Consider the following 144,179-nt stretch of genomic DNA (forward strand, 5'->3'; position numbering starts at 1 on the left):
TCATGTGGGTACAGAAAGTATTATTATAGTAGATGTCTTGACAGCAAATCTATCCAAAACGTTTTGTAAGGGTCTGGCATTTTTTCTGCTCCTCGCTGACTGATCACATCATGCAAGAATGGATCCCAAATAATAGCAAAATTGTGTTTCTTGGCTTCTCCCCTGAGCAAACACCTATTCTGGGTAGTCTCCTTAAAGATCCATTGCTAAGAAGTTTGTAGGACGAGGCAGGTACCATTAGGAGCTGGAGTCCCACTGTACAGTGGTACCTCGGGTTAAGAACTTAATTCGATCCGGAGGTCCATACTTAACCTGAAACTGTTCTTAACCTGAAGCACCACTTTAGCTAATGGGGCCTCCTGCTGCTGCCGCACCGCCGGAGCACGATTTCTGTTCTCATCCTGAACCAAAGTTCTTAACCTGAAGCACTATTTCTGGGTTAGCGGAGTCTGTAACCTGAAGCGTATGTAACCTGAAGCATATGTAACCCGAGGTATCACTGTATTTTAGATTTCCCATCCCTGCTTTGGACTATTCTCTCAGCTCGCAGTTGCCACCTTCTTTTTATGGACAATATTTTTTATTAATTTTCAATTACAACCCACATTATAACAATACCAAATTATAATACAATTATCAATACCAATCACACAAATACCAAATGAAACAATTTATGTGCCCCCCGCATGCTAGAATTGATGGTAGGATGATTTTCTTTATATCTGCATTCCAAAACCTTATTTTACATTCCAGTCAAGGTAACAATCCCATATACAACAGCAGTTGTCGCCTTCCTGGCAATAAGCTACATAAACAATGACGCTCTTTCCCTTGACAACTGGAATTAGTATATATGATGTTGACAATTCTCAGCCCACTTCCCAACCAATTTCTGCAGATCCATGCACATCTCTTCCCCTGCAAACTGCCGTGCATAGATCCCATTCAGAGACTTTTTGAGTGGGGCCACTCCTTAGCTCTGACTGTCTCTTGATGTCATCTTCCCCAGGCCAGATTTCAGATGTTCCGCAACAATGCTACCATTTTTTTTCCACATTTCATTCCTTCTCCTCTGACATAGATTTCTTCTCTCTGCAGAACTTTATTAGTTGTACCTCACACATTTGACTGGGTTGCCCACTCTGGGCGGCTTCCAACAGATAGGAAAGCATAATAAAACATTAAACTATAAAAACTTCCCTATACAGGGCTGCCTTCAGTTGTCTTCTAAAGGTTGCATAATTGTTCCGATTTAGCGCTAAAGATTGGGTTTTCCAGGGGAAAGTGGCGAGGCAAAGGCAAAACCGCTCAGACCCATGCGTAGAAGTGGTGGTGAAACTGGCACAAAATGTTTTGCCTTTCTGGCTGCTATGGTAGGGTTACCAGATGTCCCCTGTTCCCAGGGACAGTCCCTGGATTTGCAAATCTGTCCCCGGGAAACGTGGCAGTGGCAGCCTCAGCGGCCTGGAGCCAGCCTGGTAGTGCAGTTGGCTCTGGCTGGCTTCAGGAGCTGCCTGCTGCCCGCTGCAGTGGTGCCCGCCATTTTTCCTCGCCGGAACTTCCGGCGAGGAAAAATGGTGGGCGCTGTGGCAGCAAGCAGCTCCTGAATCCAGCCAGAGCCAACTGCTCTACCAGGCTGACCCCGGGCTGCTGACTGCCGCTGCTTCCGCCACTGCTGAAGGGGAACCGGGGATGTCCAGTGGTACTGATCTCCTGCCCCCTTCCCCCTTTGTTTTGACTGATCAGAGGAGGCGTGGGAGTTGTGGCCGGCCGGCCGTTGCCCAGTTTTTTAAAAAAACTCTGCGCATTTATGTTTCACAAGGTGCGAAAGAAGGGATTTGCATCTTGCCTGGCAGAGAAACTGTTCAACTTGCTCCCCTCCTGGGTAATGCCCTCCCACCTGCGATTCCCGGATCTCCTCTGATCTGTCAAAACAAAGGAGGAAGGGGGAATGAGACCGGGGAAGACTCGGGAGTCACGGGTGGGTGATGCACCATTGCCCAGTTTTTTTTAAACTCTGCACATTTATGTTTCACAGGGTGCGAAAGAAGGGCTTTGCGCCTTTATACAATACACATGTGTACTTGGGCTTTTGCCTCACCAACCCCACTACTGACTCCTTGTTGCTAAAGGACCCCTGACCATTAGGTCCTGTCGTGGCCGACTCTGGGGTTGCGGCGCTCATCTTGCTTTAATGGCCGAGGGAGCTGGCATATAGCTTCCGGGTCATGTGGCCAGCATGACTAAGCCACTTCTGGCAAACCAGAGCAGCGCATGGAAACGCCGTTTACCTTCCCGCCAGAGAGGTAGCTATTTATCTACTTGCACTTTGAGGTGCTTTTGAACTGCTAGGTTGGCAGGAGCTGGGACCGAGCAACGGGAGCTCACCCTGTCGCGGGGATTTGAACCGCCGAACTTCTGATCGGCAAGTCCTAGGGTCTGTGGTTTACTCAGCTTAAAAAAAAAAAAAAAAGTGTCCCCGGATTCATTGAAAAAAAATCTGGTAACCATATGCTATGGTGGTAGCAGGTTTCCTTTCCTAGGGATACAGATACTACCACTGCCTAGGGAGACAAGTAAGTGGAAAAAACCAGATGAGACCCAGCTTGCTTCAGGACTTCAGGTCCATGGATGGGCTGCAGTGGTCTTTCAAGAGAAACGAAATTAATATTTGCCTCGTGTACGTTTCGGGAGCTGGCATTTCCTCCCTGCCAAATTCAGAACAGGCTGTCATTTACCTATGACTGAGCAACTTGATCTGAAAAAGAGGTGTAGAAAAGAAAGAGGATGAATAAACAGAGACAAAATGTAAAGTCATCAAAGAGCTCTGCTTCCTGTTTGTAACTCTGTTTCCTGTATGCCGCTCAGAGGAAAAGATGAGACAAAAATCTGCGAGATGCCTGCCTTTTGACCTGAAAAGTCAATTTGCTTTTTTCCCCTCCTCGGTCCTCTCTGTCTCTACGGGGCCAGGATTTTCTGCCCACCCTTTCGCACCATGATCTTGTGGATCCTTACTGCACTCAGTCTAATTCAGCCTGACAGCCTAACAGGTAAGTCCTTTCTCTCTGTCTCTCCCATATAGAGGTGGAAGGGACGCCGAGGGCAATGCAGGAGTCTCGGCTAAAGCATCCATGACAGATGGCCTTCCAACCTCTGCTTAAAAACCTCCAAGGAAGGGAGACTGTTCCACTGTTATTGGCTGGATTCTATGCCAGTTTACTTGGGTGTAAACCAAATTAATTCAGAACAAGCTTGATTAGGACTTGGCTGCCTTGCACAATAAATGATACGGGATTGAAATAAAGGGTGCCATTTCTGGAGATTGGCAAAAAATTAGTAACTGAGCTAGCTATAATCACCAGTCTGTATTTCTTGAGAAGGGTCTGTGGCAAACGATGCTTTTTAAAAAGTTGCTGAAGCTAAGCAGATCTTTGTTCTGTACGCTGCCCAGATAAGAAATAAGCTGCTTTGGGCTTCTTGGAGGAAGAATAGGATACATGTGCAACAAATATCACAAATGAATAGCATGAAGACCTCAAATTGGGTGCATTTGAAGATTTGCTTAGATACGTGTCATATAATATACGTTCTGGTTACTTATTTTCTATAGTGTGCCCATCATTAAGGTTGTATAAAACAGTATTTGGTTAATTGATATCTTTGTTTCCATTGGAAGTCTGCTGTCTGCGGTGTTTTGAAAATTAACAGATATATAGTTTGGTCACAGTCCTTGTGAGCGATTAGCAGCAAGGTTGTTTCATGTTTAGTGAGCATTTGTTGTGAATTTTTTTGCATGAAGTGGGATTATTATACAGGACCCATTAATTGTTGATAAGTCATTCTAATTTGTTTGTGGGCAACAAACCACTTCATAAAGCAATTGTTATCCCATACTTTCCAGCAGTTCCCCCCGTCACTTTCCTTACTGCAAACAGTTCAATTTTTATTTCTGAGTTGGTTTGTTGCACAAGATCACCAAATCCATTTTGAGCAACTTGAATTTGCTGTTCTACGGTGGAAATTCCACCCTTCCACCCGTAGAGTCGCAATCTAACTTTGGCTTCCCTAAAAAACCCCCTCAACAACTCTAGTCAATTCAATGGGTAGATCATTGCTAGTATTTTTATAGTGGTTGTAGATCGCGGTCTCTTGGAAGTTGGACAGCCCTGATATATAGCATAAACTAGCATCATATTTGCACACATTCCAGGCATCAGAAACAGCCCGTTCAGGATTTTGAAAAAAGATTTCAGCAGATCTTTCAGATTTTGAATTGCTCCTACATAGTTAGCTCCCCCCCGTGTTATCACCCCTTAAATGCTGCTTTTGTGATGCTCTAAATGCTACACTGTTCTTGAGACTCGTTAAAGACCTGTTTTCATTAGCTTATCAAAGCTCGAATTTCTGAAGTCCCTGGTGTGACTGCTACTTCTAAGCTTTGTTCCAAAGGGCAGAAGAATGTCGACACTTACAGGCAGAAATCACAAAAACGAAAGTGAATGCACCCTCTTTCAGTATGGTTATTGAGCAAAGGATTGTTGACATTTAGGACAACTTTTTGACACTGTAGAACCTTTTTGAGTTCCTTGCATATTTCCCACTCCTGCATATTTCTTGGGAGCGCACGTCCTTTAGCTTCTTATCCCTCGTTCAGATTTATAATTCACAGCTTTCTCTGTCAAACTAAGCAGAAGAGAACTGAGATATTATAAATGAACAGATCGCACCTCCAGAGAGCAAATTAGCAGCAGCTGCCTTTAAATGGTCTCATAAAGTAATGATGATGAAAGATAATGAAGTAAGTATTTAATAACCACAGTGGGCCACACCAAAGTCATTGCGATGCAGCGAATTCACCGGCTTGTGTTGGGTCCCCACATCAAGTCCCAATGCATTAGTGTACTTATTGCATGATGTCCTTCTGCAAACCACAGAGCCTTATTTCTAAAATAGCTGTAATAATAATAATAATAATAATAATAATAATAATAATAATATATTTATACCCCTCCCATCTGGCTGGGTTTCCCAGCCACCCTGGGCGGCTTCCACAGAGACCAAAAATACACTAAAATATCACACATTAAACTTCCCTGAACAGGGCTGCCTTAAGATGTCTTCTGAATGTCAGGTAGTTGTTTATCGCTTTGACATCTGATGGGAGGGCATTCCACAGGGCGGGCGCCCCCACCGAGAAGGCCCTCTGCCTGGTTCCCTGTAGCTTTGCTTCTCGCAGTGAGGGAACCACTAGAAGGCCCTCGGCGCTGGACCTCAGTGTCCGGGCAGAACGATGGGGGTGGAGATGAAGGTAGAATCAGTGATGATGCTTTACCTAACCAATGGTGCAAGGTAGGTGATTTCAAAATGGCCGGTTTGGATCTTAAATGTAGAAACTAGTCAATATAGAAATTATGGACTGATTGTGGTTGGGGAAAAAAATAATTCTGGTTGTATGCAATCTCCAGAGTAAATATGCTATTTCACCTCAGGTTTCCCAAAGGCAAAGCTGAGCTTTCCTCATTCTGTGAAGCGCCCCGAAATCTTCTGATGAAGGGTGGTACACAAATTTAAGAAATAAAGTCAAATAACTCAGTTCGCACAAACCTCTGGCTCTCACCATTAAATTGCACACATGAGAACGCTTACATTTTGTTAAGAATATGTTGTTGTTGTTGTTGTTGTTGTTTAGTCGTGTCCGACTCTTCGTGACCCCATGGACCAGAGCACGCCAGGCACTCCTGTCTTCCACTGCCTCCCGCAGTTTGGTCAAACTCATGCTGGCAGCTTCGAGAGCACTGTCCAACCATCTCGTCCTCTCTTGTCCCCTTCTCCTTGTGCCCTCCATCTTTCCCAACATCAGGGTCTTTTCCAGGGAGTCTTCTCTTCTCATGAGGTGGCCAAGTATTGCAGCCTCAGCTTCAGGATCTGTCCTTCCAGTGAGCACTCAGGGCTGATTTCCTTAAGAATGGAGAGGTTTGATCTTCTTGCAGTCCATGGGACTCTCAAGAGTCTCCTCCTGCACCATAATTGGCATTCTGGGTCAGGCCACATAGGTCAGAGGTGGGGAGACTTCAGGCTTGCAAGATCTATTCTTTCATTAGAACCTCAGGATTCACCCATAGAGTTCTGAGGATTTTATAGAGTTCTGAGGATTTTTGTTTAAGCCCCAGATTTTCTTTGGAGTATCAGAACTGGAGTGCACAATCCTTGTACGCAAAAACAACCACAGCCCTGGTTATTCTCAGCTTCCTTCATTTCCCATTTGTGGAATGCTCACCCCAGGGAGGTTTGACTGGGGCCTTCACTTTACACCTTTATGCGCCAAGCGAAAACATTCCTCTTTAACCAGGCCTTTGGCTGATTGACACCTGATGCCCTTTTAAAAATCTCTTGTGGAAGCGGGGATCATTGCTTTGTCTTTGTTTTCATTTATGCATTTTCTGTTTTTTTTATATTGTGATTTCATGTTGTCAACTGCCCTGAGGTATCTATGACGGGATACAAATTTAATAAATATATAAAATAAATAAACAGTCTATTTTATGATGTCTGAGAGGGATTTTGTTGTTGATGTTGTCAAACAACTGGGAGTTGGAAATCCTTGCCGATCGACTGTAAATCACCCAGAGATCTACCAATAGACCCTGATCTCCTTTCCTTCTTTCTGCTCTATTTCAACAACCAGATTCATCCGGAAGCTTCTAGAAGGTTCTTAATCCCCTGTGGTTTGTCTCTAATACCTGCTACTCAGAGATACCTTGCCTCTCAACAAGATGGTTCTATTAGCAATTCTGTCCAATAACCATTGATCATCCCATCCCTAGACATATTTCTAATGCCATCTAAGCTACAACTACTGCACCTTGCGGAGAAAGAGTCCATTAGTTAATTAAGCATTGTCATTCCTGAAGCATCTATAATCAGCTTCGCAACTGACCCTGAGATATAAAATTTCTTCCACATTGTTTTTAAATCAAGTTCTCTTCATAATCAAAGCCATGTTAGAGTGGAAGCATGGCACTGTCTCTCCAACCTAAATTCCACCCTCCCTGAAACCATTATTTGCCTTTTGCACAGAAAACATTCAGACACCTACGTAACACCGATGTGCTTTCCCCAAGTCGGGCAAAAAGCAGCTTGCGGGGAGCAAATTTGATAGGGAAGATGACCCGGGGCACCTACTTGAGATGAATTTCAAGCAGAGGCTGAGCTAGGGTTGCATGTAGCTTGTTGTGTGCGGCCCATGACCTCTCAAATTACATGTACCTTATATGCGTTGATAACATGTGAGCAGGGCAACAGTTGAAGGCAGTGCAAATCAGATAGTCTGACTGGGAGTGGCTGCCAAGACCATATAACACTGGTCTTGAAAGACCTACATTGGCTCCCAGTACATTTCTGAGCACAATTCAAAGTGTTGTTGCTGACCTTTAAAGCCCCAAATGGCCTCGGCCCAGTAGACCTGAAGGAGCATTTCCACCCCCATCGTTCAGCCCAGACACTGAGGTCCAGCTCCAAGGGCCTTCTGGCAGTTCCCTCACTGCGAGAAGTGAGGTTGCAGGGAACTAGGCAGAGGGCCTTCTCAGTAGGGGGCCCGCCCTATGGAATGCCCTCCCATCAGATGCCAAGGAAATAAACAACTATCTGACTTTTAGAAGACATCTGAAGGCAGCCCTGTTTAGGGAAGTTTTTAGTGTTTGATGTTTTATCGTGTTTTTAATATTCTGTTGGGAACCTCCCAGAGTGGCTGGGGAAACCTAACCAGATGGACGGGGTATAAATTAATAGTAGTAGTAGTAACAACAACAACAACCTGTGTGTAGGATTGCAGCCAACATGTAAATCAGCAGAGAGGTGTGGTCTCCATCTTATGTCTTCCACGCAAAGCTTAAGTTTGATTTTTTTTTGGTCAACAAGATCTCACGTTTTATTTTCAAATGCTTTTTATTGAGATTTAAGAACACCAACACCAACCAACAAAAACATCAGGTCTTATTACATATATCCTACTTTGTGCTCCATAGAGCCATTGACTTCCGTCCTTCCCTTCCGCAAGTTTTCTTATTCCAGTCTATAATTCACAGTTTCATTGATTAAAAATTACACCGTGACGTAAGATTTAATTTAATCCTGCCAACGTGTGTGGATTGGCAAAGTGCTATTAAGGCTTTTCAGGGCTTCTGTATCTTTCATTAGCAGCTTCCTTCTTACAGCTTTTTGCCTTCTTATTGTTTCCTGCGCAGTGCTGCAACAGCATTACAGTGGAACTTCAGGTTACAGATGCTTCAGGTTACATACGCTTCAGGTTACAGACTCCGCTAACCCAGAAATAGTACCTTGGGTTAAGAACTTTGCTTCAGGATGAGAACAGAAATCGCGCAGCAGCGGCGCAGCAGCAGCAGTGGGAGGCCCCATTAGCTAAAGTGGTGCTTCAGGTTAAGAACAGTTTCAGGTTAAGAACGGACCTCCAGAACGAATTAAGTTCTTAACCCAAGGTCCCACTGTACTGAAGAACCAGGATATCAAAAAGATGTCAGAAATGGAAATGGACATAAGTTTTGCGTGTTCATTCAAGGTCAGAGATGGAAATGACAGAAGCGAATATAAGCGAATATTTGCAATATTCGCTATTGTTGTTTCTTTAGCCCACAAACAATATGTAAATAATTGCATTATTTTCTGCATTGTTGTTGACATTTCCTTTCCATTGAAATGCATTGAAATTCATTACATAATTAGAATTATGCTAGTTTTGGCTCCAGTGGACAAGTGATACAGGTTTTAGCAGAAGCCAAATGGCAGTGGAACAGAAACAGCATTGATTGCAATGAACACGGGTTTAGGATGAACATCTCTGACTCCTTACATCCTGACGGAGTCCTGCCGTCATAGATGGTGCTTAGCATAGCATAGAAAGAAGACACAGAGAGGCAGCGAGTATTTTCATAATGGAGGGGCAGCTCCTTCGAACCTCTCCCTTCCCCGGTAACTTTTATTATCCTTTGTCCTCACCAACAGCATGGCCATCTCGCAATCTCTCACGTTACATGCCTGGTAATGGTTTGACACTCCCCTCACCATATAAGGAAACACTGCCCAGAGGAAACACAACTCCATTTAAGTTCAATACATTCCTATACATTGTAAAGCTCAGAGTGCTGGTCAGCCGAGGTCAGGGGGCACCCTGTGGTATTTACAAGCCTCTGCCTTGGCTTTATGACTCCCACAACATCCCTACTGAAAATGGCCTTTTAATTGCCCTTTAAAAGGGCAAATTTCCCTGTAGTGCAATTTTTCTCCCACCCCTTTTTATTGCAAACTAATTCTAGATGGCACTAAAATATTTTAGATAAATTAATTAATTAATAAATAAGATCAGTAACGAATCTCCCACTGATCCTACAGGGAATAGGAATGGACTAATTAAGGGGGAATCAATCATTAAACTTTCAGCAGCACTGAACAGGAAGCAATAACCAAAGCAAAAACGGCAAGGAGTTGGCTGCAGATTTAACACTGAATGACCTCATCTGAGTAGACCTTATAGACGAATCTTGGCCACGACCCTGGGTATCGTCAGATAACATAGCTATACATTCAAACTGTATAAAACCACAGTTTGAATTACACTTCCAGCTGTGTGTGGAAAAAGCAATGCTGCCACAGCAGTAAAGGGCTCTGCTGTGAAAGCAACCTGATTCTCATGCATTTGACAGCGGGGAATTTTTTTATTTTTTGCTGAGATCAAGGAGGAGTTCCTTTGTTTCCCAGGACCTGAGCTACATTCCCAGGCCATGAGCTTCATCCAGAAGATCTTCGATGACATTTGGAGCCACTAACTTTTGAATAAAGTATTTTTCTGTTCTGTTTTGCTTAAGCATGCCTGGCCCTAAAACTTAGGGCAGTCTTAAGCAAACTGCTTAAGGAGAAGTTAGCACAAGTTATCCAACTAGCCAAGCTTATAATACTTCCTGAATCTTGAGGTTTTTTTGTTTTTGTTTTTCATACCTACGGGACCGCCTCTCCTGGTATGTCCCACGGAGGACCTTATGGTCTTCAAACAAAAACATCCTGGAGGTCCCAGGCCACAGAGAGGTTAGGCTGGCCTCAACCACAGCCAGGGCTTTTTCAGCTGTGGCCCCGATCTGTCACAAGAGACTAGGGCCCTGCGGGACTTGATATCTTTCCGCAGGGCCTGCAAGACAGAGCTGTTCCACCAGGCCTTTGGTCAGGGCACAGCCTGACTCCCTCCTTTGGCAATCTTCACAAAACTTTAGCCTAATGGTCGCCATCAATTTGATTTGAATTAATTTTAGAATGAAATGATTTTAGAATGTTGTACTATTTGATTGTTGCTAGCCGCCCTGAGCCCGGCTTCGGCTGGGGAGGGCGGGATATAAATAAAATTTATTATTATTATTATTATTAACAAAGGTTTTCAATATCCCTTCCCCATTCAAGAAGAGTTGCACTTTTAGCAGCAGCTCACGCTAAAAAACTCTCTCTCTCTTTTCTTCTCATGCAATCTTATATTAATGTCCTAATTAAGGCTGGTAGCTACATAAGTTACTTCCAAGTAAATATATTTAGGAACAAAGCACTGTTATGAAATGCAGCAATGTTTCTCTTTGGAAAGGTTTAATAATACGAAACAAAACCTGCTCTGCTCTTCCCCCACCTTAATATTTTCCTTCCTTCTGCTGCCACCACTGCCTAACAACATTTGTTTCTCTCTTTCCCCCACCCTCAGAAGCGAATATTTTAGTGCAGCAGAGACCTCTGCGCCTAATGAGCGAAAGTGCCAAGATATTCTGCAACTACACATCTAACGGAAAGAAAATAGAGGCCTTCAGAGCCTTGCTCCGTAAAGGAATAGAAAGGGTGGAAGTCTGCTCCATTTACAAGAACAGCACCCATAATATTACCAAATACGGCCCGGAAATCAGCTGCCAAGTTGCTTTCAAGACAGAAAAGGAGGTCACCTTTAACCTGCAGAGCCTACATGCCAATCAAACGGACATTTACAGCTGCAAAATTGAGGTCTTTGAGCCACCGCCGTATGAAGTCAACGAAAGCCTTGGCACTTTAGTTCACGTGAAAGGTACAAATGTGAAAGTCCTTGCATATGCCCCAAATCACTCATGCTAGGGATACTAGTATTTAAACTGGGCATCTAGAAATGTCTACTCCCCTTTGCCAAATGCAAACCAACACTTTCTCAACAAACAGCGAGTTTCCTTAACAGCAGGGGCTACTTTTATTTCAGAAGAAAAGGCAGCTGTGGAGCCCCAGTCTTTTGGTCCAGACTGCAGCCCCATTCTGTTTTCCTTCCAACCCCCCCCCCCAAAAAAAACCACACCTCCCTTCTGCTGTCTCTCTGCCCCCCACTCAGGTGCTGCTGCAATAAAGTAAAGCTAAAGGTAAAGGGACCCCTGACCATTAGGTCCAGTTGTGACCGACTCTGGGGTTGCGACGCTTATCTCGCTTTACTGGCCGAGGGAGCCGGCGTACAGCTTCCGGGTCATGCGGCCAGCATGACTAAGCCGCTCTTCTGGCGAACCAGAGCAGCGCACGGAAACGCCGTTTACCTTCCCGCCGGAGCGGCACCTATTTATCTACTTGCACTTTGACGTGCTTTCGAACTACTAGGTTGGCAGGAGCAGGGACCGAGCAACGGGAGCTCACCCCGTCATGGGGATTCGAACCGCCGACCTTCTGATCGGCAAGTCCTAGGCTCTGTGGTTTAACCAACAGCGCCACCCGCGTCCCAAATATGGGGTATATCAGAGCATAATAAGAGCCAGGTGTCTGTGAGAAACCTGCAAGCAGGACCTGAGCACCAATAATAATAATAATAATAATAATAATAATAATAATAATAATAATAAATACTCTGCCCTTCTGGGGAAGAACAGGGAAACATCAATCGCTAAGGCTTCCCCAAACAGGGCTGCCTTCAGATGTCTATGAGAAGTTATATAGTTGTTTCACTCTATGACATCTGATGGGAGAGCGTTTCACAGGGTGGGTGCCACTACCAAGAAGGTCCTCTGCCTGGTTCCCTGTAACTTGGCTTCTTGCAGTGAGGGAACCACCAGAAGACCCTCGGTGCTGGATCTCAGTGTCCAGGTTGAACTATGGGTGTGGAGACGCTCCTTCAGGTATACTGAGCTGAGGCCATTTAGGGCTTTAAAGGTCAGCACCAACCATTTGAATTGTGCTCAGGAATGAACAGGTAGACTGGTATTATGTGGTCCAAGCAGCTGCTTCCAGTCTAGCAGCTGCATTCTAGATTAATGGCCATTTCCGAGTCAGCTGCAAAGGTAGCCCCACGTAGAGTGCATTGCAATAGTCCAAGCAGGAGATAACCAGAGCATGCACCACTCTGGCAAGGCCATTCGCAGGCAGGTAGGGTTTAGCAGGCATGGAGTTGGTTGACAGCCACCCTGGACCCAGAGTTGACCTGTGCCTCCACGGACAGCTCTGAGTCCAAGAGCCCTCTGCCATCCTGTGCTTTCCAGCAATTGGTATGCAGTAGCTGTGGTCTAATGGGACGCAGGTGGCGCTGTGGGTTAAAGCCTCAGCGCCTAGGGCTTGCCGATCGAAAGGTCGGCGGTTCGAATCCCTGCGGCGGGGTGCGCTCCCGCGGCTCGGTCCCAGCGCCTGCCAACCTAGCAGTTCGAAAGCACCTCCGGGTGCAAGTAGATAAATAGGGACCGCTTACCAGCGGGAAGGTAAACGGCGTTTCCGTGTGCGGCTCTGGCTCTGGCTCTGGCCAGAGCAGCGATGTCACGCTGGCCACGTGACCCGGAAGTGTCTCCGGACAGCGCTGCCCCCTGGCCTCTTAAGTGAGATGGGCGCACAACCCCAGAGTCTGTCAAGACTGGCCCGTACGGGCAGGGGTACCTTTACCTTTACCTTTAGCTGTGGTCTAAACCACTAAGACTCTTGGGCTTGTTGATCAGAAGGTTGGCGGTTTGAATCCCTGCGACGGGGTGAGCTCCCATTGCTCTGTCCCAGCTCCTGCCAACCTAGTAGTTCGAAAGCATGTCAAAGTGCAAGTAGATAAATAGGTACCACTCTGGTGGGAAGGTAAACGGCGTTTCCGTGCGCTCTGTCTTCCATCATGGTGTCCCATTGCAACAGAAGCGGTTTAGTCCTGCTGGCCACATGACCTGGAAAGCTGTCTGTGGACAAACGCTGGCTCCCTTGGCCTGAAAGCGAGATGAGCACCGCACCCCCATAGTTGCCTTTGACTGGATGTAACCATCCAGGGGTCCTTTACCTTTACCTTTTTTACCTTTACTGCATTAATTTGTCTAACCCTCTTTCAAACCATCTAGATTGACAGCTGTCACTGACTCCTGCAGGAGTGAGTTCCATAGTTTAACCATTCAGCCTTTGTGTTATTCAAATTCTTTTTCGGCTGTCCTCACTTGCACTTTTTTTTGGGTGCCAAAGTTTGTGTTCTTTTTTTGTTGTCTTCATTTGGACAAGATTTCATTTTTTTAGATGAAGTCTTGCCTCTGATAGTGTCTTGGACCCTGCTTGTCAACCACACTGGTGTCATCTTGTTCCTCATGGTACACTTCTAGATCTGTGGCGTACATTCCATTTCAGTACAGTCGTACCTTGGCTCCCAAATGCCTTGGGAGTCGAACATTTCAGCTCCCAAACGATTGAAAACCGGAAGTAAGTATTCCGGTTTTCGAACGTTCTTTTGGAAGCCGAACATCTGACCGGGCTTCCGTGATCAATCAGAAGCCTCGCTTTGGAAGTCAAATGTTTCGGAAGTTGAACGGACTTCCGGAACCAATTCTGTTCAACTTACAAGGTACGACTGTATCTAATAATGTGTTTTTAAACAACTCCCATGCATTTTGGTGTGATCTGACCCTCTAGACTTTATCAACTTCCTTTTTAACCAATCTCCTCATTTTGGGGAAGTTTCCTTTTTTGAAATCAAATGTGATCTAGGAATAACGGTAATATAGCTTTTCATTTATAGTTTGTGCAGATGTGTTTTAAAGCTTTTCTCCCCTCTGTCAAGCCCCAGAAACCCCAGAATCTCAATGTCAACAAGGACCAGAATTCATGAGTATGGCAGCAGCTATCGGAGTCCTTATTTTCTACAGCATCCTAACAACAACAGCTTTTTTCTATTGTTGGGTAAGTAATGGTTGTTTCTCACTTATTTCACGTACTTGATGCAGAAGAGCAACAATAATCTAATTTTGGAGATGGGAAAAGCTAGTCCACTTCCGTGTTGTTACATGCCATCCTACTCTGCCTTGCCAAGCAAAGAGGTGAGCTCTCTAGATCATGAACCCCCATGGCCCAGATGTTTTGGACTACAACTCCCATGATCCCTTGCCATAGTGGCTGGGACAGAAGGATGATGGACTCCAAAATATCTGGAGGGCAACAGGTTGGGGAAATCTGGACCACCTTTTAATTCTCTTTGTATGGTTTGATAGCCGAAGGTCCTAGCTCAATGATCTTCAATGGCTGCTGGTTATCCTAAGGCAGTTGGATTTGTCTCTCACACTCCACCTTGGGGAGGGGGGCTGAAGTCATGAAATTTGAACCTGTCTGCAGAGTGGGAAGGAAAATTGAGCCATAAGGTGTATGCTGCTGCTTTAGGCTGCGGAGACAGGTGTGTCCCAAGACTAGGGTTGGCTGCTTGGCACATGTTGACTTGGACATATGCAAATAAAAAATATTACAGAAATGCTTTATGACCCACCAGTTTTCGTTCCCTGCTAGGAAATAGGCCCTGTTCAAAACTCAGTGGCTGGAGTGTGGTTGAATTACTGGAGTGCTCATCAAAAGATATTTAATGTTGCACACCACCCTGGGATGTTTTGATAAAGGGCGGTACATAAACTGAATAATAATAATAATAATAATAATAATAATAATAATAATAATAATGATTTTTTTTTAAAAGAAGTAAAAATGCTACAGTGATGCTACTCAGCCTCAGCTCCAACTTCCTTACCATTTTAGGAGCCTACATCTTGGTGAATGTTGTTGTTGTTTAGTCGTTTAGTCATGTCCGACTCTTCATGACCCCATGGACCAGAGCACGCCAGGCACTCCTGTCTTCCACTGCCTCCCGCAGTTTGGTCAAAATCATGCTGGTAGCTTCGAGAACACTATCCAAACATCTCGTCCTCTGTCACCCCCTTCTCCTTGTGCCCCCCATCTTTCCCAACATCAGGGTCTTTTCCAGGGAGTCTTCTCTTCTCATGAGGTGGCCAAAGTATTGGAGCCTCAGCTTCAGGATCTGTCCTTCCAGTGAGCACTCAGGGTTGATTTCCTTAAGAATGGATAGGTTTGATCTTCTTGCAGTCCATGGGACTCTCAAGAGTCTCCTCCAGCACCAGAATTCAAAAGCATCAATTCTTCGGCGATCAGCCTACTTTATGGTCCACTTGGTGAATGTGCACCCTCCCAATGGGCTGGATTCAACTAACCTGTTCTGCTAGTGGGGTCCCCCTCTTTCTCCCAAAGCCATCGGAGGGGTGTCGGAAGAACCCCAGAAGAGTGTTTTTTTGGAGGGGGGGGGGGGGAGAGAAGAGATCAGGCAAGCACAAATGCTTGTGTTGGCAGAACAGTCTCCTTAGCTCTACACTGAATTCCGTCCCATGGGCTAAAGTATGGATTCAAGCCAATTTTTCGCTAACTTTGTTGAAAGTTTCCTGCTTGGCAGGGGGTTGGACTCGATGGCCCTTGTGGTCTCTTCCAACTCTATGATTCTATGATTCTATGGGCTGCTGCGCTCTCTAGGCTCCTTCATCACAAGGGGACACTTTCATTGCTGTGTACTGCGCTAAGAACCATCCAGGTTTTCTAGTTAAGTAATTGTGGCAGCACACTCCGCAGAAGCAATAATGTTCTTGAAACAGCTAATAATAGCGTAAAGGCCGCATGTCTGAATCAGGCCAAAGGTACGGAAGATTTTGCTAGCTCAGCTCTAGAGACCAGTGCATTTTTTGCAGCTGTTCCATACACTTGCAAGGAAGTGATGATAAGAAGATGAGCAAGTGACCCAAACATCTGCTTTCCATGCTTTTGGGTATTAAGTGAAGGGGAATCTCATGTACCTCTCTTGCTGTCAGTACTGAGTACAGTGGTACCTCGGGTTACATACGCTTCAGGTTACAGACTCCGCTAACCCAGAAATAGTGCTTCAGGTTAAGAACTTTGTGTCAGGATAAGAACAGAAATAGTGCTCCGGCGGCGCAGCGGCAGCGGGAGGCCCCATTAGCTAACAGTTTCAGGTTAAGAATGGACCTCTGGAACGAATTAAATCTGTATCTAGTTAAACGAAGCTGATACTATATCAGTAGAATTTTAGAGCCATAATCTCCACACAAAAAGTACCATGCATGTCAAGTATTTCCATGTAGTACAGCTTATGTTAAATACGTACACATCTACCAACCGCCATTCCCCTCCCCCCACCTGTTTATTATTTTTACACAATACAGTGGTACCTCGGGTTACATATGCTTCAGGTTACAGACTCCGCTAACCCAGAAATAGTACCTTGGGTTAAGAACTTTGCTTCAGGATGAGAACAGAAATCGTGCTGCAGCGGCGCAGTGGCAGCAGGAGGCCCCATTAGCTAAAGTGGTGTTTCAGGTTAAGAACAGTTTCAGGTTATGAACAGACCTCCGGAATGAATTAAGTACTTAACCCGAGGTACCACTGTATCTCTCTAGTAAGGCGATGCACAAGGACTGAGTTTAGTTCTCCTCTGCAGAATACCCAGAAATGCAGAAAAATTATTAACACACATTTGTTTCATCACTCCTTGCAAAGTGGATTTTGTTCATTGGGTTTTGTTGATTACAACGATTAAATTCTCTCTCCTCCATGATTTTCTTTGTAGCTGAAAACCAAGAAGAATAAGATTGTTCGGAATGACTATTTCAACATGACTGCCTGGCAATCAAACGCTCCGAAGAAGAGACCTCAAGCGCCAGGTGTCCCAGCGAGAAACTACACTGCGTACCGGTCATGGGAGCCATGACAATTGGTAACATAAATGGCCTGTTCTCTACAATGGGAAATATGAATGGACATTTCACCCCTTAGCTCAGCGTGCCTGTTGTCGATGGTCACTGATATCCCCACGAAAAGTTGTTCTCAGCACTGTGAAGGATAAAAACTGTTATGTTATGCTTCAAACTGATGGTGGAAAAGAAGAAAAACTGACAATACTGAAAAACTGTAAATACAGTCTCATAAACCTCTCTTAGGCAAATGCTGGTTCCATCAGCACTGATGCAATTTCTTGATTGCTTCAGTCTTAGCATAATGTGTATAAATTGTACCAAAACTCTGGCAAATGACCAAGCAAAGAGCAGAGGTAAAAATATGTTGTCTTTCATGTCAAAAGGGGAAATACCGAATGGGAGAGTCTAAAACATATGTTTAACAGATCAGGAGCATTCAGCTAAGTTGGCCCAGTATTATAAAGAACATCATAGTATTGTAAGCAAAGTGAGTGATTAGTTGGATAGCTTTGCCATGTAATTCTGCATAGTCCCTTCCCCTGCTGATGAACAAATTCCTCATACTGCTAAAACAATCAATCTGCAAGTCATTTCTGAGAGAGCCTTTAAGGAAGAGTGGAATGTGCAGCCATAGGAGACCACTCTTGAGATTTGCAGACTTTCACTAAGGCTACATAAAGGAGCAGGCAAAACGTCGTCACTGAGAAGAGAGAATTAATCAACTGATGACCCACATGCCGCTTGGCTCCCAAGCGTGAGATCCAAGAGAGATAACGACAGGGATTATATTTTCCTTTCTTGCTGTCCGGACACAATATATGCATGGTTCAATGATTATAGCCAAGCGAAGCCTGGAATTAAAAAGGCAGCTGGTTTTTCCTCCCTCAATGCTGTCTAGTTCATAGAATCATAGAATCATAGAATCATAGAGTTGGAAGAGACCACAAGGGCCATCGAGTCCAACCCCCTGCCAAGCAGGAAACACCATCAGAGCACTCCTGACATATGGTTGTCAAGCCTCTGCTTAAAGACCTCCAAAGAAGGAGACGCCACCACACTCCTTGGCAGCAAATTCCACTGTCAAACAGCTCTTACTGTCAGGAAGTTCTTCCTAATGTTTAGGTGGAATCTTTCTTGTAGTTTGGAACCATTGCTCCGTGTCCGCTTCTCTGGAGCAGCAGAAAACAACCTTTCTCCCTCCTCTATGTGACATCCTTTTATATATTTGAACATGGCTATCATATCACCCCTTAACCTCCTCTTCTCCAGGCTAAACATGCCCAGCTCCCTTAGCCGTTCCTCATAAGGCATCGTTTCCAGGCCTTTGACCATTTTGGTTGCCCTCCTCTGGACACGTTCCAGTTTGTCAGTGTCCTTCTTGAACTGTGGTGCCCAGAACTGGACACAGTACTCCAGGTGAGGTCTGACCAGAGCAGAATACAGTGGCACTATTACTTCCCTTGATCTAGATGCTATACTCCTATTGATGCAGCCCAGAATTGCATTGGCTTTTTTAGCTGCCGCGTCACACTGTTGTTAGTTGTAGCAAATGTAGGTCGTACAATGGCATTTTGCCAGTAAAAAAACCGACATTGCAAAAAATCTAAGTTGATTTTAATTTTCTTGATGAGTTAACAACTTTCAAAGTGTGACATATGGGTTACTGAACAGGAACCAACAGGAGCCTTACAGAACAGGAAACAACTAAGGCTGTCACATCCTTAGTACCACCTCAGCAGGCACACCCATCACTACCGAATGTTCCCAAGTGCAATGTAGGTAGTAGGTACAGGGGTGTGTGTGTGTCTTGTACACCGACCCTGGTCTCGCAAGGCTTGCAAACTTCCCTGCTCACCTGTGGCGAGTCTTGCCCATTTGACTTACTTTCCTTTGTATAAAACAAGCCCGAAGGAGCCCCCAACCCGCTCACAGGTCCTTGTATGATCAGTGGAAACAGTTGGTCCTGGCAATTATTGTTGTTGTTGTTTAGTCGTTTAGTCGTGTCCGACTCTTCGTGACCCCGTGGACCAGAGCACGCCAGGCACTCCTGTCTTCCACTGCCTCCCACAGTTTGGTCAAACTCATGCTGGTAGCTTCGAGAACACTGTCCCACCATCTTGTCCTCTGTCGTCCCCTTCTCCTTGTGTCCTCCATATTTCCCAACATCAGGGTCTTTTCCAGGGAGTCTTCTCTTCTCATGAGGTGGCCAAAGTATTGCAGCCTCAGCTTCACGATCTGTCCTTCCAGTGAGCACTCAGGGCTGATTTCCTTCAGAATGGATTGGTTTGATCTTCTTGCAGTCCATGGGACTCTCAAGAGTCTCCTCCAGCACCAGAATTCAAAAGCATCAATTCTTTATGGCAATTATTAACCACTCTCAATTCCACCTTGATCATTGCCACCTGCCCAGATTTTAACTTATCTGAGATAATTTTAAGATGTATTTTAATTAACTGGTGTCTGTTTTTATGCTTATTGTGTTGTTTTTATGATGTTAGCTGCTCTGAGCCCGGCCTTGGCCGGGGAGGGCTGGATACAAATAAAAAATTATTATTATTATTTTTATTTTTATTATTATTATTATTATTATTATTATTATTAAGTCAAACAAAGCACAGAAAGAATGTAGTAAGAGCAAGGCCAACGCACGACTTGAAATGACTAGGAAGCAATGAACCTACCGGTATTTTGCATCGAGATGTGCGTAATTTTTTTGCCATTTTTGTCATTTTTTGCATACGCTCATTCCCCCTAGGTAGCACCTTTGTTATAGATGCATCCAGGGCCGGATTTAGGTTTGATGAGGCCCTAAGCTACTGAAGGTAATGGGGCCCTTTGTCAACAACAAATTGTCGCTGTTAGAAATGAGCAAACCAGTGATATTTTAGGGAGCAGGCTAGCAGGCAGGGCCCATTACTTACCTCATAGGAGCCTACACAACACAAAACACTGTTGCTGTATGTAGGTTTTATTTGTTTTTTATCTTCTATTTTGGAAATGTACATCCAGTTTTTTTCCTTTAATTTTTTTTGGGGCCCCCAAGAGAGTGGGGCCCTAAGCTATAGCTTGTTTAAAGGTAAAGGGACCCCTGACCATTAGGTCCAGTCGTAGACAACTCTGGGTTTGCGGTGCTCATCTCGCTTTATTGGCTGAGGGAGCCGGCATACAGCTTCCGGGTCATGAGGCCAGCATGACTAATCCACTTCTGGCGAACCAGAGCAGCGTACAGAAACGCTGTTTACCTTCCCGCCGGAGTGGTACCTATTTATCTACTTGCACTTGGATGTGCTTTTGAAGTGCTAGGTTGGCAGGCAGGAGCAGGGACCGAGCAACGGGAGCTCACCCCGTCGTGGGGATTCAAACTGCCAACCTTCTGATTGGCAAGTCCTAGGCTCTGTGGTTTAACCCTCAGCGCCACATAAATCCGGCACTGGGCACATCACTTTTGGTTTTTTTGAACACCATTGTCTCTCAAGACTGAAAGATGTCAACACTGACACTGCTATGAAAAGGGCAAGTGCCCTCTCTCAAAATAAAGTGGGATCCACTTTCAACAAGAGCATGTTTAATACAAGTACTGCCCGGCGATTCCTTCTGCTTAGTAGAGGAAAGGCAAAAAGGATGCGCTGTTTAGGCTACAACAGAAACAGGTGGTATCTTTTTTCGTGGCGCACCCACCCGCTTTTAACAGCAATAGCACCCTGGCAGCATAATTCATTATTTAGATGGCATATGCACACCCTAACCTTTGGCTCAGTGTGATCTGTTTCCTCCCATCCCTTATCCCCCAGTATGATGTCCCTGAATGGCCTGGCTTGTTTAAATCACTTTCATTTGCTCGCCCTTCCTTGTCAGGGGAGGGGAGGGCATGTTTGATACATGGCGTACTCCAGAACTACTGATCTCATCAAGACCCCACCCGCCCCCGCCTCTTGCATTGTGTTGTGTATGAGCCCCCTCCACTCTTCCAGTGTGTGTTTTCAGCCTCCCTATTATCAGCGGCTATGCTTCTCCAAGGCATTGACAATAGCCATGTGGTTGCTTTAGGGGCCATGTGGTTTGTTTCATTCAGAGATTAGTGTTTATGAGAAAGATGAAATCCTTCTTCAATGCTAGTGAGCACGACACTCACCAAATATTGCGGCGGACATGGGGGGTTTCGTTAGTTGTTTTTATCTACATGTGTGCATGAGTTTTGTTTTGTTTAATAAAAGAAGGGGTGGATGTTTTATTTTGGGAATGTGAGAAGAACTGACCCTTTAATAGTAACGTACTATTACAATGTGGGACGTGGGTGGCGCTGTGGGTTAAACCACAGAGCCTAGGACTTGCCGATCAGAAGGTCGGCGGTTCGAATCCCCATGACAGGGTGAGCTCCCGTTGCTCGGTCCCTGCTCCTGCCCACCTAGCAGTTCGAAAGCACGTCAAAGTGCAAGTAGATAAATAGGTACCGCTCCGGCGGGAAGGTAAACAGCATTTCCGTGCACTGCTCTGGTTTCGCCAGAAGCAGCTTAGTCATGCTGGCCACATGACCCGGAAGCTGTACTCCGGCTCCCTCGGCCAATAAAGCGAGAGGAGCGCCGCAACCCCAGAGTCGGTCACAACTGGACCTAATGGTCAGGGGTCCCTTTACCTTTACCTTTACTGTTACAGTGTGACCTCGGTGCAATTGGTTTGACTGGTTTGTTGGAAGAGAAAACCACTGCTGTTAGAGCTGCTATTGAGACTGTTTACACATTTCCAGCTTAAAACACAGCTAAGTTCTTCTTCTTCTTCTTCTTCTTCTTCTTCTTCTTCTTCTTCTTCTTCTTCTTCTTCTTTTTCTTCTTCTTCTCTATTTGAATTCATGAGAAAGGACATGTAGAAAAATGGGTTGTGGCTAACACCTGTTACTCAAATCAGTGATGGAACCATACTAGAATGCAGAGTAAACAAGAATATGTTTACATATTCAGCCTAAGGTTGAAAAACCAGATATACAATTGAACCCATATTGCGTCCAGCAGCAGCTTGTGGGAAAAGGGTTTGTGGCTGGAAAGGCTGCTGCTGCCTCAATTCACATCACACTCCACCAGCTCCTTTTAGCCAAAAAAGCAAAAGCAAAACCCCAAACCTGAAATTCATTCATGAAATGTTGTCCCGTTTGGCCTTTAGGTGGTGAGTAAATTCCTGCAATTTCCAAGATGGCGGTTCTAAAGCGTATATGACCAACACCACCATCTTGGAAATTTGAGCTGGCATTGCATTATCAAGTTGTCATTTCTGTTGAACAGCTTCATCGCAACTCTGCTATCTAACTACCATATTTTTCACTCTATAAGACGCATCAGACCACAAGACGCACTTAGTTTTTGGAGGAGGAAAACAAGAAAAAAAAAAATCTGAATCCCAGAAGCCAGAACAGCAAGAGGGATCGCTGCGCAGTGAAAGCAGCAATCCCTCTTGCTGCTCTGGCTTCTGGGATAGCTGCAAAGCCTGCATTCGCTCCATAGGATGCACACACATTTCCCCTTACTTTTTAGGAGGGGAAAAGTGAGTCTTATAGATAAAAAAATACGGTAAATGTTATCTTAAAGACATGAGACATAGTTTTATAACGAGCATCAGAGAGTCATGAAATCTGTCAATAATAATAATAATAATAATAATAATAATAATAATAGAGTCAGATGTGAGAAGTGGGTAATAAAGGTTTAAATGATATTGTTACCATTTAACTGGCCACTTTCCACCCCTAAATGATGCAGCTAATATGACTGGAGGCTCAGAGACCGACATCACTGCAATTCTCCTCCACCACAAAGGAGCGAGGTTACTTGCAAACCTTGCTCAAGCTAATGAGAATCCGCCTGAATGAGAAGAAATGAAATTCACATGTGGTTTCTGGGGTGAGCCGTGAGATAAGTTGCTTGCATAATCACTTTAAGCCCTTAAAAAAAATAAATCTGAAAAACAAGCACACATTGGTGAGGTTGAAGCCATTATGGTCAGAGGCTTTTAAGTGGGAAGCAAGAAGCCCACCAAAGAGGAAGGAAGAGTTCAGAGAGGCGCTTGTAAACTCTTGCCTTCTGCTTTTGAATCACATCTTCTTACAACTCAAACGCCGTTTTAGAGCACCCAAGTTTGAGAGCATTTTCTCTCGCAGATACAGGAGTCCCTGCAATTTTATCACTGTCGGCTCATGAACAGGGTCTTTGTCAGTTCAGCGGGACTCAGTCCCAGGCAAGAATGGAAGGATATGTCAAAACTAGTTCCTAGTTTCTCATTTTTCCAATCTTAAATTTGGTTTTCCACGTTTCTGCAGCAATTTGCAAATGTTCTTTCGCAAAAAAATACCCTGAGGAAAATTCTCCAGAGTTTTAGTGCATATGTCTCCTCGTAAACACGTTTTGGTATGCAGTTTTGACTAACGTACACATTTTTGGCAAGCATTTCTTCCCTAATGCAACACATTTTCCCGTGCTGCTTGCACTGACGTATTCATTATTATGCACAATTCTACCTAATGTATGCTTTTGTAAATGTTGTTTGGTTGAAGAACTACATTGCAAAATCCGGGTCAGTGCAGATTTTGAAGGACAACCGTGTTTCAGTTCTCGTTTTGTTTCAAATTTGGCTTTCAATGCTAACTGAATCGAATTTTTCCTCCTCCCTAACCGCAAGCTAGTGTGCTTAGGGCTGCAGTCTTAGTTTGGTAAAGGAACAATCTCACATGTATGCTCTGCAGTAAGATACCATAGCAGGATAGAGCAGGAGTTTCTGGTACTTGCTTTGCCTTTTTATAGCTCGCTGACTGATGTGTCATAAAATCATAGAATTCTAGAGTTGGGAGGGTTCACGAGGGTCACCTAGTCCAACCTGCAATAATGCAGGAATCTTTTGCCCAACATGAGGCTCGAACCCTTGGCCCTGAGATTTAGAGTCTCCTGTTCTGCCGACTGAGCTGTCAGAGGTTGCCTCTCTTCACCTTCCATGTCACTAGGGATGGGTGAATCTATCAACATCCATTTCTCTCATTTTCCACTCTTAAGATCAGTTCTCCACATTTTCAGTCCACATTCGAATATAGATGTTTTGGTACCTCGTTTTGCCCAACATGCACATTTTCTTTTTCACAAAGCAATTTCCCTTAGCATAATGCTTTTTTGTATGTTAATTTCACTGATATATACAGGCTGCTAACTTGAATAATTCTTTTTCCAGGGGTGGGTGGGGCTTAGGTAAACTCCACTATGCAGTGGCGTAGCGTGGGGGGTGCAGGGGGGGCCCGGCCGCACCGGGCGCAACATCTGGGGGGTAGGGTTAGGGGGTGCAAATCCACGGGTTAGGGGGCGCAAATCCATGGGTTAGGGGGCGCAAATTACTTGCCTTGCCCCGGGTGCTGACAACCCACGCTACGCCACTGCCACTATGCATAATCAATCACAGGACACACCATTTGAATGGCAATGCCCATCAACTAGGGGCAGGGAGCTCAAATAATTTATTGTGGGGTCTGAAGGACCTCAGCCCCTAAGAGTTGGTACCTATGGATATATACATTCATGCGCAACAATTCACCTCCAGGGTATGCATTTCTCTGCACATTGCTTATACAGGGAACTGTGTTGCAAAATTCAGAGAAGTGCAAAATTCGGAAAAAATATGGCTGTGTTTTGATTTGTGTACTGTTTTGCAAAGGGTAAATTAGCTAAGCTCGCTTTTATACGTAAACAGAATGGAACCTCCCTTTCAGAGTTGGAGGTCAGTGAAAATGAGAACCAGTATTTTATATCAATGAAAACGTCTTCAACTTTTTCCTGATCGATAATACAACTCTTTGGGTTATTTATATCTATATCTCCATCGCACCCCAGTAGGTGGCACCCACCTGTTTCCCTTCGCTACGGCGGATGAGATCAAGAGAGATAACACTGGGTGCTTATGCTTCTTCATCTAATCTCCACGTACCACCAACCCCTCGCAAAGCCACAACAAATAGGAAAACAACACTGTTGGCCCTGCTTCTGTCTAACTGACATTGTCACGCAGTTCCTGTCTGTATAACCTGCAGACGCTCCGTGCAAAGGTTTATCTGTTCATTTATCTTCTGCTCCACTCTCAACGTGTGGTTGAACAGCTGAAAGCAGAGAGCCACCTCCCTTTGTTTTAATGCTCTAAGATCAGGATGTAAATTTAAAGCAGATGATGCACATTCAGAGATGTTGCAGGATGGATGGCGGCAAACAGATTGAGGTTGAATCCTGACAAGACAGAAGTACTGTTTTGGGGGGAAAGGAGGCAGGCAGGTGTGGAGGACTCCCTGGTCCTGAACGGGGTAACTGTGTCCCTGAAGGACCAGGTGCGCAGCCTGGGTGTCATTTTGGACTCACAGCTGTCCATGGAGGTGCAGGTCAATTCTGTGTCCAGGGCAGCTGTTTATCAGCTCCATCTGGTACGCAGGCTGAGACCCTACCTGCCCGCAGACTGTCTTGCCAGAGTGGTACATGCTCTAGTCATCTCCTGTTTGGACTACTGCAATGTGCTCTACGTGGGGATACCTTTCAAGGTGACCCGGAAACTACAACTAATCCAGAATGCGGCAGCTAGACTGGTGATTGGGAGCGGCTGCCGAGACCACATAACACCAGTCTTGAAAGACCTACATTGGCTCCCAATATGTTTCTGAGCACAATTCAAAGTGTTGGTGTTGACCTTTAAAACCCTAAATGGCCTCGGCCCAGTATACCTGAGGGAGCATCTCTACCCCCATCGTTCTACCCAGACACTGAGGTCCAGCTCCGAGGGCCTTCTGGCGGTTCCCTCATTGTGAGAAGTGAGGTTACAGGGAACCAGGCAGAGGGCCTTCTCGATAGTGGCACCTGCCCTGTGGAACACCCTCCCATCCATCAGATGTCAAAGGAAAAAACAACTTTTAGGAGACATCTGAAGGCAGCCTTGTTTAGGGAAGCTTTTAATATCTGATTGACTATTGTATTTTAATATTTTGTTGGAAGCCACCCAGAGTGTTTGGGGAAACCGAGCCATATGGGTGGGGTATAAATAATAAATTATTATTATTATAATTATTATTTAAAATTGGAGGCAACATCTGTGGCCTCCAAAACTCCCATCTGTTGGGTGATAACGCCCAGGCCGGTCCCTCCCCACAACGCAGCGTCACCCGGGATTCATCATTCTGGTCTCCCGTCACACTGCTGTGACCCATATCCAAGGACATGAGCACATGACTAGCAGAAGCTCCGCCTTGAGGAGTAACATCTAACCCTAATTTATTGCAAATTAAAACAAACGTAAAAGAACAAAGAAAAACATGGCTTCTCTCTCTGTCTTTCTTCCTCGGAGAGAGAGAGCTGCAAACACAAAAGCTATGTTGTTGTTGTTCAGTCGTTTAGTCGTGTCTGACTCTTCGTGACCCCATGGACCAGAGCACACCAGGCACTCCTGTCTTCCACTGCCTCCCGCAGTTTGGTCAGACTCATGCTGGTAACTTCGAGAACACTGTCCAACCATCTTGTCCTCTGTCATCCCCTTCTCCTTGTGCCCTCCATCTTTCCCAACATCAGGGTCTTTTCCAGGGAGTCTTCTCTTCTCATGAGGTGGCCAAAGTCTTGGAGCCTCAGCTTCAGGATCTGTCCTTCCAGTGAGCACTCAGGGCTGATTTCCTTCAGAATGGATTGGTTTGATCTTCTTGCAGTCCATGGGACTCTCAAGAGTCTCCTTCAGCACCATAATTCAAAAGCTATACAGAGCGGAAATAGCGTATCTCCCTTTCCACTCACAAGACTCCAATAATCAGTGCTGGAATGTAAACAGACATGTGACATGTAACAATCCCACACATCTGCAGCACGGGAGGAATGGAATTCTCAACACCATTGTCCCTGACTGATGGCTGGGACTGATGGGAACTGGAGTCCATTGTTATGTGGCAAGACACAGGTTAGCCACCCATGAGGGTAGACTCTTATGATCAGATCACGAGAAAGTCCACAAATGTGTGACAGGCCCAGAGATACAGGTTCAGATTCAACAAACCTGAGATTGAAGAACTACGGGATTATTATAAAGAAAAGCGTCACCCCAAGCTCTTGTTTATGGTGAGTAGATCAGTGATTCAGTACAGTGGTACCTCGGGTTACATACGCTTCAGGTTACATACGCTTCAGGTTACAGACTCCGCTAACCAAGAAATAGTACCTCAGGTTAAGAACTTTGCTTCAGGATGAGAACAGAAATTGTGCTCCGGCGGTGCAGCAGCAGCAGGAGGCCCCATTAGCTAAAGTGGTGCTTCAGGTTAAGAACAGTTTCAGGTTAAGAACGGACCTCTGGAACGAATTAAGTACTTAACCCGAGGTACCACTGCATAAACACAATGAGTGGCTGAACTGGCCACTAACATGACTCCCTCAAGTCCATCGTTCTGAACCGCAGGCCCAAAGGAGAGCTCATGGGAGTGGTTGGGTGCAGGGATAGATAATAGATAAATAAACTTTATTCACATTAGCCAACGGCCATAGCAACATAAAGCAAGCAGTATATACAAATAAAATATATACAAATAAAAAAGACAACAATGGGTTCAGGGATACCAAAGAAGGATGTCAAAAACATCAGAATGGCCATTTCGAGTGCTTAAAAAAATTCAGGTGCAGACTTGCAACAAATTCCTGGCCTCTGAAGATGCAGAGCACACACTGCAGCAAGGAGATGACTTGTCCACGTCCAAGCAAATGCTCATACATCCTTTATATGCAAAGCAGGATGCGTCACTTTGGCCAGGACTCCCCATCGCTTCACCTGACCAGATGAGGGCATAGGTGGCAAATACCCAAATCTGGCAGATAGTTCCCCTTTCTGGTCTCAGAGCCCAGCCCCCAAGCCCCCAGATAAGGATAACACCAAAGCAAGCCAATTAGCCTATAACAAAGCAAGTGTATGAGCTCATTGCTAAAACGGCCACCCATTAATTGAGGGGTTATCTTGACTACCAAGGTGGTGTGTAGGGAGCTCCCAGAACAGTTCACCCTTGGTTCAACACATGCATTGTATTAAGGCTATTTTTGCGATCGTCTGTGCATCCCCTTATCTTATCCGGAAGTGAATTTGAAGTCGCTAAAGACATTACATGAGTTCATTAAACCCTTGCGTTATAGTACATTGACCCATTGTTCCTGCCCCTTGCTAATGTTTCTGAACGACCCACTGGACACAACGGTCCCTCCCTCCCCTTCTTCAGATAATTGGTGGCAGAGTAAATACCGTATTTTTCACTCTACAAGATGCACCAGGCCACAAGATGCACCTAGTTTTTGGAGGAGGAAAACAAGAAAAAAAAAATATTCTGAACCTCAGAAGCCAGAACAGCAAGAAGGATCGCTGCGCAGTGAAAGCAGCAGTCCCTGTTGCTGTTCTGGCTTCTGTGATAGCCACGCAGCCTGCATTGGCTCCATAAGACACACACACATTTCCCCTTACTTTTTAGGAGGGAAAAAGTGAGTCTTAATGAGCAAAAAATACGGTAGTTCTTCTTTGCTGCATATCCTTGTAATTCAGCTGTCGGGAAGTGAGAGAAAAGATGTTCCATTCCACGAGAGTCGGAATATGACACGGGCTCCCTATGTCATCCAAAAATATCTATCCCTCCGTCTAATCTAATAAAACACAGAAAAACAGATAAACGCAAGATAAGGCACCCAAGGGCAGTTTCTGGGAACGCGATGGAACACAGGAAAGGATGAGGCCTCCAGGAACTCTTGGGTTCCAGTCCATTGGTTTAAACCCAGCAACTCTAAGGCTAAATGAAGGCTGTGTACGCACCATATAAAGGTAAAGGGACCCCTGACCATTAGGTCCAGTCGAGGCCGACTCTGGGGTTGCGGCGCTCATCTTGCTTTATTGGCCGAGGGAGCTGGTGTACAGCTTCCAGGTCATGTGGCCAGCTTGACTAAGACACTTCTGGCAAACCAAAGTAGTGCACGAAAACGCCGTTTACCTTCCCGCCGGAGCGGTACCTATTTATCTACTTGCACTTTGACGTGCTTTTGAACTGCTAGGTGTGCAGGAGCAGGGACCGAGCAACGGGAGCTCATCCCATCGCAGGGATTCAAACTGCCGACCTTCTGATCGGCAAGTCCTAGGCTCTGTGGTTTAACCCACAGCGCCACCCGCGTCCATATATTTAAGGGCTATTTCACCACCCTCCCAAAAGAATCTTGGGAAAGGTGGCTTGTCCCTCACAGAGTTCAGAGGGTTGGATTCAACTAACCCATCCACTGCAACATCCCTCAGATGATAATAGGGTCATTCTATTCTACATCAGTATCACTGCTGCCGCCACCTTTTTGTCACTTTATTTTTTTTTATAAAATATTTATTAAGATTTTGCATAGTAAAACAAGTATTCAACAGAAACATTAAAACACAATAAAAAGTGTATGCGGAAAAAAAAGGAAAAGTAATAAGAAAGAACAAAAAAAGAGAAAAAATAAGAATCTAGTTTTTTACTTACTATCTTTATAATCCTCTTTCCTGACTTCTTCACATCTCCCTTTTCTGCGTTCCCCTTTACACAATCAAATTCAGCAATTCCTTACCCTCTTTCCAATCTTATTTAATATTATACATTTCAACCTATTATGTCTTCGGTTTTCCTTTCCTTTTAAATCCATTTATCACATGTTCTTTATAACTTAATCCCTTATATCATTTATTTAGCTTCGACATAATTTTACTCTGGTCATGCCCTTTTTTCTTAAAACATTTTTGCATATTTCTTTTTACTATGTCACTGATGCCATATTATCTTTATATCCAACATCATTTTAACATTCAAAGATTTTACAATGTTTTTGGAGATATTCTTTGAACTTTTTGTCACTTTAAGATTCTTTATTAAAGTTTCTCATGATGCAGACAACTCCCCACTGAAGCCCAGCTAGCTCCAGTGCCCACCCTCAACCCCATAATGTCCTTGCCACCCCACACCTCTCAAGCTCCAAGAAGCTGACGTGCTCCTGATCAGCTAAACCCTTCAGTTTCAGGGTCTCCTCCAGCCGCCATCTTCTCTTCAGGCCTGACCTGGCTCATTTTCTCCTCCTTGTTTTTATGCAGCATGGCTGGCTGGCTGGGGGCCCGCCAGGCCAGAGAGTCACAGCAGCCCATCGCGAGGACAGTGGCGGCGGCAGCCCCATGCCTTGCTCTCCCTTTCTCCTCCACCTTTCCCCGCTACTACTGCTGCTACTACTCCACTGGCCAGTCGACCAGCCAGCCCTGCTCCTTCCCTTGAACCCAGCACATGACTCTGCCCTTTCTGTGTAACAACAGCAGCAAGAATACTCATCGCGAAGTATTGGAAGACACAAGATTTACCCACCCGGAAAGAATGGCAGATGAAAGTCATGGACTATATGGAATTGGCGGAAATGACTGGCAGAATCCGAGACCAAGGTGAAGAGTTGGTGGAAGAAGATTGGAAAAGTCTATCTACATTGCAAAATTAAGGAATGTTAGAAGGTTGTTGGAATGAAGTAATGTGGTTTTAGCAGAAATGATATAAAGGATTAGGTTAAAATTGATTTTTTAATTGGTGAAAGATGAGAATTACAGTATATTAAGATAAATTATTAGGATAAAAACGAAGTTGGAAAGGATTTGCTGAAACATCTAATTGAACTAGAATACAAAAAAGGGAGGTGTGAGGAGGTCAAGGAAATAAGCAAAAGAAAGAAAGTTATGTAAAGGTTTAATTTGTTTTTCTTTTTTTGTCAATTGTTTGTGTTTTTTCTGTCTTTTTTATTTTTTTGTCCTTTTATTCTTTATCTTTGTAATTTTTAAAATTTGAATAAATACTATTTTTTTTTTAAAAAGACTGCCCTTTCTGCCCCCACCCCACCCCACCTTCTCCGACTCCCAGGAGCAGCAGCAAAGGGTTTTGTGGCAGTCCTGCCACTTTGGGGGCAGTTGGAGTGTTGGCAGAAGCCATCACAAGGGTTTTGACTCACCTGGGGAGCTGGCAGAACAAGGGTTTCTGCTCTCCCTGGGACCCTCTGAACTCCTCCAATCTCACTCTGGAGGGTCATGAGGACCCCCAGAACAGGGGTGGGGGAAGAGGGGGATAGTTCCCAGGGCCGTCTTTAGCAGATGAGGAGCCGGGGTGCAAATATCCGCCCAGCGCCCCCAAATTACTATGGATAGTGTTGGGGTAGCCGTAGCTGCGCACTGCCAGCCATCAGGGGGCGCAACTCTCCCCCATGCTGCTGCGGGAGAGCGATCCCCGCAGAGGCTTCAGAGTGAAGTTGCGCCCGTCCCAAGCCTCCTCGGGAGGAGAACAATCCCTGCAGATGCTTGGGAAGCTTTAGAGGGTAGCTGCGCACCCGCCAGCCATATAGTTGGCGGGGCGCAGCTTCCTTCCTAAGCCTCTGCGGGGTCACTCTCCTCCCGAGGAGGCTTGGGAGGGAAGCTGCATGGCCGCCAGCCTTATGGTTGGCGGGGCGCAGCTGGTGGGCGTGCAGGGAAAGGGGAGGCCGCCAGCAAAGCTGCACAGCTCCCCCACTTGCTGGGGCGCCCCTGAGAGGCTGGCGCCCTGGCACGACACACCACTAAGCGCTATGGAAAAGATGGCTCTGATAGTTTCTTCTGGCAAGTGGAAATACTTCCACTGGCAAGGTGTGATGGCCTGGGATTCGGACTCGGAGGCTGAACCTGAGGGATCCCAGCCTGCACAGGATTCCCCGCCTCTAGAACCAGCTGAGCCAGGGCTGGAGCCTGAAGGGTCCTCACCTGTGCTGGATCCTCATGTGCAGGCACCAGCTGAGTCTGCTCTGGCCCCTGAGGTGATGGAGGACCCATTGCCTGCAGGTGCTCCACTCTCAGCCCCGTCAGGGGAAGCTGAGGTTGCCTCTGGGTCTGGTAACCCTCCAGCCTCTCCTGAGCTGCAGAGGCTCAGGGCAGAGAGGCAGAGGGAACTAAGTTCCTGCAGAAGGAGTGCTCACCTCCAGGCCAGGTGAGGCGAGTCACCTGTGGACCGGGGCCGCCCTATGCCTCGGGGCAGATAAAAGCCAGCCAGCCCCAGTCCCAGGTTGTGGGAGCAACATTGTTGGTAGCCTGTTCCTGCCGGTACCCTGTCCTGCTCTTCTGCCAGAGTTCCTGACCTCACCTGACTCCCTGCCTTGGACGCAGCTTCAGCTTTGCCGGACAGCCTCCATACCGCACCCTCGACCTCGGACTGGACTTGGACCTCGCCGCACGGTTAACCCTCGGGACCAGCACACAAAGTGATCAGAAGTGTGTGGTGCTGAATTCCACCCACAGCTCCCAGGATTCTTGGCAGTGGGGATGGAGGGGAATGAACGATAAATGTGCTTTAAATGTATGTTGCACACACAGCCAAAGTCAGTGCAGCTCCAAGTAGCCCGTCATAGCACATGTGAGGTCCCTTGATAGCACAATCCCATTCAACTATGGACTGGCCTATTCTGGACAAGATGTGACCTTGCAGGAGACTTTTGGAGCACAGCCCAAGGTAGAGTTCATTAATGTAACGAGGCCTCCAATTTGCAAAGTTAATGCATGATGGCTGCTCCGGTCAAATCAGGAAGAAACCACTGAAAGCTGGGGCATATCATTACTTCTAGCCACAACCAAACATTTCGAGCGTGACAATGGGCGCATTTCAGGTTGTGTACGCAGTTATATATATTTTATTAGTGCATTTGTTTAGGGCTGAGGCGGAAACACTTCTCCAAAGGATATACGTGATTTTGGCAAGCAGAACAGCTGCATGTTACATGCAGGCATACTAATACCCCACAGTAATATATTCCTCATTAAAAAAACCCCCACCAGCACTAGAACTCTCAATTGCTCTTGAGTTATTGTATCTCCCTAGGGAGGTTCACCTGGTGTCTTCGTTACATATCTTGAAGTGCCAGCGAAAACATTCCTATTCATCCAGACTGATGGTGAACTAAACAATCTGTGGCTCTTAAAACTGTGTCTGGGTGTGTGTGCGTGTGTATTGTTTTGTTTGTTATTATGCTATTTATGTTATGTGTTCTCATTTGGTATGTTGTGAACTGCCCTGTCATCCTTGAATGAAAGGCAGTATATAAATTTAATAATAATAATAATAATAATAATAATAATAATAATAATACAGTGGTACCTCTGGTTACGAAGTTAATTCGTTTTGGAGGTTCGTTCTTAACCGGAAACCATTCTTAACCTGAGGTACCACTTTAGCTAATGGGACCTCCTGCTGCCACCACACGATTTCTCTTCTCATCCTGAGGTAAAGTTCTTAACCCGAGGTACTACTTCCGGGTTAGTGGAGTCTGTAACCCGAAGTGTTTGTAACCCGAGGTGTTTGTAAATCGAGGTACCACTCTAATATCAGCAGTTGGTTTAGTTCCATGGCTCAGGATAGCTCAGTCAGTAGAGCATGAGAGTCTTAATTTAAGGGTCATGGGTCTCACATTGGGGAAAAGATTATTGCATTGCAGGGGATTGGACTTGATGACCCTCACGGCTCCCTTCCAATGCTTCCATACCCTCCAACATTTCTTCAGTGAAGATAGGGATGTTGTAAGGAAAAGTGGGACATTCCAGGATCAAATCAGAAACTGGGACGGCTTCTGTAAATCTGGGAATGTCCCTGGAAAATAGGGACACTTGCTACAATTATATGATTCTATTTTTGTTGTTGTTGTTTAGTCGTTTAGTTGTGTCCAACTATTTGTGACCCCGTGGACCAGAGCACGCCAGGCACTCCTGTCTTCCACTGCCTCCCGCAGTTTAGTCAAACTCATGCTGGTACCTTTGAGAACATTGTCCAACCATCTCGTCCTCTGTCGTCCCCTTCTCCTTGTGCCCTCAATCTTTCCCAACATCAGGGTCTTTCCCAGGGAGTCTTCTCTTCTCATGAGGTGGCCAAAGTATTGGAGCCTCAGCTTCAGGATCTGTCCTTCCAGTGAGCACTCAGGGCTGATTTCCTTAAGAATGGATAGGTTTGATCTTCTTGCAGTCCATGGGACTTTCACAATCAAGTCAATGGCTGGGTGTTCTTTCTTGATTTTTGGTTCTGACAATAACAGCCACAAACTTGCTTCCTGGAAAATCACAAGCATGCCTCTCTGGCAACCCTCATTCCTGACTAGATCCCTAGGCAGATAGCTCAGCCTTCCATAAAAACTTTTTCCTTCTTTTTCCTGCCTTCCCACATACTCCGAGATCCTGATTAAGAATGCTTGGGATGGGGGTTTTGATTTACAGAGCCTTATCGGGAGGTAGTCATCAATGTATTGTAGGTTGTGCAATCAAATTAATAAATGCCAGATATTTTGATTTCCCTGTAGAAACCAAGAAAGAAAGAAAGAAAGCTGCCAACTTTAAAAATGGCCATGAGAGAAATATAATCTTCTAACTATAGGTCTGTCAATAGAATATATTTATTTTGAGTTTGCCAAAAGGCTGGTTTATCTGGAAGCAACTCAATATTCCTTCGCCAGGCCTATTGGCAACATGTAACAATCTGCTTTATTTTTGGAATGGACAGGAATCGAACACACTGGAATGTGATGCAATAACAAAAGAAGTTCGTGGCGAAGGATTAGCTCCTTTCCACTCAGGCTATTGAGCTATGTGCGCTTTCAGACCCGACATATTCTGCCTCCGCTTTGCTAGTGGAACAACTGCTACATTTAATGCATGCTCATCAACAACCTCAGATATGCAGATGACACAACCTTGATGGCAGAAGGTGAGGAGGAATTAAAGAACCTTTTAATGAGGGTGAAAGAGGGGAGCGCAAAATATGGTCTGAAGCTCAACATCAAAAAAACGAAGATCATGGCCACTGGGCCCATCACCTCCTGGCAAATAGAAGGGGAAGAAATGGAGGCAGTGAGAGATTTCATTTTCTTGGGCTCCATGATCACTGCAGATGGTGACAGCCGCCACGAAATTAAAAGACTCCTGCTTCTTGGGAGAAAAGCAATGACATACCTAGATAGCATCTTAAAAAGCAGAGATATCACCTTGCCAACAAAGGTCTGTATAGTTAAAGGTATGGTTTCCCCAGTATGTATGGAAGTGAGAGTTGGACCATAAAGAAGGCTGATCGCTGAAGAATTGATGCTTTTGAATTATGGCGCTGGAGGAGACTCTTGAGAGTCCCATGGACTGCAAGAAGATCAAACCTATCAATTCTTAAGGAAATCAGCTCTGAGTGCTCACTGGAAGGACAGATCCTGAAGCTGAGACTCCAGTACTTTGGCCACCTCATGAGAAGAGAAGACTCCCTGGAAAATACTCTGATGTTGGGAAAGATGGAGGGCACAAGGAGAAGGGGACGACAGAGGACGAGATGGTTGGACAGTGTTCTCAAAGCTACCAGCATGAGTTTGACTAAACTGCGGGAGGCAGTGGAAGACAGAAGTGCCTGGCTGCTCTGGTCCAGGGGGTCACGAAGAGTCAGACATGACTAAACGACTAAACAACAACAGCATGGGAGGGGTGGGGGGTAAGGTAAATTTTACAGCTGGGAAATATAAAGGTGGCAGGAAAATGAGAAGTCCATGGAAACAGCTCTCCCTAGACTGCGCCAGCAATGGCATTCTTAGTGGTTAGGTAGATCTTTGGGTAGGTTTTTACATGGCAGAGAACCTATACTCAGAGATCTGGAGGCTGCCCAGTTTCACTTTCCAGCCACTCTGAGAGGGAGAAGACAATGGGAAATGATTTATAATGAATTGAAAAAAATGTTTACAATTACTTTCCTGAAAAAACTCCAGGGCCCTTTTTGTTGGAGGATAACCCAGACTGGGGACGTGGGGGGGGGCACTGTGGTCTAAACCACAGAGCCTAGGGCTTGCCGATCAGAAGGTCGGGGCTTCGAATCCCCGCGACGGGGTGAGCTCCCGTTGCTCGGTCCCTGCTCCTGCCAACCTAGTAGTTCGAAAGCACGTCAAAGTGCAAGTAGATAAATAGGTACCACTCTGGGGGGAAGGTAAACGGCGTTTCCATGCGCCACTCTGGTTCTCCAGAAGCGGCTTAGTCCTGCTGGCCACATGACCCAGAAGCTGTAAGCCAGCTCCCTCGGCCAATAAAGCGAGATGAGCGCCGCAACCCCAGAGTCAGTTACGACTGGACCTAATGGTCAGGGATCCCTTTACCTTTTAACCCAGACTGAAATTCCCATGGGGAATTCCCAGAAAAGGTTGTTTATCTATCCAACAGTTGCGGCCCGTGTTTTGTTAGCCCCCAAATGGAAAGTGAGTGAGGTCCCAACCAAAGAGGATTGGCAACTTAAGTTGACAGAATATGCACAATTTGCAGATTTATCATCTAGAATAAGAGAGCAAGAAGAACATATGTTTAAAGAAGATTGGAAAACATTTGTTGGATATATGGAAAATAACTGTATATAGCTGAAAATGCTGGCAGCATTGAGATAAATTCAACAGAGTAAATGATTTCCATCGAGCTTTGTAGTAAATAATCTACAAGAGAAGACAGTACGTAGACAACTTAAAGCAGGGACATTTCTGCTCCTGACATACTTCCTTCTCTTGTATATTCTTTACTACAAAGCTCGATGACTAAGCTCTTTAGCAACGAAACATCGGATTACCGGAACCACGTCCGAGCACTGAACCACTGGTATACCACTTGTGATATTTGTTGTTGTTTAGTCGTTTAGTCGTGTCTGACTCTTCGTGACCCCATGGACCAGAGCACGCCAGGCACTCCTGTCTTCTACTGCCTCCCATGGTTTGGTCAAACTCATGCTGGTAGCTTCACGAACACTATCCAACCATCTCGTCCTCTGTCGTCCCCTTCTCCTTGTGCCCCCCATCTTTCCCAACATCAGGGTCTTTTCCAGGGAGTCTTCTCTTCTCATGAGGTGGCCAAAGTATTGGAGTCTCAGCTTCAGGATCTGTCCTTCCAGTGAGCACTCAGGGCTGGTTTCCTTCAGAATGGATAGGTTTGATCTTCTTGCTGTCCATGGGACTCTCGAGTCTCCTCCGGCACCATAATTCAAAAGCATCAATTCTTCGGCGATCAGCCTTCTTTATGGTCCAGCTTTCACTTCCATACATCACTACTGGGAAAAGCATAGCTTTCACTATACAGACCTTTGTGATATTTTGTGATATTACCACTAATAATACAAGCAAACACTTCATTTACTGCGTTTGTAATTGTTTAAGATAAAAACTACTTTTGCCATTTTTATGGATGTTTATTGTTTGTTTGTTTACCTTGGTGATATTATCTAGCGTATCTGTCTTGGCAGCAGTGTACCTAGAGCTCTGCCAAGTCCTGTCACCTTACCTCTCAGCCATTGGCTCTTCTTTGGTATAGGACCGCCCCCTAAACATGGCTTCCAAGTGGCTTTAAAACCCGATTGCTTTAAATCATTTCTTCTCACTGAGTCTGGCTTGAAGGAAAAGACACCCACACACGTAAGAGTTCCACAGAAGACTGTTTGCTCTGGCTTGCGGTAACAGTGAATAATATAATCACACCTCTATCTACTGAATCATCTCCAACACATTTTTTCCAGTCGTAAACACACTGCAGAAGTGGAAATATTTGATCTTTTTATAGCAGGCTAGGGTTTGTTGTTTTTCGTCTTGTGTGCATTTCCTAATACTTGGGTATGTGAGGACTGTAATACAATTCTCCTCAGAATTAACATGGTGCCCAAGAGCTAGGAGTCTTAAATCTACCTAAAGATGTGACTGAGGTGACAATTTTGGCAAGCTCACAATACCTTCGGAATCTGAATTTAAATACACATGAATAATGCATTTACCAATGCTGCGCTGGCACAGCTTTTCTAGTGGACAATATGGGATGTGGCACAAGAAGCTGCATCACTGGAATGTGTTGAGCATCTGATATTTGTTTCCTCTCCTCCTCCTCCTCCTGCTGCTGCTGTCATCGGGATAAATCCAGAGGTGTCGTGCCATGTTTGCCCCAAAGTTGCCTAGCAACCGAAACATGCCTGCCCTTTCTTTACTTTGGCACAGCAGAATCGGAGGCTAGTTTTGGACTAGGCACAGAGGAAGACTGTGAGGGGTGGGAAGGAAATAAAAGGATGCTGTTTTGTTGGGTGAGGTGAGCAGAGCAGCGAAAGGGAGGGAACATCTCACAGGGAAGGTGTGCCTGCGCTAGGAAGGTTCACCACCTAGAGGCACAGGGGTCCAGTTTAAGCCCCCCACGGGGGGGGGGGGGACTGGCAACCCAGCTGTCAATCAGGAGCCAAGGGCTGCCTTTTGCAGAAATGTAACATTGCATACACATAGTAGGAGAAATTAGGCAGAATCAGCGCCAAAAAGCAGGCAAATTTCCACGAGGGCTTTGAAAAAACCTGAAAACTGTTATGACAATTAGGTTTGGAAAAATGTGCCCATCCCTAGGCTCGGTTCAGCACATTTGAGCACAGAGTTGTCCCCTGACAGACTGTCCTGAATTTAGCCATGTCTCGCTGTGGGTTAAACCACAGAACCTAGGACTTGCCGATCAGAAGGTCGGTGGTTCGAATCTCCACAACGGGGTGAGCTCCCATTGCTCGGTCCCTGCTCCTGCCAACCTAGCAGCGTCAAAGTGCGAGTAGATCAGTAGGTACCATTCCGGCAGGAAGGTAAATGGCGTTTCTGTGCGCTGCTCTGGTTTGCCAGAAGTGGCTTAGTCATGCTGGCCACATGACCTGGAAGCTGTACGCCGGCTCCCTCGGCCAATAAAGCGAGAGGAGCGCCGCAACCCCAGAGTCAGCCACAACTGGACCTAACAGTCAGGGGTCCTTTACCTTTACCTTACATATTCAGAAAAGGCCTCTCCATAGTGCACTACCCTATAAGCAACAGGAATACAAAAAAACAAACACTTGTTTCAATCCTAGGGGTGTGGGTTTGCGTGCTGTAGCCTTGTAATCAAATCTTCCCATCTCAATAGCTGAGAATTACCATGAATTATTGTTATCTCATTCATTCCCACATCCTTTCCTTTGTGTCGATAATATAATTTCTCACGTAAGCAGACTGAGGATATCGAAGTCATAGCATAAGACAATTTAATAATTGGGGGGAGGGGAAATTGCAGTTGAAACAAAAGAAAAATTGTACTAGTATGAGTAACCTTCCACAAGGAAACTGAAATATAGTTTTGAAATAGGTCCCACTAGTCCACTCTTTTAGAATAGAGATCCCAGCTGTCTTGTAACCATAGCAGCACATCTGCTCTGTTAAAATATACTGTGTCTATTTATTCACAATGCCGCTCTAAACTCTAACAGACAGACAGCGCTGTGAGCTCTTAAACACTGAATCTGAACCACTGAATAATCTAAATACATCCAATAATTAATCCAAGAAGCTGGATTATTTCTTAGTGGCTGCTCCTTGATCACCTGAAACAACCATCCTAAGCATACCATTGTTAAAAGCATATCTCTCCGTTATGCTTAAATCCTTTGACAGCCCCTCGAGTCAAAGGAAATGTGTGGATCTAAAAACCCACTTGAGATTCTGACACATCCCATAGAAGATCAGGAAAAAAAACCCATTCCTTTCTAGAGCTTCTCTCAGCAACACCCTCAACCCTTTCTCGCCACTAGCTGATGCCACAGGACCATAGCTGTCAAGCGTCCCTTATTTGGCGGGACAGTCCCTTATCCCAGCGCCGTGTCCCACTGCTGTCCCTTATTGATGATGTCCCTTAAATTTCCCGGGTTTCAAAGGAAGCAGCTCCTCTCCCTCCCTCCCTGCTGGCCAGGGAGGAGGGAGGCTCCAACTGTATTGCTTGGCTGCGTTGCTCACCCAATAAGGAGTCTAAGAACAACTGGGGGGTGGAGCTTGCATGCCTTGTGCTGATCAAATCGGCCGTGTTGCCTGGGGACTCGCCTTTGCTCAGCGCTCCCCAGCGGAGAGGTGATGGTGGTTTTCCTTGCTGCATCCCCTTTGCCGGGTTGCTGCGCTGTGGGAACCACCGCTTGAGGCTTCGTTTGGCTGCTGGTTGGCTAAAATCCCTTATTTTGGCTGCTGATCCCTTATTTTTGAGGCTGCTGGTCCCTTATTTTCAAATCTGTAAGTTGACAGCTATGCACAGAACCCAGTCTGAGGTGAATGAGCTCTGGCTGTGCCCCCAGGAAAGAATACATTCCTCTGTCCTGAATATTCTGACATTCAGCAAGGAGCTGGAGCCTGTGGCTGCTGTTGCGTCTCCTAACGTCCTTTTTCTGACTTCTGGAGTTGGTTTCAATCCCTTTTTTACTGGTTTACTTCCAGTCCACTCAAGTTAGAGACCGGAGTGCTTCCTGGCATTTATTCCCTCCACATCCAGAAACTAAAAAACAGATCTCTACATTTGCACATCCAAGGCAGCATAAATATAATATAAAGTGACTAATTTAATACTGCTTGTAACGAAATCCAATTAAAAGAATAATATACTTGGGGCAGTGGGATAGGAATCGACTCAGTTACAACACTTCCCTAATGGCCTTCTGGAGAGTTCTCTTCCTCTTCAGGATGAAACCAGACCTGTCATTATTTTAAATTACTTGCTGCATTCTCCAGTACCCAGAATCCTCATCTGCCCCAATAATTGCAAGTCACTGCGCGCACGGTATGAATCAAAATGACTGGGAGATTTTTCTCTGATTTCCCAATTTTGGAAGGCATATTTCCCTCCATTGTGTTCTGCAGCCGACAGACGAAATTACCTTGATTAGCATGGGCATTAAAATACTGAGGAGTGGAGACATTACAAATGATGGATTTGGGCGTGTGTTTGAAGTGGTAGCAGCTCCTCCTGAAACGTGCTACTACCTGGGGCTGGTGGAAATTGTTTTCAAAAAACCCCTGGACTGCAGGGCTCCAGTAGCACAAGTCAGCAACGCTAGTGCTGTCACTAGTTTGTCGCTAGTGAAACAAGGTCTCATTCAGAGTAGTGTTATAAGAAAAAAACTGCTCCTTTTCCCTTATGGCGTATCCAAGAGCCCGTATAGAGTCCTTAAGTGGGTTCTGTATCCGTAGGAGAAAATAACAGAGGCCAACCAGAGAATATCGAGAAGCAAAGCAGCTAGTAAGCCTGGTCTTTATTAAACTGTTGCAACAGGGTGCTCATCCCCCACCCAACGCAAGAGGGAGGAGGAACCCAGAACAATGGTGTGCAAGCCCTTATATAGACTTTTGAAATTGCCACCCTGTAGCTCAAGGACCCCCCCCCCCCCCAATACATCATACATACATCACAGAAGGGGCAGTCTACAGCAGAATCCTGTCCGGCAGTAAACCTGTTAATGGGTTTACCTGGACAGCCTGGACATTATTTTGTGATGGTAAATACTTAGTATCCGAATCTCTTATGCATATTTGTCCAAAGGCAATTGGAAAGCTTTTCCCATTTCCTTCCTCCTTGCAGAGAAATATCTGAGGTCAATTTGGGAGAGTCAAAATGGTTTCAGGATTGTTCTGTACTATTTCAGACACGTGCTTTATATACTTATGCATGTGTTTGCCTGGTACATTTATGAACATTTATTTTATATCCTAGACCCTATAATTCTCGTAACATAGCATGAATTTCAAGAGGCATGTGTGAATTGGGGGGGGGGGGCTTCACATTCAAATGACGGCCAAACCATAGCTGTCAACTTTCAGATTTGAAAATAAGGGATCAGCAGCCTCACCTGTCCCAGGGACAGTCTACGGGATATCTAACAATCCGGGATAGCAGCGGGAAATGGCGCTAGAATAAGGGTATTTCCCACAAATATAGGGAAGGTTGACAGGTATGGCCCAAACTGTATTTCCCTACCCTTCTCAAACTGTAGTCAAATCCTGAATTTCCTTGGGCTGGGGGCCCACGTTGCTTTCCTACCTTTGCTGATGGCAGTTTGAGTGCTTTGGACGATCCAATCATGCTGTTCTCAGAATGAGGCTAAAGTTCAGTCCAAGCGCAGCTAAACACTGCCAGGCACAATCATTTCAAATTCCTCTAAGATTTGTTGGCGAAAATTCCCTCAAAATTCCTGCTGGCTATATCGGGGGTCCAAGTTCTAAAACACTCAAGTGCAACAGTTCTCATTAATGAATTATTATTCCCCTCTTGAGAGCTCCAAATAACATGGTCTGTACGATGCCAAGTCTTTATTGCTATAATATTCCGAAGTTGATGAGCACATTTATTGTATGGCCTGTGTACTCCATCTGTTGGTGACAGATGTGCACTGCATTCTAAACAATTCTTGTTGCTAAATTGGATCTATTAAGGCAGGAATCGTACAAGCAGTACATTGTTTTCTTGGTATTCGCACTTCTCTTAAACTTCCTTTGCAAGGAACTCTTAAAGCAAGAGTCTGCTTCTGTTCTGGATTTATTTGGGCTTGTTCTGAATGTTGTTGCCTACAGTGATGATCATACACATAGCTGTCAACCGTCCCTTATTTGGCAGGAAACTCCCTTATCCCAGCGCCGTGTCCCGCTGCTGTTCTTTATTGATGATGTCCCTTAAATTTCCCGGGTTTCAAAGGAAGCAGCTCCTCTCCCTCCCTCCCTACCGGCCAGGGAGGAGGGAGGCTCCAACTGTGTTGCTTGGCTGCGTTGCTCACCCAATAAGGAGTCTAAGAACAACTGGGGGGTGGAGCTTGCATGCCTTGTGCCGATCAAATCGGCCACGTTGCCTGGGGACTCACCTTTGCTCAGCGTTTCCCAGCGGAGAGGTGACGGTGGTTTTCCTTGCTGCATCCCCTTTGCCGGGTTGCTGCGCTGTGGGAACCACCGCTTGAGGCTTTGTTTGGCTGCTGGCTGGGCTTCCTGCCTTTGGCTCGGAGGGGCTCAGAAGTTGAACATACCTGTGCTGGGAAAACCCCTTATTTTGGCTGCTGATCCCTTATTTTCGAGGCTGCTGGTCCCTTATTTTCAAATCTGTAAGTTGACAGTTATGATCATACGTTTCAACTCATTACCCAAATGCTCTTTTGCATGGAGCACTGTGGAGTAGCCATTATTGGCACTTTGATATAAGATCCATAAATATGACATCTTGGATTTCATCCATCCTGACTTAAGAACAAGTTGTTGTTTGTTATCGGTATCGTGACTTCCTAAATACAGAATCTGATGGGGCTGCTAGTTGACTTGTTTTTTCAACACAGACCACGGAGCAGAACCCCTTTGCCCCATTTTGGGGGGCAGCAGGCTAGTTTGGGGACTCAGGGCAGGCCAGAGGGCACCCAGCTCTGTCTTCCAACTAGGGATGGGAAATAAATTTGGTCCAATTCTCATTTTAATGCAAATCTGCCTAACTCACACTTCCTGAAACAATATGTGAACCCAGCCACAGACAGCCTTCAAAATACAGTGGACGCTTGGGTTGTGAACATGATCCGTGCGGGATACATGTTTGCAACCTGCAGCGTTCGCAACCCGCAGTGGCGCATTTGTGCATGTGCGGGTTGCGATTCAGCTCTTCTGTGCATGTACAAAACATGATTTAGTGCTTCTGCGCATGCGCGACCCCCCCAAACCCGGAAGTAACCAGTAATTCTGGGTTTTGGCGGGTCCGTAACCTGAAAAAACGCAACCTGAGGAGTCTGTAACCCGATGTATGACTGTACATGTATTACTGTGTGTGAGAGAGCTGTTAGGGAGGAGTGGTACCTCTGGTGTGGTCTTTCTGGGGTAGTTTGTAAACCCTTGGTCCCCACCCAGCACTCAGCTCTCACCTGTGGCTCCTAGAAGCTGTCAGCATGTGACAGTGGCCACAATCCTGGAAACGGCTTTGGCTGCCCAATTAAACTGGGTGAGGGTATCCAATGGGTTTCAAACCCTCCGTGAGTTAGGGACTTGCCCTGCATGTAAAGACAGGTTCTGGCCGGTTGAGCGGACGAGACCAATTGCGGGTCCAACAGTCAAGAAGGCAGTTTCTGCACGTGATGCAAAGGGAAGTGAAGGGCAGATGGGATTCATCAACTTGCGAAGGTAGCCCATCTAGAAGAAAGCCAGCTCAGATCGCAAATGTCTGCTGCCTTGTGGGATATATCTGGGAGAAGAAAAGGCTGAGTAAACCCTACACAAATCCAGAGTGGAGTCCCTAAAATGGTTGGGTGGAGCCTTGTAAGTTTCTATAAACTTATTGTCCCATCTTGTTCATTCATTCATTCATTCATTCATTCATTCATTCATTCGTAGGTTTCTACACTGTTCTTGACGCCTCCCTTTCCATGGCACCTGAAATTTGTAATGGAGGTGCCAGGCAAGCCTCCCTGGGGAGGGCATTCGTCAAGTGGGGAGCCACTGCAGAAAAGGCTCCTTCACATGTTGCTGCCTTCTGGATCTCTTGTGGAGGAGGCACATGAAGAAGGGCCTCAGGTCAAATGATCCAGATCAGTTCATATGAGGAGAGGCAGTCCTTTAGGTATTGCGGTCCTGAGCCATTTAGGGCTTTATGGGTCAAAACCAGTACTTTGAATTGGGCCTAGAAAGTATTTGGCAGCCAGTGAAGGTGGGCCAGGATTGGCATTATATGCTCAAAATGTCTTGGCAAGCATCTGACTGCTGAATTCTGCACCGGCTGAAGTTTCTGAACTGCCTTCAGAGGCAGCCCTACGTATAGCACGTTGCAGTAATCTAACCTCCTTTTTTTGGGAAATAATTTTTATTAAGTTTTCCATTTAACAATCCAATCATATCACATTAGTTAATTCAAATTACACCAATACATATAATAAAATCCAAATATTTTGCCGAATTTTTAAATTTTTGTTGGGGGTACCCATGCTTCGAGTTCAGTAAGGGTCCAATCATCTCATATTTCTGCTGCTTTGATGTTCACAAATCCCATCTTCCAATCTTCTTGTTGTTATCATTTTTCTTCTTAGTAACCTCTGAGTTGTTTTCACAGGCAAGTTGAAGCAAGCATTATTATGTTTCTGTGTGGATTTTAATGCTGATCCAAAAGTCCTATTAGAGCGGCAGGCGCCATTTCAACAGTTCCAATGAAATAAAGTCTAAGTGTCTGCTCATTAATTTTCCCAGACAGTTGCTCCATAAATCAGCCTTTCCAGAGGAGTTTTTGCCAAATCAGACATACAATCCAAACATGATAACAGAACAGTGGCTCGCCTCCCCCTTTGACTGTAAATCTCGCAACAAAGTCTGTCTCATAATGGCGGATCCCGATTAGTAACTGCGTCACCCAAAACCCTTCGTTTCCTTTCCAGATCTTCCGCAATACAAATCCTTTAGTTAATATTTTTATTTCCACACAGTTTATTTTCCAATCTCACTTGCTATCAATCATGTGACGGTTCTTCTAGGGGAGGGGTTGTTAGGTAATGCAGTAATCTAACCTAGAGGTTACCATAGACGACAGTAGTTAGGCTACCTCTGTTCAGAAAGGGGCGCAGCTGGACCATCAGCCAAAGCTAATGGAAGACACTATGCGCCACGGAGCCTCAAGTGACAGCAATGGATTCAGAAGGACCCCCAAGCTACGTATCGGCTCCTTCGAAGGAAGTGTAACCCCATCAAGAGCAGGCAATCTCCCATCCATCATGTCTAGGGATCCACCCACTAACAGCCATATCTGGATTGAGCTTTGGTTTATTGAATCAAGACATAAATATCTGGTCATCTCTTTTAGAAAACAGACTAAACAATATTATTTTCAAGTACATGATTGTTATGTACTGAAGTTCTCACCCTGGGCCAGCAGGGGGATACTGTAGATAGTTATGCAAATAAGGGATCAAAAGTAACGTTCAGTGACTGGATAGTTTTAGAAAGTTGTTACAGTTACGCTGTACTGGAGCTCTATATAAGCAGGCTGACTGGACCCTACAGTTCAGTTCTGTCCTGGCCTGTGAATAAACAAGTGCTGTTTGAAGAATCGCTGTGTCGTCTGATATGTTCACCCACAACTTAACAATGATCATGTACAAAACAGAAGACAAGTCAAATGAACATCAAAAAGCGATTGGTTGTACTGAACTTTTGACAGCTTTGAATGGAATTTTCGGGTGACAACTTTGTAAGAAATGAATGCAAGCCATTTAAATTTGGATTCATCTTCTGTATCTGTAATCCCTTTTCAAAAATCTATGTAAATAACCATTTATCACCAATAATTAAAATTCAGAGTGGGATGCAATAAGGCTGCTCGATGTCCCCTCTGCTGTTTGCAATTTGTTTAGAGCTTGTCATTTCGGTACAGATGACTAAGCAAATTTCAGGAATGAAACATAGTAATATGGAGTGTAAAGATTCCTTATATGCAGATGATGTATTTTTCCTGACTTATTTGGAGAAATCAATTAATACAATGTTTAATACATTGGGTATGTTCAGCAAAGCTTCAGGGTGTAAAATTAACATCTATAAAATAAAATATTTCAAGATTATCATTTCTTCTGAGAACCAATATTCTAATTAGGGAAAGAGCAATTTTCAGTGAGAAGCACACCCGTATAATATATAGGCATCTGGATACACTGACACATGAATATACTATAACTACAAGCAGCTGACATTGCAGGTGGAGAAAGAAATAGAAATATTATCAATAATTTCTTTTCTGAAATATTCATAAACTTAAACATAGCAATAAAAGTACAAAAAATAATTTATTTAATTTCCCTCTCTATTTCTTTCTGGTGCTTCTTTAAGTATTTATCTTCATACAGTTTTCTTCTCTCATTTACTCATAGGTCTATAACATTTCAACAGATTCATTAATGATACCAGTTGTTAAGGAAGTCGTTAGAACAGCAACAACACAAAAACAAAGAGTGAGTCACCGTATGTGTGTTTCGAAATTGGGAGAGATCTGTTTTAAATGCAATAATGTCTATGGGTAGTCACAAATTATTCTGAGTGATTCTGCCATTAAAGATCAATTTATGGCAAAACAGCAGTTTCCTGAGCTGAATGAACTGATGCCTGCGAAAAACCAAAGCGCTCTAAATGGCTTTCCGTGTTTTTATTTCCGCCACTGACCAGCTTCAGCTAATTATTTCCAAATTCAGAGTCACTGAGCAAATATTTGCTCTATTACCTCACCAAATTGGCCCTGTCCTGATTGCTTCATTCCGGGAACGAATGTGGCCTTCTCCTCATGCTTTAGTGTGACCATAATTGCTTTTGGGTCTGGAGGTCAGAGTCCGGCCATGCAACTGTACAGAAATAAATTTCAATGTTAAGGATTGATTCTATTGATTTGCCTCTGGAGCCCAGAACCTAGCTTGCCCCCGTGAAAAACTTCCTCCACCCAATGTTTAGTCTTAGATTACATGCACAATAAATTGAATGTGGACACAGGCAACAGCGCATCCAAGCTCTGAAGTATTTGATTTAACTGTAGTGTAAGGAATGCCATACAGGGACGCAGGGGGCGCTGTGATCTAAACCACTGAGCCTAGGGCTTGCCGATCAGAAGGTTGGCGGTTCGAATCCCCGTGATGGGGTGAGCTCCCGTTGTTCGGTCCCTGCTCCTGCCCACCTAGCAATTCGAAAGCACGTCAAGTGCAAGCAGATAAATAGGTACCACTCCGGTGGGAAGGTAAACGGCGTTTCCGTGTGCTGCTCTGGTTCACCAGAAGCAGCTTAGTCATGCTGGCCACATGACCCGGAAGCTGTACGCCGGCTCCCTCGGCCAATAAAGCAAGATGAGCACCACAACCCCAGAGCCGTCTACGACTGGACCTAATGGTCAGGGGTCGCTTTACCTTTACCTTTTAAGGAATGCCATAAACCTTCCTGGTTGGCACTATGGTAGCCAATGTGATTCTGTCCCCAGCCTGTATGGCTAAATGAGGGCTGGAATTAGGTCTGGTGAGGCCCTAAGCTACTGAAGGTAATGGGGCCCTTTCTATCTCCAGCTGTCCTTCATCAACAACAAATTGTCGCTGTTCTTTTGTGTTGAATATATGCTACATGGTAATTTATGGACCTAATACGTATCTCAAGCCATTTGCACATAAGAAAATATGCATTTTATCAAAGTAATTGTTGAACTGAAATGCAATTAAGAAGTATATTAATAGTGAAATACAGTTAAAAAGAAGTATATTAAACCAGAGCAAACCAGTGATATTTTTTTTTAAAAAAAGATTCTTGAATCTTCGATGATACTGATTTCAGAAGCACTTTGTGCCATATACTTTTCCATTTAAAGGGGTCAAAACTGTAACCCAAATCCTTTCCCCAACATTTTTTTTTGTAATCCTGTTAGATCACCGCTGTAATGGATGTATGGGGGTTGCTCGTGCGTAAGTTGCCACCACTCCTGGCTAGGTAGCCTGGTTAAACCTTTCCTGACTGGACAGCCCTTCACTTCGTGGCTGTTCAGTCGCTAGCAGAATCCGTCAGTGGGCGTTTCTTAAACTTCTTCCAGCACAGAAGCTCTTTGACGCCAAGTCTACGCCTACTTTCCCTGCGTGGAAGTCTTCTGTGCAGGGTGGGTGTGGGCAGAGGAGGACCTGTGCTCTCCCCGCTGGTCTCCAGCGAAGAGTCCTGGAGACCCCTCTCCGATTCCCCCAACCGCCCCCCTTTATCCCTGGTGTTACACTGACTTCCTTCCCCAGCCGATGAGTTCCCTCTCTCCCTGCTTGGCCCTTCTCCAGCATCGCTTGGGAGCCCTGCCTCCACTTCTGGCTCCGATGTCAGTTCCCTGACATCCTGCATCTAATTTTGCCAGTATTCTACACATTTGGGTAAATCTGTCATTGGCATTAAAGTTACGTGCCACAATCAAGTTTTCAAATGACGTTAATTCTCGTCTTGTTTGCTGTTTAACGATACCATTTTACTATAAAGGAGCTAACTTGTTCAAACTATGCGCTCTAGCTCATTTAACATTCCTCAGGATTTCTTATCCTTTTCTTAAGTTGGCCATTATTATAGAAATCCCTAATGCCACATAATCCTTTTATTGACCATTAAAAAGGAAACATGGGTTCTATTCTTGTCAGAGAAAAGATTTTAAAAGGGAGTAAATGGGGCCTGGGTAGGAACCAGTTGCTTCCGTCTCGATTTGAAAATTGCAACTGTAGTTTTGAGGAAGGGACTTTGTAAGCAATATAGGGGGAGGCCCCTGACACAGAGTTGTGGTTGAACTGTTTTCGTTCTTCCCTACTTGCATTGCAAAGACCAGATGCTTAATGAGATAAAAGGATGATGATGAAGCCATAATGTCGATGTGATGTATTGAGATAATGGTTTCCTGTGTTCCAGGAGCTGTAATTTTTCTCTGACAGATATTGATACTATGCTGACAGTAAACTGGATGTCATCTGCATTTAGCTGATCTGTTTTTATTAACCACAGGCACGTTTCAATCATAAACCCGGCCTGTTCAGTTCCTGGAGAAATCAATTCAATGCAAAGGAGTTCTTATCTGTACATTAACGTGAAACGTTGGCTTTGCGCATAGTCTGGATTAGGCCAGCAGCACATCTGGTCCAGCATTCTGTTCTCACAGCGGCCAACCAGATGCCTGTGGCAAGGACTTATAGGAAGGACCATAATGCAATAGTTAGGGCCGGATTTAGGTTTGATGAGACCCTAAGCTACTGGAGGTAATGGGACCCTTTATATGTCCAGCTGTCCTTTGTCAACAATTGTCGCTGGTTTTTGTGCTGAATATATGCTATATGGTAATATAATAGGTATCTAAAGCCATTTGCACATAACAAAATACAGTGGTGCCCCGCAAGACGAACGCCTCGCAAGACGGAAAATCTGCTAGACGAAAGGGTCTTCCGTTTTGGAGGTGCTTCGCAAAACAAATTTCCTATGAGCTTGCTTCACAAGACGAAAATGTCTTGCGAATTCCTGCGGGTTTTTCCCCCCTTTCCCCCCCTTTTTCTAAGCTGCTAAGCCGCTTATCTGCTTATCCGCTAAGCCGATAAGTCGCTAAAAGCCGCTAAAAGCCGCTAATAGCGCTAATCCACTAAGCCGTCAATGGGCTTGCTTCGCAAGACGAAAAAACCGCTAGACGAAGAGACACGCGGAACGGATTAATTTCATCTTGCGAGGCACCACTGTATGTATTTTATCCGAGTACTTGTTGCAACCTGTTGTCTTTGTCCATGGAGTTTTCCTGGCAGGGATACTGGAGTGGCTTGCCGGTTCCTGCTCCAGGTGGATCATGTTTGGTCAAAATTCTCCACTATGACCTGTCCATCTTGGGTGGCCCTGCACGGCATAGCTCATAGCTTCTCTGAGTTATTCAAGCCCCTTCGCCACAGCAAGGCAGTATAGTTAAAGCTATGGTTTTCCCAGTTGTGATGTATGGAAGTGAGAGCTGGACCATAAAGAAGGCTGATCACCGAAGAATTGTTTTTTTTTTTAATTATGGTGCTGGAGGAGACTCTTGAGAGTCCCATGGACTGCAAGAAGATCAAACCTCTCCATTCTGAAGGAAATCAGCCCTGAGTGCTCACTGGAAGGACAGATCGTGAAGCTGAGGCTCCAATACTTTGGCCACCTCATGAGAAGAGAAGACTCCCTGGAAAAGACCCTGATGTTGGGAAAGATGGAGGGCACAAGGAGAAGGGGATGACAGAGGACGAGATGGTTGGACAGCGTTCTCAAAGCTACCAGCATGAGTTTGACTAAATTGCGGGAGGCAGTGGAACACAGGAGTGCCTGGCGTGCTCTGGTCCATGTGGTCACAAAGAGTCAGACACGACTAAACGACTAAACAACAACAACAACAATTGTTGCAACCAGTCCATGCAGAATGTAGGCACCCTATATATAGAAATGGGCAATCCAGTGATATTTTAGGGAGCAGGCTAGCAGGTTTACATCATAGGAGCCTACACAACACAAAACACTGTTGCTGTATGTAGGTTTTATTTTATTTGCTTTTTATCTTCTATTTGGGAACTGTACACCCAGTGTGTTTTTTTCTTTACATTTTTTGGGGGCCCCGAAGAGAGTGGGGCCCTAAGGTATAGCTTGTTTAGCTTGTACGTACATCTGGCACTAGCAATAGTACTATCCTCACTTGTTATTCCCAGAAACTGGTCTTCAGAGGCATACTGCTGCTGATATCGGTGGCAGAACCATGGATAACCTTTTCTGTGATTTTGTCTACGCATCTTTTAAAGCCTTTCAAGCCAGATCCCACTGCTAACTACCCCCAATTAAATCTGTAGCGAACCTGCCACAGGGTACGCCAATTAATTGAATTTCTAAATCACCACAGGCTTTCTTTGGTGGTTCTGGGAAAACTCAGTGATTTGGAATCTTAATGCAGAAGTTGAACAAATAAGATAGGCTTTGTTTACCAAATAAAGTTGGCAAAACAAAGATGGGTCAGGAGTCGTGCTCTTTCGGGAAACAGTTGTATTAATTACACTAAATCTGCAGATGCGGCAGGCGTTGAAACAAAGCAGCAATGCACAGCTTCTCTTGAACTTCAGTTGCTAAAAATTGGTTGGTACACTTCAGGTAGATGTTCAGGTTTCTAGAATAGGTGGCAAAATGCTTGACTCCGTTTCTGTTGCTTCACTCTTGTTCCTTTACTTAGTTCTGGCAGGTGGTACAGTTAAATACAACTTCCTTCATGGATTGCGATGAAGGAAGGAGATGATATAAAATGATTAACCCAGGAGGCATCACATCAGTCCCTCTTTTTAGCAGTTTCAGTCAGAAAACTTGAGAGACAAAGTACAAGAAAATACAAAATAAGAAGCCCACTTTGTTGTCCTCCCTACTAAGCCCTTTTCATCCCTTTAAAAATATTCTGTATTTTGTTTTTTGAAATATCTGGAAAGAAATAAGAGGCACTGCTGTGACGCAGTATTTAATTGGGATCCACCATTATGAGACAGACTATGTTGCAGAGATTACGGTAATAGCCATAGGGGGAGGCGAGCCATTACTTTGTTATCATGCTTGTATTTTAAGTTCGACTTGGCAAATCTTCCCTGGAAAGGTTAATGTGTGCAACTTGTCTGGAAAAATTAATGAGCAAACGTCTAGATTCTATTTCATCGGAACTGAAAAAGATGGCGTCTGCCACCCGAGGAGGACTTTTGGATGGATTCAGCTTAAATAACAGCGTGTGAAGATTTATTGCAAACAAAAGACTTACCAGCTTCAAAAAAAGGAAGAGTCATACAAAGTTCACACAGAAGCATAATATTATTTACTTTAACTCGCCTGTGGAAATAACTCAGAGGCTATTAAGGAGAAGAAGGAAATAACAAGAAGATTGAAAGATGGGACTGGTGAACCCTAAGAGCAGCAGAAATATGAGATGATTGGACCCCACTGAACTTGAAGCATGGGAAGCCCCAACAAAAAAATTATAATTTGGCAAAATATTTGGACATTATAATATGTATTGGTATAATTTGGAATAATTAATGCGATGCGATTGGATTGTTAATAAAAATTATTATTAAAAAAATATATTCTGTATTAGGGAGATGGAGTCTCTCGATGCTGTTAGACCACAGCTCCTGCCATCCCTAAATAGTGGCCACGCTGCCTGGGGCTGATCAAAGTTGGACTGCAACAATATCTAGAGAGTCACAGTTTCTCCACTATGCAGGTGTCAACAGCAGCAGTCTGTCCCACACGCTCACTTCACTTAACATGGGCAAAGTTTAAGGCAAGTAACTCCACCACGGAAGGTTTACTGCAGCTCAAAATGAACTTCAACTCCTGGCTCAAATTTGACAGGGCATCCTAATACACATTGCGACTCAGAAGCTCCAAAACGTTGCTTGAAGCCTTGCTACTGAATCTCCACCACTGTTTCCATAAAATCACATGGTGCTAGTATAGGGACCTTAGTTGATTGTGACCTCAGAGTCTTTTCCAGGATATTCCATTCCATTCCCTGTTCTGTCCCCTGCATGCTCTGTCATCGTATTGCTGGTTTAGCCTCCCCATCCCTTAGGATTCTATTATTATTACAGTGGTACCTCGGGTTAAGTACTCAATTCGTTCTGGAGGTCCGTACTTAACCTGAAACTGTTCTTAACCTGAAGCACCACTTTAGCTAATGGGGCCTCCTGCTGCTGCTGCGCCGCCACCACGCAATTTCTGTTCTCATCCTGAAGCAAAGTTCTTAACCTGAGGTAATATTTCTGGTTTAGCAGAGTCTGTAACCTAAAGCGTATGTAACCTGAAGCGTATGTAACCCGAGGTACCACGGTATTATTATTATTATTATTATTATTATTATTATTATTTCTACAAGTCTCAGGGGTCTGTCAAGAGAGCCAGAACCTCCCTCTTGTTCCCATTTTGGCAGTACAGTGGTACCTCAGGTTACATACGCTTCAGGTTACAGACTCCGCTAACCCAGAAATAGTGCTTCAGGTTAAGAACTTTGCTTCAGGATGAAAACAGATATCGTGCTCCGGCGGCATGGCAGCAGCAGGAGGCCCCATTGACTAAAGTGGTGCTTCAGGTTAAGAACAGTTTCAGGTTAAGTACGGACCTCTGGAACGAATGAAGTACTTAACCTGAGGTACCACTGTACTAAGAGATTAGATTGGAAAATTTCATCTCTGACCTCAAATGAACGCGCAAAACTTATGTCCATTTCCATTTCTGACATGATCTTTTTGATATCTTGGTTCTTCAGTACAGTGGTACCTCTGGTTACGTACTTAATTCGTTCCTGACAGGTGTCAGGAAGTTTTTGCTCTCCAGATGTTCCTGAACTACAGCTCCCACCATCCCTGGTGATTGGCCATGCTTGTTGGGGCTGATGGGACTTGGAGTCCGGCAATGTCTGGAGAGCCAAAGGCTCCCCATGTTGGCTACCATAGCCATCTTGACTGTAGGTTAGGCGCCTCCTCAAGGTTTGACCTCCATATCCTGCCTCAATGCAGATTAAAACGGCTGGTTTATCGTTATTTGTGCTGACAGAACAATTGAGAGATAATCTGTGTGGCGGCAATATCAGGAACACACGTGATATCCACACCTTTAACAGTTTCAGTATGACATGGCGGCAGCGGGGATTGTGCCCTCTATATTTAGGAATGGTTATTTGTGAAGAAAATGAGACAATGGTGATTATCAGTGCCAGAGATCGCAATGAAAGCGAAACTAAGGTAAAAATAAAGTTGGAAATATTGATGATCGATGGCAGAACGCAAGAGCATTCGTTTGTGGTTGATGTTAGAAGCAGAGCAACGGTAAAGAACTGAAATCTACAGCGGTTAAAAAAGCAAATATTGAGCCATTTCCCACTGAGTTGACCTTCAACACAGGTGAGCAGCATGAAACCATTGCCAGCCATATCTGCCAACCACAGGGACAGCCCTACCATTAGGACTCAGGTAGATTTTGAGAGGGGGGGATTGAAAGAGAGACAAGAAAGTGTGCACTAAAAGCACTAAGATGTCACTTTAAACCATCACAGCTTCTTCCAAAGAATTCTGGGAGCTGGTGGGAGCTGGAATTTGTTAAGGGAGCTGAAATATACTCAGAGTCGCAAAGTGATTTCATGCTCTTTATTCAGCTCATAGTGGTGAGGAGGAATGAATGAAAGTCCCCTCAAGGTATCTGCTTTATATACATTATTTACACAATGGGCTGCACATGATTGGCTAATTCCGGAATTCTACTGTAAGCCAATCAGGTTGTGGATTCACTTCTATCTGGAGCATGATTGGGTAGTTCCTGCCAACCAATCATACTGCTGCATTGTTCTAGGACCAATCAGACTGCTGCATTCTGAATCCTATTGTTCTAGGACCAATCAGGCTGCTGCCTTTTGGATCCTATTGTTCTAGGGCCAATCAGACTGCTGCAGTTTGGATCCTATTCAACCCAGTACATAACAGGAGCTGAGAGCTGTGAGGAGAGAAAAGGGGGGAGCCAGGGCTGCCCCAACCTTAAATGACCTTTAGTAAGCCCGCCCCTACCCCCAGCCGATTGGCTGGCACTGTAGGTGATGACTAATAAGGAAATGGGAATCCCTGAGTCCCGCGGGGCTGGCGCCAGCCCCGCAAGAATGTGAGCCCGCAACCCCCCCCCTTAGGTTGGGAGTGACTTTGTCAGGAGACCCCTATTTCCCTCTCAGAGCTACAATTTCCAGAGTTGCCTGTGAGCAGGCATAGATCATCATTGTTTCCTAACAACTCTCAGGACCCAACTAGGCAAAGGTAAAGGGACCCCTGACTATTAGGTCCAGTTGTGGCAGACTGTGGGGTTGTGGCGCTCATCTCGCTTTACTGGCCGAGGGAGCCGGCGTACAGCTTCCGGGTCATGTGGCCAGCATGACTAAGCCGCTTCTGGCGAACCAGAGCAGCGCACGGAAACTCCGTTTACCTTCCCGCTGGAGCAGTACCTATTGATCTACTTGCACTTTGATGTGCTTTCGAACTGCTAGGTTGGCAGGAGCTGGGACTGAGCAACGGGAGCTCACCCCGTCGCGGGGATTTGAACCGCTGACCTTCTGATCGGCAAGTCCTAGGCTCTGTGGTTTAACCCACAGCGCCACCTGCATCCCTCAGGACCCAACTACAGTTCCCATAATTCTTTGTGGGAACCCATGCTGTTTAAAGTGGCAACATAGTGCTTTAAATATATGGTGTGAATGTGGCCCTAGCTAACAAGGAGCTGCTCTGAGATGCAATGGAGTTTCCTTCAACAGTGCTGAAGATTTGACTGCCATTCTGGTTAGCTGTTTCTGTAAGCAGAATGTAGGGGGGTGGGGCATCTTCTCCTTCACTTCAGGCAGCAAAACATCTTGGGTGGTATAATAATAATAATAATAATAATAATAATAATAATAATAATAATAATTTTATTTATACCCCGCCCATCTGGCTGGGTTCCCCCAGCTACTCTGGGCAGTTTACAGCACATTAAAAATTGTAAAACATTAGACATAAAAAATTTCCTGATACAGGGTTGCCTTCAGATGTCTTCTAAAGGTCAGAGAGTTGTTTATTTCCTTGACATCTGATGGGAGGGCGTTCCACAGGGCAGGTGCCACCACCAAGAAGGCCTTCTGCCTGGTTCCCTGTAACCTCACCTCTTGCAGTGAGGGAACCGCCAGAAGGCCCTCGGAGCTGGACCTCAGTGTCTAGACTGAAGGAATGTATCACTTACCGTATATTGTAAGTGATACATTTGAATACCCTGTTAACTTATAAGGGATAAGGAGGCTTTCCTATTCCTAGGTGGAGCTGTCCAAGACATTGCATGGGAACCAAGGGACCATAAGAATAGTAATAGGGTGCATGGTTTTAATGCACAAAGTCCCCAGTTTAAGTCGAAGCATCTCTGTCGTGTGTGTGTGTGTGATAAAGATACAGTGGTGCCCCGCAAGACAAACGCCTCGCAAGACGGAAAACCTGCTAGACGAAAGGGTTTTCCATTTTGGAGGTGCTTCGCAAAACGAATTTCCTATGGGTTTGCTTCGCAAGACGAAAATGTCTTGTGAGTTCCTGCGGTTTTTTTTTCCTTCCCCCCTTTTTCTAAGCCGCTAAACCACTTATCCGCTTAGCCGCTAAAAGCCGCTAAGCCGCTAATAGCGCTAATCCGCTAAGCCGTCAATGGGCTTGCTTCACAAGACGAAAAAACCGCTATACGAAGAGACTTGCGGAACGGATTCTTTTCGTCTTGCGAGGCACCACTGTACTTTGACCTAAACCTGGGACTTTGTTCATGAAAACCATGCCCCTTATCATAGGATTTGACAAGGCCAGTGCTTAGAATGAACTAGTTTGGTTTAGCAAAGTTCAAAAATACCCAGAACTACGCCATAATGTCTAAATGTGTATTAAGTTCATTTTATGACAGAACCTGGAACCATTTTTGTTTCGCCTTTAAGTTCCTCTTCCTACTGTTGTTGTTGTTGTTGTTGTTACTCTGTCGACTCTTTGGGCCTTTTGCATGCTCTAGTTATCTCTCGCTTGGTCTACTGCAATGCGCTCTATGTGGGGCTACCTTTGAAGGAGACCCGGAAACTTCAACTAATCCAGAATGCGGCAGCTAGACTGGTGACTGGGGGCGGCCGCCGAAACCATATAACACCGGTCTTGAAAGACCTACACTTGCTCCCAGTACGTTTCCGAGCACAATTCAAAGTGTTGGTACTGACCTTTAAAGCCCTAAACGGCCTCAGTCCAGTATACCTGAAGGAGCATCTCCACCTCCATCATTCTGCCCAGACACTGAGGTCCAGCGCCGAGGGCCTTCTGGCATTTCCCTTGCTGTGAGAAGCCAAGTTACAGGGAACCAGGCAGAGGGCCTTCTAGGTAGTGGCACCCAACCTATGGAATGCCCTCCCACCAGATGTCAAAGAGAAAAATAACTACCAAACTTTTAGAAGACATCTGAAGGCAGCCCTGCCAGATGGGTGGGGTAATAATAATAATAATAATAATAATAATAATAATTTTTATTTAAGCTCAATAAAAAGCTTAAATAAATTAAACAGTTTGCATTTCATTGCACGTATGTTTAATGTTTTCTTAGTCTTCTTAAGTATATTGTGTACTTCAGCAAAGCAGCTTCTAACACTCTGAGTGCTGAAATATTCATTGCCGAGGATCGAAATGAATTGTGAACTGACTGCAAATAGAACTGGAATTAGTTCCTGCTTCTACATGCTGTACTTGAACCGGAACTAGTTAATCTTTAGAATGGACTGTCCAAGCTCAAGAGACAACCAGGGGTCAGGCCAAGGCATTTGCTGCCTGAAACAGGACAATATGGCAGCTTTCTCCCACTTCATGTGGAGAGACTGACCAGACTGGCAGCTGAATCTTACTTCAACACTGCTGGCAATGGCACAGCATCATTTACCACATGTGAGGGCAGCTTGCCCTCCTACCCTTTGCTGTGGCTCCCTGCACCCCTGTCGCATCTACTGCCTATTGCAGTTGCCCCATCCTGTCTAATGGTATCTCCAACTGAAAGCTCTTGCCAGCCAGAGTATACGCAACACTGGGCCACATGGATCCATGATCTGACTTAAGTAGGTTCATGTGTGAATCTACGAGCAACTTTTCAATTTAAATTAAGAAAAGCCATTTTTCTACAAGATGAGAAAGTTTCACACGTGAGATTCATGTTATGTTCATCATTCTCACCAGTGAACCAAACAGCTTGCAGGGATGTCAATAAACTGAAAGCCATCTTTGAAGAACTTCAGAAAGAACAGAACTGGAGCAGCAGCAGAAATGCCACATGTTTGATGTTTTTGAGTCAACAGTCAGCTAATTAATATGCAAATGAAACACAGTGAAGTAAGTAGGGAGGAAAGATGCTGGTGGAAATCTGATTACCATAATTACTCAGGCCATCAAGCAGACTTCCTGCCCGACATTATTTTTAGTCGCAAACTAGGATGACCCCGTGAAAATCTGTTTCAAAGTGAAACAAGGCAGGTTTTTACATATCGGAGAGAGCCTGGGGGTATTCAGAAGAACTTTCCATTCTACATCCTGCTATGGAATCATGACCATCATTTGCTCTGCTGGTATCTCACGGTGAGCCATCTTTGCAGCTGCTGGAATCATCTCTGTCCTTTTCTGTCACCAGGTGTGTGATTTGAAGAAGAGGCAGAGAACAGGTGAAGCATACCTGTTGCTCCAGCTTTGCAGGTAAGCAAAATCCCATTACCGAAACTGGCAGCCAGGCAAGTGGTGTGTGGGCAGAGAGGAACAGCAGCTACTACCCTTAAGAAAGGCATAGGCAAACTTGGCCCTCCAGATGTTTTGGGACTACAACTCCCATCATCCCTAGCTAACAAAACCAGTGGTCAGGGATGATGGGAATTGTAGTCCTAAAACACCTAGAGGGCTGCCTTAAGAGGAGGAAGGACCAGCTTTCCCCTCCCAAAGTTTTGTGACTGTTTAAGCTTGACCACCAGTGAGGGAAGGGATGCGGGTGGCGCTGTGGGTTAAACCACAGAGCCTAGGACTGGCCGATCAGAAGGTGGGCGGTTCGAATCCCCGTGATGGGGTGAGCTCCCGTTGCTCGGTCCCTGCTCCTGCCAACCTAGCAATTTGAAAGCACGTCAAAGTGCAAGTAGATAAATAGGTACCGCTCCGGTGGGAAGGTAAACGGCGTTTCCATGCGCTGCTCTGGTTTGCCAGAAGTGGCTTAGTCATGCTGGCCACATGACCTGGAAGCTGTGCGCCGGCTCCCTCGGCCAGTAAAGCGAGATGAGCGCCGCAACCCCAGAGTCGGCCACGACTGGACCTAATGGTCAGGGGTCCCTTTACCTTTACCTTACCAGTGAGGGGAAATCCCCCCAGTCTCTTGGCTTTGAAGAAGAGCAGGTAAAACTTTCCTAGTGTCCAAGTTTAGACAGCCTAGAGAGGCAAGGAATGGACAATCTGTTTTTTGAGTTGGGTTGGGGAAGCGATGCAATGCATTCCATACTTAAAGGTAAACCTCCATAATCTGAACCCAAACAATGTGTGAATCGGAAGCCATCCATCCTTTCAAATTTGCACTTCTATGGCTTTTACGGTGCAGTTCTGCAGCCAAGTAATGTGTACGAAAAGGTGTATACTAGAGTCAGGTGGAAATGCATATAGTACTGGAAATGGCATATAAATGCCTTGCATTTATATATTGAGTGTAAGCTAATGAGTGATCATATATACTGTAGGTACACATACATGTGCAGGCATGTGCCGAGAAATGTGGATGTTATGTATGTATGCAATCTTAGTATTATTTTTTTATAACTACTTTCATGTTTTGAAGTAACTTCAGAGGTATATTCTAGTGGTGGACACCTATAGAAGTCTCAAATGGGATATCACAGACCCTGTGCATGCCATAGACATGCTATGCAATTCGTGAAGTAAAGGTAAAGGGTCCCCTGACTGTTAAGTCCAGTCGTGGACGACTCTGGGGTTGTGGCGCTCATCTCGCTTTACTGGCTGAGGGAGCTGGCGTTTGTCTGCAGACAGTTTTTCTGGGTCATGTGGCCGGACCATGTGGCAAACCAGAGCAGCGTATGGAAATGCCGTTTACCTTCCCGCCGGAGCAGTACCTATTTATCTACTTGCACTTTGACGTGCTTTCGAACCGCTAGGTTGGCAGGAGCAGGGACCGAGCAACGGGAGCTCACTCCATCGCAGGGATTCGAACCGCTGACCTTCTGATCGGCAAGCCCAAGGCTCTGTGGTTTAGACCACAGCGCCACCTGCAGCCCTTCAATTCGTGAAGTAACGCTGAACAAATTGAAAATTCCAGCCTAAATGGTTCACCTTCTGGTTCTCAAATTTCTCTCGTGAACTAAGTAGCATCAGCAGGAAGGCTGTTGATACCACATTCCCCTAAGGCTATGCTGTTAGGCATTTCAGTTCAAAATGATGTTGGGGTCTTGATGCCTAAGTTTCTCATGGAGCCCATTTGCACTACAGTTATGCACAGAAAATGCAAGAGTATGGGGAAATATAAAGACAATGTGGCTACAGCAACAGGGAGGTGGGCAGTGTTTGCCTCCAATTACCGTATTTTTTGCTCTATAAGACACACCAGACCATAAGACGCACCTAGTTTTTGGAGGAGGAAAACAAGAAAAAAAAAAATTCTGAAACTCAGAAGCCAGAACAACAAGAGGGATCGCTGCGCAGTGAAAGCAGCAATCCCTCTTGCTGTTCTGGCTTCTGGGATAGCTGCGCAGCCTGCATTTGCTCCATAAGACACACACACATTTCCCCTTACTTTTTAGGAGGGAAAAAGCGAGTCTTATAGAGCAAAAAATATGGTAAATTATTAGTTAAAACAAAACCATGACATTATTTTATTTTCTCACTTGTTATATTTTAAATTTGCTGAGGGATTGCTGGACCTCTGGCAGACTTCCATGGCTGTGATAGGATTTCACCCCTTCCTCTCCTACCTCCTGTAGCCCCACCCTTCAAAATCTTCTCTTGGGGGGTTGGGGGAGATTCTCTGGAGAAGATTTGGGGAGAGTGGGTGGGGAAAGAAGAAGAGGAAGTCCTCTCACGCGAGCAGAAGTCCATTCATGTGACATTGGCTGCTGCCCAATACAATAATAATAATAATAATAATAATATTTTTTATTTATACCCCGCCCTCCCCAGCCAAGGCCGGGCTCAGAGTGGCTTACAAACAATAATAAAAACAAGAAGAATGATTACAACTTAAAAACAAAAATAAAATACAACATTAAAATAATGGAACATTAAAATATTAAAATGTAGCCTCATCGCAGGAGGAGAAGGAAAAGAAATAAAAAAAAAAAGAGAGAGAGAGAGGGAGGGAGGGAGGGAGGGAATCAAACTGGCTCCAAGCCAAAGGCCAGGCGGAACAACTCTGTCTTACAGGCCCTGCGGAAAGAAATCAGATCCTGCAGGGCCCTGGTCTCATGAGGCAGAGCGTTCCACCAGACCAGAGCCAGTGTTGAAAAGGCCCTCGCTCTGGTTGAAGCTAATCTAACTTCCTTAGGGCCCGGGACCACTAAGGTGTTGCTATTTATGGACCTTGAGGCTCTCCGTGGGGCATACCGGGAGAGGCGGTCCCGTAGGTACAAGGGTCCTAGGCCGTGAAGGGCTTTAAAGGTCAAAAGCAGCACCTTAAATCTGACCCTGTACTCCACCGGGAGCCAGTGCAGCTTGAAAAGCACTGGGTGAATATGCTCCCATGGCAGAGACCCCGTGAGGAGCCTCGCTGCAGCATTCTGTACCCGCTGGAGTTTCTGGGACAGCTTCAAGGGCAGCCCCGCATAGAGCGAATTACAGTAGTCAAGCCTGGAGATGACCGTCGCATGAATCACTGTGGCCAAGTCAGGGCGGGAAAGGTAAGGGACCAACTGCTTGATGCGGCGAAGGTGGAAAAATGTCGCCTTGGCTGTTGCTGTAACCTGCGCCTCCATGGAAAGGGAGGCGTCAAGGATTACACCCAAACTCTTAACGGAAGGCAATGGCACTAATTGGGCCCCCGCAGAGAAGGGAGTTGGTCCCTCATCCCCATGCCATCCCGACCTAGCCATAGGACCTCTGTCTTCGAAGGATTTAGTTTCAATCGGCTCCCACGAAACCATCCAGCCACAGCTTCCAAGCATCTGGTCAGTGTGTTCGGGGTCGAGTCGGTGTGGCCATCCATCAGCAGATAGAGCTGAGTGTCATCAGCATATTGGTGACAGCCCAGCCCAAAGCTCCGGATAATCTGGGCAAGGGGGCGCATAAAGATGTTAAAAAGCATCGGGGAGAGAATTGCGCCCTGCGGCACTCCACACACCAAGGAGTGGCGCGATGACATTTCCCTCCCTAGTGCCACCCTCTGTCCCCGAACAGAGATAAAAGAGCACAACCAGTTACGGGCTATGCCCTGTATCCCCACGTCTGCGAGGCGGTGGTCCGGAAGATCATGATCGACCATGTCAAAGGCTGCTGACAAATCTAAAAGGATCAGCAGTCCTGACCCACCTCGATCCAGGTGTCTACGGAGATCATCTGTTAGGGCAACCAGAGCCGTCTCCGTCCCAAAACCAGGACGGAAACCGGACTGAAATGGATCTAATGCCGATGTTTCCTCCAGAAACCTACCAAGCTGTTCAGCAACCGCTCTCTCAATTACCTTACCCAGGTATGGAAGATTTGAAACTGGGCGGTAATTGGAAAGGTCTAAGGGATCTAATGAAGTTTTTTTTAAGAGTGGACACACCACTGCTTCCTTCAGTAAAGGATGTATATAAATTAAGTATATAAATGGAAAATAACAGAAAGAACGGGAGGAAATGAACTCACATTGATGCTGCAGGGGACAATCTCTCCTTTCTTGCTGTACATTTTAATATTGAATACAAGTTTCATATTGACTAATTTTTCTGGGTGGTGAACATTTGCTTTGCTCACTGCTCTTTGAGGTTAACTGCACACGTATTTCCACTGTTTCCTGTCTTGAAACAACCAAAACATTGCTTACCTTTTCAGGTATATCCTCCCTCCCTCCCTCTCTCTTTCTCTCTCTCTCACACGGCGTGGGTTCCGTTCACACTGAAATCCTCTATCGTGAACAAAGGATCATTCTAAATATCAATCCGGTTTGTTTCCAGCTTGTCTTCGACTAAGAAAGCATCGAACGTCTACATGAATCCAACATCTGGCTGTGTGATGATTTCGTTTTTTATCGCCATTGTCTTTCCCAGCTTAGCTGCTGGCTTCAGCAAAGGTGAGTTATTAATAATATAGGACGAGGCTGAGAAATCACTCCTATATAAAATTATCAAGAAGAGACATGGAAAATACATTAGAAAGCAGGGTTGTTGTTGTTAATACAGTAGTTGTTACTACTGCATTGGGAAACTTTTAACGTCTAATGTTTTACCATTTTTTATGTGCTGTAAGCCGCCCCGAGTGCCTGGGAAAACCAGATGGGCAGGGTATAAATGATGGTGGCGATGATGATGATGATGATGATGATGATGATGATTTTATGAACACCACCATGACCACCATCTATATATGTACATATGGGCCTCCTACAGGCAGAGCCATAGTTATGGGAGGGTTGGGGAGGTTAGCCAGATTTTTTGCCCCAGGTGAAGCCTCCAGAGGTGTACCATTGAGGCTGCCCAGAAAATGCTCATGGGGTGGGTGTGCCAAACTGGGTCTTTGATTAGTTTTGCCCCTGCCTACCAACATCTTGTTGGTCACCATGAGAGTAGGGTGCTAGAAGGACCATTGGCCTTTGGTACTTTCTCTATTGTATTAGTCCTTAACTTGAGGCATTTACAATCTAGAAAATAGATACAGGACGGAATTCTTATTCTTATTCTTATTCTTATTCTTATTCTTATTCTTATTCTTTACCTTCCTTAAGGTTACTTGAAGATTGACACCTGTTCGTCTGCAGTCCATTACAGGGATTTGATAATGTTATGATTTCTGTTTCATTTTAAAAAACATAGCCTTAGCTTTGGAAAAAACCTCTCATTTACGTGCACTTTTAGTGATGGGATTTTGATGTTGTTTCCGTGCATTCTTGTTTTTACAAACATTTAACTGAGAGCTGCTTGAGGAGGGTTAGGGTAGTTAACGCTAGTTTTGAAAAGCTGCATGCAAAATTAATTAAGTAAATAAGTGAGAGACCAGCGGGGACTGCATTTCTCTGTTGCTATAATTCTTGAGACGTTACTGGGCGACTGCTAAAGAAGTAGATGTCTAAAATAAAATTAAAATAAACTTTTCTGCAAAGTTCATTTATTTGTTTTCCCAGTAATAACTCACCCTTAAATCCAAAGTTTCCTAGGGTAGTGTGCACCTAAACTCATTCTTTTTTCTTTTTCTTTAAAAATCCAAATATTGAAAAACCTCCAAATACTAAAACGTAACATATAGAATTACATGATTGTTCTTACTAATTTTAATATTGTGGGAACTGCAAATATTTTTAAAACCCTCTAACATTCCAGATATATTTTTTTAAAAACCTCCAAATATTAAAATCTCACATGCAGAATTACATAATTGTCTTAACTGATTTTAATATTGTGGGACCTTATGGTGAATGGCAGGTAAGAAATGTTGTTGTTGTTGTTGTTGTTGCCTAATATTAACACTACTACTATTAATACCATAAAAAACTACTAAGTATAATACAACAGCAAGCCATAAGCAGAAGATACCAGCTCTCCTACCCAAGTTAAGTTAATAATGAAGCTAAATAGCAAGGGAGGAGAACTGTATTTGCAAAGGGAGGAAATTCTACACCTGTGGTGCCAAAACAGAGAAGGCCATGCTCTCAGATGCTGCATTACAAACTATAGTCATTGATGGAACTATGACTAGGTCTTCTCCTGCAGAACTTAAGGCACGTGTCAGCTGAATTCTGCTCACATGTTGAATATATGCCTGGTTTTATTTGAAGAACTTCAAGTAAAATTTTCCAAGATATGGCTTGAGGGAACCCTACGGATGCTAAGAAAATCTGGGCCTAGTCAGTGCCTGGATTTGTGACTGCCTGGAAACGGCATGTATGCTGTCTTGAGTTCCCTCAAGATATAAATGTCGTAAATTAAATTGTTGTTGTTGTTGTTTAGTCGTTTAGTCGTGTCCGACTCTTCGTGACCCCATGGACCAGAGCACGCCAGGCACTTCTGTCTTCCACTGCCTCTCACAGTTTGGTCAAACTCATGCTGGTAGCTTCGAATACACTATCCAACCATCTCGTCCTCTGTCGTCCCCTTCTCCTTGTGCCCTCCATCTTTCCCAACATCAGGGTCTTTTCCAGGGAGTCTTCTCTTCTCATGAGGTGGCCAAAGTATTGGAGCCTCAGCTTCAGGATCTGTCCTTCCAGTGAGCACTCAGGGCTGATTTCCTTCAGAATGGATAGGTTTGATCTTCTTGCAGTCCATGGGACTCTCAAGAGTCTCCTCCAGCACCATAATTCAAAATCCGTAAATTAAATATCTGATATTAAATAAGTATCTGAGATACCTGCCACTCCCTTTTCTATGGATACAGCATATTTCTCTTGTGCATGTTTATTTATCACAGCGCTCTGTTTGATATTTCATTACAGTCATAGAAGTAACTCAACCGTCGTTCCTGGTGGTAAAAAGGCCGGAAGCTGCCCACTTTGCGTGTGAATACAGGAATGCTGGAGATGCAGAGGGACTCGTGATAACTTTACTTAAAGACCTTGGCAACGAGTCTCTCAGGATGTGTGCTTCATGGCTTACTGCTGGGTATGAGCCGTTCATCGTGAAGGATGGCATCAAGTGCCAAGTCCACCCTGGTCACAATGGTGTAAACGTTACTCTCTGGGGTCTGCAGCTGACTGATGCTGGTCTGTATATCTGCAAGATGGAACGGATTTTCCCGCCACCCTACAACCAAGTCATGGGAAGGGGAACCCAGCTCTATGTGGTTGGTGAGTTCAGAAAGCTCACGATTTGATATCAGGGTGCCTTCAAGTGTTTTTCAGAATGAATGTGTGTCCTTGAGGTCTATCAGTTCAATCCTGTAACTCTCAAATCAGCCTTCTCACAGTATGTACATGTTTGTGCAGAAGTCCGTCACACTGAGATTTGCTTCCTAGTGAGTGAGTTGTGAATTCCTCGCAGCATATTGTCCTCCATATCTATTGCCAGTAGGGATGGGGAGAAATCAGATTCAGTTTGCATTTAACCTACCTTCATATTTTCCAAAGCAATACGAGAACTGAAGCACAGCCATCCTTTGAAACTCACACTTCTCTGAATTTTGCAGTGAGCTTTCTGGCCTGTGCCTTGGTTTCCAAATGTTTTGGAAGTCGAACGGACTTCCGGAAGGGATTCCTTTCGACTTCCAAGGTACAACTGTACTTGGAAAACTGTGTGTGTGTGTGTGTTAAGATTTGCTCTATCTTCCTGAAGATGATAATTTGAAAAATTAAATGTATTTCAGACACAGATCCATGCCCAGACCCGCAACTCTATCTTTGGATCACAACAGCAGTAGCTTCTGGATTGCTTGTATACAGCATTTTAATCACAACCTGCATTATGAGAAAGGCTGTAAGTACATGAGCTATAACATAGTACATGGGCTTTTAGGAATAAATCCAAGGGGATTTGTAATATCATGACCATCATATTTTTGGCAGTTTGCTTCCCTTGCATTCTGGTCAACAGACAGACCTGAAAAGTCAACCTGGAGAATGTAGCCATGCAATTTCTAGCACATGCACACATCAATTGGTGTGTGCATGTGCTAGAAATTGCATCCAGAGTCTTGAGTTGCTATCCCAAGAAGGACTTGAATGCAATGTCTGGTCTGTATTGCTATGCTGCTGAGCAGAATCTAGAACAGGCATGGCTAAACTTGACACTCCAGCTGTTTTGGGACTACAACTCCCATCACTCCTAGCTAACAGGATCAGTGGTCAGGGATGATGGGAATTGTAGTCCCCAAACAGCTGGAGAGCCAAGTTTGGCCATGCCTGATCTAGAATTATTAGACCAAGGATGGGGTGTCCTCACCAACATATTTTAATTTGGTCCACCAACATGCTTTGTTTGGGGTTTTAAGCAAGAGTACATGTGCAAGAACGCTTGACACAAGAGGCATAACTGATCCATATTAAGTCATCCAAGCCCAGAATTATTATTTTTTTGCAAGAATTACAGCACCCAGCATGCAATCGACCAGAAATGGGGCAGGGGCCTTATGTGTGGACCAGAAACTGTGTCCTACTCAGCACTGTTAAATTATTACTCTTGCCGTGAAAGGTGAAGGAACACCGAGAGACTGAAAAGTCTGTAGTAATTCCGTAGAAGATGAAACGAAATTCCTTGCAGGGTTATTTAGTTCTTCAAGATCAACTGCTGTTCTGGGCTTGAGGTCAAAAAGGATGTTCACCAATGTGAAATGAACGGCAGCAGTTTCTTTCTGATTCAGAACTAGCAACCACTGCCCTTGCCTTCTCACCACAATACCAGAATACTGTAATAATCTCAATACGATGAGTAGAGTCAGCATGCGCTGAACAGGGTGGTTTAACTCTTCACAGAGGGGTGTTGCCTATCAGAATTAGAGTATATTCTTGTTCCTTAGAGTCTTCCATGCACTCCCCATCCTGTGTTTTTGCCTTCTAAAGTCCTACCTGAGTCGAATCTGCCTGGCACATCTTTGGTGGATATTGTGGAAGTTGTTTATTGATTGGACTTTAATCTGGAGATTATGTTTGTCTGGAATTATTTTTTTATTATCGAGTTCTTAGCCACCTTCAATCCTTCAATTTGAAACCCCCACCTACTCCCTTTGGAGAATATTCTGCAACCCCCCCCCCACACTCTGCCCGAATTTCACCCCCGGAAAAGAGTTTAGAGAATTTGGAGAGGCCATTTCCCCTCAGCCATAGTGCCAAAATACAGAGAAGAATGTTGTTGGTAGTGTAAAATTGTGAAACGCATAAAAGAATATGTTGGTTCCAGACATCTCACCATCAGCATTGTGTATAGTAGACCGGGAACACTTTATCTAAATTTCTCAGGCAGAGGTTACAAAAACAGCAAACAGGCCATCAGTTCAAATACCTTCAGACTTGATCTTTGTTGTCTTCCTGGATTCGAGATTATGGAAGAATGAAAAAACTTACAGATTGTGAAATATTCTGTCAAAAGCAATTATCAGGGACCTCATTTGTTAAGATCAGCAGAAATTAGACAGGTTGAGAATATACACCTGGAGGTAGGTTATATCAATCTCAAGATGTGGAAGCATATATGGTGGGATGGAACAGTTTTCTTGCAGTGCCAGATTATTTTTCTTATTTTACAGATACGGAAAAGCGGCTATTTTACTCCTGGGGTCTATGAGAAAATTGTACCAATGTAACTGGGGAAAAGAAAGGAAACTGCCACGGAAAAGGACGAAACGGTGTTGATTTCTTCCAAGTAACGACAGTGAAAATAAATGTCTAATAAACAGGAATGCAATTTGTTACTTCCAGATTGGCAGTGGCGTAGCGTGTGGGGTGCAGGGGGGCCGGCCGCACTGGGCGCAACATCTAGGGGGTAGGGTTAGGGGGCGCAAATCCACGGGTTAGGGGGCGCAAATCCACGGGTTAGGGGGCGCAAATCCATGGGTTAGGGGGCGCAAATTACTTGCCTTGCCCTGGGTGCTGACAACCCACGCTACGCCACTGCAGATTGGATCACAACAAAGAGATGCAACACATCAACAAAAGAATATTAAATTGACACTGCAAAGGCTGTTTGGTCCTTGAGTTCCTTAGGATGTAGCCAATTCACTCCACAGTGTGAACTCCCAAGTACCCATCTTCTTTGCAAAATCTCCCCACAAATTCTTTAATAACAAAAATAGCATTATGCTTAGGGTTGGGTTATATACAGTCTGTAGAATCAGCTGGTACAGCTTTTCCTAGACTGTACCACTTCAGGCTGAAAGTAGCCTGTTTGAATGCTTCCCCTCAAACAAACTGAACAATATAACACAACACAATGGCCAACAACAATGGCCAATAACAACTATTTATAGACTATTACAAATGATCAGAAATTACAACCAAAGTCTCTAAATCTTCACCAGTCGTGGTAGAATACAGTGGTGCCCCGCAAAACGAATGCCTCGCAAGACGAAAAACTCGTTAGGCGAAAGGGTTTTCTGTTTTTCCAGGCGCTTCGCAAGACGAATTTTCCTATGGGCTTGCTTCGCAAGACGAAAACGTCTTGCGAGTCTTGCCAGTTTTTTCCCTCCCCCCCCTTTTTCTAAGCCGCTAAGCCGCTAATAGGGGTGCTTCGCAAGACGAAAAGACCGCAAGACGAAGAGACTCGCGGAACTAATTAATTTCATCTTGTGAGGCACCACTGTAATTCAAAAGTTTGATATATACATAATCAGTCACCAAATATCGCCGGAACAGAGTTTCCGGATAACCAATCTGTTTTGTTCAATGCTTCATCAGCCAATCTTGATCAATTCTTCATCAGCCAGACTTGTAAGAATTAATATGAGAAGTTGTGTTATATTGTTCAGCTTGTCTGTATTGCAACACAGTGGTTTGTTTACAGCTCCCCTCAAACAAAAGCATGTAGCCTTGCTTACCTTTTTCATGTGCCCCCGGTTGTGGCTGTGTTTTTTGTTGTTGTTGTTTCGTTTTTACTTTCTCTAACTTGCACTGTTTAACAGAACCAAACCCTGACTCCTTCTAGAAGCAATCCTGGCCAATGAGGCAGAGAGACAATGCCTTTTCTCACCCAGCCAATTATATATAGCTATACGATGATGTCCGAAAGTCAAATCAGAATAAGTACAGGGAAAACTGCCGTACGCCAAAGAGGCTTCCTGTTTATACCATGTAGCCTATCAGACGTGAGCATGGGATGAGATCATGAGTCCACATTGGAGGAAAGGCAATATACCCATCCTCCTTGCTCCAAAACTAGAATCATAGAATCATAGAATCATAGAGTTGGAAGAGACCACAAGGGCCATCGAGTCCAACCCCCTGCCAAGCAGGAAACACCATCAGAGCACTCCTGACATATGGTTGTCAAGCCTCTGCTTAAAGACCTCCAAAGAAGGAGATTCCACCACACTCCTTGGCAGCAAATTCCACTGTCAAACAGCTCTTACTGTCAGGAAGTTCTTCCTAATGTTTGAAGACTGGCAAATCTTCTGCTTCTCTATAGAGTCTTCCCCAAATGGGAGGGCGTTTAGGAGAAGCAAGTGTTTTAATTACTTGCTTTATGTCAACCCTAGTTCCGCACTCCAGTACTGGAGTCAGGAAGTATATACAGTGGTACCTTGGTTCTCAAACTTAATCTGTTCCGGAAGTCCGTTCCAAAACCAAAGCGTTCCAAAACCAAGGCGCCCCTTCCCATAGAAAGTAATGCAAAATGGATTAATCTGTTCCAGACTTATAAAAACAACCCCCTAAAACAGCAATTTAACATGAATTTTACTCTCTAACGAGACCATTGATCCATAAAATGAAAGCAATAAACAATGTAGTGCAGTCAATCAATCAATCAATCAATCAATGAATCAGTAGCTGAGCAGGGTTCCACACAGTCACAAAAAAAGAGCCGCAGATACAAAAATGCAAAATAAATAGCAAAAACAGACAACGTAACACTCAAAATGGAAGTGTGGCACTCAAAACGGATGTGTACCACTCAAAACGGAGCATGTTTGGCTTCCGAAAAAGGTTCGCAAACCGGAATACTTACTTCTGGGTTTGCAGTGTTTGGGTTCCAAGCTGTGTTAGTACCAAGTTGTTTGAGAACCAAGGTACCACTGTATCTTTTATTTCATATCCCAAAGAACCCTCTCACTTTCATTCTGCTCACCAACAATCTCATTGTCTCCTTCCAACCAAGTATCTACCACCCACTCTGGTCTTTCTTTTTATTCTTTTTTTTTTTAAAATTAGTTTTCTAAATTTTAACAATTTACGAACAATGATCAAACCATCAACATAACAAGAGAATTCTGAACAATCACCTGGATTTCCCTCCTCCCCTTTGTGGGTCCTTATATTAACCTTTTCCTCCTGCAACTTGTCTATTAATCCAAATCTTTTAAATCTCCATTATACCCAAAATTCAGCATTAAACTACAAGTGTTATGTTAATCCTACTAATAATTTTAATAATTTTACAATGGTTTTTAAGGTAAATTATATATTTTCCCCATTCCTTATCAAAATTTTGGTCTTCCTGGTTTCTGATTCTTCCGGTCATTTTTGCTGATTTGGCCTAGTCCATCAACTTAATCTGCCATTCTTCTCTGGGACTTCTATCCATTTCTGGGCTAATAATATCTGAGCGACAGCAGTCACGTACATAAATAGTCTTTTCTGATCTGCTGGAATTTTGGCACCTAGAATTCCTAAGAGAAAAGCTTTGGGTTGTTTTTTTTTTTTTTTAAGAAAATGTTATTTTAAACATCCCCCCCGCAGTTCCTGTCTTTCATGCTTCACCCCTTGTCATGTCCTTAGCTCCCTTTGTTATTCTCTTTTTTTTAAAATAATGCTTTGTAAATAAAAGAATAATTATCAAATGAATATCATCTGGTCTTTTCTGCGTATGTATTCTGACTAGTGATTTTTATTATTTAAATGGCATTGTGGAGGTGTAACTAATTAACACTTGAATAGGGATGGGGGAGGGGAAATTTGATTCCATTCACATTTAAAGGCAGACTCACCTAATACACACATTCCGAAATAATGTTTGAACCCAAGAAACAAAGATGCATCATAATAGAGAAAATTGCATACAGACATATATATTGAGAGAAATTAGCACTAAAATGCTGTCGAATTTTTGTGAGGACTTGTTTTATTTATATTTTTTAAAAAGTGGAAGTTGATTGTCAGAGACTGGGCAGAGGAGGAATGGTGGAGATGGCCTTGCCAGCCTGACCCTTCCAGAGAAGACGACAATTCAGAATTACAACAGGGGTTTGAGGGAGATGGTTTGAGGGAGATCATAGCTCAGAGGAAGATGAGGGGGAAAGTTGGGATATAATGGGAGTAGAGGAGGAGGAAGAGGAGGCAGAGCCGGAGCAGCTGGCTGACATGTTGTCACTAGAAAGCATTGCAGAACCACCACCTCCCAGAACCCGGCGATCCTTAAAAGTAGGAGAGCAAAGAGCTCAGAGACAAATGGCCGTAAGCCCAACAGCACAACTGTAGGGGGCTTGTGCTGTTGATGAATGAGGAAGTGGGAGAGAAGGGTGTGTGTTTACTCAGGACAAGGCCATTATTCCAAGAGACTCCATTCCCAAGCCTCTCTCTGTAAATATCGAATAAAAAGCAGATGGTGAGGTCTTTTCCTGGTCTTATCCATTCCTGGTAACCTGATATGGGGGCTGGTTCCTCTGCCGCCTGACACTGATGTGGAAATAAAGAGAACTAGGAAACCGAGAAACTGAGAGATCATCATCATCATCATCATTGGTGTGCTGGTCCCATGGGTTACCCGAGAGGCGAGGTCCAAGTCTGGTCCATGGTCAAAGGTGCAACGTGGAGGCAGTCCGTAGTAGCTGAAGCTGGGTGCAGGGCAGGGAGTCAGGTGAAGTCAGGAACAGGCTTTCAAGCAGGGAGCCAGGGCGGGTCAGGAGCTCAGGTAGGAAAGCAGGGCAGGGTTCAGGCAGGATCTAGCAACCAACAATGTTGCTCCCGCAACCTGGGACTGGGACTAGCCGGCTTTTATCTGCCCCGAGGCATAGGGCAGCCCCGATCCTCTGGTGACTCGCCTCTCCTGGTCTGGAGGCGATCACTCGTCCTGCGGGAACTTAGTTCCCCCGCCTCTCTGCCCTGAGCCTCTGTAGCTCAGGAGAGGCTGGAGGGTTACTAGACCCAGAGGCAACCTCAGCCTCCCCTGACGGGGCTGAGAGTGGAGCACCTGCAGGCAATGGGTCCTCCATCGCCTCAGGAGCCAGAGCAGACTCAGCTGATGCCTGCACCTGAGGATCCAGCACAGGTGAGGACCCTTCAGGCTCAAGCCCCAGCCCTGGCTCAGCTGGTTCTGGAGGCGGGGAATCCTGTGCAGGCTGGGATCCCTCAGGTTCAGCGTCTGAGTCCGAATCCCAGGCCATCACAATTGGACTGTTCTATTTCCATGCCATGAATTTGAACCTGGCGGTGACCCTCAACGTCCAGAGAAGTCACTGTCTTTTCCTGGTATTCAATCAGCAGTAGGACACTGTTCCTTGTTCCCTCGTTCCTCTCTCCCTTGCTTGGCGTTGTGCCAGAGTTATGTCAGGCAGTAGTTAACGCTGATGGGTTTCTGAGCCAATGGCAACAGGAAAGAAAGGTCACACTGCAGGAGTCCTATTAGGCTGTTCCTGGGAGGATGCTCAAGCTCAGCAGGAAACTTCAGCTGTACAAATGATCGTATTAGAGTGCTCCGCTTGTTCTAGCCACAGGCACTTGTCGGGGATTTTACAAATGTTAAACTGCAAAAAGCAGAAGGCAGCCCGGCTTGTTGTCTCCTACAGAATTTACCCAACAAAGCTAATTTCTCAACCAGCGTTCATGCTTTTGTTTGCTAGCTGGGACTAAAGAAGTTGGGCAGGGATGGGAGATACGAAGCTTCATGGTTCTTCAGCAAAGGGATTGTCCCCAAATCAATCCACATAGGGACATAGGATAGGCTTGCCATATTTCAACCAGAGTCAGAGCTTAAAGAAAGCAAACAGCTCACCATTGTCCTCTAAACAGACAACGATGAGCTGTTTGCATTTTTTTAGCAAACAGTGGTCTTACCTATGCTAGGGTTGCCATATTTCAAAAAGTGAAAACCCGCACAGAAAGGTTGTATTGAGGTTTTTTGGCAAAGTTGTCGAGCCATTTTTAAGGAAAATCACTGAAAACGACTCTGTTGACATGGGTTGCCATGGGTTGTCCCGGACATATTAGTGTCCTGGATATGTCTGGGGAATTCTAGACGTATTCTAGAGCCAGTGTGGTGTAGTGGTTAAGAGCAGTAGGTTCGTAATCTGGTGAATCGGGTTCGCTTCCCCGCTCCTCTACGTGCAGCTGCTGGGTGACCTTGGGCTAGTCACACTTCTCTGAAGTCTCTCAGCCCCACTCACCTCACAGAGTGTTTGTGGCAGGGGAGGAAGGGAAAGGAGAATGTTAGCCACTTTGAGACTCCTTTGGGTAGTGATAAAGTGGGATATCAAATCCAAACTCTTCCTCTTCCTCTTCCTCTTCCTCTTCCTCTTCCTCTTCCTCTTCCTCTTCCTCTTCCTCTTCCTCTTCCTCTTCTTATGGCAACCCTAACACAAGAAGACTCAAACGAACTGGCCCAAGCTCTGAGATCTTCAAGGGAGGCCCTTCTCTCAGTTTTGCCACCCTCACAAGGACCTTCTCAGTGACTTTGGAGCTCCATTCCTAGAGAGGCTAGACTGCCCTGGTAGCAGTGGCATAGGAAGGGGAGGTGCGGTGGGTGTGGTCCGCCCTGGGTGTCATCACTGAGGGGGGGGGGACAAAATGGAAAATATTTTTGAAAAAATAACTCCCACACCCACCTCACGCCCCTTCTTACTGCCACTTCAGGAGCACTCTCACCTCGAGTGATTTCCAGAAACCAGAAGCATTGCTGCCTCCAACTTTGTAGCCTTTATGGCTAGCAGCCTTCGACAGCCCTCTCCTCCATGAATCTGCCTAATCCAGAGGTGTAGCTAGGTGAAACGGGGGGCACTGGGCGTCACACCATGGGGCCTGCCGCATGCCTGAGCCACGCGTCTCTCCTGAGAGGGAGGCGGTGGGTAGGCTGCCTGCAAGCTCCACACCGCCTTTTTGAGCAGTGAGGGGCTTGTGTCTGCCCATCGCCTCAGCTGCCATATAGCTGAGGGGGAGGCTGTGGAGAGGCTCTACGCCGTGCGCCCTACCTTAGCTTGCCCCGCCCCCATGGGTGGCTCATTCCGCCCCTGGCTGCAGGGCGCTCGCCGCCCCAAGCAACCAAATGGCTAGCTACACCACTGCCTGGTAGCAGATGGGCAGCCAATGCAGATGTTTTGGTTACATGTTGTTGTCCACCTGCCTGCATCTGCAATCTGAGAGCCAGTGTGGTGTAGTGGTTAAGAGTGGTAGACTCGTAATCTGGGGAACCGGGTTCGCGTCTCCGCTCCTCCACATGCAGCTGCTGGGTTACCTTGGGCCAGTCACACTTCTCTGAAGTCTCTCAGACCCACTCACCTCACAGAGTGTTTGTTGTGGGGGAGGAAGGGAAAGGAGAATGTTAGCCACTTTGAGACTCCTTTGGGTAGTGATAAAGCGGGATATCAAATCCAAACTCTTCTTCTAGCCAATGCATTCTGGACTAGGTGGAACTTTTGTTTTACAGTTTCAAAGGCCCAACCTGCTATTGTCCTCTTCACTTATAGACTAGTTCTTCCAAGTTTTCTGTGGGTAAGCTCCCCAGTTAAATGGAGACCTACTAGATCAGCTCAAAGGCCCATGAAGTCCAGAACCTGACTTCCTACACCGGTAGATGTCTCCAGGAAGTCCTCAAGACACACATGGGCGCAGTAGCTCTCTGAGGCAGCTTTTGACAGGCTTTCATCCCACGGATTTCGCCAATCCCCCCTTTAAGCTATCTAAAGCAATCGGCTATCTTCACAATTTGTGCTCACAATTTTCATGTATTCTTTATAGACTGTGTGGAAAAGTATCTTGCCCGCCCACATCCACCGGTCAATTTCATGGGATTATCCTGAATTTTAGTTGCCATACCACGCATAATTTTGTAAGTTCCTATCATTTGCTTTTTAAGAGATTTCAAAGACACCCTTCATCAATTAGATATTAGGGCAATGTGTACAAAATGCCACCCTGAGTTGTCTTGTTCTGAACTTAAAGGCCACTAGGGTGTATCGCTTTGGTTCCCCTTTTTTTGCGCTTTGTGTAGCTCTGCAATATCCTTCTTGAGATAGAGCAACCAGAACACTACACAGTTTCCCAAAGTGATCGCACCATAAGGCACATGTAGACACTGAGATCCAGCGCCGAGGGCCTTCTGGTGGTTCCCTCATTGCGAGAAGTGGGAACCAGGCAGAGGGCCTTCTTGGTAGTGGAGCCCGCCCTGTGGAATGCCCTCCCATCAGATATCAAAGAGAGAAACAACTACCTGACATTCAGAAGACATCTGAAGGCAGCCCTGTTCAGGGAAGTTTTTAATATTTAACGCTGTACTGTTTTTAACACTTGATTGGGAGCCGCCCAGAGTGGCTGGGGAAACTCAGCCAGATGGGTGTTTTATAAATAATAAATTATTATTATTATTATTATTATTATTATTATTATTATACAGAATCTTTGGAACGGCTGAAGTTGCTCAACTACAACCCTCATCATCCCTGGTCATTGACCATGCTTGCAGGGGCTGATGGGAGATGGAGTCCAGCAAGATTCCCCACAGACATTCTCTTTTATAATGTTCTTTATTCGGGTGGCCCTGATGCCCCCTTCCATTCCCTTTACTCAGCCTGAATGATGAGACATGACAAACAGAGTCTGAGCAGTCTGCCTTTTGTTATCTCCCACGACTTCCTCCTAAGACTTGCTGTACTATCACATGAATGTTTTGAAATGATGCTGCTGAGGTCCCAGCGCAACATCTGAAGCGAAGACACTGTTGCTGCTGCTGCAGGGATCTCATTCTGACCTCAGGAAAGCTCCCTTCCATTAACTTCAAGAGACGCCCCTTTCAAATGACCTTGTTCATCTCCCAGAGAGATAAAAAACAATATATCACAAATGACAACTGGAGGTTTTAAAAAAAACAACACGCACACAACTCTTAAAATCCATCTGGGTTAAAAAAGAAAGAAAGATATACCGTATTTTTCGCTCTATAAGACGCACCAGACCACAAGACGCACCTAGTTTTTGGAGGTGGAAAACAAGAAAAAAAAAAAAATTCTGAATCTCAGTAGCCAGAACAGCAAGAGGGATCGCTGCGCAGTGAAAGCAGCAATCCCTCTTGCTGTTCTGGCTTCTGGGATAGCTGCGCAGCCTGCATGCGCTCCATAAGACGCACACATATTTCCCCTTACTTCTTAGGAGGGAAAAAGTGAGTCTTATAGAGCAAAAAATACGGTAACTGAAATATGCCAGCAATATTTGCACATTATCTGGGGATTTGTTTTCACAAACGCCATAATTGAATTATTGCATTCAGAGCGTGATACTTAGCAGCACAGGAAAGGAAAGCAAAACTACAATATCAGAATCTTTCTGGTAAATTGCAATGGTGGAAATACCGAGTCGCTGACTTCTTGCTGACTCCTTGCTTACGCCTGATGAGAAACGTGTTCTTATCACTTCCCAGCAGAATGGGCTGGTTTCATAAATGAGTTTTGGTGGCCTGTTATGCTCTGTGGATGCTGAATCATTGAAAAACATTCTCAGTTAACTTCACCCAATTGCCTTAACTCTTAAAATGGGTATCTAGATGTATGTACGATTGCTTTTCTTTAAGGAGTTTCCTCTCCTCTATAGTTTGCTCTACGAACCTTGGTTTATTCAGTGTCAAAGTGGTGGGTGCCGTTGTGTCCTGAGAGAGCCCATCTGAACACAACGTGACAACAAACATTTGAGCACTCTCTGAAGCACAGCATCAACGAGACAAGTCATTACAGTGGTACCTCTGGTTACATATGCTTCAGGTTACATATGCTTCAGGTTACAGACTCCGCTAACCCAGAAATAGTGCTTCAGGTTAAGAACTTTGCTTCAGGATAAGAACAGAAATCGGGCTCTGGCGGTGCGGTGGCAGCAGCAGAAGGCCCCATTAGCTAAAGTGGTGCTTCAGGTTAAGAACAGTTTCAGGTTAAGTATGGACCTCCGGAAAGAATTAAGTACTTAACCTGAGGTACCACTGTACTAAGAGATTGGATTGGAAAATTTCATCTCTGACCTCGAATGAACGCGCAAAACTTATGTCCATTTCCATTTCTGACATGATCTTTTTGATATCCTGGTTCTTCAGTACAGTGGTACCTCTGGTTACATACTTAATTCATTCCGGAGGTCCGTTGTTAACCTGAAACTGTTCTTAACCTGAAGCACCACTTTAGCTAATGGGGCCTCCTGCTGCTGCCGCGCTGACAGAGCACGATTTCTGTTCTCATCCTGAAGCAAAGTTCTTAACCCGAGGTACTATTTCTGGGTTAGCGGAGTCTGTAACCTGAAGCGTATGTAACCCGAGGTACCACTGTATGGCCTCAAGGCTTCACTCTAAGACGAATTTCCAGAGGCTGATCTAGACCATAGCTGTCAACTTTTCCCTTTTCTTGCAAGGAATCCTATTCGGAATAAGGAAATTTCCCTTAAAAAAAGGGAAACGTTGACAGCTATGATCTAGACTCACCAAAGCCAGGGTCTCTGCACATTTTTCCAGAAGCACTAAAAAACATAACTTTTTTGTTCATGTCATGTCCACACCATACATGCAAAGCAGTGGCACAGTCATGGCTTTCCCCAAAGAATTATGGGATCTGTAGTTTGCATACCATAAAGATACAGTTCCCAGCAACCCTTAAAAAACTACAGTTTCCAGGAGTGCTCAGGTGACATGGATCCCTCAAGCAGTTGTGCCACCTCAAAATGCACGCGTCGGCAGGCATTTCCATGTCAAAGGCTGCGTACATGCCATGCGTTTTAAGCACATTCAAAGCACATGGCTTTCCACAGATAACCCTAGGAGCTTATGGAATATGGAGAAATGGAGAAACTTACTGGAAAGATAAGAAATCAACTTTTTATAAAAAAATGGAAATGGTTTATTGAATATTTACAAATAAACTGGAAACAGATAAGAACATTGGCAGGATTATTGTTACAACCTGAGGTTTTATAAGAGTATATATTTAAAGCAGATGAATAAATGAGCAAATTAAGTTAATTTGGATATGCAGAAAATACTAAAACTAAATTTAAGGAACCGCAGAAAGAGGGGGAAGGAAGTCGAGTTTCAAAATGTTAAAATGATTGTAAAATTATTGAAATGTATAAAATTGAAAATCATAAATAAAATAACAAAAAGAAACAAGAAACCGGAAAACCAGATTTGAGTGAACAAGTGTGATGAACTTAGGGAATATTGTGCCATCTCTGCATCGCTACGGCACAAGGAGAACTCTGAGCACCTGAAAGCTAACTGTGGTTCAGCTTGATCCAACCTTGAGGATGAAATGTATGAGGCCGGAATAAGTCAACTTTTTTTTTTAGGGACAAAGGAGCCGCTGACATGAAGATGTGCTCCATTCTCTGCCCACTACCCCCCTCGGCTGTTGAATAAATTCTTAGTGTTGAATTAATAGGTTATGGCTGTTAGCCTGAGGCACTGTAAGGTCACATGCCGGGAAGGGATTGAGAGAAGGAAGGAAAAGAGAATCAAAGAATTGCAGCGTTGGAAGGGATCCCGGTGGCCATTGCCAGATTTACGTATAAGCTAAGCAAGCAGGTGGCGCTAGGGACGCAGGTGGCGCTGTGGGTTAAAGCCTCAGCGCCTAGGACTTGCCGATCGAAAGGTCAGCGGTTCGAATCCCTGCGGCGGGGTGCGCTCCCGCTGCTCGGTCCCAGCGCCTGCCAACCTAGCAGTTCGAAAGCACCTCCGGGTGCAAGTAGATAAATAGGGACCGCTTACCAGCGGGAAGGTAAACGGCGTTTCCGTGTGCGGCTCTGGCTCTGGCTCTGGCTCTGGCCAGAGCAGCGATGTCATGCTGGCCACGTGACCCGGAAGTGTCTCCGGACAGCGCTGGCCCCTGGCCTCTTAAGTGAGATGGGCGCACAACCCCAGAGTCTGTCAAGACTGGCCCGTACGGGCAGGGGTACCTTTACCTTTACCTTTTAAGCAAGCTATAGCTTAGGGCCCCACTCTCTTGCACCCCCCCAAAAAAAATGAAAGGAAAAAACCACTGGGTGTACATTTCCAAAATATAAGATGCAAAACAAATAAAATAAAACCTTCATACAGCAACAGTGTTTTGTGTTGTGTAGGCTCCTATGATGTAAGTCATGGGCCCCGCCTGCTAGCCTGCTCCCTAAAATATCACTGGTTTGCTCATTTCAATATACAGGGTGCCTACATTCTGCATGGACTGGTTGCAACAATTACTTGGATAAAATGCATATTTTGTTATGCGCAAATGGCTTTAGATACCTCTTAGGTCCATAAACTACCATATAGCATATATTCAACACAAAAAAACAGAGGCAATTTGTTGTTGACAAAGGACAGCTGGACATATAAAGGGCCCCATTACCTTCAGTAGCTGAGGGCTACTGAAGGGACAAGCAAAATATAAAATGGAAGAATGGTATAAAGAGGTGTGGGATGTAGCTATTAACAATAAATTAACATGTGCCATTAAGTTAAGATGGGGGATATGCAGGAGAAATGATTCTGAGGAGATATGAAAGGAGTTTGTAGAATTTGTACCATTAAAACAGAAAGGGGTCAAACCATTGCAAGAGGTGTTGAAATTTCGGGAGGTTGGATAGTCGCAATGGAATGGTCTCGGGGATGGGGTGTTTTTATTCTTATTTATTTACTATTATTACTTTATCAAAAGAAAATAATATAAAAAGAAGCCTCTAGAGAGGGGCACCACACATGGGTTGTCCAACGCTAGAAGCCACTGAGCCAAAATGGAGGAGTTAGCTTGTGAAGAGATCTTGCAGAGCTGAGAAAGGGGGATTATAGGATGACCAAAATGATCAGAGAGCTGGAGCAACCAGGAATGGTTAAGGCATTAAAAAGCGAGACATCACCTTGCCAACAAAGGTCTGTATAGTTAAAGCTATGGTTTTCCCAGTAGTGATGTATGGAAGTGAGAGCTGGACCATAAAGAAGGCTGATCGCCGAAGAATTGATGCTTTCGAATTATGGTGCTGGAGGAGACTCTTGAGAGTCCCATGGACTGCAAGAAGATCAAACCTATCCATTCTGAAGGAAATCAGCTCTGAGTGCTCACTGGAAGGACAGATCCTGAAGCTGAGGCTCCAGTACTTTGGCCACCTCATGAGAAGAGAAGACTCCCTGGAAAAGACCCTGATGTTGGGAAAGATGGAGGGCACAAGGAGAAGGGGACGGCAGAGGACGACAGTGTTCTTGAAGCTACCAGCATGAGTTTGACCAAACTGCGGGAGGCAGTGGAAGACAGGAGTGCCTGGCGTGCTCTGGTCCATGGGGTCACAAAGAGTCGGACACGACTAAACGACAACAATGTTCAGAACAAAGTGGGCCCATGATAAAAAAGGTAAAGGTACCCCTGCCCATACGGGCCAGTCTTGACAGACTCTAGGGTTGTGCGCTCATCTCACTCTAGAGGCTGGGAGCCAGCGCTGTCCGCAGACACTTCCGGGTCACGTGGCCAGCGTGACAAGCTGCATCTGGCGAGCCAGCGCAGCACACGGAACGCCGTTTACCTTCCCTCTGGTAAGCGGTCCCTATTTATCTACTTGCATCTGTGGGTGCTTTCGAACTGCTAGGTTGGGAGGCGCTGGGGCCGAACGATGGGAGCGCACCCCGCTGCGGGGATTCGAACCGCCGACCATGCGATTGGCAAGTCATAGGCGCTGAGGTTTAACCCACAGCGCCACCCACGTCCCATGGGCCCATGATAGAAATGCATAAAATCACACCCATGTTCCGACATCTCTCAGGTGCCATTCTAAGAGAACAAGGGAGGCGTCCATGGTGAGTTGTGGCACCTCTTTTTCTAGAAAAATAGCCTTGATTATACCTGGTGTGGTCAAAGTGGACAGAGATGAGTTTCCCTTCTTCTCTCGAAATATTCGTAGGCAGGGTCAGTCAGTGAAACTGGATATGTGGGGTTTGGAGCCGACAAGACCACGTACTTCCCCACACAACACATGGTTGAGCCAACCAATGTGCTCTCTCTGGATGCAGTGATGGGCCACCAACTGAGGCGGTTTAAAAAGGGGATTAGGAAAATTTAGGGGAAAAGGCTTTAGAGAACTTTCCTACACTTCCTCTTGTTCCACTGCTCCCCCTGCCCCAGGAAAAAACACTCTTTAGCGCTCAATCAGAGCAAACGGCAATTTGGGTTTTCTCCAGATTAATGTTTGTTCTGATTGAGCATTAGAGAGTTTTGCCTGGGAAAAGAGGGGGGAAGCGGAAAACCGCTCAGACCCGTGCTTTCTACACACAGGACAAGTGGCAGGGCAGATGAGCCCTAAGTGAGCCATAGGACCGAGGGGAAGACTTTGGGCTTTGCGGCGCTTTGTGCTTTTTCTCGGGATCTGATGCTGAGCAGGCAGAATTTTGTGGCCTGCTTGGAGTGTTCACACTGTGCCTCTATTTCTGCATTGCAGGGAGTTGGACTAGATGAACTCTTAGAGGTCCCTGCAACTCCACAATTCTTTAAGTAAAGGTAAAGGGACCCCTGACCATTAGTTCCAGTCGTGGCCGACTCTGGGGTTGCGGTGCTCATCTCGCTTTATTGGCCGAGGGCGCCAGCGTACAGCTTCCGGGTCATGTGGCCAGCATGACTAAGCCGCTTCAGGCGAACCAGAGCAGCGCACGGAAACGCCGTTTACCTTCCCGCCGGAGCGGTACCTATTTATCTACTTGCACTTTGACGTGCTTTTGAACTGCTAGGTTGGCAGGAGCAGGGACCGAGCAACGGCAGCTCACCCCATTGCAGGGATTCGAACCGCCGACCATCTGATCGGCAAGTCCTAGGCTCTGTGGTTTAACCCACAGCGCCACCTGCATCCCACAATTCTTTGGTTCTATCTATATTTTTAAGTAAACTCACATATTACAAAATGGTATAAGCAGTGGCTGAGCTTCATGCTCCGGCACCGGGGGGCGGAGAGCAGGTGGGGCTGGGGCTGGTGTGCGTCCCAGGGGCGTAGTGTGCTGCCCACAGGGGCGTGGCATATGTCCTGGGGGCGTGGCACCCAGCGTGGGCAGGGGGCAGCCGCGATGGCACCCCACCGGGATCACGCTGCCGGGGGCGGTACGCTCCCCCCGCAGTCCTCTTCCTTCGCCAGTGGATGTAAGCCTCCAGCAAAGCTTTGTTGTTAGATCCAGACAAGCACTGCACCTCACCTTTTGGATAAGTGGGGTGAGCACAGCAATGTAATAATAATACAGTGGTGCCCCGCAAGACGAACGCCTCGTAAGACGGAAAACCCGCTAGACGAAAGGGTTTTCCGTTTTGGAGACGCTTCGCAAAACGAATTTCCCTATGGGCTTGCTTCGCAAGACGAAAATGTATTGCGAGTTCCTGCGGGTTTTTTCCCCTTCCCCCCCCCTTTTCCTAAGCTGCTAAGCCGCTTATCAGCTGATCCGCTGATAAGCCGCTTAACAGCTGATCGCTAAAAGCCGCTAAACCGCTAATAGCGCTAATCCGCTAAGCTGTCAATGGGCTTGCTTCGCAAGACGAAAAAACCGCTATAAGAAGAGCCTCACGGAACGGATTAATTTCGTCTTGCGAGGCACCACTGTAATAATAATAATAATAATAATAATAATAATAATAATAATAATATATTAATTGTACCCTGCCCATCTGGCTGGGTTTCCCCAGCCACTCTGGGCGGCTTCCACAAAGACCAAAAATACACACATGTAATCAAAGTCACAACAGAACCATCTGAAATATACTCGGAGTCGAGAGTGGATTTCATGCTCTTTATTCAGCTCATGGTGGTGAGGAGGAATGGATGTTCCCCCAGAATGTCTGCTTTATATACATTATTTACACAACGGGCCCCACGTGATTGGCTAATTCCGGGATTCTCTGTAGGCCAATCAAGTTGCGGATTCACTTCTATCTGGAGCTGTATTGGGTGGCTTCTGTGGACCAATCAGACTGCTGCATTCTGAATCCTATTGTTCTAGGACCAATCAGACAGCTGCATTCTGAATCCTATTGTTCTAGGACCAATCAGACTGCTGCATTTTGGATCCTATTCAACTCAGTACATAACACATCCTTACAGCAAACCCTGGAAAGTAGGTCACTGTTGCTGTCTTCTCCTTTTCGCATATAAAACTGTGGCTGGCCGAGGAACTTTGTGGCTGCGGCAGAATTTGCACCGGAGGCTCCCTGGCTCACCGCTCACATTTTAAAGCCCCTATTCAACCACCCTGGGCATAGATAAGTGTCCTGTTTAGTCAAAGAATCTATCCTTGCCTACCCTCAGTGCAATTTAATGGAGAATATAAGCACCCACTTTCCGCCATGTCTTGGGGGCGAGTTAAAATTCTCAGACAGCCGTGCTCAGACCACTTAGACGGCAGGATTTAGTGAATGGCTTCTTCTGAGGCGTATAATGGAGCTATGACTAAGGCTGAACGACTCGACCGCGATGAGCACAGAGCCAAGAAACAGCTCATTAGGAGATGGCTCACAAATGCAGCCTGAGCATGAGTGCTGCAGGCTGAATCCTGCTCACTGATCCTCACGACAGAACCCCTTCTCAAGGCTTTCTCTTTCCATTTGTGCCTGAGTTTAACGGCAAGCATTGTGCCAGAATCCAGAGATGCCCAGCGGCTCTCAAAAGAATGGCCTCCCCTCCCCTCACTTTTGATTTTGACTTCTTTGTATAATTCTCCAGGAACGTTGAAGAAGAAGAAGAAGAAGAGTTTGGATTTGATATCCCGCCTTTCACTCCCCTTAAGGAGTCTCAAAGCGGCTCACAATCTCCTTTCCCTTCTTCCCCCACAACAAACACTCTGTGAAGTGAGTGGGGCTGAGAGACTTCAGAGAAGTGTGACTAGCCCAAGGTCACCCAGCAGTTGCATGTGGAAGAGCTGGGAATCGAACCCGGTTCCCCAGATTACGAGTCCACTGCTCTTAACCACTACTCCACACTGACAACTCGGGAATACAGTGGTACCTTGGGTTAAGTACTTAATTCGTTCCGGAGGTCTGTACTTAACCTGAAACTGTTCTTAACCTGAAGCACCACTTTAGCTAATGGGGCCTCCTGTTGCTGCCGCGCCGCCAGAGCACTATTTCTGTTCTTACCCTGAAGCAAAGTTCTTAACCTGAAGCACTATTTCTGGGTTATCGGAGTCTGTAACCTGAAGCATATGTAACCTGAAACGTATGTAACCTGAAGCGTATGTAACCCGAGGTACCACTGTATAGGCTTCATGGGCAACGAATATTCCTCTGACCCCTCAGTTGATTATTTCACAAACAGCCTCCCAGGAAAGGGAGGCTGTGAAGCTCTGACCACTTGCAAACTGTTTGCAGAGAAATTGCCTGCTCTTTGATGCTGTGTTTTGTTTCTGCCAGCTTCTCTTACAGTCTGGCCCATTCCTAGACAGCTGGAAGGTGTTAACGGAGAAATCTGAGGGCTCCCTTGGACAAAAAACAAGGACACCAGCCAGGAATACCAGAGCAAAACAGCAACCAGTAGGCTTGGTCTTTATTGAAGACTGTTGCGACAGGACTCCCACCTGCCACCAGGTGAAACAAGATGGAAGCCCTGAACAAAAGGAGACCCCAACTTTTATTAGCTACTAATCCCCCAAGCTACACCCCTAGAACTACATCACAACTACATCATGACTACATCATTGACACATCACAAAAAGGAGGGGTTGAGGGAGGAGTTGTGGTGGTAACCTGAGTGTCTTGTCACCTGGCCGGTTCCACCATTCCCCCTCCCCATGAGTCATTTCCAGAGGACAAAGGGGAGTGTGCAGTATCCTGCCCCCAGAGGGAAGAGCTGATCATTGTCCTTTGTCTCAGTCCATGCTGAATCCACTCCCGTATGCAAGTCCTTTGTGTTCTTGATGGTCTGTCTGGGACCATCACAGTTGGCATGCCAACTGGGTAGGGCTCCTGCGTACATATTGGTACGCTCAAGGGATTATGGCCATCCTGTATCAAACCCTCCCCTTTTGATAGTCCTTTCTTCATGGAGCAAAATAAAAGTGGAACGGTGTAGATCTGATGTACGGTTGATTTTCTATGAATTTATAACAGAAACATCGCGTATGTCATGTGTGAGTGTGTGTGTCGAGTTTGTACAAACTAAATGATTGGGGGGGGGGGGGTTTCCTGCAACAAAGGCAAATACTGCAACCCTGCCCCCAGAAGGCAATGTGGGTCGGACAAGTCGATAGGATCGCTGCTATGGCTTTATTGTTTTTCTATAAACCGCTTAGAGCATGGGAAGGCAAACTAAGGCCTGGGGGCTGGATCCGGCCCAATCGCCTTCTAAATCCGGCCCGTGAACGGTCTGAGAATCAGTGTGTTTTTACATGAGTAGAATGTGTCCTTTTATTTAAAATGCATCTCTGGGTTATTTGTGGGGCATAGGAATTCATTCATCCCCCCCCCCAAAAAAATAGTCTGGCTCCCCACAAGGTCTGAGGGACAGTGGACCGGCCCCCTGCTGAAAAAATCTGCTGACCCCTGGCTTAGAGGTTTTTATTATATCAAGTGGCATAAGCATTTCTAAAATAAATACAGTGGTACCTCGGGTTACAGACGCTTCAGGTTACATACGCTTCAGGTTACAGACTCCGCTAACCCAGAAATAGTGCTTCAGGTTAAGAACTTTGCTTCAGGATGAGAACAGAAATCGTGCTCCGGCGGCGCAGCAGCAGCGGGAAGCCCCAATAGCTAAAGTGGTGTTTCAGGTTAAGAACAGTTTCAGATTAAGAACGGACCTCTGGAACGAATTAAGTACTTAACCCGAGGTATTACTGTAAAATAAAGAAATATCTAAGTTTGACGTACACATCAGTGCAATTTAGCTTGCAACAATGCTTTCAGAAAGAAAGGCAATTTAAGCTGCTTAGCTCGTCATGTAAAAAGCGTTGGTTCTGGGGGGAAAAACAGGTTACAGAGGATAGCCAACATTAGTCACATTCAGAGTTTTGTTAAAAAAAAAATTATTTATACTTTTCATGTTTATACGTTTCATTCGTCTTACAATCAATTTAACATTTCAAAAATTGGCTTCCATCCCCCCTCTTTCTGCGGTTCCCTAAATTTATTTATTTTTAATGCCTTCGGCATATCCAAATTCATTTAACTTGCTCATTTACCGGTAATTATCTACTGTAACCATATACTCTTGTGAAACAGCAGGTTATTACAGTAACCCTGCTAATGTTTTTATCTGTAAATATTCAATAAACCATTTCCATTCTTTTATTAAAAGTTTGTTATCTTGATTTCTTATTCTTCCGGTAAGCTTTGCCATATCTGCACGTTCAGAGTTCACCCAGTTCATTAATTTCAATGGATCTGCGCTGAGTTGGGTAAAACCAGCCATAGGTTCTGTTTACATATTTCAGCCTCATGGAATGAGTTCCTGGAGATGGAACCATCTGCCCACAAAGCCTCCGTCTTCCAAGGATTCAGACTCGGTGTCTTGACCCAGAGTGCATTGGCCCTCAGGTTATTTACATGCCCCTGCAAGTGGGAATAGGGCTACTGTGCAAGTAGGCACAGAACCCCCTGATGCCCATTCCACAGAGCTGACCTAGCAGGATTCCTTTCTTGTTGGCATCCTTCTGTCTCGAGAGACAATGGAGCACAGCTCTGGGCATGAAGCCAAACCACCAGAGAATCACGGCGCCTGCTGTGACTGCAGACCAGTGACTTGCAACGGCCTCCTCCCATATTGTTTTTGATGCATTAGCAGCACTGAAGTGACCTCCAGTGTGGTGTAGTGGTTAAGAGCAGTAGACTCGTAATCTGGGGAACCAGGTTCGCATCTCTGCTCCTCCAGTGTGGTGTAGTGATTAAGAGTGGTAGACTCATAATCTGGTGAACCGGGTTCGTGTCCCCGCTCCTCCACATGCAGCTGCTGGGTGACCTTGGGCCAGTCACACTTCTCTGAAGTCTCTCAGCATCACTCACCTCACAGAGTGTTTGTTGTGGGGGAGGAAGGGAAAGGAGAATGTTAGCCGCTTTGAGACTCCTTAAAGGTAAAGGTAAAGGGACCCCCGGCCATTAGGTCCAGTCGTGACCGACTCTGGGGTTGCGGCGCTCATCTCGCTTTATTGGCCGAGGGACCCGGCGTTTGTCCACAGACAGTTTCCAGGTCATGTGGATAGCATGACTAAGCCGCTTCTGGCAAACCAGAGCAGTGCACGGAAACGCCGTTTACCTTCCTGCCAGACTGGTACCTATTTATCTACTTGCACCTTGACGTGCTTTCGAACTGCTAGGTTGGCAGGAGCTGGGACCGAGCAACGGGAGCTCACCCCGTCGCGGGGATTCGAACCGCTGACCTTCTGATCGGCAAGTCCTAGACTCTGTGGTCACCACCCGCATCCCTCACTTGAGACTCCTTAGGGTAGTGATAAAGCGGGATATCAAATCCAAACTCTTCTCCTTCTCCTCCTCCTTCTTCTCCTGAAGATGTCCTGCAAGGCAGCAGGTATGGGTTTTTCCTCAGGGTTTAATCCTGAAGCTTCCTCATGAAAAGGCAACAGAGGTTTAGGATCAGTGTCTTCCATCTCCTAGACGGGCTACCTTCCCAGGTTGACGAGTCCTATCGGCAGGATACTACGGTCAGTTTATATCAAAAAGCCTCTGTGAGATCAAATGAAACAAGCAGATTTGCATTCACCGGCCTCTCTCTAAATAAAGGTTTTCTGATTCAGTTCCATACCTGGGCCTGAACCAAGATTGAAATGGATCTAGATCATCAGTTTCTTCCAGAAACACCGCTATGTCCTTTCCTACTATCTTACTCCAAAATAGGGACGAGGGTGGCACTGTGGTCTAAACCACTGAGCCTCTTGGGCTTGTCGATTTGAAGGTTGGCGGTTCAAACCCCTGCGAAGGATTGAGCTCCAGTTGTTCTGTCCCAGTTCCTGCCAACCTAGCAGTTTGAAAGCACACCAGTGCAAGTAGATAAATAGGTACCACTGTGGTGGGAAGGTAACCGGTGTTTTTTGTGCACTCTGGTTTCCATCATGGTGTCCCGTTGCGCCAGAAGTAGTTTAGTCATGCTGGCCACATGACCTGGAAAGCTGCCTGTGGACAAACATCAGCTCCCTTGGCCTGAAAGCAAGATGAGTGTTGCAGCCCCATAGTCACTTTTGGCTTGACTTAACCGTCCAGGGGTCCTTTACCTTGACCCCCCAATGGATTTTTAACAACTGATCAATAGTTGCTGTGTTCCATTGGTTCTGAAGGACACTGATTCCATTGGTTCAAGAAGGACACTGACAAACTGGAACGTGTCCAGAGGAGGGCAACCAAAATGGTCAAAGGCCTGGAAACGATGCCTTATGAGGAACGGCTAAGGGAGCTGGGCATGTTTAGCCTGCTGGAGAAGAGGAGGTTAAGGGGTGATATGATAGCCATGTTCAAATATATAAAAGGATGTCACATAGACAGTGGAATTTGCTGCCAAGGAGTGTGGTGGAGTCTCCTTCTTTGGAGGTCTTTAAGCAGAGGCTTGACAACCATATGTCAGGAGTGCTCTGATGGTGTTTCCTGCTTGGCAGGGGGTTGGACTCGATGGCCCTTGTGGTCTCTTCCAACTCTATGATTCTATGATTCTATGACTTTTTAAGATGTGGACACACTCTTTTGAGATGGCAGGCCCCACTCGTTCTTAGAGTCTCTCACACACAAGATGGCTGGCTTTCAGCAGCCGGGACAAGCAAAGCCACGAGTTATCCTTCCCACTTCATTAGGCTGCGTTAAGTGACAACGATCCCATTATTATGGTTTCTCATTTGTACTGGACAGGCAACCACCCCACCCCATTCATTTAGTCCTACCCGCAAAAAGGATGCCAAAGTATCTTTAGAATTACTTTATCCCACCTTTTACGAGCTGTTGATTAAAAATATGCTTTAACAATTTCTCTCTGTTATAAGGTTCCCTCCACCCGCCTGACAGCTATCCTTTTTCCATTAAAAGGGGAAAATGCAGATCAGCAGCACCCCTTAGTGGCAGATACTGGTAACTGCATGTGGAGGGAATGAAGCCAACGTGAAAATAATTTTGTTTTCCGTCTGGCATTTTCCCCACCCTCCCATAACTACGTGCCTCTTGGTGTCCTTTTAGAATTGCAATCATCAGCCTTAATTTATTCTAAGAAGATGAATTAACCTGCCAATATGCAACAGTATATTCACAAGCCTTATCTTGATGCTCTGGAATAATTCTTTTCAAATTCCCTTTGCAAAACTGATTTTTTTTTTTTTTAAAAAAAAAAATTGCATTGAGAAGAACAGTAAAAGGAAACCAGTGAGAAGATTTTTCTCTTGCCACTGCCGGGCAACACTGGGGATTGTCGTCATGGGACATATGCCATTCATTCTTGGGATTTATCGTGAGCTTTACATATTTAGATTAAACTGCATACAAAATGCATATTTTAGGATTAAATGCATTAAAATCATGCTCTGATGCAGAGTAAAGTAAAGGTAAAGGGACCCCTGACCATTAGGTCCAGTCGCGGACGACTCTAGAGTTGCGGTGCTCATCTCGCTTTATTGGCCGAGGGAGCCGGCGTACAGCTTCCAGGTCATGTGGCCAGCATGACTAAGCCACTTCTGGCGAACCAGAGCAGCGCACAGAAACGTTGTTTACCTTCCTGCCGGAGCAGTACCTATTTATCTACTTGCACTTTGACATGCTTTTCGAACTGCTAGGTTGGCAGGAGCAGGGGCAGAGCAATGGGAGCTCACCCCACCACGGGGATTCAAACCGCTGACCTTCTGATTGGCGACCTTCTGATCGGCAAGTCCTAGGCTCTGTGGTTTAAGCCACAGCACCACCCACATCCCCCTGATGCAGAGTAGTTTTGTTTAAAATCACAGGATGAGGAGCAAATGGGATGGACTTGTGCATAAGTCTGATCCGTCCACCCTTAATAGTAAAGCATTTTCTGATGATTAAGTGGTTAACATTCTCAAATAGGTCTTAATTGCCTTGCTGATCTTTTCTTTCTTTCGGTGAATCATCTGGTGATCTTAATTGTAAAGCTGTATAGAATACATGACAAAGGTAGATTTGATCCACCGGGATCTATCCAAGATCCACCAGGATGAGTGCGTCAGGATCCAGTGGACCTCTGGCGCATCTGGCTAATTCCTGGCACAGCTGAGCTATGCCAATATAAGTCCCATATCCCGGCTCGGCCAGAGATATGTTGGAGAAAGTTCCTCACTCCTGAGACCTGCAGATCTTACACCAGCAGAAACTGGGCAATTCAGGAGAGAAGAAGGGGAGCAGTGGGGGAAGGAATCAGGCTTATACTGGACTCCATTCAGCTTGGTCATGTGATGTGGCAACCCCAAGAAACGTGCACCAGAAAAAGGGGTGGCTGAGGTCAAACTCTATTTTAAAGCCTTGTTTCCCCTCTGCCAGGCTCGGACCAGCTCAGCCGGCTGCCATCCTGCTCCTAGTTGAAGTTTGGAATAGGCTTAAATTGCACCAACTTAACTTCAGTTGGGACGTGGGTGGCGCTGTGGGTTAAATCACAGAGCCTAGGACTTGCCAGTCAGAAGGTCGGTGGTTCGAATCAGGGGTCCCTTTACCTTTTACTTAACTTCAGTTGGTGTAAGTTCCACCAGCTCGTTACATTGTGCAATGCAACGTGATAACTAATGGAGGAATTGGTACTCCCTACACATTTCCACGTGAAGTCCTCTTCACACTGCTTCAGAATCCGATCTCAAAACCTCTGGAGGACGATTCAAATCCTACTGTTTACATTTCCAGATTGCAAGGTAATTTCCTATCCAGAAATGTCAAGCGGTATATTCAGGCGCACGTGTGCAACCCAAACCTAGCACAGAGCATCACAGAGCCTATAGGAGAACCTACATGGCCAGAGCTATGTTGTACTGTGGACCAGAAAGGAAAAAATTATCAGGTTCTAGGCCCCTAGAGGGCACCACAAAACAAGTTCCCGGAGAAAACCACAAACATGTTTTCAAGATCTCTGAGCAGAGACGAGGCACCCGTTAGCTTTTCCCCCACTTGCCTTATTTGCATATAGAATGCTGTGGCTAACAGTGATGAAACAGAATATATTCCCCAAACCATGACAGCATCATCGGCTTCCCACATGAAACCTTGACTTTGACATGCTGCGAATAACATCATTGCACCGTGCAAATTGCTGCCAAGATGTGCAGAGCTACGGCTGATACGGCAGGTCCTAAGAAACCATCTGGGCCATATCTAAGGTGCAAAGATTCTGCAGCTTAGAACAGGAACCTCAGCGACTCAAAAAGGAGGAAAAGATAATACACACCAACCCCCACTGAATTATTATCTAGCTAGGATTTCAGCCTGAGTGGAGAAGAATCCCAGTTCCTCCATCAGAGGAACCAGCAGTGCAACCAGTTCCCCCACAAAGGGCACAGGAGCCAGGTCCAGCTAGCTCCCCCAAACCTAGTAAGCGCTGGGCTTTGAGAAGGAGGCGTGAGGGCTCTGGAAGGGTCCTAGAGCCCTCTTTCTTCCTTCTCAAATAATAATAAGAATAATAAGAATAATTTATTATTTATACTCCACCCATTTGGCTGGGTCCCTCCAGCCACTCTGGGCGGCTTCCAACAAAACACTACAATACAATAACCTATTAAACATTAAAAGCTTCCCTAAACAGGGCTGCCTTCAGATATCTTCTAAAAGTTTGGTAGTTATTTTTCTCTTTGACATCAGATGAGAGGGCGTTCCACAGGGTGGGTGCCACTACTGAGAATATCCTCTGCCTGGTTCCCTGTAACCTGGCTTCTCGTAGTGAGGGAACTGCCAGAAGACCCTTGGAGCTGGACCTCAGTGTCCGGGCAGAACGATGGAGGTGGAGATGCTCCTTCAGGTATACTGGGCCAAGGCCGTTTAGGGTTTTAAAGGTCAGCACCAACACTTTGAATTGTGCTTGGAAACGTACTGGGAGTCAGTGTAGGTTTTTCAAGACTGGTGTTATATGGTCTCGGCAGCCGCTCCTAGTCACCAGTCTAGTTGCCGCATTCTGGATTAGTTGTAGTTTCCGGGTCACCTTCAAAGGTAGCCCCACGTAGAGTGCATTGCAGTAGTCTCAGCTGGTAAACAGCTGCCCTGGACACTGAATTGACCTGTCCCTCCATGGACAGCTGTGAGTCCAGAATGACTCCCAGGCTGCGCACCTGGTCCTTCAGGAGCACAGTTACCCCATTTAGGACCAGGGAGTCCTCCACACCCACTCACTTCCTGTCCCCCAAGAACAGTACTTCTGTCTTGTCAGGATTCAACCTCAATCTGTTAGCCCCCATCCATCCTTGTTAGTGCTTGCCCAACTTTGGGAAGGAGGTGGGAGGGCTCTGGGACCCTGCCAGAGCCTTGCAGCTCCTTTCCAAAGTCCAGCACCTTGTTTACCCGGGAAGGCGGCACAAGGGCTGGGCGTCAAATGTTGGCCTCACACAGGGCACCATGTTACCAAGGTCCACCCTTGCCTCCTTTCCAGCCTTCTGTGTGTCTCCAGGTCACTTTCCCCCTCTGCCACACTCTCTTATCCATCCCCAGCCTCCTCTCACCTGTTTTCTGGTGCATGGCATTTGGTGCTGCTATAGCAGGACTGGGATGCGGGTGGCGCTTTGGGTTAAATCACAGAGCCTAGGACTTGCAGATCAGAAGGTTGGCGGTTCGAATCCCCGCGACGGGGTGAGCTCCCGTTGCTCGGTCCCTGCTCCTGCCAACCTAGCAGTTCGAAAGCACGCCAGTGCAAGTAGATAAATACGGTAGGTACCACTCCGGCAAGAAGGTAAACAGTGTTTCTGTGCACTGCTCTGTTTTGCCAGAAGCGGCTTAGTCATGCTGGCCACATGACCTGGAAGCTGTCTGCGGACAAACGCTGGCTCCCTCAGCCTATAGAGCGAGATGAGCGCTGCAACCCCAGAGTTGGCCACGACTTGACCCAATGGTCAGGGGTCCCTTTACCTTTATAGCAGGACTGATTGGGAAATGACATTTCTCAGCACTTTTGGCAGCTGGGGCTTACTATTATATGGAGTGGGTGGGCGGATAAGTCTTGCCATTTCTAACCCAGCAGAAGCACCAGGTTAGCAGGCAGCAAACTTTCAATAGTAAAAGGCAGCAAGCGTTGCGAAAACACCGGTGCCTGTTTGCCAGTTCACCTACACAAAGTTTTGGCCACCATGCATTCTGACAGCTCCATCTCAGACAAAACCGGAAATCTCCAAATGGGCTATAACAGAAATCTCTGAGGAGGCTCTTGCCTCAGTTGGGAATGCTCTGAAGAAGCTAGTGACCAATCCACACATTTCCATCTCAAGGAATTTCTGGTGTGTCCAATCCTTAAACCTGCTTCTTTTTTTAGACGCTCCCAGTGCTATTTCACATGTTAGACTGCTTCTCCACAGAAAGCGTTTATGCACAGGCAACAGTGTGCAGAATGTCATGCACGGTGATCACAGCTGGGGATGGGAGATGAATCCTATTCGGTTCACATTTAAAGGCAAGCCTATCTAATTCAGTTTTATACAAAACAACCTGCAAAATGAAACACAGCCAGGGCCTTTTTCCAGCCGGAACTCACAGGAACAGGTGTGGGGACCTACTTCTGAGCACCAGCAATTAGCACGTGAAGAGTTACAGAACCCAGGAAAGGTCCTAAGTGTTTAGCAGCCTTTAATCTTAGTAAGAGCTGTTCAACAGTGGAACGGTTTCCCTTGGGAAGTTGTGAACTGTCCTGTCCTTGGAGGTTATTAAACTGTCATGGATACTTTAGCTGAGATTCCTGGACTTGATGACTCTTGGGGTCCCTTCCCATTCTACAATTCTATGATTCTGCGATTCTATTATTCTAATCAACAAGTGTTGATGAAGTTGGGCAAATTCCTTTCTTGGGCGAACTCATGGGGATGAACCATGAGTAATTTAAAGTATCAAAAGAGCTGGGTATCAGAATGCAAATGAATAAAGGAGGCTTGGGTTTTAGGACTCAACATCAAAAAAATGAAGATCATGGCCACTGGTCCCATCACCTCCTGGCAAATAGAAGGGGAAGAAATGGAGGCAGTGAGAGATTTTACTTTCTTGGGCTCCATGATCACTGCAGATGGTGACACCAGCCACAAAATTGAAAAATGCCTGCTTCTTGGAAGAAAAGCAATGACAAACCTAGACAGCATCTTAAAAAGCAGAGACATCACCTTCCCGACAAAGGTCCGTATAGTTAAAGCTATGGTTTTCCCAGTAGTGATGTATGGAAGTGAGAGCTGGACCATAAAGAAGGCTGATCGCCGAAGGCTTGATGCTTTTGAATTATGGTGCTGGAGGAGACTCTTCAGAGTCCCATGGACTGCAAGAAGATCAAACCGATCCATTCTGAAGGAAATCAGCCCTGAGTGCTCACTGGAAGGACAGATCCTGAAGCTGAGACTCCAATACTTTGGCCACCTCATGAGAAGAGAAGACTCCCTGGAAAAGACCCTGATGTTGGGAAAGATGGAGGGCACAAGGAGAAGGGGACGACAGAGGACGAGATGGTTGGACAGTGTTCTCGAAGCTACTACCATGAGTTTGACCAAACTGTGGGAGGCAGTGGAAGACAGGAGTGCCTGGTGTGCTCTGGTCCATGGGGTCACGAAGAGTCGGACACGACTAAATGACTAAACAACAACAACAAAGGGTTTTAGGGACAGGAGAAGGAGGAGAGACAGGACCAGGAAGTGGAGAAGGAACCTTGCTTGTATGTGCCTGGAAGACTAAGATAGGCAACTGTAGGGATAGGATGGTGCATTTTGGGGTGCTGCTGCTGTGCGCCCCTACCATGGGGGACTAAAGGTTGTACATAAGTGAAAAATAAACCATATATTGTTTACGACACTAGCTTCCATTGTCCCTAATTTCTCCAGGGGAACACAAACCCTGGGTGAGAGCCTAGAACCGCCCTGGAATTTTGCGACCGCTTGGCAGTGATTGAGGGTGGCACCCAACCTTTTTAGCACTACACTTTCTACCGTTTATCTCAAGGAAAGAAATGAATAGGCCATTGCAGGGACCCAGTTTAAAATACTGGTAGTATGATTAACTGGATGATCACACTGCTTTCGGTGAGTATGAGTAAGATCAGGAGAACTAGAGAAGAACCCGACAAACAATTTAGTCGGAAAATATCTAGATTTATCTTCTCTGGTAGTTCGGGGGGGGGGGGGGTTGGACAGGGAAACTAATTCCCTAGTATTATCATTGTTTCTGACCTTCCTATGTATTCTGTTTGGTTTTCAGAACATTCTTGTTCTGGGGTATGCAATTCAAATCCCTCCAACTTCATATAGTTTTACCATTAAGAAGTTCCTAAAGCATGCATTATAAGTTTAAGCCAGCGTTTAGCTATTAACTGTTTTTGTATTAGTCTCTCTTGCATCTCTTCCAGTAAACATGTGCCCCCCCCCCACTTACACAGGGGTTACATTACAGGCCCCCACATGCTTCAGTGAAATTGCATAAAGTGGAGAGCACGCTCTAAACACCCCTTGGATACTGGGCAGTATATCAGTTGAATAAACAATGCAAATAACTAATAGGTTAGCCCAGGGGTCAGCAAACTTTTCCAGCAGGGGGCTAGTCCACTGTTCCTCAGACCTTGTGGGGGGCTGGACTATATATATATTTTTTTTTGGGGGGGGGAAATGAACGAATTCCTATGCCCCACAAATAACCCAGAGATGCTTTTTAAATAAAAGCACACCTTCTATTCATGTAAAAACACGCTGATTCCCAGACCGTCTGCGGGCCGGACTTAGAAGGCGATTGGGCTGGATCTGGCCCCTGGGCCTTAGTTTGCCTACCCATGGGTTAGCCTGTGCAAGAAAAGTGACTTCCCAGTGAGCTTCATGGCTGAGTGGGGAGATGGTGAAGATAGGCTTTCCTGGTGTAAATACAACCCTCAGGTCACTAATAATTACATTTACAGTGGTACCTTGGGTTACATACGCTTCAGGTTAGAGAGGCTTCAGGTTACAGACCCCACTAACCCAGAAATAATATCTTGGGTTAAGAACTTTGCTTCAGGATGAGAACAGAAATTGTGCGGCGGTGGCGTGGCGGCGGCAGCGGCAGCAGGAGGCCCCATTAGCTAAAGTGGTGCTTCAGGTTAAGAACAGTTTCAGGTTAAGAACGGACCTCCGGAACGAATTAAGTACTTAACCCGAGGTACCACTGTATATCACTCCTTTTGTTTAGGAACGTGAGACAACACAATGCGTTCAGACTTTCCAAGTGTCCCTATTTTCCAGAGACAGACCCTGATTAACAGAAGCCATCCCAGTTTCGGATTTGATCCCGGAATGTCCTGCTTTTCCTTAGGGCATCCCTAATTTTAACAGAGAAATGTTGGAAGGTGTGAAGTTATGCAACCCCCAAGCCAAGGAGATAAACAACTATACAGCCTTTAGAATACATTTGAAGGCAGCCCTATAGAGGGAAGTTGTTCAATGTTCAATGTTTTATTGAGGCATCTAATCATAAGCCTGCATTTTTATCAAAGCTTATATTTTTGATTAAGGCCTGTATCTTAAAAAGAGCTTAAAGATTTTCAAATGTTTATGCCAGGCAGAAGACCAGCTGCCTAAGAACCTTGGCAATGTTTATTCTCCTGGACAAGGGGGCCCCCTGATTTATAGCAGAAAACAATTCTCAAAGTCGTAAAAAGGGAATTACAGGCTGAGAGCCAAGGTTACACTGACCCTACATATTACAGAAGATAAAAAAAGAGATAAACATAATTAAGAGTGGGTAAATAGTAAAATAAAACCATGTGCCTCCCATTAAACTTGAGCCATATTTTCCTAAGGTTGAAAGGTCAAGAGCAGTGAAAAAGGCAACTGGCTTGGCTGGAGAAGATAGGTTTCTTCCTATCTTATTTTGAGGCTGGAAACTGTTCCTTCCTTTTTTACTTTGAGAAGGTTTATTCTTCTAAAAAGCTATCTATGTTATGTATTAAATATATTGGCTTAAATGTAATTATGCAAAGGATTTAGAAAGAAAGAAATGTTAAATCCTTATGCTAGATTCTTATTTCATATAGTTGGAAGAGATCACAGGGGCCATCAGCCATCAGCCCAGCCCCCCTGCCAAGCAGGAAACATCATTAGAGCACACATATGGTTGTCAGGCCTTTGTTTAAAGACCTCCAAGAGAAGGAGATCTTTCAATGATGATGTGAACTCAAGATCCTTGACATCTGTTTAAGATAAAAATTTAAGATTAACCATTTGTTTTGGAGGGCAATAGGGCAAGGAGGGCAAGAGGTGAGCTGGTAATTAAGGTTCCTTGTTGAGACACATGTAAGATATATTACTACTTATTTGTCATTTATAGATAGAAGAATATATAGCTTTTTGTTTCCCATAAAAGGGCAAAAGGAAATGGGTGTATCTTTTGTGATTGGTTCTAGCAAACAGCCAATAGGAATTTCAACCAGGCTGATTGGACAGAGGCAGCCACAGGAGGAGCAAGGGGGCTGGATTAAGGAAATATAAGTGCTGGCCAGAATGGCAGGAGGGCAGGCCAGAGCTTGGTAACCATATACCACTGTGCCTCTCATTTATTTGTCTGACAAATAAATTATTATTTTAATTTCTCTATTGCTGCGTTGAATATTTCATTCCAGCTAAGCGTTAACCACAAGCAGGGTGCTACATTATTATGTCTTTATATAGGTTGGAAGACTACCAGGGTGGTTGGGGCAACTCAGTCAGATGGACATGGTATAAATATTATTAGGATGGAATAGGATGTCCTTATTTTTACAGGAGAAATGTTGGAATAGAAGAAGAAGAAGAAGAAGAAGAAGAAGAAGAAGAGTTTGGATTTGATATCCCGCCTTTCACTCCCCTTCAGGAGCCTCAAAGCGGCTAATATTCTCCTTTCCCTTTCTCCTCCACAACAAACACTCTGTGAGGTGAGTGGGGCTGAGAGACTTCAAAGAAGTGTGACTGGCCCAAGGTCACCAAGCAGCTGCATGTGGAGGAGCGGAGACTCGAACCCGGTTCTCCATATTACAAGACTACCGCTCTTAACAACTACACCACACTGGCTCAAATATATGTACTTTCCCTCTCCCATTTTACCCTCACAATGACCGATGGTGCAGTTTAGACTGAGAGATAATGTCTAGCTCATTGTCACTGGGGCAGAGAAGGACTCTGAACCCTGGTCTCCAAGTCTAAAAAAATGTAACTATTACATCAGACTGGCATCACAGCTCTTTCTTTCTTTCTTTCTTTCTTTCTTTCTTTCTTTCTTTCTTTCTTTCTTTCTTTCTTTCTTTCTTTCTCTCTCTTACTATGCTTGCTGCTCAAGCACAAGGCCTCAGGATACATGTCACCTTGAGACCTCATCGCTTCCAGCCCACAAACAAGTACTTTTAGAACAGGGGCTTTGAAACAGGCAGAAAACACTATTTTTAGCTTCACGGGAAGAAGTAATTTCCGACATTACCCGAGCGAAGGAGCACAGAGCCAAATCGTTTCCTCAAAGGAAAGCACCTGATCTCTCCTTCAGAGGAGCATTTTATCTGGCACGGTGCCAGGGTGAAACCCTGATTGCTTCCATTAGCCTCATGATGGAGAGATCATTACCATGCGAGCTCCACAGGGCCTGAAGAAAAATGGAAGTTGTTGCAAAAAAAAAAAAAAAAAAAAGGAGAGGGGAATGTCAGAACGAGGAAAGGAAACAAGCTACCTTAATGAAGAACTCCAATTTCAGGTTGAAATCGCTGACTGATTGCAACTTGTGTTTTGTGTTTGTATGTAAAAAAGGGCTTGGGAGGAAAGCAATGACAAACCTAAAAAGCAGAGACATCACCTTGCCAACAAAGGTCCGTATAGTTAAAGCTATGGTTTTCCCAGTAGTGATGTATGGAAGTGAGAGCTGGACGATAAAGAAGGCTGATCGCCGAATAATGGATGCTTTTGAATTATGGTGTTGGATGAGACTCGTGAGAGTCCCGTGGACTGCAAGAAGATCAAACCTATCCATTCTGAAGGAAATCAGCCCTGAGTGCTCACTGGAAGGACAGATCCTGAAGCTGAGACTCCAAGACTTTGGCCACCTCATGAGAAGAGAAGACTCCCTGGAAAAGACCCTGATGTTGGGAAAGATGGAAGGCACAAGGAGAAGGGGACGACAGAGGACGAGATGGTTGGACAGTGTTCTCGAAGCTACCAGCATGAGTTTGACCAAACTGCGGGAGGCAGTGGAAGACAGGAGTGCCTGGCATGCTCTGGTCCATGGAGACACGTAGAGTTGGACACGACTAAACGATTAAACAACAACAACAATGTAAAAAGGGGAAGGGAAGATGAAGGGGACTGGGAGCCAAAACACAGCAGAAGCCTTTCTTCTCGGTCATAAACTACCTATATTGGAGCCATCACTCCATTGAAGGTGCATGTCAGTCCCGGACCGTGAACAACAGAGGGGTGAGTTGAATTTACGTCCACTAAATTTAGGTCAGGAGCAGGGCCAACCTAAGGTGCTTTGCTGCCTGGAGTGAAAGACAAGATGGCACCCACTGACTATTCCATGGGCAAAAGTTGACTGGGCAGGCAGATGAGTCTTACTGCTAGAGACAGGAAACCACCTGTGATTTTTACTGGAGGGCTGGGTGTTTTAGGAGGTGCAGGGGAGACCTAGTGACACACACAGCTGTCTCTTCCAATCCCTCGGCACCACTCCCTAAACCTCAGCATCTGCCATCTCCATCTGTCTCATGTTTTTTGTTTACAGATTTAGGGCACAGGTGCTCAGCCAAGGGGTTGCCTTACAGCCTCCTTCCTAAAGCCTAGTAAGCACTTCAGGAAGAAGGTGAGAGGGCTCTGACAGGGTCTCAGAGTCCTCCTGTCTCCTTCTCAAAGCCTAGTTGGTACCTGTCTAGCTTTGGGAAGCAGACATGAGGACTCTAGGACCCTGTCAGAGCCATTGCTTTTGTTGTTTAGTTGTGTCTGACTCTTCGTGACCCCATGGACCAGAGCACGCCAGGCACTCCTGTCTTCCACTGCCTCCCACAGTTTGGTCAAACTCATGTTTGTAGCTTTGAGAACACTGTACAACCACCTCGTCCTCTGTTGTCCCCTTCTCCTTGTGCCCTCAATCTTTCCCACCATCAGGGTCTTTTCCAGGGAGTCTTCTCTTCTCATGAGGTGGCCAAAGTATTGGAGGCTCAGCTTCAGGATCTGTCTTTCCAGTGAGCACTCAGGGCTGATTTCCTTCAGGATGGATCGGTTTGATCTTCTTGCAGTCCATGGGACTCTTAAGAGTCTCCTCCAGCACCAAAATTCACAAGCATCAATTCTTTGGCGATCAGCCTTCTTTATGGTCCAGCTCTCACTTCCATACATCACTACTGGGAAAACCATAGCTTTAACTATACGGACCTTGAGACCTTTGAGTAGCCCTCGCTACTCCTTCCCAAAGCCCTGCATCTCATTTACTTGGCTTTGAGAAGACTGCCCGACAGTTGCGGGTGGGGTGGGGGCTCACATTTTGGCCTCAAACAGGGCGCCATATTACCAAGGTCCACCCCTCCATGTCTCCATCTGTGATTGAGGTCACAAGAACTCATGCAAGGGATCAAAAAGCTGTTCAGAAGAAAGGCTGCTTTGTAACAATAGCAATGCTCTCCTCCGGAGGCTGAAGCAGAAAAATGGTAGGCAAGATGGAAATAAAAGAATGCACGCATTTCTTTATAGTCCTAATTGGAGAAGATCATGGATGAGTATGGAAATGACTGTGTGGAATCTTATGATGACAACTGTCGACAAATGGCAAGTTGTTTTCCTGGAAGAACTGTAGTCAGAGAAGCCTGTCTGAAACCAAGAGAGAAAATAGTCATCTCCTTTCAGAAATGAGGCTGTCAGTGTGCATGTTATTGGATTGTTCAAGCTCATCTCCAGGGAAATTACTTGAGAGCGCGATGAAGAGGTCAGTGATCAGAGCGCTCGGGGGGGAGATGGTAACAGACAACCTGTGGTTAGAAAATCCTGCATTCAAACAGATTGTTCCAATCTGAATTATAGCTTCAAGTTTTCAAAAAATAAAATAAAATAGACATTAAGGCTAGAAAAGAAAGAACTCCCATGTAATTCACAGCCACCAGCCTTCTTCAAGCATTCATATCCAGCATAGAGGACATAAGGAGAGCTTTCCTGGATAAGGCGAAAGCCCCATCTAAGTCCTACAACTACTTCTTACAGAGGAGACCCAGACGTGAGCAGGACCTGAATGCAACAGTGCTCACCTCACTTGTCATTCCCAGTGATACAATCCCTCAGAATTCCACCAGGGGGCTGGAGCCTCTCTCCGATTGGCTACCAAGACAGCTAGTCATAGGGGGGTGGGGCCAGAGGGAGAATAAAAGGAGCCGTTTCTGAGAGAGTGTTCAGATAGGGTTTAGTTTGCGAGGGAGATAGGGTGATGGTTTAAGAGAGAGTGTTGGTTCTGGGTTAAAATGTCCACTTGGAAGAAAATATCTACAACTAGGGAAAGGAGATTCTGAGCTTTGATTGAAGGACTGTGTGTAGTGCCCTGGGAGAGTACAGTGCTGCCCCGCAAGACGAATGCCTCGCAAGACGGAAAACTCGCTAGACGAAAGAGTTTTCCGTTTTGGAGGTGCTTCGCAAAACAAATTTCCTATGGGCTTGCTTCGCAAGACGAAAATGTCTTCCGAGTTCCTGCAGTTTTTCCCCCCCTTTCCCCCCCTTTTTCTAAGCCGCTAAGCCGCTTATCCGCTAAGCCGATAAGCCGCTAAAAGCCGCTAAAAGCCACTAAACTGCTAATAGCGCTAATCCGCTAAGCCGTCAATGGGCTTGCTTCGCAAGACGAAAAAACCGCTAGATGAAGAGAATCGCGGAACGGATTCTTTTTGTCTTGCGAGGCACCACTGTATTAATTCAGTCAGGAGTTAACTGGGAGGTGGAGTTTGAGCAGCAGAATTCGAAGCTGTGGGGACACAGTCTACTTGGGTCTCATTCTCCTTCATATGTCATTTTGCTTTTCTTTTGTTCTTACCTCCACTACAAGCTTGTTTGATGTATGACAAGATTGGCTGAAAAGTGTAATAATATAGCATTAATATTATTATTTTTTAAAGGAGTTCCATTCAACCCAGTTGAGCTCACCTCAGCAAAAAGTAATTGCTGTGTGAGAGAGATTTTCATGGGGATTTCAGCTGCAGAGGTAAAGATCAAAATTTCTCCACCCATCTTATTGCAGTCCTGATGGAAATTGCCACAAACACAAGGGACTGAAAGAGTTTGAGGACGGGAAATGTATGAAGCAATTGTAGACTTGTGAAGTAACAGAGCAGCAGGTGTGAGTGTGCACATTCAAGCAAAAGAAGAGATGACGGACAAAGGAGATTACTAGAATCTACACATTTGTAGACCGAATGAAGAAGCATTGAAATGAACACACTAAAAAGAAAGAAAGAAAGAAAGAAAGAAAGAAAGAAAGAAAGAAAGAGGAAAGCTGGTGGGGAGGAAGAAGTGAGAAGTAGATAAAGGAGAGCAGTAGAATGAAGAGGAGTCTTCTCCAGGCTAAACATACCCAACTCCCTCAAGGCTTTGTTGTGGTTCGAGGACCCGATCCCCGCTTTGAAGAATAAAGACACACGGATACAGTGTATAAGGTTAATGGGCAAGAAAAGGCCACAACTTTATTGATTACAGCAAGTGAGAAGGTATTGGCTTAGGCATTGGACTATAAAAGATTGACTCCACCCACTCAAAGAGGGGTGAGCCTAAAGAGGGGTTATTCACCAGTAAGGGGAGCCTGTTGATGCTAATACAACTATAAGCTCTCCCCTGATGTCACCGAGGGTCGTGCCATGGCCCCCGACCACACAGGCATCGGACAGGATCCACGACCGCCGGATTCCTTTAACGGAATACCCAAATCATATTGGTTGTCCTCCTTTGCACATGTTCCAGCTTGTCAATGTCCTTCTTAAACTGTGGGGCTCAGAACTGGACATAGTACTCCAGGTGGGATCCGACCAAGGTAGAAAAGAGTGATAATATGACTTCCCTTGATCAAATCAGTATACTTTTTTTCTGATGCTGCTGCTGCAACACAGTGTTGACTTATGTGATAACAAGCTTGTTATCTACTAAGACCCCTGGATTCTTTTCACATGTGCTGCTGTCAAGCCAGGTGTATCCCATCCTATTTTAACCTACCTCACAAGGTTGTTGTGGAGCTTGTAAACCACCTTGAGCTCCAGGGACAAAAAATTGGGATAGAAATGCAACAAATAAACAAATGATATCTAATATCTGTGCACCAACGTTTCCCCCTGTTGAAATTCATTTTATTAGAATCATAGAATCATAGAGTTGGAAGAGACCACAAGGGCCATCGAGTCCAACCCCCTGCCAAGCAGGAAACACCATCAGAGCACTCCTGACATATGGGTTGTCAAGCCTCTGCTTAAAGACCTCCAAAGAAGGAGACTCCACCACACTCCTTGGCAGCAAATTCCACTGTCGAACAGCTCTTACTGTCAGGAAGTTCTTCCTAATGTTTAGGTGGAATCTTTTTTCTTGTAGTTTGGAACCATTGCTCCGTGTCCGCTTCTCTGGAGCAGCAGAAAACAACCTTTCTCCCTCCTCTATGTGACATCCTTTTATATATTTGAACATGGCTATTAGTTTTGGCCCAGTTCTCCAAACTGTTAAGATAATCTTGAATCCTGATTCTGTCTTCCGAGGTGTTAACCCTCCCACTTTGGTGTCATATGCCAATTTGATGACCATCTCCTCTATTATTTTATCAAAGGTAAAGGTACCCCTGACCGTTAGGTCCAGTCGCGGACGACTCTGGGGTTGCACACTCATCTCACTCTATAGGCTGAGGGAGCCAGCATTTGTCCACAGACAGCTTCCAGGTCATGTGGCCAGCACGACTAGGCCGCTTCTGGCGAACCAGAGCAGCACACGGAAACACCGTTTACCTTCCCACCAGAGCAGTACCTATTTATCTACTTGCACTTTGACGTGCTTTTGAACTGCTAGGTGGGCAGGAGCAGGGACCGAGCAACGGGAGCTCACCCCGTTGTGGGGATTCAAACCGCCGACCTTCTGATCAGCAAGCCCTAGGCTCTGTGGTTTAGACCACAGCGCCACCCGCATCCCCCTATTCTTTTATCAAAGTAATTGATAAATATGTTGAGCAACACCAGGCCCAGAGCAGAACCCAGTGGTCCCTTTTTTGAGAATGATCAGGAATGATTGGTGAGCACTCTGGGTTCAGACAGTCAACTGGCTGTGAACCCACCTAATAATAACATCATCTAGTCAATATTTTACCAGCTTCTCCTCAAGAAGATCATGGGAGACATTGTCGAAAGCCTTCCTGAAACAGAAATACACTACATCTACAGCGTTCACCTGATCCACCAAGCTTGTAGCTCTATCAAAAGAAAGAAATGAGATTCATTTTGCATGACTTCTTTTTGAGAAACCCAAGCTAGCTCTTAGTAAAACCAGCCTCCTTTTCTAAGTGCTTACAGACCCACTGTTTAATTATCTGTTCTAGGATCTCTCCTGGTATTGACGTCAAGATGACTGGTCAGTAGTTGCCTGGGTCTTCTTCATTCCCCTTTGGGGAAAAAAAAGGTTCCCTTCTCCGGCCATTCTAAGACTTTATTTTCCTTATATATATATATATATATATATATATATATATATATATATATAAAATATTTATTAAGATTTTGGAAATTACAAAAAGAAAAAAGAAAAATTGAACATACCAAGACAGAAACAAAAACAAAAACACTACATAAAACATTAAATTAACAAAACAAAACAAAAACAATTAAAAACACTTCCAATATTTTCAAATCTTAACTTTCATACACTTGTTTCATTGACTTCCTCAACGCCTCCCTTTTCGTATTCCACTTCAATTAACTATTTCAGCAAGTCCTTTCAATCTTCATCTATTTTCTATCTTAAAGTTAATTTTAACATATTGTAACCTAGTTTTTTTTCCCTTTCTAAGACTTTATTTTCCATACACAGGGTCAGGGTCAGGTCATCCAGAAAACTACAGCACTAAGGCAAATATTTGCATCGTAAATGCTGTCATCATCATGATATATATTCATTTTTAGATCGGCATAAGCTGATAATTGTAAGCTCAGCGTTCTTACCAAGAAATGAACTGGGGAAACCACCACAGATCTCGGAGGGTAAGGAAGACCTTCTGTGGTGACGTGTCGAAGGTGTGGGATCTAATGAAAAGGTGGTGAGATATTTTGGCAAATGCAAGATGACTTCTAGACGGTGAAGTTGCCTTCCTCTAACCACTGAAGATTTCAAAGGGAATGGAGCCCTAATTGTTCTAAAGGTTCAACCTCTTCTCAAAATAGAACAAAAGAGAAGCGTCAGTGTCTCTGTTCAAGAAGCATGAAGCTATATATTGTGACGATCTGCCTTTTTTGCTTCTACTTTGAGCCTCTTCATGGTAAGTGATCTCCACAGTCTCCCGGCAGCCATTTACTGATCAATTTACTAGTGGAAGGTTGTGTGGGGAAGAGGTAGCAGAGGAAGACTGGTCAGAAAGCCTTGGTGGAAAAAAAAAAAGGCACCTTAACTTTCACAGTGAACGTTTCTGTAGTCTTTTAAATGTCTCTGTGGGAAGTGGGGGGTTATTGTTTTGCCGGTTTGGCTTAATTATTTACTTGTGTTTTATTTTGTATTTTATTCTGTGAACTGCCTTGAGATCTTTTGATGAAGGGCGGTATATAAATTTAAATTAAAAATAAATAAAACCAACAGCTTTTTACATGGAAATACGTTAGTTTTGAACTGAACCGCTGCTTAAATTCAAAGGATGGGTGGATTTCTGCCATCATCAGTGGGTGCCTCCTGTGGTTTTTGAGGCAAAAAAGTAATGTATTTTTCCCCCTTTTACATATACAAAGAAAGCGAACCTTTATCTGTTTATGTACCGCATATTGATAAACCTATCCTTCAACAATGCTTTAAAAACCAACTATAGTTTTAAAAAAGCAGCGGTAGTCAAATATTTCATTATCTAATTAGTGATTCTGGAAATTCGGCTGTCTAGAGGTCAAGTCGAGCTGATTTGTTTGTCTTACTAAATAAGCCCCTTTTTTTGAAGATGTAGCTAGACACCTTCCAGATAAATACAGCTTTTTTGGGTTTCCAATTGTGGCATAGCTCCCCATCCCTTAGGACCTTTCCAATATGTCAGTTCTTTTGTTAAGTAAGTGTGATGTGTCCACATGGTTAGCGTGGTTCTATCTGATTGTTGCAATAAGTTCTCCTGTGAAAAGTTGCTTTTCAGTAGGTATCCCTTGCTTGTTCAATACATTTCAAATTAATAAAAACACAGTGACTCCTTCCCGCTTAGTTCAGAACATATCTGTTGTTGCTTACCTTTCGTGCTTGGAACCTAGATATTTGAAAGACCTCCTCCTTCTACTTTAGGAGCCTGTCCAAATGTTATATTCCTCAGAGTTCCCTCTCAGGTCCACTGCCTCTGAGGTGGGGCATGTTAGACGGCAGAAAGGGTCTTCTCAGGTCACCATGAAATGTCTCCTCAAGGGAGACACCACCTGGTACCAAACTTGGTGCCTTTTCAGGTCAGGCTTTCCACCATGTCATTTGAGCTGGTTTTAAATCACCTCGCTCTGTTCTCTTCATCCCTCTTTGCTGTCTTAAATCCCACTATCGGATTTTATGTCTTCTTATTAATATTGTGAGCTCTGCTGGGAGCTGGTTTCAACTGAAGGGTGGCATAATTGCATTTTAAACAAAGAAATAAACAAATACATTAGGAGTTCATGTGCCCAACCCAGAAACTTTGGTCACTGAATTTTGGGACATCAGACAGAGCTTCTTTCCCACTGCCCAACCCACCACACTCTCTTAAATATCAATATTTTATTAATCTTTTAAAGAGACAAAAACAACAAGAGAACAGAAATAGAGTTGCCATATTTTGAAGAGCAAAACTTTTCACATTTGCCAACTTTTACTTTTAACTATGGATCACTATGACGACTCTACCCATGAAAAAGAGGACATGTCCTGGAAAAAGAGGACATATGGCAACCCTGCAAGTTGTCCATAAATCTAGCCCTTATATAGAGCAAGGCACCTGAGAACAGCAGAAGGGAGACTCAGTGGAGGACAAAGGGCTTGTGTGAATAGTACATCCTCTGGGATTCTGTTTCCCTCTTGGCTGCCAAATAGCTCAGTTGGTTGAGCATGAGACTCACAATCTCAGTGTTGTGAGTTTGAGACCCACGTTGGACACTGAGATTCCTGCTACTTATTAATACTACTTATTAACATACAATGTTTGCAGAATAAGAAATGTTTTCCATGGGTGAAAAAAAACACCTGTTTTATTTTTAGGTGGTGACTCCTGTTCATCATTTGCGTCCAGCAGAGCTTCGCTGAAAGGTACATACTTTTTTGGGGGATGCTTGGATGGAATCAATCTAGCATGCCAAACTTTATTTCTATTTTTACTGTTGCGGATCTAGAGAAATGATACAAAAATTTAGAGGAAAGAAATGATGTCTACAATCCTGTATCATGTTAGGCTGTTTAAATCTCATTCAAGTAATTGGGATTAAAGCAGCCTGTGTATGGGATTGGAGCAAAGGATTACGATCCAGTATGCATGTACAGTGGTACCGCAGCTTACATACGCTTCAGGTTACATACGCTTCAGGTTACAGACTCTGCTAACCCAGAAATAGTGCTTCAGGTTAAGAACTTTGCTTCAGGATAAGAACAGAAATCATGCTCCGGTGGCGCAGCGGCAGCAGGAGGCCCCATTAGCTAAAGTGGTGCTTCAGGTTAAGAACAGTTTCAGGTTAAGAACGGACCACCGGAACGAATTAAGTACTTAACCTGAGGTACCACTGTATACTTAAGCACCACTGAAATCAACAAAGATTAAGCATCCCCAATTCTGAGCTGGATTGCACTTAACATGATTTAAGAAGATTCCATGGACAAGGATCTGACCAAGTCAGTTTTAAACTTTGAGATATCATCCGGAAGATCTGTTCAGAATAAACTATTTTGGCTGGCATTTCATCACATTTATAAACTGCAAGTTTGCAGCCTTCAGACTGGGTCATCAAATGATCGAGCTCAGTCCCTGGCAAGGGCACAGAAGAGAGGAAAACTGAGAGTGAAAGACTTAGAAGAACTTTAAAACTTTCTAAGGCAAATGAATGGGACGCGGGTGGCGCTGTGGGTTAAACCACAGAGCCTAGGACTTGCTGATCAGAAGGTCAGCGGTTCGAATCCCCACGACGGGGTGAGCTCCCGTTGCTTGGTCCCAGCTCCTGCCAACCTAGCAGTTCGAAAGCACGTCAAAGTGCAAGTAGATAAATAGGTACTGCTCTGGCGGGAAGGTAAACGGTGTTTCTGTGTGCTGCTCTGGTTTGCCAGAAGCGGCTTAGTCATGCTGGCCACATGATCTGGAAGCTGTACGCCGGCTCCCTCGGCCAATAAAGTGAGATGAATACTGCAACCCCAGAGTCAGCCATGACTGGACCTAATGGTACCTTTACCTTTTTAAGGCAAACGAATGCTTGCTAAAATTAAACTATACAGGGGTGGCCAACTCCCAAGAGACTGTGATCTACTGGCAGTGATCTACCCCCTTTTTGGGGTTCAGGGCAAAGTTACTGAACTTTTTTTAGGGAGTAAGAAAGGAGGTAAGCCCCGTTTTTGGGGAGATCAAGGCTAAGCTCTTGGGAGGGAGAAAGGGGAAGAGCCACTCACAGATTGCTGAGGAAGCAAACAACCTCACTGAGTAAACTCCATCTTCCCTTCTGCAGATTGTGCAACAATGGAGGGGGTGGGGCTGGATCCTATTTTACCAACGCTAAGGAAAGGGACCCAGCAATCGACTGCGATCTACCAAAACCTCCTGGGGATCTACCAGTAGATCGCGATCAAGCTGCTGGACATCCCTGAACTATACAAATACGAACATCATCATCATCAAAATTAATAATAATTCTATTTACATGCTGCCCTTTATCAAAAGATCGCAGGGTGATGTACAACATTAAAAACAAATTTCATGGAGTAAAATAATAAAACAACAATGAAATCAGAGGATGGTAATAGATAGCATAATAATAAAAATAGCCATTAAAATTCAAATGACTTTTTGCTTACGCAAACCAGTTGAGCAGTTTGGGAAGATTTCACTGGAAATTCTTGGCCGTAGAGCAGAGATAGTCAAGATCAGGGGTCAGCAACCTTTTGCAGCAGGGGGCCTGTCCACTGTCCCTTAGACCTTGCAGGAGGCCGGACTATTTTTTTTTTTTTGGGGGGGATGAACAAATTCCTATGCCCCACAAATAAGCCAGAGATGCATTTTAAATAAAAGCACACATTCTACTCATGTAAAAAAATGCTAATTCCCGGACCGTCCGTAGGCCGGATTGAGAAGGCGATTGTGCCGGATCCGGCCCACGGGCCTTAGGTTGCCTACCCATGGCCAAGATGGTTGCCTCCAGATGTTGTGGACTACAACTCTCATCATCCCTGGTCATCCTAGTTGGGGCTTATGGGAGTTGCAGTCCATCTTATTGGGTATCTTGGCCGTAGGTGGGCATAGATGTTCCTGTTGCTTATGGTAGCTCATGATGCACATGTTATAAGACCAGAGAAAACATCAGGGATTGGGGGTCTAGAAAGAGCATAACTCCCCTCTTTATCGTTCCTCTTTTCCTCAAATGTTCTTTTTTAAAATAAAATAAAATAGAAGAAGAGATGCTTGTACTTCCAATGGGATTTTTCTTCTATATGCTTGTTGTGAACAATTTCATTCTCTCTCCATTTCCAGGGAATCTTACTGCCTCCAATGATGAATTTCCGAGAGAAAACTTCACATTTGACTGCCCTTTGCCACACAGTGCTGACATCTTCCATATAAAACTGTTCAGAGGGCAGCACAAAGAGAAAGTCTGTGATCTCTACATAGAAAAAGGGAAACCACGTATTAAAGGGAGTGAGATTTGTAATCCAGTGCATTCCGGTGATAAAGTGTCATTTGTTCTCAGAGATTTGAAAAGCAAAGATAGTGATACCTACATCAGCTGCCTAGAAATCTATGCTCCTGTCCCTCATTGTTGTGAAACAATTGAAAAACATCTATATATCCAAGGTCAGTAGACTGCTTTATCTTTGTTGTCTAGGTGTAAAAATGAGAGTCCTGCTAGTCATTCATCTGTGATAACAGATACACCTTATGCGGTTGTTTAGTCGTGTCCGACTCTTCATGGCCCCATAGACCAGAGCATGCCAGTCACTGCTGTCTTCCACTGCCTCCCACAGTTTGGTCAAACTCATGCTGGTAGCTTCGAGAACACTGTCCAACCATCTCGTCCTCTGTCGTCCCCTTCTCCTTGTGCCCTCCATCTTTCCCAACATCAGGGTCTTTTCCAGGGAGTCTTCTCTTCTCATGAGGTGGCCAAAGTCTTGGAGTCTCAGCTTCAGGATCTGTCCTTCCAGTGAGCACTCAGGGCTGATTTCCTTCAGAATGGATAGGTTTGATCTTCTTGCAGTCCACGGGACTCTCAAGAGTCTCATCCAACACCATAATTCAAAAGCATCCATTATTCGGCGATCAGCCTTCTTTATCGTCCAGCTCTCACTTCCATACATCACTACTGGGAAAACCATAGCTTTAACTTTATGGACCTTTGTTGGCAAGGTGATGTCTCTGTTTTTTAAGATGCCTAAAGTCTAGAAAGTTAAATCATCCTTCCAGTATAGAAGGCTTTCTATACTGCATTTTTTAAAAGTGAGAATTTATCTCTTGGCTTATTAATGTGTTGTTTTCTGGGGACAGTGTGGCATTATGATGGTAAACCTACAATTCAAATTTAACAGTCAGATCTACTGTGTTGGGAGGAAAACTGCCACATTTCCCCTGAGGTTCATGAGACTAGGATGGTAGCCAGTTCTACAACTTTCTCCGTGCCTCCTCCTTCCCTCCATCTGTGACTGTGGCCTTACCCTCATGAGGGATAGGTGTGGCTGGTAGAGGTGGAGTGAAAATTCGATTCAGTTTGCTTTTAAAGGCAAATTGATTGAATTCACACCTCCCAAAACCACGCTCCAACCAAATTCCAAGCCATCGCTTGAAATCTGCACTTCAGTGAACGTTGCGATGCAGTTCTTCTGTCAAACAATGTTTAGCGAGATGCATATATCAGGGGAAAGTTTGCATGAAAATGAGTATATTAGTAATACAAAATTAGGGGGAACTGCTTGAAAAAAATGTGTACATTAGTCGGAAACCGCCTGGGAGAAATTTAGTATGCATTTAGTAAGGCTGTTGGATTTTCATGAGGATTTTTAAAATGAAGAACTGTGTTTAAGATTGGAGAAATCATAAAATGAAATGGCAGATCCTTCCATCCCTCGTCACTAGGGCTAAGGAAGACTGGCAAATAAAGAAGGAAAGAAGGAAAGAAGGAAAGAAATAAATGTACAGACAATAGTGGTTGATCTTAGGCCGGAAGATCTAATAAAAACTATTTATTTATATTTTTTTCAGAAGATGCAGAAGATTCAAAAGTTTCAGAAGATTCAAAGGTTTCCTGCTTGTTCTCAGAATCTGCATCATGGATACTCATTGGGCTCACTGTTTTTTCCGTTGTTGCCTGCATCTTCTGTTTCACAGCATGCTGCCTGAGAAATGTGGTAAGTGCTCTGCACAGCCTTCTTCAAAGGCTCCTAACCTGTCCCTGTGAGATGGAGCGACATTTGGGCTTTCGTTAGTGAGATGCAGAGTCAGTAACACCCTCGCACACCTACAGAGTCAGCACGTCGAATGGAAACTGCTTTGATGAACAAATTTGAGCCATTTATTCACGACCAGAATTCAGTCACCGGTGACAGCAGTTTACTTTCAATTTCTCTAAGACAGAGCTGCTTATCGATTTAAAGACCTGGAGCTCGAGGAAAGGGAGAGGGGGGGAAAACTTTGTGAGCATCAGCAAAAACGACCCGAGGAAGCAATCCCCCTTATTGCTTCCTTCCAAAGGAGAAACAAATAACTGGCCAGCTCTGAAGTCATTTGAGCAGTCTTCGTGAGAAGACAGTGAATTTAGTTTATTTCTTTTTCCACAAAATCTGACAAAGTTGCCTCCAAGTCCATTTTGGATTCTTCCTGTTTGAAAGTAGGCCTCAGGGCCAGGTTACACCTTGTTTTTTCCTTCATAAGGAGATAATAATAATAATAATAATAATAATAATAATAATAATAATAATAAATTTTATTTATATCCCGCACTCCCCAGCCGAAGCCGGGCTCAGGGCAGCTAACAACAATAAAATAGTACAACATTCTAAAATCATTCATTATAAAATTAATTCAAATCAAATTGATGGCAACCATTGGGCTAGAGATTCTGTGAAGATTGCCAAAGGAGGGAGTCAGGCTGTGCCCTGACCAAAGGCCTGGTGGAACAGCTCTGTCTTGCAGGTCCTGCGGAAAGATGTCAAGTCCCGCAGAGCCCTAGTCTCTTGTGACAGAGCGTTCCACCAGATCGGAGCCATAGCCGAAAAAGCCCTGGCTCTAGTTGAGGCCAGTCTAACCTCTCTGTGGCCTGGGACCTTCAAGATGTTTTTATTTGAAGACCATAAGTTCCTCTGTGGGACATACCAGGAGAGGCGGTCCCGTAGGTACGAGGGTCCTAGGCCATATAGGGCTTTAAAGGTTAAAACCAGTACCTTAAACCTGATCCTGTACTCCACTGGGAGCCAGTGCAGCTGGTATAGCACCGGGTGAATGTGATCTCGCAGCGTGGACCCCGTAAGGAGTCTTGCCGCGGCATTCTGCACCTGCTGGAGTTTCTGGGTCAGTCTCAAGGGCAGCCCCACGTAGAGACTAACACGTAGATGTTAGTGCAGGTGCCCCCCTTTTTTGAGGGTCGGGATTGGGTACGTACACAAGGAAGCTTCCATTGATACCAGCTTCCTGATTTGCGTACACAAGGCCCAAAAGACAGACGGACGGAATGCGACATTCGCACGTAACATTGTTCATCCGTCCCAACACCATCTGAATGTATGTGTGAATTGGTCCTTGGAGATGAACCATAGCTTTAGCAAACCGTAGAAAACCTAAGATGGGAAAGTTAGGTGTGTTGAAACCATAAAGGTAAAGGTAAAGGTACCCCTGCCCGTACGGGCCAGTCTTGACAGACTCTGGGGTTGTGCGCCCATCTCACTTAAGAGGCCAGGGGCCAGCGCTGTCCGGAGACACTTCCGGGTCACGTGGCTAGCGTGACATCGCTGCTCTGGCGAGCCAGAGCCGCACACGGAAACGCCGTTTACCTTCCCGCTGGTAAGCGGTCCCTATTTATCTACTTGCACCCGGAGGTGCTTTCGAACTGCTAGGTTGGCAGGCGCTGGGACAGAGCAGCGGGAGCGCACCCCGCCGCAGGGATTCGAACCGCCGACCTTTCGATCGGCAAGTCCTAGGCGCTGAGGCTTTAACCCACAGCGCCACCTGCGTCCCACGTTGAAACCATAGCCATATCTATATACAGGCCTGGCCCACTTTGAGCAGCGAATCAGGACACGCCAGCCTGGTCTATATGGATATACAGTGGTACCTTGGTTCTCAAACTTAATCCGTTCCAGAAGTCCGTTCCAAAACCAAAGCATGCTTTCCCAAAGAAAGTAATGCAAAACGGATTAATCCGTTCCAGACTTTTAAAAACAACCCTAAAACAGCAATTTAACATGGATTTTACTATCTAACGAGACCATTGATTCATAAAATGAAAGCAATAATCAATGTACTGTACTATGAAATAAATAAGACAGTATTGCAGATGATAAAAATTAAAATTATTATTATTTCTTACCTGCACAGATGATAGTCATTGTTTATCCATTTCTGCAGTCACACAATCAATCAGTAAGCTGAACTAGGTTCCACATGGTCACAAATTAACTGAAAAAGCCTCAAAAACAAAAAAAGCAAAATAAATAGCAAAAACAAAAGCACCAAACTTAATCCATTCCAGAAGTCCATTTGACTTTTGTAATGTTCGAAAACCAAGGCGCAGCTTCTGATTGGTGCAGGTGCCCTGGAAGCAATAGCTGACAGCCGCAGCGGGCGTTTGGCTTCCGAGAAACGTTCAAAAACCGGAACACTTACTTCTGGGTTTTGGGCGTTTGAGAACCAAGGTGTTTGAGAACCAAGGTAGCACTGTAGATAGAAATCAGCAATCTAAAATCTTTAATGTCTGTTTCCAGGTTTGCCGCCATGTCACGAGCTCTCATGACTACAACAATGAATACATGTCCATGGCAGCTGTGAAGCCCATCTAATAACCCACCACTCAGAGGTAATACACAATTCTATCAGTGGCGTACGGACCATGGACTAGTGGGACTAGGCTAGTTCCCCCCTAGTTTCCGGCAGGACCTTTCTGTGTACCAGGTACCAGGCTCTGTGTATCTGAGTGCATGCGCCCCCCCTCTCTCTCCCCCTGTAAAGGCTGCAAAAAACTGCACGACCCTGCAAAGCAATACACACACACATGAGCTGGAAGTGGCTGCTTGAAGCAGAACTGCAGACCCTCTCATATATATATATATATATATATGTATGTATGTATGTGTGTGTGTGTGTGTGTGTGTGTGTGTGTAAAGGTAAAGGGACCCCTGACCATTAGGTCCAGTCGTGGCCGACTCTGGCGTTGCGGCGCTCATCTCGCTTTACTGGCCGAGGGAGCCGGCGTACAGCTTCCGGGTCATGTGGCCAGCATGACTAAGCTGCTTCTGGCAAATCAGAGCAGCGCACAGAAACACCATTTACCTTCCCGCCGGAGTGGTACCTATTTATCTACTTGCACTTTGACGTGCTTTCGAACTGCAGGAGCAGGGACTGAGCAACGGGAGCTCACCCCATCGCGGGGATTCGAACCGCCAACCTTCTGATTGGCGAGTCCTAGGCTCTGTGGTTTAACCCACAGCGCCACCCACGTCCATATATATATATATATATGATTTTCAGTTATATACATTTCAATAGTTTTACAATAATCTTAACATTTCAAAACTTGACTTCCTCCCTCCTCTTTCTGCAATGCAGTTCTGCAGCTAAGTCACCTCTGCAAAGATGCATTAGTGAAAATAACAAAAGAATGCGCTGTACTGCAGAAAACCGCATTGCAAAAATGTGTACAATAGGCAAAATTGCATACATGGATGTGCATATTAGCAGAGATTGGCACTAAAATGCCAGTGAGTTTTCATGAGGACTTGTTTAGAAATGAAGAAATCACAAGCTGACATGGAAATGTGAAGGACTGAACTCAAGACTGTAAAAATGAGAAACCGAGAGGAACCCAAACGCTAGCTGCTGCTTCTAACATTTTATTAAACCATGGTCTCATGAATTGATTGAGGAGTGGATGTTATTTTTGGTCAATCAGGTGAAATAATAACTTTAGATCCTTATCATAGCTGTCAAGCGTCCCTTATTTGGAGGGACAGTCCCTTATCCCAGTGCCATGTCCCGCTGCTGTCCCTTATTGATGGAAGTCCCTTAAATTTCCCAGGTTTCAAAGGAAGCAGCTCTCTCCCTCCCTCCCTGCCGGCCAGGGAGGAGGGAGGCTCCAACTGTGTTGCTTGGCTACCCGGCCCGCCCCCCTCCGGCCTCTTCTCACCAGCCTCGGCCCCCGGGAACCCCTCCCCGCTGGACTGGCGGGAGCCTCGGGCCCTTCCGCCGCCATCCTCCTCGAGGCCGCCGAACTGAGCGTCTCTGCCTGGGGCCTCCCCTCTGCCCGTCACCACGGCTGTGCCGCCGAAGGACCCGGATGAGATGGGCAGCCTGGCATGGTCTATGAATTGCTGAGTAGCCTTGAGAGGAGAGCAAGGGCAACCATAGAGAAAGCAATTCAGAGAGAGGAGGAAGAGGAGGAGGCGGAGGCGCAGGCAGGTGTTCCAAGGGCTACAAGGGAAGGACCGCAAGCGCTTCTCCCATAGATTTGTAGTGGTAGACTAGCATAGATGGTCTGATCTGCGGGTTTACTTTGGGCGCTATTTCCCTGCCCCTTCCTCCCACCCTGCCTGATGGAACTGAGAGCTGCAGATGGAGCACGAGAGAAAAGATACAGAACTGCAGCAGCATCTTCGTAGCTTGGACTTTGTTTTGCACAAAAAGTGGTTGCTGCTTGTAGTTATTTAATTGCAGTGTTTCATCGGCTGGTGTCTTGAGCAGCAACCTCTGGAAACGAAGGGCTAAAAACCAGCGCTGCTCTCCAAAATGATCTGGTCCCTTTTAACTGATTGACTAAAATCCCTTATTTTGGCTGCTGGTCCCTTATTTTCAAATCTGTAAGTTGACAGCTATGATCCTTATGTCACAGGGCCTTTTAATTTCTTCCAGGTGGTTCAGAGCTTCAGTTTAAGGCGTGGCTTCTGGAGTGCAGCAGAGAGAGGACACTGAACAAGAAATCTCTGTCCACCTTGCAGTGTTCAGTTTGGGCCTTGCGGTCACATGCTGACATCTGCTCAAGAAGAAAACTTCTCATGCTGCAGCCTCACTTCCCTGTTGCGTCTTGCCCAAACCATTCTTCATGTACGAAGCACCCAGAACATGCCCAAACTACATTGATCAAATTTAATGGGTCTGTGTTTGCTTTTTGAAGGGATTTTCTTTTTGCAGCTATTCGGAAAGCAAGGCTTTCAGGGCCAGATTCAACTAACCAGAGGACTGTGTGCGCATTATATATTTAAAGCACACCTCTCTCTAAGAATCCTGGGAACTGTACTTTAGCCCTCACAAATAATCCCCAGCGCCCTTAACAAACAAGAGGGAGGGATTCAACTAACTTGGCATGCTACCAGAAGCCAGAGCAAGGGCTTTCGCTTGCACCACAGGTCTTCCCCTTCTCCTCCCCGCTCTGGGCACCCCCTGTCCCTCCCCAAAATATGCTCTGGGGAATTGGGAGACTCCCAGAACAGCATGCATGGGGGGAGGAGAGGGGGATCATTCTGTCAGAAAAGCTTTCGCTGATGGAACAGTCGGAAGAGCATGAGGTCAAATTCCTCCCAAAACTTTTGATGGCAGGTTTCCTGTTCTCCATCTAGGGACGCAGGTAGTGCTGTGGGTTAAACCACAGAGCCTAGGACTTGCTGATCAGAAGGTTGGCGGTTTGAATCCCCGCGATGGGGTGAGCTCCCGTTGTCTGGTCCCTGCTCCTGCCAACCTAGCAGTTCGAAAGCACATCCAAGTGCAAGTAGATAAATAGGTACCGCTCCAGCGGGAAGGTAAACGGCGTTTCCGTGAGCTGCTCTGGTTCGCCAGAAGCAGCTTAGTCATGCTGGTCACATGACCTGGAAGCTGTACGCCGGCTCCCTTGGCCAGTAAAGCGAGATGAGCGCCGCAACCCCAGAGTCAGGGGTCCCTTTACCTTTACCTTTAACTTCCTGTTCTCCACTTCCCCAAACCCTAAGAGCTGAGATATCTATATATCAGTGGACTCGAGTAAAATAACCAGCAGTATTACGCCATTATGCTGTGTGGTTGGACTATAGCCTCCTGCGGAAGGATAAGAGATGACTGGAAGACACCTGAGACTTGTTGAGAACACTCTCAGCCCAAGCATTTATGAGCAAAGTCTCTGCAGATCACCCTTTTGCGTTGCATGGAGGGTGAGGGCTGTTGTGGTCCTTCCTGCCTGGTGAGAGCCAGGAGCTTCGGGAGCTTCGGAGTGTGTCATGTCGCCCCATGTCATGCGAACTCAAGTTGAGGAGACAGCACCGGACCTCTGAGCGCTTCTGCTACCTATAAATACACACTCCGGACAGAACCAGCCATGACCCGAGAGAGTTGTTCGGGCATTGCCACCTTTTCTGGGGCTTCTTAAGAAAGAACAGCATGCTCTGAGGGAAGGCAGAGGTGAATGAGCCGGGCAAGGGACTACACAAACCATCGACTTCCAGCTGGCTTCAGAGCACTCTGCCACTCTACGTTTTATGTAACATATTTGTTTGGGTGTTTGGAAATTTTAGACTGCCCTTGGATGACTTGGGAGAAAGGCAGTATCTTAACTGAATAATTAATGTTTGATAGGTGAGGCTGATGGCCTCTGAGGTATTTTGGATGTGCTAGTTGTTGCTATGGTCCCCATGTGTTAGTTGCTTCCATTTACCGTATTTTTTGCTCTATAAGACTCACTTTTTCCCTCCTAAAAAGTAAGGGGAAATGTGTGTGCATCTTATGGAGCGAATGCAGGCTGCGCAGCTATCCCAGAAGCAAGAACAGCAAGAGGGATCGCTGCTTTCACTGTGTAGCGATCCCTCTTGCTTTTCTGGCTTCTGAGATTCAGAATATTTTTTTTCTTGTTTTCCTCCTCCAAAAACTAGGTGCGCCTTGTGGTCTGGTGCATCTTATAGAGCGAAAAATACGGTATATTGATGTTTAAGAGGGCATCTTATTTTTGTCTGTGCTGCTCTAAAATATGGGCATTTTTACTCTCTTTTTGTTGCATTTGACATTTATTTGCAGTATTTTTAGGATGTTGTAAACTGCTCCGAGGTTTCTGTGAAATGTGAGGTGGCATGTAAATCACCTGAGTGAATGAATAAAAAACTCTGTTGCCGCCGTCTCAATCACAAACCGCTGGCACGTGTTCCCACCAAAGTTGCCCATGATGGAATGCATCCCCCCAAAACCCCACCCCACCTGCCCTAGACAGAAAGTTTGGCCAAATTTGTAGCTGGAACACCTAACAGAAGGGAAAAGCCTGTGAAAATGTGTTTCCTTGAAAACAGGCAAATTTGTGACTCTAAGGGTCCTCTTTACATGGACAGTGCAGAAGATTGAAAAGAAATTTGCTGCATAACATACGATCAGGTGTTCTGGGGAAATTATTATAGGTCAACTCATCATGCAAGGAGTTTATTATCCGTTGGTTCAATTTATGTTGCTGACTCTATACTAGCATTATGCTATGCTCTATATATTGCTGTAACGCAGGCCTGAGATTTGTCTTCCTAGTTTAGCCATAGCCAAAGGCTTCCATTTAATAAATGGCATTGACTACTGAATGTGAACAGCTTGGGTTCAAATATTACGGCAGTCATCAAGAGGCCTGGGCTGGACAATATTTTTTAAAGCTAATTGATATGTGTAGATGCAAATTCACAATTAATTGCTCTAATTTAAATAGATCCCACCATAGTGGACCTGGTAACTTGTCTGTGCTTGCTTATTTTCTTCTGCCCAGATGCTGCTACTGTTGGGCAGCTTCCAAGATCCTGCTGATCTCCATTCTTCTCAACATCTGTCTTTAACCTGAACTTGGACTGGACATCCCTTCAAACAGAGGACTGTTTGAGGTCCCCGAGAACCATTCTCTGCTAAAGCAGGGAACTTTTCCATACTGAAATTAAGGAATGTTAGAAAGATGTTGGAATGAACTTAGAATGTGTTAAGATAAATGATAGCACAGAAAATTGAGGAAGATGGAAAGGATTTGCTGAAACAATTAATCGAAGTGGAATACAAAAAAGGGAGGTGTGAGGAGGTCGCTGAAACAAGTAAATGAAAGTTAACAACATTGAAAGTACTGGATGTGTTTTCTTAATTGTTTTTGTTTTGTTTTTGTTATGTATATGTAGTATTTTTGTTTTTGTATTGTATTGTATTGTTTTGTTATGTTTAATTCTCTTTCTTTTCTTTTTGTAACTTTTAAAATTTTAATAAATATTATTAAAAAAAAAAAAGGAACTTTTCCATACTGGTCTCCCTGACGCTAGTCCAAACATCCTAACTAGTATATCACACTGGTTGTCAACGATGTGACATCACAATAACATGATGTCATGACCACAGCATGACCCCATATTAGACCCTTTCCTCCAGCACTGAATATTCCACCACTGCTCCAGTGACTTCTGAAGCTCATGCGCTGGTTTGCAAAGACCTCTTGCACATCACCATGTAACATCCATAGCACAGGAAAGAGAGGCACACCCTGGCCTAGAAACAGCATCTCCTCTTAGTGACAGGCCTCAGTTGTCATCCTCAGATCCCATCAGCTGCTGTCCTTTCAGGCCTTTCCCATGGGTAGGATGAGCATTGCTCCCGGGGGAGGGAGGAAGGAGCCAAACAGACACCGAGGGTAAGTTCAGAGAAAGAGTCTTTATTTCTGCTATTTGGAGTAGCAGAAAGGCACCTGTGTGATTGATTCACAATCAAGCACACCTAAAAGCATTTTACATACAGTTTGTTATGTATTGAAGTTCTCACCCTGGCCACCAGGATGGACTGAATCATCTGTGGGGTCCGGGACATCCGTCTGCAACGGTGTCTCCTCGCCAAGCCAGACCTCACGCTGCAGAAAGCCATTGAGGAGGCCGTGGCCTCAGAAGCTGCTGAACTCTCTGCCCAGGAAATCCACAAGGCCAGTAGCCGGTATTTAAAAGACTGGACAAACTGCACATGTAAAGCTGTATGGTGAATAGGGTTAATTAATATGCTTATGTGCCTTACTGAAACCAATAAGGGTATTGCTGTATGTAATAGAACCACTAATGCCTTATCTCGGTGGGCAGGGGTGTTATGTATTGAAGTTCTCACCCTGGCCACCAGGAGTATCATGTATATAGTTTTCACTCAGGTCCATGTCAGTTACTTTAGGCGGGAAACCCTGGGTTGTTGTTGCTACAATGTTGACAGCCGGCTGCCTATAAAAGCAGGCTGGCTGAGCTGTTTGCTGTTCAGTTCTGTTCCAGCTTACAAATAAAGAGCTGCTTGAAGAATCGCTGTGTCGTCTGATAACTTCACCCACAACTTAACACAGTTTATATCCTTTTTTCAGGTCCCCTCCCCCCCCCTTTCCCAGGAATCCAGCCTTGCAAGTTTGCATCCTTGAGCATGAATAGAAATTGTTTCTGTACTCCTGGCGCCATTCCCGGGGTCTGTGCGTCAGCGGGCCAAGAAAGTTGCAATCGGCAAAACAAGTTGGATGCACTGCTGGCAAGGCCATCTTTTACTGAGAAGAGGAGAAAGCTTTGTTCATTTCAGCTACTTTTTGTTATACAGCAAAAGCTAATGCATATTTTAAGTTTGCATCCTGAGAGAACGAAATACAGCTCTAGCTAATGCATTTTAGCTGTTGAATCCTCAAAGAAAGAATTTGGGAAGTCTTGAGGCCTAGTTGGGGTGACTACACACTAGTTGGGGTGACTACACAGTCAGGTTTTGGGTATCCTGTCCCTTCAGTCTGACCACAACAGAATTAGGCTCTTGTGATCTCTGGGAGTCTCAGGCCATGTTTATGCTTCAAAGGGCCATTTCTGGTTGCAGATTTATGTAGCACAACACTTTACCTGCTCGGACGCGTGAGAATCCCTCGCTTCTGCCTGCGATAAGGCAGCTTTGATACATATCGGATCACTTAAGTACAGAAGCTCTGCTGATAAGGGAGTGCTGAGATGCGTGTGCAGAATTGCTTTGAGGAAGGAAGGAGTTGTCTCAAGCTGATAAGAGAATTCAGAGGGTTTTAGAAAAGCGAGTTACAAGAATGAGGCCCGTGTAAGGACAACACGGGCTGATAAGGCTATCAGGGTCTCCTAACCCTTATGCTCGCTTCTGCCTCTGTGGTTGGAGGCTGTTGCTTCTGAAGAGCAGCTGCTGGAAACTGAAGAAGGAGAGGGTGCCCTTGGGTTCTGATTCTGCTGGTGGGCTTCACATATGTAGGCGCTTGGTTGGCCATTGTGAGAACATGATGCTGGAGTAGATGGGGCCACTGGTCTGATCCATCAGGCTGCTCTTATATTCTTAATTTATCTTCCCCGATGAAGCACATGTTGGAAAGGAGGAGAAATGGGAGCCAATGGCATAATGGTACATTGGCTCCAAGTACGTTTCCGAGCACAATTCAAAGTGCTGGTGTTGACCTTTAAAGCCCTAAACGGCCTTGGTCCAGTATACCTGAAGGAGCGTCTCCACCCCCATCGTTCTGCCCAGACGCTGAGGTCCTTCTGGCGGTTCCCTCATTGCGAGAAACAAAGCTAAAGGGAACCAGGCAGAGGGCCTTCTCGGTAGTGGCGCCTGCCCTGTGGAATGCCCTCCCATCAGATGTCAAAGCGATAAATAACTACCTGACATTCAGAAGACATCTTAAGGCAGCCCTGTTCAGGGAAGTTTTTAATCTGTGATATTTTAGTGTATTTTTGGTTTTTATGGAAGCCGCCCAGAGTGGCTGGGGAAACCCAGCCAGATGGGCGGGGTACAAATAATAAATTATTATTATTATTATTATTATTATTATTATTATTATTATTATTATGGTAGGCGAACTTACGGGACCGCCTCTCCTGGTATGCCCCACGGAGGACCTTAAGGTCCATGTATAGCAACACCCTAAAGGTCCCGGGCCCTAAGGAAGTTAGATTAGCCTCAACCAGAGCCAGGGCCTTCTTAACACTGGCTCCGGAGCCTGGTGGAATGCTCTGTCTCGTGAGACCAGGGCCCTGCAGGATCTGATTTCTTTCCGCAGGGCCTGTAAGACAGAGTTGTTCCGCCTGGCCTTTGGCTTGGAGTCAGTTTGGTTCCCTCCCACTCTTTCTTTTTCCTTTCTCCTCCTGTGAAGAGATTGCACCCTAATGTTTTAACGTTGTATCTTAATCTTTTAAATTGTATTTTAATCAACTTGTTTTTATTATTGGTTGTTAGCCGCCCTGAGCCTGGTCTTGGCTGGGGAGGGCGGGGTATAAATAAAAGATTATTATTATTATTATTATCATTATCATCATTCAGTCCAACATCCTGTTCTCACAGTGGCCAAACACATAAAAACAATTCATTATCCCCCCAATACCAAATGTTGGAGAGGCTGTGAGGCTCTTGGCTCCTACAGGCATATGTGGTGGGGCTGTATCACTATTAAAGCTTTGTGGGAGTCACCATTTGCAAATACATCTGTGCTTGTCAGCATCTTAATTTGGACCCAATGCTATCTCCCTTGTCCCTGGAGGCCGATAACAATCTGAATATCATACATAAAGAATCAGTGGCATTCTTATTAGCAGCCACTCAAACGAAGATTTCTGCTATATCGAAAACAGGGACTGGTTTCAGTGTTTGGTGTTGGATAAACAGAGAGCCTCACTCCTCCTAAATGCATGGTTTGTGGGCAACTTGGTTGCACGCAACCTGGTTGCATAAGTTACCGTATTTTTTGCTCTATAAGACTCACCTTTTCCCTCCTAAAAAGTAAGGGGAAATGTGTGTGCATCTTATGGAGTGAATGCAGGCTGCGCAGCTATCCCAGAAGCAAGAACAGCAAGAGGGATTGCAGTGATCCCTCTTGCTGTTCTGGCTTCTGAGATTCAGAATATTTTTTTTCTTGCTTTCCTCCTCCAAAAACTAGATGCGTCTTGCATCTCTGCACTTTTGTACTCCTCAGTTGTTAAAATCAATAATAGATATATATAAATATATATTTATACATTCTTTTTGCCAGTCCCCTCATCCAGAGGGGTCACAGGTTCCCTACCTCTCGTGTACAGAATTGCAGTCTGAGAGAACATTATATTAAATTGCCATTTCCCTAGTGAGCTGAAATTTAGAGGTCTGCATTTCTGTTCTATGATTATCAGTTCAATTCACTTGGGGCGGGAGGAGGGGGGGGGAGAAAAGATTAGTCAGTTTTCACAGTAAAATGAATTAGATGGATCAGCACTTCTATATATTCACACATACGTAGATATAATGAATGCATAAAGTCAAGGTGCAGAAGAGTGAGGAATTTTCATCTAAATTACTATCTCCATGCTATTTAGTGCCTTAGCAGAGCAGTAAGTTCTCAGATGGCCGGGGATATCAACTTTTAACATGAAATAAATCAGTTCTAATGATCAAAGCGAAAGATTTAACTGCGGCACACATTAAATACTATCACTTTTTTTTTAGTATTAAAAAACCCCACACATTGACATCTTTGAAATACTGAGGAAGATTCATCATGTAAATCCAACTTCAGTTTTATGGAGTTTTATTTTTCGAAAATGCAAAGTGCTCAGCAGTTCCAATCTCAGACACTCAATCAGTATCTGCCTCTTGGAAACTAATCCCCATGAGTTCATTTTATGATCATTCAGCAGAAACAGATTCTGCAGCCCCCCCCCATTTCACCCCTCAATATTTATATCCAATGTCATTTACTTGCCTATCTCAGCCCCATATGTTCAGCCATAGGATATAGTGTTTCCAATAGTTGTCTCCAATAATTCTGTCTGACATCACATAGCCACCAAAGTTGACAGAAGATTTGAAGTTACATCTCTCTGAAGAACTCTGATCTCCTTCAGCTGACTGGGTGGGAGAGAATCACTGTATTTTACGCTCTATAAGACACACCAGACCATAAGACGCACCTAGTTTTGGAGGAGGGAGACAAGAAAAAAAATATTCTGAATCCCAGAAGCCAGAACAGCAAGAGGGATCATTGCACAGCGAAGGCAGCGATCCCTCTTGCTGTTCTGGCTTCTGGGATAGCTGTGCAGCCTGCATTCGCTCCATAAGACGCACACACATTTCCCCTTACTTTTTAGAAAGGAAAAAGTGAGTCTTATAGAGCAAAAAATACGGTATCCAAGAAAAGCTTAAGACACAGGGCAAATGAATATATACGACTGGGGAGGAAGATGATGCGTTTTTCTCTTCTTGGTGATATTTCCCTTTAACAGCAGATTGCATTTGATCTCCTACAGGACTAATGCATACTAGACACTCAGCATGTGGCGATCACTTTAGGTTTCATGCTTCTTGCTGCTGGCAAATGTGTTCTCTTGTTTCATTTGCCATAAGCCATAAGCAAAACAGGATGTTTCCAAGGCCATACCTCAGCACCTGCTGGCTTCTGCTGAGGTGCAAAATTACAAGCTCAAGTGACAGAACCAAAGCCAAAAGGAGACAACGAAGGCCTTGGTTTGGTGCTGAGAAATTGGGAATGAGTTTACTTATCCAATATGAGCCCGGAGTAGCATAGTGGTTAAGAGATTGCATTGCAAATCGGGAAGAGGACCCTGACTCAAATCTCGTGTCTGCCACAAATTCACCAGCATTTTCTCTCAGCCTAAGTGGTCTCTCTCACTTTGCCCCATTTGAAACAGGGAGGATAGCCATGATAGTACAGGCTGTGCTATGATATGGTTTATTTCTAAATGGCCTCGGTCCAGTATCTCTGAAGGAGCATCTCCACCCCCATCGTTCATCCCAGACACTGAGGTCCAGCGCCGAGGGCCTTCTGGCAGTTCCCTCACTGCAAGAAGCCAAGTTACAAGGAACCAGGCAGAGGGCCTTCTCAGTAGTGGCACCTACTCTGTGGAACGCCCTCCCACCACATGTCAAAGACCTTTAGAAGACATCTAAAGGCAGCTCTGTTTAGGGAAGCTCTTCACAACCTGGAGAGTAATCATCATCATCATCATCTCAAGAGAGTTTGGTGTGAGCTGTGGTGAGCCTTCCAGGGATCCTGAGTTCTAACATTCACCTCACCGTGGCAGGGGCTGATGCTGGGCCTGTCTGAGGAAGCAAATGCCATAACCAACATTCTCTCTCCCAAAGACATGGACAGCTTTTAGGGTTAAAATCTGTCGCATCAGCACATCCAACCTTTGCAAATGCAATTAGGTCAGGTTAGAAGAGTTTTTATGAAGATTGAAAGACTGGATATATATTGAAAGTATTAAACTCAATATTAACAAGATAAAATTAATAGTTTTGAAATGAGTGATTAACTGCCTTGCTTCCTGGAACGGGAAACCCTAGAGACAAAATCTATATTCCTTTCATTTATTTATTTAAATAGAAAAGTGTCTCGTTGAAGCAGGTGATTAGGCAAGCAAGGATTCGAAGACGGCTTTGGACTTAAAATCTATGTCGGGTGGAGAGGTGACCCACAGCTCCTCTCAGCTATGTCCATGGCAGAAGTCTTGACGGACTCTGGGGTTGTGCGCCCATCTCACTTAAGAGACCAGGGGCCAGCGCTGTCCGGAGACACTTCCGGGTCACGTGGCCAGCGTGACATCGCTGCTCTGGCCAGAGCCAGAGCCAGAGCCAGAGCCGCACACGGAAACGCTGTTTACCTTCCCGCTGGTAAGCGGTCCCTATTTATCTACTTGCACCCGGAGGTGCTTTCGAACTGCTAGGTTGGCAGGCGCTGGGACTGAGCAGCGGGAGCGCACCCCGCCGCAGGGATTCGAACCGCCGACCTTTCGATCGGCAAGCCCTAGGCGCTGAGGCTTTAACCCACAGCGCCACCTGCGTCCCTTACAGGTTAGTCGAGGGTAATATGAAGTGAATTGAACACATATAAATGTGTATTGTTGCTATAGCTATTACAGTCATACGTCTGGTTGAAGTAGCTTTCGGGTTGCGCTCTGTGGCGACCTGGAAGTAATGGAGCACATTACTTCCGGGTTTTGCCACTCATGCATGCGCAGATGCTCAAAATGACGTCCCGCGCATGCGCAGAATTGGCAAAATGAGACCCGCAGACGCGCAGTTGTGTCTTACGTTTACTTCAGGATGCGAACAGGGCTCTGGAACGCATCCCGTTTGTATCCAGAGGTACCACTATATAGCTGTGATTTCAGACCCTCCAAGTATCCCTATTTTCCTGATCTGACACCGGAATGTCGCGCTTTTCCCTTAGGACGTCCCTATTTTCATTGGAGAAATGTTGGAGGGTATGGAGTTATCCAACCATCTGAAGGCAGCCCTGTACAGTGGTACCTCAGGTTACAGACGTTTCAGGTTACAGACTCCACTAACCCAGAAATAGAACCTCGGGTTAAGAATTTTGCTTCAGGATGAGAACAGAAATCGTGCTCTGGCAGCACGGCAGCAGCGGGAGACCCCATTAGCTAAAGTGGTGCTTCAGGTTAAGAACAGTTGCAGGTTAAGAACGGACCTCCGGAACGAATGAAGTTTTTAACCCGAGGTACCACTGTTGGGTGAAGTCTTTTTTTAAAAAATGCTTTACTATGTTTTTATATATGTTGGTAGCTGCCCAGAGTGGCTGGGGGAACCCAGTCAGATGGATGGGGGTATAAATAATAAAATTGTTGCTGTTGTTGTTGAATAGGCGCTGTGGGTTAAAGCCTCAGCGCCTAGGACTTGCCGATCGAAAGGTCGGCGGTTTGAATCCCTGCGGCGGGGTGCGCTCCCGCTGCTCGGTCCCAGCGCCTGCCAACCTAGCAGTTCGAAAGCACCTCCGGGTGCAAGTAGATAAATAGGGACCGCTTACCAGCGGGAAGGTAAACGGCGTTTCCGTGTGCGGCTCTGGCTCGCCAGAGCAGCGATGTCACGCTGGCCACGTGACCCGGAAGTGTCTCCGGACAGCGCTGGCCCCTGGCCTCTTAAGTGAGATGGGCGCACAACCCCAGAGTCTGTCAAGACTGGCCGGTATGGGCAGGGGTACCTTTACCATTTACCTATATCCATTGGAGAAATCTTGGAAAATGTATGATTTCCTGACCACATGGCATCACGCCCCTAGTCATAAAAATGAAACAAAACAGTGAAATCTGGAGCCACATTACACCCACTGAAATAACCGACGACTTCTGGAATACGCAATCGATCACCTTTCCCCAAGCGATTGTGGCAGTCGCACCTCCATATAGAGCAGGCATTTGTGGATGTTATTCTAGCAAGCAAACACCTCTGTTTCCCAATTACTCGAATGCTGGGTGACCTGAACTGGCAATTCCACTTCAAATTGGACCCCAAGCGGTCGGAGCTGATAGTTTTGCTTCTCCGATCCAGCCTTGATGACAACAAACGCAACCAGACTGAATTTTGTTTGTTTCCTTTCCGTTGGCCCATGCTTGTAAATCAAACCACCCCGAAAAGGGTTGTTTTTGCGCGACAGGAAATGTGGTAACAAGATTGTCAGAGGCGAGCTGGAAATCATAATGATACATTTTCATGAGTGTGTCGATTGCCTTGGGTGACAAAGAACCGCAGCGCGTCTGCTGGGAGGAAAACGGAACGTGGCTCGCTGTCTCTCACTTGTTCGCGGGCCTTTGAATTGGAGTCGCTTGTTACCTCAGACCTCATTTCTGTTGCCCCTGAAGCTGTTTTCTGCCTTTCTAGGGCAGAGTCAGAAGTGGGTAATGGAAAAGAGCCCTTTCTAATAACAAGAAAACTGGGGGAATCTACCCATGGCCTGAGTAAGAATGAAAAAGAACTGCAAAGAAAATAAAGCATGATTGAAAACAAACAGGCACTGATAGGCAGACAGGATGTTTGTGGGGTTATTGGCACCTGCCTGATGCAAATAGGCAGGGAGTTTCAAAATTTGAGCCAAGTGAAGTAGTAGTAGTAATAATAATAATAATAATAATAATAATAATAATAATAATAATTTATTATTTGTACCCCACCCATTTGGCTGGGTTTCCCCAGCCACTCTGGATGGCTTCCAACAGAATTAAAAGCACAATAAAACATCAAACATTAAAAAAAAACCCTAAAGAGGGCTGCCTTCAGGTGTCTTCTAAAAGTCAGATAGTTGTTTATTTCCTGGACATCTGATGGGACGGCGTTCCTCAGGGCGGGTGCCACTACCGAGTAGGCCCTTTGCCTGGTTTTCTGTAAGCTCACTTCTCAAAGTGAGGGAACCACCAGAAGGCCCTCGGAGCTGGACCTCAGTGTTGGGGCTGAATGATGGGGGTGGAGATGCTCCTTTAGATAGATTAGTACCCACAGATGCACATCTTATCAGCTTTCAAAACAGGTATCTTTAAAGGAAATCTGTGCCTGACTCAGCTGTGTACAGCCAGCCCTCATCTGCAGATATTTCTGTCCACAAAACCACATTATTAGAGTCAATGAGATTGTGTGACATTCTGCAGCATTCTTAGATTAAGGTGCAATATAAATATTTTTATCACTTTGGGGATCCCCTTTGAAGCCTCTAAGGTATTGGCTGATCACCGGAAAAAGTCCCTTTGGACTCACAGCTGTCCATGGAGGTGCAGGTCAATTCTGTGTCCAGGGCAGCTGTCTACCTGCTCCATCTGGTACACAGGCTGAGACTCATCCTGCCTACAGATTGTCTTGCCAGAGTGGTGCATGCTCTAGTTATCTCTCATTTGGACTACTGCAATGCGCACTATGTGGAGATACCTTTGAAGGTGAGTTGGGAACTACAACTAATCCAGAATGCGGCAGCTAGACTGGGGACTGGGAGAAGCCGCTGGGACCATATAACACCGGTCCTAAAGGATCTTCACTGGCTCCCAGTATGTTTCCAAGCACAATTCAAAGTGTTGGTGCTGAGCTTTAAAGTCCTAAACAGCTTCAGTCTTGTATACCTGAAGGAGCATCTCCACCCCCATCGTTCTGCCCGGACACTGAGGTCCAGCGCCGAGGGCCTTCTGGCAGTTTCTTCACTGCGAGAAGCGAAGTTACAGGGAACCAGGCAGAAGGCCTTCTTGGTAGTGGTGCCCGCCCTGTGGAACGCCCTCCCACCAGATGCTGAGATAAAGAACAACACAACTTTTAGAAGACATCTGATGGCAACCCTGCCTCTCTGGTTAATGGAATTCTCCCAGTCAGGGTTGCTGGACACACAGAAGTTTCTAAGTAAGTTAAATCCTCTTCAGACCTTTATGATGATAACATCAAGATCTGAGGAGTGTGTGTCACTGGAGTGAGTGAGAATTTGGTGTACACACTCTTGCCCCTGCCTCAGTTTTATTTATTGCATGTTCAGACAACTGCCTGGACATGCCTCTCTCTTTCTCTCTCTCTCTCTCTCTCTCTCTCTCTCTCTCTCTCTCTGTCATAATTTCAATGCTGGCAAAATGCAGGCACCCACTTTTTCATAGCATCCGTGCTTCACAGATCACACACTTGTATTTTCTCGTCTCTTTGGTTTCTGCCTTGTCAATTCTTAAGTTGGGAGCCGTTTTGGCTATGGACGTAACTTTCAAGAACCCCAAGAAAGGTTTGATAGAATTTAGCATCTGGCCACAACGACAAAAGTAATGGATATGATTTCCTTAAGGCAAGGTAGACAAAGAAATGAGCAATTTGAGAACCAATACCCCTTCTTAAGAACATTAAATGAGAACATCAGTTAGAATTATTAAAAGTCTTTTCACTATTGCCACAATTAATTAATAAATTATACTATAGAAATTTGAATAATGTGCAGTATAATACTTTTTTAAAAAAGGAGAATACAGTGGTACCACGGGTTACAGATGCTTCAGGTTACAGACGCTTCAGGTTACAGACTCCGCTAACCCAGAAATAGAACCTCGGGTTAAGAACTTTGCTTCAGGATGAGAACAGAAATCGTGCAGCAGCAGCGGGAGGCCCCATTAGCTAAAGTGGTGCTTCAGGTTAAGAACAGTTTCAGGTTAAGAACAAACCTCCAGAATGAATTAAGTTCTTAACCCGAGGAGCCAGTGTGGTGTAGTGGTTAAGAGCAGTAGACTCGTAATCTGGTGAACTGGGTTCGCTTCCCCGCTCCTCCACATGCAGCTGCTGGGTGACCTTGGGCTAGTCACACTTCTCTGAAGTCTCTCAGCCCCACTCACCTCACAGAGTGTTTGTTGTGGGGGAGGAAGGGAAAGGAGAATGTTAGCCGCTTTGAGACTCCATCGGGTAGTGATAAAGCGGGATATCAAATCCAAACTCTTCTTCTTCTACCACTGCATTACATTTGCATTCTATTATATTGAAGATGTACTTTGAATTCCAATGTAGCATCACTGAGAAGTCAGTTGATACATTAGTGGTTATTGAACTGTATCATATGTGTAATCCATAATAATCCATATCCATTCAGGATAGCTCAGTCCGTAGAGCATGAGACGCTTAATCTCAGGGTTGTGGGTCTGAGCCCCACGTTGGGCAAAAGATTGTGCATTGCAGCAGGTCAGACTAGATGACCCTCGTGATCCCTTCCATCTCTACAGTTCTAGGATTCTATGGAACTAAATTTGCGCTGTGGGTAAAAGCCTCAGCGCCTAGGACTTGCCGATCGAAAGGTCGGCGGTTCGAATCCCCGCGGCGGGGTGCGCTCCCGTCGCTCGGTCCCAGCACCTGCCAACCTAGCAGTTCGAAAGCAAATAAAAGTGCAAGTAGATAAATAGGGACCGCTTACTATCGGGAAGGTAAACGGCGTTCCGTGTGCTGCGCTGGCACGCTGGCCACGTGACCCGGAAGTGTCTGTGGACAGCGCTAGCTCCCGGCCTCTAGAGTGAGATGAGGGCACAACCCTAGAGTCTGTCAAGACTGGCCCGTACGGGCAGGGGTACCTTTACCTTTACCTTATATACATAAATGAAAATGAAATTTTTAAATTTGTGGATCTGAAACTTAGGCTAGTCTTTTCTGCATACTTTGCCTGCTGCTGCAGGAATGAGCACACAGAAGTGCATAAAATTTATATGCGTTTATATATTTATACAAAATGTATATAAAGGTAAAGGGACCCCTGACCATTAGGTCCAGTTGTGACTGACTCTGGGGTTGCGGCGCTCATCTCGCTCTATAGGCCAAGGGAGCCGGCGTATAGCTTCTGGGTCATGCAGCCAGCATGACTAAGCCGCTTCTGGCAAACCAGAGCAGCACATGGAAACACCATTTACCTTTCCACCGGAGCGGTACCTATTTATCTACTTGCACGTTGACGTGATTTTGAACTGCTAGGTTGGCAGGAGCTGGGACCGAGCAACGGGAGCTCACCCCGTCGCGGAGATTCGAACTGCTGACCTTCTGATTGGCAAGTCCTAGGCTCTGTGGTTTAACCCACAGCACCACCTGCGTCCCTTTGCATATACAAAATGTATATGTGTAGGTGCAAATATATAAATAATTCCCATGATTACAACAGAAATGCAAAACAGTCCGTTCGCCCCCATAGTGAGGAAGAGCAGAACCAGGTGATTTGTGGATAGTTGCTAATTCTCTTCTGCCCAGATGCTGCTACTGCTGGGCAGCTTCCAAAGTCCTCCTGCTCTCCATTTTTCTAAACTTCTGTCTTTAACCTCAACTTGGACTGGACATCCCTTGAAACAGAGGACTGTCCCCAAAGAGCCTATCAAGTTGAGGACCATCCTCTGTTAAAACGGTTCCCTTGTCCATCCTCATCTCCCTGATTCCAGGGCAACACTCTAAGTGCTATATCACACTGGTTGTCAAGAATGTGACATCACAGTAACATGATACCATGACCACGGCAATAACCACTATTAGATCCTTTCCCCCAGCACTGAACATTCCTCCACTGCTCCAGTGACTTCTGAGGCTCATGTGCTGGCTTGCAAAGACCCCTTGCACATCGGCATGTAACATCCTAAGCACGGGAAAGAGACACACACACTGGCCTAGAAACAGCATCTCCTCTTAGTGACAGGCCTCAGTTTTAGCCTCAGATCCCATCAGCTGCTGTCTGACCACAACAGAATTAGGCTCTTGTGATCTCTGGGAGTCTCAGGCCATGTTTATGCTTCAAAGGGCTGTTTCTGGTTGCAGATTTATGTAGCGCAACACTTTGCCGGCTTGGAGACAAGGTCCACGCGTGAGAATCCCTCGCTTCTGCCTGCGATAAGGCAGCTTTGATACATATCGGATCACTTAAGTACAGAAGCTCTGCCGATAAGGGAGAGCTGAGTTGCGTGTGCAGAATTGCTTTGAGGAAGGAAGGAGTTGTCTCAAGCTGATAAGAGAATTCAGAGGGTTTTAGAAAAGCGAGTTACAAGAATGAGGCCCGTGTAAGGACAACGCGGGCTGATAAGGCTATCAGGGTCTCCTAACCCTTATGCTTGCTTCTGCCTCTGTGGTTGGAGGCTGTTGCTTCTGAAGAAAGCATCGGTCTATCGTGATGTTTAGCAGGTGATATTTCACGATGTTGAAAACCAGGCATTGCTCTGCCCTCACACCCTTGATTTAGACTCAAATTAAACAGGGCATGGGCACCTCACATGTAACATTAGAGGAGGGAGAGCAGGGCTTTCTCAGTGGTGGCGCCCGCCCTGTGGAATGCTATCCCATCAGATGTCAAGGAAATAAACAACTATCTGGCTTTTAGAACACACCTGAAGGCAGCCCTGTTCAGGGAAGTTTGATGTTTTATCGCTTTATTATTATTATTATTATTATTATTATTATTATTATTATTCTGTTGGGAGTTGCTCAGAGTGGCTGGGGAAACCCAGCCAGATGGGCAGGGTATAAATAATCAATTATTATTATTGTCACTTGCAACAAGACCTCCGGGGGAAACTCACATGAGGCAGAGTTGCAGGAGGGGAGAGGGTGCTTAACCCTTCTCCGTATGGTTGCTAGCCCCCCCCCCCCAAAGCAGTTTGAATGTCAGGAGGCAAATGGTCATTAGAGGAGGGTAAGCTGAGGGTACACTGGAAAGGGATAATTCCAATGCAAAGTGTCCAGATCCGCACCTCTCGGAAAGATGTGCAGGTCAAAATTGGACTACCTACCCCCCCCCCAGAAAGGGACGCAGGTGGCGCTGTGGGTTAAACCACAGAGCCTTGGACTTGCTGATCAGAAGGTCGACAGTTCGAATCCCCACAATGAGGTGAGCTCCCGTTGCTCGGTCCCTGCTCCTGCCAACCTAGCAGTTCGAAAGCACGTAATGTACAAGTAGATTAATTGGTACTGCTCCAGCAGGAAGGCAAACGGTGTTTCCATGCGCTGCTCGGCCAATAAAGCGAGATGAGCACCGCAACCCCAAAGTTGGCCACGACTGGACCTAATGGTCAGGGGTCCCTTTACCTTTACCTTTACCTCCCCCCCGGAATTTGGTGGTGCTGTTCTTGCAATACATATATTCAAATACTTCTAAACATGTATTTAAATGCTTATTTGTGTGATACATTTGTTTAATACTAATTTGGTGTGAGATTCACTTCCTCATAAATACGTTTAGAATTGCAGTCAACAAACTTCTCCTTATAGATTTATACTGCCACAAGAGGGCAGCAAAGTAGCATGAGGTTTAACAAAAATAAAACCTTTAAAAAAGAAAGAAAAAGCTCTCAAATGTGAGCCGAGAGAAAAATTCATAGAGGAGTCCAATAATAAGTTTTAAATCTTGGCGCATACAACCCCCAAAGTCTAAAACTTGGAGACATGGGATTTAGGTCCATGCTCATTTCCTATATCAGACCAATGGGAACTTCAGTAAATTTTACTAAATGACTCAAATTAGGGGGATTTTCTCTCATTCTTCCATCAGCTTAAAAAACAAACAAACTTACCAACTTAGGGCAGGCTGTGTCTTAGTGGGAAAAGGATCTATGGAGATAAAGTTTGCCTAACCTTCTCCCCTCTCACTCCTTTCCAGCTCAGAATCACCCTTCCTGAGATGACTTTTCACCTCTAAATAGAAATACAGAGGGTTCCATATTTTATCCTATATCACCTTGCAGAGCACAACATAAAGGTAAAGGTAAAGGGACCCCTGACCATTAGGTCCAGTCGCGGACGACTTTGGGGTTGCGGCGCTCATCTTGCTTTATTGGCTAACAGAGCCGGCGTACAGCTTCTGGGTCATGTGGCCACCATGACTAAGCCGCTTCTGGCGAACCAGAGCAGCGCATGGAAACGCTGTTTACCTTCCCGCTGGAGCGGTACCTATTGATCTACTTGCACTTTGACATGCTTTCGAACTGCTAGGTTGGCAGGAGCAGGGACCGAGCAACGAGAGCTCACCCCGTTGCGGGGATTCAAACCGCCGACCTTCTGATCGGTAAGTCCTAGGCTCTGTGGTTTAACCCACAGCGCCACCCGTGTCCCAGAGCACAACATAGAACTGGGGAAAATCAGCACAGGAAAGAGTTAAGGAGCCTGCCTTTGCAAACCTTTCTCCCATTGACTGCATTCACACATTAAATTTAAAAGACATTTAAAGCACATTGCTTTCCCCAAAGTATCCTGGGAACTATGGTTCTGCCCCACAATTCCCAGCACCTTTAACAAACTATAGCTCCTAGGATTCTTTGAGGGCGGCGGCGAGGGAATAATGTCTTTTAAATGTATGTAGCCCTGGGCTCCTTTAGTGTTGGTGCTTTTTTTGAGGCAGATGGAAGAATCAAAGAATCGTTTCATTAAAAGAAAACAACACCCGAAATTATGTACGTATCTATATCCACGTGTGTACATGCGGCAAATACTTGCCGTCATGTGTGCTGCTCTGGTATATTGGACGGTGACATGAAATTAATTGTCAGCCCATGCAAAGTGGTAAAAAAAGTGTTTGTCCTTGCAAGAAGGGGCCCTGAGGAGATGTGTCATTCAGATAACAAGAGCAGGCGGCGATTTGGCTGGAATTATTGTAGCAAATGCTTTTTTCTGGGGAGACGCAGGGGTACGTGTCTAAACACACGTACCCTAAACATTTTGTGAATCTTTGTCCTTTTGTCCATTTACTGTATTTGTTTACCCGATCTGAGCTATAAAATGGTGATTTTCTTGAGTGAAAATGAGAGTACCCCTAAACACTTTTTAAAAAGAAAAAGAGCACTGATTGTAGCTGTTCCAAAGGAGTCTGGAAGAAACATGAGAAGCAGAGCCACGAGGAAGCAAGACAACTGCTTTAGAGCCAATTTTTTCTTCCAAGCTGGATGGAACTGGCTGGCTGGGTGGTGGGTTTCGGTTTCTTTTTTTTTTTTTAATATTTATTAAAGATTTTTTGATTACCATACAAATAAAGAAAGAAACAAAATAACACATATCATCTCAAAAAATTTTGGGAATCCATCTATAATGAATTAAAAAAAATTCTTAAATACACGTTTGTTAAAAAACCCGAAGCCTTCCTGCTGGGGATAATTGGTAAGGATATCAAAGAAGAAGATAGAACCTTTTTTCAATATGCAACGGTGGCCGCCAGAACCCTCATAGCACAGTACTGGAAAACACCAAAAATCCCAACACTAAAGGAGTGGCAACTTAAATTATCTGATTATTTGGAGCTGGCTAAATTGACACAGAAAATAAGAAATCAAAGAAGTGCAAAATTTAACAATGAATGGGATAAATTTAGGATATATATGGAAATAGAGACAAGGGGAAAATTAAAATGTTGATCAGAAACACATATGTACTTATAGAAATCACAGTAGGCATGAGATAACGCTTACTACGTAAAAAGTTTTATTAAGGAATAGACACAGCAGATAGATAAACAAGATAATAATTTCCGAAATCGAGATAAAGGGAAGTCGATCAATGTCATCAAAGTTGTATGTATTTCATGTTTTGTTTGTTTGTTTGTTTCTCTTTTTCTGTTTTTTCTTTTTCATTTTGTCTTTTGTATGTTTGTGAAATATATTTATGTCAAAACTTAATAAAAAATAACAAAAAAAAAAATAACACATATCATAACATATTTTCTTAACTTCTTTGGACTCCCTCACATCTCCCGCTCCTGCGTTCCTAATTTATAAATGTCTAACCAGCAATTTATCCCCTTATTTCCATTCTTATTATCTATTTTTCCAGTATTGTATCTCTAATTTTAGATATCTTTTATTCAAATCTATAAAATTTAAATTTAACCTGATAATTATCCAAAGTTTATCTTTTCTTCAATTTAACTTATCTTCATACTTCACTTCATCTAGCTTAATGGTGCCAAGTTACTTCCAATCTAGCATCCTTCTTAACATTCATACAATTTACAATGTTTCTGTAGATAGGTCTTGAATTCCTTCCAGTCTTCTTCTACCGTCTCCTCTCCCAGGTCTCGGATTCTGCCAGTCATCTCAGCCAGTTCCATATAGTCTATCAGTTGCATCTGCCATTCTTCCAGTGTGGGTAAATCTTGGGTTTTCCAGTGCTTGGCAACGAGTATCCTTGCTGCTGTTGTTGCATACATAAAAAATGTTCGATTCTTCTTTAACACCCTCTGGCCGACAATACCCAGAAGGAAGGCCTCTGGTTTCTTATGGAAGGTATACTTAAATACCTTTTTCAGCTCATTATATATCATTTCCCAGAAAGCCTTCACTCTAGGGCAGGTCCACCAGAGGTGAAAGAAAGTTCCTTCATTTTCTTTACATTTCCAACACTTATTATCAGACAAGTGGTATATTTTTGCAAGTTTGACTGGGGTCATGTACCATCTATATATCATTTTCATAACATTTTCTTTCAAAGCATTACATGCAGTGAAATTCAGCCCAACGGTCCACAACCTTTCCCAGTCTTCAAACATGATATTATACCCAATGTCCTGTGCCCACTTTATCATAGCCGATTTGACCGTTTCATCTTGTGTGTTCCATTTTAACAGCAAGTTATACATTCTTGAAAGTACCTTAGTCTTAGGTTCTAACAATTCTGTTTCCAACTTCGATTTTTCCACCTGGAATCCTAACTTTTTATCAAGTTTAAAAACTTATTTAATCTGAGCGTAATGTAACCAATCTCGCGCTTTGTCTCTCATTTTTTCCATACTCTGCAATTTCCAATTATCTCCATCTTTTTCTAATATTTCCCAATACTTCGGCCATTCGGCCTCCATATTGAGTCTTTTGCGGGCCTTAGCTTCCAATGGTGAGAGCCACCTTGGAGTTTTATTTTCCAATAAGTCTTTGTATTTTGTCCAGACATTAAACACTGCTTTTCTGACAATATGGTTCTTGAAAGCCCTGTTAATCTTAACCTTGTCATACCATAGATATGCATGCCAACCAAAAGCATTATCAAAACCTTCCAAATCCAGTACATCAGTGTTTTCGAGAAGCAGCCAGTCTTTTAGCCAGCAGAAAGCTGCTGATTCGTAGTATAACCTTAAGTCTGGCAGGGCAAAGCCCCCTCTTTCTTTCGCATCAGTTAATATCTTAAACTTGATTCTGGGCTTTTTGCCCTGCCAGACAAATTTGGAAATATCTCTCTGCCACTTCCCAAAGCACTCCGTTTTGTCCACAATCTGTAAAGTTTGAAACAAAAACAGCATTTTTGGCAATACATTCATCTTTATAGCAACAATCCGGCCTAACAAGGAAAGTTTCAATCTTGACCAACTTTCTAAATCTCTCTTAATTTCTGACCAGCATTTCTCATAATTATCCTTAAATAAACTCAAATTTTTTGCTGTTATGTTCACCCCTAGGTATTTTACTTTTTTAACCATGTTTAACTCTGTCTCTTTCTGAAACCTTTCTGACTCTGTAACTGTTAAATTTTTTTCCAGTACCTGGGTTTTTTGCTTGTTTAATTTGAATCCCGCCACCCGACCAAACTCCTGAATCAATTGTAATACCCTTTTCGTACTAGATTCTGGCTCCTGTAAAGTCAAAACCAGGTCATCTGCAAAGGCTTTAAGTTTGTACTGTTTCGCTCCGACCTGAATTCCTTCAACCAACCGGTCTCCTCTAATCATGTTCAAGAGCACCTCCAGGACCGAGATAAATAACAGGGGAGAGATAGGGCAACCTTGTCGTGTTCCTTTTTCAATATTAAACTCTTCTGTCACCACATTATTAACTATCAGTTTAGCCTTTTGTTCTGAATAGATTGCATTTATCCCATTTTCAAAACCCTTTCCCACTCCCATCCCTTCCAAATTTTTCTTCATAAATTTCCAGGAAATGTTATCAAAGGCCTTCTCTGCGTCTATAAAAATTAACACAGCTTTTGTATTGATATTTGTTCGTAGAAGTTCCAAAATATCAATAATGTTCCTTGTGTTAGCAAACAAATGTCTACCTGGGAGAAAGCCTGCCTGGTCCTTATGAATTACTTCATTTAAAACTTTTTTAAATCAACTTGCTAAAATGTCTGCAAATATTTTGTAATCCACATTTAAAAGGGAGATGGTACGGTAGTTCTTGAGTTGTGTCTTTTCCGTTTCCAATTTAGGTATCAATGTGATGAAAGCTTCTTTCCACGATTCCGGCGCCTTCTTCCCCTCCAAGATTTCATTGCCAACCTCCATCAATGGATGTATCAAATAGTCTTTCAGTATCTTATAGTACTTGGCAGTGAGCTCGTCTGGCCCTGGAGATTTGCCCAGTTGCATATTCTGAATGGCTTGTTCAATCTCTTGTCGTGTTATTTTACAGTTCAGGATTGATCTATTTTCCTGGTGGGTTTCGGTTTCGTTCTACCCACCAAACGCCTTGCCTCGGGCTGCTGCTGCAATGGCAGAGGCAGTGGAGGGGGCACTTGGCACTTGGCGGGCAGCCAAAATCTATAATTTAACAGCAAAAGTTGGGGGGTCGTCTTATACACCCAGTCGCCTAATACGCCGGAACTTACGGTACATGCAAAGCAGATTCTCCACCGTTGAGTTGTGTCCCTTCCCCAAAGTTTTCTTCTTCTTCTGCAAGGATGGTGGTGGGACAACAGAATTAAGTGGTTGCCCTAGAGGCCAAGCATCCAGATGAGATGCTCTCTGTGAGTGGCCATATTATTATTATTATTATTATTATTATTATTATTATTATTCTCCTCCATTTATACCCCAGCCACTCTGGGAGGCTTCTAGCGCATCTAAAAACATAATAAAACATCAAAGCTTTGTGATACAGGGCTGCCTCCAATGTCTTCTAAAAGTTGTGTAGTTCTTTATTTCCTTGACATCTGACAGATAGGATGCCACCACCGAGAAGGCCCTCTGCCTGGTTCCCTGTAGCTTCACTTCTCTCAGTGAGGGAACCACCAGAAGGCCCTCAGAGCTGGACCTCAGTGTCTGGGCTGAATGAATGGGAGTGGAGATACCCCTCAACTTGTAGCCGAGCATTGGGAATAATCCCAGAGACACACAGCTGACGTGTAATCTTTGAACCAATTTGTGCTCTGGTTTGACTTAATTCTCTTTTACAATAGGGACCAGGTTTCCCCAGTTCACTGTGAAGTGAGTAGGAAAACAAAATTAGTATTTAATGATGCCATAACAATTCCTATTATTAAAGAAAGCACTAGAGGCATATTGCACGGTTATACTATCTGTTAATTGACCATAATTCAAAATTCCCACAGAATACAATGGATCGCATTTGTTCTCATTATTGCTGTGTGCATATAGAAAGCCCTTTGAATATTGCCTGCTCTTAAGGCCTTGAATCCAATATTTTTTCCGCTGCGGTGTCGCTATTAAGGAAATATTATTTCAGAGGTTTTTTTTTATCACAAAGACCACCTTGAACAGACTTCATGGAGCCTTGCTTCCCCACTTTTCGTTGCCATTCTCAATGCTTCGCTGACCTGACTTTCAAACTAAACCCATTCAAATTATCAGCAACATCCAGGACTGTAACAGAAATACATATTAGAAGCAGACCATTGACACCGAAAACATCCCTCTCAAAAACTTAAAAACGTCTGGCCAATTTTAAAATGACATCACAGAATTAGAATAAATTATACATAGTGATTTTTAATTTTTTTGGTTAAAGCTTTCTAGGTAATTACTTGGGATTCCAACCGTATTTCTGTACTGACATGAAAGGTTTTTAAAAATGAAGATGACTGACACTATTATGGGAGTACAGTAGTACCTACAGTGGAATCTTACTGTAGCTCACGATTCGTAATGGCCGAGATGATGGCTGTTGGAGTAGAAGCCAAACTTTTGTCAATTCTAACCCCATTTTTATGACTGAGGTAGTTTTCTGGAAATAAGTGCAAGAAATCTCCATGAGTTAAACCATCACACTTTATTACTTGAAAGCATTGATAAAGCAAGCCATATTTCATCAGATCCCTCTGGAGCCAGCCACAAATTTACCACTGTTTCTTAATGGCCTAGCAAACGCATAATTCTTCTAAGTCTTATGCCTGTCCAAAAGTAGAAGCCTCTTTGCTGAGCCATTATTAGAAGCGTTAGACTTATTTCCTGGCAGAGCAGGTGGACAAAACTCCTGTCTTCCTCAGAGAAGGCCCCACGGTCCTACATGGGGGAGGAGGGGGCACGACCCATAAAAATTTGCAGACTGTTTGCAGTTCCTATCGCAGTTTCCTTCTTAACAGGTTCCTAGCAGATAAAACAACAAAGGTCCGTATAGTTAAAGCCATGGTTTTCCCGGTAGTGATGTATGGAAGTGAGAGCTGGACCATAAAGAAGGCTGATTGCTGAAGAATGGATGCTTTTGAATTATGGTGCTGGAGGAGACTCTTGAGAGTCCCATGGACTGCAAGAAGATCAAATGCATCCATTCTTAAGGAAATTAGCCCTGAGTGCTCACTGGAAGGACAGATCGTGAAGCTGAGGCTCCAATACTTTGGCCACCTCATGAGAAGAGAAGACTCCCTGGAAAAGACCCTGATGTTGGGAAGGATGGAGGGCACAAGGAGAAGGGGACGACAGAGGATGAGATGGTTGGACAGTGTTCTTGAAGCTACAAACATGAGTCTGACCAATCTGCGGGAGGCAGTGGAAGACAGGAGTGCCTGGCGTGCTCTGGTCCATGGGGTCACGAAGAGTCGGACACGACTAAACGATGAAAGCAGATAAAGTTCTTAATGGCTGCTAGCAATAATACTTTGTTGTATCCTCCAAGTGCCCCGATTTAAGCCGGACAACATGGATTGACAGAAGCTGCCCCAGCTTCTGACCCCAAACCTGGATGTCCCATTTTGGCCAGAGCACGGGACCAAAAGATGGGCGTTTGTTGGTTCTCCGTTGGCTCTCACCAGAGTGTGGGACCCCCAAAGTGGAAAACCCCACATGTTGCCATTCTTCTTCCTTCTTCTGTTGTGGCACTTCTGGAAGCTGGGAGTATGTCTGTGGGGCCGGAGGAAGAAGTGGAGGCTGTGGAGGTCAACGTGGCGTCTTCTGATGATGTGCAGACCGGTGCAAGATTTCACCAGGCCACGTCAGCTCCCACAGTGTCTCCCGACCTCACACAGACCAGACAAGCTGATGCAGCCTTCCGCTAGGTCACAAGCGGAGTCCCACTGCAGGAGACCATGGTGACCATTTGCCTTGACCACTTGCCTAATTCCCCCCTCCCCGCTGCAAAGCTACTTAAGCTGGTGACCATGAGCACATGTGGCAGCAGATTTCATAATTTTGCTATGTGCTTTGTGAAAACGCGCTTCCTTTTGTCTGTCCCAAATCTATCACCGACTAATGTTTTTAAGAGGGAGAAAAACCTTTCTCTTAAAAAGAAGGCAAAGGACTCCTGGATGGTTAAGTCCAGTCAAAGGTGACTATGGGGTGCAGCGACCATCTTGCTTTCAGGCTGAGGGAGCCGGCATTTGTCCAAAGACAGCTTTCTGGGTCATGCGGCTAGCATGACTAAATCGCTTCTGGCGCAACGGAACACCGTGATGGAAGCCAGACCGCACAGAAATGCTGTTTGCCTTCCTGCTGCAGTGGTACCTATTTATCTACTTGCACTGGTGTGCTTTCAAACTGCTAGGTTGGCAGGAGCTGGGACACAGCAACAGGAGCTCCCTCTGTTGCACAGAATCGAACCACCAACCTTCTGTTTGCCCTGTGATCTTAACCTTTCTCTACCCAATTTCTGCACATCATTCATAATTTTATAAACTGCTATCATGTCCTCCTTTACTCTCCTTTTCAAACATAGAATGCCCTTTTCTTAGAGAGGAATTGCCCCAGCTCCCTGATATTTTTAGTTGCCCATTTCTGCATCTCTCCCAGCTGTACGCAATATCCTTTCTGAGACGCAGCAATTCAGAAATGCATGTGGTATTATGTGTGCGGTTGCTCCATAATCTCCACTGGTGGGGATTGGTGAGTAGGAAGCCGTCAGGTTTTATAAAAGTGGGGGAACCCTGACAGCGGAAGGGGATCAGTGAGGCAGGAGAAGGGGTATTGCAAAAAGGTGTAAGCAATATTGCTGCAATAAAGGTTTCTCAAGAGGCTTTGTTTACTAAAGGCCCCCTTCTTCAGAGTCTGCCTGCTTATTCTTTGCACAGCTAACAAAAGACCAAGTACCCTAAATCGTCATTGTCTTCAACGGGGCAGGGGATGCCCAGAACACCCCCTCTCCACAGAGAAAGCCACATGTGTCTTTAAAATTAGAACGGTTCATGAAAGAAGCATTAACAATGATGAACGATGATGGGGTTTTGTATTGAGACAAAACGCAGAAGCGAAAACAAAGCAACCGACTACAGAGGCTGACGAACAATAGCAAATTATAAGATTAAAGGAGGAATAATGTGGGATGATAGAAGAGGAGGTCTGA

The 144,179-nt window shown here is 45.1% G+C and overlaps 2 protein-coding genes across 4 annotated transcripts; both read left to right on the forward strand.

The window, feature by feature from the left end:
• Nucleotides 1–2,814: 2,814 nt before the first annotated feature.
• On the forward strand, nt 2,815–69,897 carry LOC307218628 (uncharacterized protein). Of its 2 annotated transcripts, none has more exons than XM_079981208.1 (10): nt 2,815–3,050; nt 10,751–11,101; nt 14,051–14,169; nt 58,568–58,629; nt 63,069–63,184; nt 65,537–65,887; nt 66,403–66,512; nt 68,278–68,468; nt 68,665–69,053; nt 69,321–69,897. In XM_079981208.1, exons 1-8 carry the CDS (start codon nt 2,996–2,998, stop codon nt 68,332–68,334), a joined length of 1,221 nt encoding a protein of 406 aa, XP_079837334.1. In that variant the 5' UTR covers nt 2,815–2,995; the 3' UTR covers nt 68,335–68,468; nt 68,665–69,053; nt 69,321–69,897. The 2 variants fall into 2 exon arrangements, with proteins under 2 accessions (XP_079837334.1, XP_079837333.1); XM_079981207.1 differs by having other exon boundaries at nt 68,278–68,456.
• A 36,335-nt stretch (nt 69,898–106,232) lies between these two features.
• ICOS (inducible T cell costimulator) lies at nt 106,233–118,215 on the forward strand. 2 transcript variants are annotated; one of them, XM_079983242.1, is made up of 6 exons: nt 106,233–106,437; nt 108,360–108,407; nt 110,824–111,144; nt 112,546–112,688; nt 115,257–115,348; nt 117,397–118,215. In XM_079983242.1, the coding sequence occupies exons 1-5, from the start codon at nt 106,380–106,382 to the stop codon at nt 115,329–115,331; spliced, it is 645 nt and encodes a 214-aa protein (XP_079839368.1). In that variant the 5' UTR covers nt 106,233–106,379; the 3' UTR covers nt 115,332–115,348; nt 117,397–118,215. The 2 variants fall into 2 exon arrangements, with proteins under 2 accessions (XP_079839368.1, XP_079839367.1); XM_079983241.1 differs by having other exon boundaries at nt 106,235–106,437; nt 112,543–112,688; nt 117,397–118,211.
• Nucleotides 118,216–144,179: the final 25,964 nt, after the last annotated feature.

The sequence above is a fragment of the Podarcis cretensis genome (genome assembly GCF_951804945.1).
Source record: "Podarcis cretensis genome assembly, chromosome: 1".
Lineage (NCBI taxonomy): Eukaryota > Metazoa > Chordata > Lepidosauria > Squamata > Lacertidae > Podarcis > Podarcis cretensis.

Excerpts from the sequence above, each read along its gene's own strand:
- ICOS (XM_079983241.1), top strand. The coding sequence starts at position 106,380 with ATGAAGCTATATATTGTGACGATCTGCCTTTTTTGCTTCTACTTTGAG. Across the intron at positions 108,408-110,823 it reads CAGCAGAGCTTCGCTGAAAG|GGAATCTTACTGCCTCCAAT; the intron begins GTACATACTTTT and ends CTCCATTTCCAG. Across the intron at positions 112,689-115,256 it reads CATGCTGCCTGAGAAATGTG|GTTTGCCGCCATGTCACGAG; the intron begins GTAAGTGCTCTG and ends GTCTGTTTCCAG.
- LOC307218628 (XM_079981208.1), top strand. The coding sequence starts at position 2,996 with ATGATCTTGTGGATCCTTACTGCACTCAGTCTAATTCAGCCTGACAGC. Across the intron at positions 11,102-14,050 it reads CACTTTAGTTCACGTGAAAG|CCCCAGAAACCCCAGAATCT; the intron begins GTACAAATGTGA and ends CCCTCTGTCAAG. Across the intron at positions 63,185-65,536 it reads AGCTGCTGGCTTCAGCAAAG|TCATAGAAGTAACTCAACCG; the intron begins GTGAGTTATTAA and ends ATTTCATTACAG.